Source organism: Triticum aestivum, chromosome 4A (genome assembly GCF_018294505.1).
Source record: "Triticum aestivum cultivar Chinese Spring chromosome 4A, IWGSC CS RefSeq v2.1, whole genome shotgun sequence".
Taxonomy (NCBI): Eukaryota; Viridiplantae; Streptophyta; class Magnoliopsida; order Poales; family Poaceae; genus Triticum; species Triticum aestivum.
In genome coordinates, this window is record NC_057803.1 from 127,144,643 (window position 1) to 127,288,821 (window position 144,179).

At 48.9% G+C, this 144,179-nt stretch overlaps 2 protein-coding genes across 7 annotated transcripts in view; one reads left to right on the forward strand and one right to left on the reverse strand.

Annotated features, from left to right (window-relative positions):
• The window catches only part of LOC123085563 (serine/threonine protein kinase OSK4), a 15,666-nt gene extending 9,421 nt beyond the window's left edge, over window positions 1-6,245 (reverse strand). For 5 of the 6 annotated variants that reach the window (XR_006439826.1, XR_006439827.1, XR_006439825.1 and 2 more), the window contains exons 1-2: window positions 5,794-6,245; window positions 2,992-3,164 (exon numbers count right to left, since the gene is read on the reverse strand). The gene's annotated coding sequence lies outside the window, so the exon portion shown is untranslated. The remainder of the gene's footprint in view (window positions 1-2,991; window positions 3,165-5,793) is intronic. The other variant, XR_006439824.1, reaches the window with a different exon arrangement.
• A 13,035-nt stretch (window positions 6,246-19,280) lies between these two features.
• Window positions 19,281-80,620, forward strand: LOC123083757 (quinone oxidoreductase PIG3-like). The gene is made up of 7 exons (XM_044505697.1): window positions 19,281-19,379; window positions 22,231-22,286; window positions 42,697-42,927; window positions 43,012-43,162; window positions 48,295-48,299; window positions 79,922-79,949; window positions 80,253-80,620. Exons 1-7 carry the CDS (start codon window positions 19,281-19,283, stop codon window positions 80,391-80,393), a joined length of 711 nt encoding a protein of 236 aa, XP_044361632.1. The 3' UTR covers window positions 80,394-80,620.
• Window positions 80,621-144,179: the final 63,559 nt, after the last annotated feature.

Sequence of the window (144,179 nt, forward strand, 5' to 3'; positions counted from 1 at the left end):
TCGCGTGGCCGCAAACCGTGCGCAATTTGGAGCCTCCTAGCTCCTCCTACCTACAAATATAGCCTCTCCCCCGAAATTCCGGATCTTTTCCCCCCAAACCCTAGCTCCCCGCTCCTCCGCCGCTCCGGACACGTCCGGAGCGGACCGGACGCGTCCGCCGCCGCCGTCTCCGCCAACCGCAGCACGCCAAGTGTCCCAGCCGGCCTCCCACCGCCGCAGCCCGTGGCCGGCCCTCCCGCCGCCCGACCGGGCCCCGAAGCCCATCGCCTCTCCTCCGCCCGCGCGCCTCCCATCTCCTCCCACGCCGGCGACGAACCCCGCTGCCACCGTGCCGACCACTGCCGTCGTCCGCTCCCCACCGCACCGACACGAGCCGCCCCGCCTCCGACCTCCTCCGGCCGCCTACGACCTCGCCGGCGCCGCCCCGCACCCCCTCCGGCCGGCCACCGCGTCCCCGCAACTCCGGCGAGCTCCATCGGCAACTCCGGTGAACAGTGAACCCGGCGAGCGCCTCGAAGTCCGTGCCGCTATAGTGCCCAGCACGATCCGGATCTGGATCTAAAAAAACCCTAGCGGTTGACTTTTTCCCTCTCCTCCAAATATTTTTGCATATTTTCATCATGTCATAACTCATCATCGGTGGCTCCATTTCAGGCGTGTAGCATATCAAAATGTTCGTCTCGACGAGTACTTCATTTCATCTCATTGCATCATGTTCATTTGAGCTCATCTTGATGCCCTAAATGTTGTTGGAAGAGTGCTAGTTTCTGTTGGTTTCAGATTCATATCAGTAATTGGACATTTGTCATTTTTGCTATGATTAACGTGTGCCTCCTATGAATTTGAGCCATACATGTGTTTTGAAGTATGCCATGCCATCTTTACAGGGGTGTGTGCCATGTATTTTTGTGATCTCTGTGGTAACTAGCACAAGCATGCAAAGTAGTCCTTGTAATGTTGCTGATTTCAGAGACTTTGAAATATTCGAAGTCTTTGTCATGTCAATATTTTTATGCCATGTATTCATTTTGCTACCGAGTGATCCGTGCCTCTTTTGAGCATGATCAGTAAGGATGTTTTGTAGATATGATTGTGCTCTATCCATCCATGTCTTTATTTGCAGTTATGGAGCACCCTAGCTTGAGTCAATCGAGCTCTACTTTTGCTATAAAATGTTCCTGGCAGAATGTTTACATGTTAAGCATTTTTGTCGAGCTTGTTGTAGTTGATCCATACATGCTTTGTTGTTGTTTTTGCCATGTTTAGCTTCTATGCTATGTCTACTTGCTGGGTGTATGCTGAGTTTATCATGCCATGCTTTGTGGTGAGTGCATCGAGCTCGTAAACATGCCTACTTGATATTTGTTTTGCCATGTTCCAGTTTTCTACTAAGTCTGAATCTGTTGACGATAATTGCTATGTTCACATGGTTGCCATTGTATTTTCTGATCCCTTTTGGCTTATGGTCACTAAGGGACTTTTGTGTTATGCTTTGAATAGCTTCATGCCATGCCTTTGCCATGATATATTCATGTAGCATGTTGTTATCTTGCTCTAAACATTGCTTCTCGATATTAAATTCCTGACTTGAGTTATTTTCAGTAAGTTTGTAACCTGATATCTTTTGCACTTTTGCCATGCTTGTTTGAACCTGCTATTGAGTGAATTAGCCGTAGCTCAGTGTTCATCTTTTGTCAAGCATCTTGAGTGGATCCCTGTCATGTATTTTGTTGCTATGTTAGAGTGCTGTAGCATGTTGTTCTTGATGCATTTAGATAGCCTCGTGCTGTTAATCACAGCTTTGTGCCATATTTGTTTTGATTGCCATTTCCAAACCGTGCATCCGATTCCAACGATCTTTATATCGATTTCGACCGAAATCAACTCATCTTTTCAGTGCCACTCTTGATTTTTCAAGTTAAGGCCAGGTTCAATCACTCCTTTCCAAAACATACATATGCATCACATATCACATCCCGCATATCATGCTATGTTTTGCATCATGTTGTTTGTTCATTGCACGTGGTTGATTATGTCTCCCTTTGCTTGTGTTCTTGCTTTGGGTAGAGCCGGGAGACGAGTACGTGATCGAGGAGCCCGTTGAGTACGTTTACGATGATCAAACTAACGTTAACTCAGAGAACTTTGCAGGCCTATGCTACGATACCTACCTCTTTCTTATCCTCGAAATCATTTCTATCTTTGCTTGATAGATACTCGCTCTTTTGCTATGCCTATGCTACGATACCTACCTCTTTCTTATCATGCCTCTTATATTGCCATGTCAAACCTCTAACCCACCTTGTCCTAGCAAACCATTGTTTGGCTATGTTACCGCTTTACTTAGCCTCTCTTATAGCGTTGCTAGTTGCAGGTGAAGATTGGAGTTTGTTTCTTGTTGAAACATGTGATTGTTGGGATATAATTATTATATCTTGTCTACTTTAATGCATCTATACACTTGATAAAGGGTGGAAGGCTCGGCCTTATGCCTGGTGTTTTGTTCCACTCTTGTCGCCCTAGTTTCCGTCATACCAGTGTTATGTTCCTTGATTTTGCGTTCCTTACACGGTTGGGTTATAATGAGAACCTCTTAACAGTTCGCCTTGAATAAAACTCCTCCAGCAAGGCCCAACTTTGATTTTACCATTCGCCACCTAGCCTTTTTTCCTTGGGTTTCGCGGACTCAAGGGTCATCTTTATTTTAACCCCCCGGACCAGTGCTTCTCTAAGTGTTGGTCCAACTTGAGCGATGTCCGGGGCTATGTGACGTCCCCGATTTGACCGTACACTAATCATGCGCGCAAACGTGTACGGTCAAGATCAGGGACTCACGAGAAGATACCACAACACAACTCTACAAATAAAATAAGTCATACAAGCATCATATTACAAGCCAGGGGTCTCGAGGCTCGAATACAAGAGCTAGATCATAGACGAGTCAGCAGAAGCAACAATATCTGAGTACAGACATAAGTTAAACAAGTTTACCTTAAGAAGGCTAGCACAAACTGGGGTACAGATCAAAAGAGGCGCAGGCCTCCTGCCTGGGATCCTCCTAAACTACTCCTGGTCGTCGTCAGCGGCCTACACGTAGTAGTAGGCACCTCCCGAGCAGTAGTAGTCTTCGTCGACGGTGGCGTCTGGCTCCTGGGCTCCATCGTCTGGTCGCAGCAATCGGGTATAGAAAGGGGGAAAAGAGGAAGCAAAGCAACCGTGAGTACTCATCCAAAGTACTCGCAAGCAAGGAGCTACACTACATATGTATGCATTGGTATCAAATGGAATGAGGGTATCATATGTGGACTGAACTGTAGAATGCCGGAATAAGAGGGGGATAGCTAGTCCTTATCGAAGACTACGCTTCTGGCCACCTCCATCTTGCAGCATGTAGAAGAGAGTAGATGGTAAGTTCACCAAGTAGCATCGCATAACATAATCCTACCCGACGATCCTCTCCTCGTCGCCCTGTTAGAGAGCGATCACCGGGTTGTATCTGGCACTTGGAAGGGTGTGTTTTATTAAGTAACCAGTTCTAGTTGTCATAAGGTCAAGGTACAACTCCAAGTCGTCCTGTTACCGAAGATAACGGCTATTCAAATAGATTAACTTCCCTGCAGAGGTGCGTCATACTTCCCTAACACGCTCGATCCTCTTTGTCTGGACACACTTGTCTAGGTCATGCCCGGCCTCGGAAGATCAACACGCCGCAACCCTACCTAGGCACAACAGAGAGGTCAGCATGCCGGTCTAAATCCTATGCGCGCAGGGGTCTGGGCCCATCGCCCATTGCACACCTGCACGTTACGTACGCGGCCGGTGAGCAGACCTAGCAACCTCCATTACAAAGGAAGTTGCATTACGCGGTCCAACCCGACGCGCGCCGCTTAGTCGCTGACGCCACGAAGGCTTCGGCTGATACCATGATATCGAGTGCCCATAACTGTTCCCGCGTAGTTGGTTAGTGCGTATAGGCCAGTAGCCAGACTCGGATCAAATACCCAGATCTTCTTAAGCGTGTTATTTTGAAGTAACCGTGAACGCCGACCAGGGTCAGGCCCACTTCTCTCCTACGTGGTCTCAACCTGCCCTGTCGCTCCGCCTCAAAGTAACTATCGGGGGCCGTCGGGAACCTAGGCCCACCACTACCTGGGTGGAACCACCTGCCCCTTCAGCCCCACATCAGAATCACTTGCGGGTACTCAACGAGCCGACCCGACTTTAGTCACCACCTGTATAGCATGTATATATAGTATATATCCGTGATCAACACCCGACGTGATCACGGCCCGATAGTATAGCATGGCAGACTGACAAGAATGTAGGGCCACTGATGATAATCTAGTATCCTATACTAAGCATTTAGGATTGCAGGTAAGGTATCAACAGTTGTAGCAACAATGACAGGCTATACTACTCTAATGCAAGCAGTAAAGGGAAGAATAGGCGATATCTGGTGATCAAGGGGGGGCTTGCCTGGTTGCTCTGGCAAGAAGGGTCATCAACACCGTAGTCGACAACAGGGGTACGATAGCGGTCTCGGGGTCTTCCGGAAAGAAGTAACGGAGGGAAACACAATAAATAACAGTGCAACCAAAGCATCACAAGGCATAACATGACAATACACGGTGCTAGGGGTGCCCTAACGCGGTATGAGGTGGTACGGCAAAGGGGGGAAACATCCGGAAAAATATCCCCGGGGTTTCGCGTTTTCGGACAGATGAATTGGAGGGGGAAAGTTGCGTGTTCGCTATGCTAGGAATGCGTGGCGAAAGAACGGGCTACGTAACCGGATTCGTCTCGTCGTTTTGAGCAACTTTCATGTACAAAGTTTTTCCATCCGAGCTACGGTTTATTTTATATTAATTTTCTAAAATTTTAAACATTTTCTTTTTTATTAATTTCGAGAATAAAATGCAAAATTACCCTTTTGTACTCAGGGACAGCTAGAACCAGATGCTTACAGGTGGGGTCAGGTTCTGAGTTGACCCAGTCAATACTTGACTGGTCAACTAATGAACAGTGCCAGTTGGGACCCAATTGTCATAGACTCTGTTTTTATTAAGTCAATTAATTAGAGATAACCAACACAGGTGGTCCACATGTCATTTGCTATTAAAGTAAATTAGCACTAATTTAACACAAACTAATCTAATCCTAATTTAACAAGGGGCCGGCCGCACTGGACAATTCCCTAGCCGGCCACACACGTAACACACACACCACACACGGATGGCCATGGCATGGCCATGGCTAGTAGCAGTAGCAGTCCGCGGTAGTAGGCAGTAGGAGCACCAGCAGCGGAGCATAGTTAGCAGCAAAACGGCACTAGCAGGAGCAGCGGCGCCGGCGGCAACTAGCAGCAGCACCAACAATAAGCAGCGGCGGCAGCAGAGAGTAGCAGCAGAGCAGTGAGCAACACAAGCAACAGAGCAGTTACGACTTACGATAGCTAGACGGAGCAGGGCGCACGACCACGTGCGCCAAGCACCAGTGCAGCGAGCGGAGCCACATCGGCAAAGCAGCAGCAGCAGGCGGACGTACGCGCACCTGAGGTCGAGGGCGCGACCCGCGGGGCTGTGATTGGACGGGAGCAGCTAGTGTGCGGCGCAGGCGCGGCCATGGACGCGTCCCGCGGGCGTATGTCGCGGCAAGTAGCGACGAGGTGCGGTCGGGAGAAGTCAAGCGCGGGCGGGGTGAGCACGAGCTCACAGAGGGTTCCAACGCGTCGGCTAAGACGGCCTAAAGCGACAGATTCGACGGGGAAAAAGAGGGAGACGACGAGGAGCTCACCGGGCCCTGCAGATGTGCGTTCGCGGGCTCGGGGGAGGCTTGGTGACGACGGCGTGTTGGCGGCGTTCTCCGTCGACCGGAGGGGGAGGCAGGGTCGAGCGCGTCGACGACGGACAACGACGGTTGCCCGCGGAGGGGATCGACGGAAGCGACGGCACGAGGGCGTCCTAGCTGGTGGCGCTCGGCGTGGAAGAAGAGGATGACGACGCGCTTCTTCTGGGCATCAGCGGACGGCGAACGGTGGCCGGTGGCTACGGCAACGACGACGGCGGCGCAATCACCGCGCGAGCTCTTGCGCTCGATTTCGAGCAGATGAGGAGGGGGCGCGATGGGGAAAAGGAGGGGATCGGGCGAGCTCGATCTAGGGTTCCCAGGGGGTGTGCTTATAGGGATGGGGATGCTCTGTGGCATGCGTGGTGGCAATCGAGCGACGACGGCCGCGGATGAACGACACGCACTAGTCTCTGTAGGTAAGGTTGAAGAGGAGGGAGAGATGGGCTGGATTGGGTAATATTCACGATGGGCCAAGTGCACTGTGCAAAAAGAGCCCACTCCACGGTAGTAGTTAGGCATCTTTCTTTTTTTAACTGTTTTGTAATTTCTCCAATGTTTTGCATTTACTTTATGTTGTCAGATGATTTTTGTTAATTGTGTGACTAGCACATAAATACTAGGCTATCTTACAGGGATGTACAAAAAGGTTTGAGGCCATTTGGGACTATTCAAATTTATATTTGAATTAAAATGTGTTTATTTAATCCCGCTGATCCGCTAAAAAGTCCTAGGGGCAATTTAAAAATACATTTAATGTTGTTTCCTATATGTTAAATTATTTACTGAATATTTTCAACCCATTCAACATTTTTATTTGTCAGTTTGAGGAAATGTTTTCTCACTTGCAATTTATATTGGATTTTTGGAGTTGATTTGAAACAGGCGGCAGTTAGCATAGTAATCATGATGACATGGCATCATTAGCATGAGATCACTGTATCTTAATTATCCGGGCGTCACAATTCTCCTCCAGTACAAGAAATCTCGTCCCGAGATTCTAAGAGATGGAGTAAGGGGGAAAGATCTGGTTACGAAATTCTAATGAATCTTCTCGGTCTTGCTTGCTCTTCTCGAAGAGATCGATCCATTATATTGATGTCTTCGTTCCTCTGCTTCAGGTAATCATGATGTAGCTGTCGTCTTTCCTTCAGGATCTTCATCGTACTTACGAAAGGATTAGAGGGGAAAAGCTGTATAAGGACGAATTCTAACAAGATTTAGCATCGTTCGGTTAACTCATGGGGAGAAGCATAAGTATCTCCTGAGTTGAAACTTAAGAAGATATCGAGAGCAAAGTAAGAAGATACCATGGGAAGTTTTAAATGAATAGGCAATCGTTCGATGTTTGAAAGACCGTGCGAATGGGGTCCAGAGCAACGAGATTGAGTATTGCGCCTGTTACCAGAATAGATCACTAGGATGATGGCCCGTGAATTTCATACGAAGCCAAGCGTGAGGAATAACCTTGGGAACAGTGATGTATAGAAGAGTCAGGTTTTGATCCTGTCGAACTGTGGGTTATGGGCCGACCATGTGGGTTAAAGTAGGAAGGGCGGTGACGTCTTGCACGATCATGTAAGCAAGGCACGTCAGAGAATAACCGATCAGTTATGTTGGCAGCATCGTTGGTACCAAGGGCGAGGGACGAAGAGAACCATTTTCCTGCTCGTTGAAACGAGGCGGACCAGTAGGCAAAGTTCTCGTCCATCGGTGGTTACCGGAATGTCGTCAACAAAAGTAACAAGGTCTTACTGACAGAATTTTACACTGAGGTGTTTACATAAGCAGGAGAATATTACTGCTTAGATTATAATGATCACCATAAGGGTCAAACCAAACAATGGAAGGGAAAATGTGTTTATCAGATTAACAGAACAATGGAAAGGAAAATGTGTTTAAACACATATTTTAGGGGCATATCCTTCCCAAGGACAAGCAGAGCATGATATCTGTGACAAGATATAATGTAGAAAACCCTTTAGGTAAGGGGAGAGAAATATCATGACATTACCTATACAACGGTGTTTGGATAATTAAGCAAGAAACATTTAACATTGGGCTTCAAATGTTCTTGTTGAAAATTCGGATTACCACCACGACCTGCCTCAGGATAGCCATTGACATGGTCTTCAAAGCAAAGGTTAGACTTCGGATACACACAGGCATACATCAGGAAACACTCATAGAATAGTGTTACATTTACCTTATGGAAGAATGGACTAACCTTGCTAGAAAAGGAAACTATAACACATAGGCCTCCGGGCAGGTTGTGTTAGGATGGACACACTTATTGGGTTTAAGGACCAATGTTATAACTCTTTGGGGAATATGTTCCACCCATCATATCTGACCGAGATTCAGATCTGATTGGTGTCCAGAAATCGCTCGGACTCGGGGATGTCCCTGAGAAAGAAAAGGTGCAACACAAAATTGACAGAGTCTGACATTGTAAGATTCTCGAGAAATGGAACTATGGAACGCAATTCCCGAACCATGGGTTCATCATTAAACCAAAGGAGAGGATGAGGAGGTGGGCTGATGAACTCAGCGAACCAATTCATTGAGATTTCCAAAAGAATGGATGTCCATAATTATGTGAACAAGGAGATAGCATTTGTTCAGATCAAATGATATAATGATGTATGCTCGAGGAAAACATACACAATTAATCATTGGTTGAAATGTGTACACGAGATATGGGCTTAGGTGGTACGATCGGTGCTAGAATGGTGATTCAATAACCAATAGTTTAAGAATGAGCTCTCAACTGGTAACTTCAAAGCAATTGGGTTGCTAGAAGTTCAGAATCCAAGTAGCACCATTCACTTGTCGGTATTCTGGTTAGAAACAACACGGAGACCAAGAAATGATGGAGATGCGAGAAGTATTACCATAACAAAAATTCTTAAGAGGTGGTGAAATTCTCTCGACATTCTTGACTTAAAAGATGGTAATACTCCAAGGTAAGAAGAACAAATGCTGGATAGGAAGGATCTCAAGGTATAACACAAAACATGAACAAGTTCGTGTTGAATGGAAGGCAATAACGTGGTCGATGATAACACAAGTCATCAAGGGCAAGGATGGTATTTCTCATCATGGATTCAGTTGATATCCTGGAAGAGCTCAAAATGTTGATGATGCCATCAAGACAAATGATGATGAAGCGAAAAGTTATGGGAACCAAGGGTGCGACATAAACTCGAAATCAAGTTTGATGTCCAACGAGAAATGATATGACGAGGAAGTTCGACGTAAGTTCAACACACTGTCGAAATTTGTGCTCTAGGAAGAAGGACCAGGTAGCATAGTTAAAATTAGCACGATAATGATATAGCCGATCAGGCTAGGAATGACTTGAAGGATTATTAAACTCGTAAGCAACGAAAATTGTTTAGAGTTATTGAATCGGAGTGTGGACTCGATTCACTATTCGGTGTTCTCGATTGACTAATAACTCATAACCCGAGGAAAGATTGGAATCGGCGAGAATTAATTGTAGATGAAGAACTCATAAGAAGTTATGCAGTTCCATGACATTATCAAGATATCACAGTGTAATACTCAATGGTAGATCAAAGTAAAGGTTGGACAGGTGCAATGATCTGCACAAGAAAAGTACTTCAACTTGTCTGATAAATGGTATTAATGAGAAAATATGGTCGGAACCATGATTGCAAAGGACCAAACATAGATACAGGACGAACTTATAACAAGGGGATTATTATCATTTACAGGAAGCTTCGATGATAAGTTTCATATCGGGTCCACGGGCATGAACGCAAAGGCTCAAGGTCGACTCCCACTTCTTCCATGCATGACCTTTCATTTTACTTCTCGCTCTTGATGAAGCTGTAGTGTAGAAATTTTATCTAGCAAAATACCAGAAGAGTATGACTCGTGAAAACTTTCGAGTTCACACTTAATAAGGAAGGCATAGGTTCAACCCGTCAGGGTATCGTGGAAATATATACCACAAGCTTCAATAGTAAATACCACAAGCTCAAAAACAGAGCATGGTTGACAAAAGTAGAGGATACAATTTACCAAAAGCATTATGTATCATGTAAAGAACTCACAAGAATTTTGGTTGTGAGGGACTTTTTTGGATAATAACCCGACAATGGGTATGGCGGTCCGCAATGGAGCTGATGTGAGCATCGGCACACAATCAGAAGAAGAAACAATGCAAATGCATTGGAGTATAGAAACAATTGACTAACTCAAAGCTCAAATGCAAAGGAATTATCATTTCCAAATCAAGGGATCAGAAGCAAACGCTCTGATCAAGGATGGATAAATTCAATAGACCTAAGGGTACAATTGACGGCAATTTGATTGGTCGAGGACCAATTCCAGTTAAAAGAATGGCAACTCAGCCGCAAAGGTAATATATAAGGATCAACGATGATTGCGGGCATTCGCAAACATATCGAATCAAATGCTCATTATGACGATGTCAAAGGATGCTAAAATATCGCTACTCATATGGAATTAACCATATTGCAAGCAGGTAAGGAAGATGAGGAGCAATAGGCTACCGAGGATTTCGGAAGATCGAATAGCATTTCGAAGAATTTTGTGAAACACATAAACAACTGGGGATGAACGGATACTCGGTAAGTGCAAGGAATATTCGTAGGGGTATTCATGTGGCAATGAACTGCAAGGCAGTAGGCACAGGGTATTCTCGGAACAATAGAGAGAATTTTGGGGTATCATGTGATAACAAGATCAACGGAGAATGATTGTATGAACGACAAGAGTATGACGTTATCCATAAGGATATGTCGGTGGTAGGAAAATGCGAAAGCAATGAGCACAAAGTTTCGGGAGAACATTGGAGAGTATCTTCGGAACCTTCTAGTGAACAAGTCGATCATCTGGAATGAAGGGGCTCTCCGGGGGAAAGTGATCACGAGATCCTAATGTTAGATTTAGTAAAATTCATTTAACCCGAATAGAAGAGAGATGAGGGTCCCAGAGTATAAACGAGGAATAAAAAATCCTAATACCATCCAAATGGGGACGTGGGCCCGTAAGACACACATCCATGTTAGTAAAAAGTTTTGCAATGTCTAGACTCGACTTCGGCCAAGGAGTGTGGAAGGGGGATTCCTACAGGCAGTCAGCTCTGATACCAACTTGTGACGTCCCCTATTTGACCGTACACTAATCATACGCGCAAACGTGTACGATCAACATCAGGGACTCACGAGAAGATACCACAACACAACTCTACAAATAAAATAAGTCATACAAGCATCATATTACAAGCCAAGGCCCTCGAGGGCTCGAATACAAGAGCTCGATCATAGACGAGTCAGCAGAAACAACAATATCTGAGTACAGACATAAGTTAAACAAGTTTGCCTTAAGAAGGCTAGCACAAATTGGGGGACAGATCGAAAGAGGCGCATGCCTCCTGCCTGGGATCCTCCTAAACTTCTCCTGGTCGTCGTCAGCGGCCTGCACGTAGTAGTAGGCACCTCCCGAGCAGTAGTAGTCGTCGTCGACGGTGGCGTCTGGCTCCTGGGCTCCATCGCCTGGTCGCAACAATCGGGTATAGAAAGGGGGAAAAGAGGAAGCAAAGCAACCGTGAGTACTCATCCAAAGTACTCGCAAGCAAGGAGCTACACTACATATGTATGCATTGGTATCAAATGGAATGAGGGTATCATATGTGGACTGAACTGCAGAATGCCAGAATAAAAGGGGGATAGCTAGTCCTTATCGAAGACTAAGCTTCTGGCCACCTCCATCTTGCAGCATGTAGAAGAGACTAGATGGTAAGTTCACCAAGTAGCATCGCATAGCATAATCCTACCCGGCGATCCTCTCCTCGTCGCCCTGTTAGAGAGTGATCACCGGGTTGTATCTGGCACTTGGAAGGGTGTGTTTTATTAAGTAACCAGTTCTAATTGTCATAAGGTCAAGGTACAACTCCAAGTCGTCCTATTACCGAAGATCACGGCTATTCGAATAGATTAACTTCCCTACAGGGGTGCACCATATTTCCCAACACGCTCGATCCTCTTTGTCCGGACACACTTGTCTAGGTCATGCCCGGCCTCGGAAAATCAACACGTCGCAGCCCTATCTAGGCACAACAAAGAGGTCAGCACGCCGGTCTAAATCCTATGTGCGCAGGGGTTTGGGCCCATCGCCCATTGCACACCTGCACGTTGCGTACGCGGCCGGTGAGCAGACCTAGCAACCTCCATTACAAAGGAAGTTGCGTTACACGGTCCAACCCGACGCGCGCCGCTCAGTCGCTAACGTCACGAAGGCTTTGGCTGATACCACGACATCGAGTGCCCATAACTGTTCCCGTGTAGTTGGTTAGTGCGTATAGGCCAGTAGCCAGACTCAGATCAAATACCCAGATCTCGTTAAGCGTGTTATTTTGAAGTAACCGTGAACGCCGACCAGGGCCAGGCCCACCTCTCTCCTAGGTGGTCTCAACCTGCCCTGTCGCTCCGCCACAAAGTAACAGTCGGGGGCCGTTGGGAACCTAGGTCCACCACTACCTGGGTGGAACCACCTGCCCCTTCAGCCCCACATTAGAATCACTTGCGGGTACTCAACGAGCCGACCCGACTTTAGTCACCACCTGTATAGCATGTATATATAGTATATATCCGTGATCAACACCCGACGTGATCACGGCCCGATAGTATAGCATGGCAGACTGACAAGAATGTAGGGCCATTGACGATAATCTAGCATCCTATACTAAGAATTTAGGATTACAGGTAAGGTATCAACAGTTGTAGCAACAATGACGGGCTATGCATCAGAATAGGATTAACGGAAAGCAGTAACATGCTACACTACTCTAATGCAAGCAGTAGATGGAAGAGTAGGCGATATCTGGTGATCAGGGGGGGGGGCTTGCCTGGTTGCTCTAGCAAGAAGGGTCGTCAACACCGTAGTCGACAACAGGGGTACCGACAGCGGTCTCGGGGTCGACCAGAAAGAAGTAACGGAGGGGAACACAATAAATAACAGTGCAACCAAAGCATCACAAGGCATAACATGACAATACGCGGTGCTAGGGGTGCCGTAACGTGGTATGAGGTGGTACCGGCAAAGGGGGGAAACATCCGGGAAAATATCCCCGAGGTTTCGCGTTTTCGGACTGATGAATTGGAGAGGGAAAGTTGCGTGTTCGCTATGCTAGGGATGCGTGGCGGACGAACGGACTGCTTAACTGGATTTGTCTCGTCGTTCTGAGCAACTTTCATGTACAAAGTTTTTCCATTCAAGCTACGGTTTATTTTATATTAATTTTCTAAAGTTTTAACATTTTCTTTTTTTATTAATTTCGACAATAAAATGCAAAATTACCCTTTTGTACTCAGGGACAGCTAGAACCAGATGCTTACAGGTGAGGTCAGGTTCTGAGTTGACCCAGTCAATACTTGACTCGTCAACTGATGAACAGTGCCAGTTGGGAGCCAATTATCATAGACTCTGTTTTTATTAAGTCAATTAATTAGAGATAACCAACACAGGTGGTCCACATGTCATTTGCTATTAAAGTAAATTAGCACTAATTTAACACAAACTAATCTAATCCTAATTTAACAAGGGGCCGGCCGCACTGGACAATGGCCCAGCCGGCCACACACGTAACACACAGACACCACACACGGATGGCCATGGCTAGTAGCAGTAGCAGTCCGCGGTAGCAGGCAGTAGGAGCACCAGCAGCGGAGCAGAGTTAGCAGCAAAACGGCACTAGCAGGAGCAGCGGCGCCGGCGGCAACTAGCAGCAGCACCAACAGTAAGCAGCGGCGGCAGCAGAGAGTAGCAGCAGAGCAGCGAGCAACACAAGCAACAGAGCAGTTACGGTAGCTAGACGGAGCAGGGCGCACGACCACGCGCGCCAAGCAGCAGTGCAGCGAGCGGAGCCGCATCGGCAAAGCAGCAGCAGCAGGCGGACGTACGCGCACCTGAGGTCGAGGGCGCGACCCGCGGGGCCGTGATTGGACGGGAGCGGCTAGTGTGCGGCGCAGGCGCGGCCATGGACGCGTCCTGCAGGCATATGTCGCGGCAAGTAGCGACGAGGTGCGGTCGGGAGAAGTCAAGCGCGGGCGGGGTGAGCACGAGCTCACAGAGGGTTCCAACGCGGCGGCTAAGACGGCCTAAAGAGACAGATTCGACGGGGAAAAAGAGAGAGACGACGAGGAGCTCACCGGGCCCTGCAGATGTGCGTTCGCGGGCTCGGGGGAGGCTTGGTGACGACGGCGTGGTGGCGGCGTTCTCCGTCGACCGGAGGGGGAGGCATGGTCGAGCGCGTCGACGACGGACAACGACGGTTGCCCGCGGAGGGGATCGACGGAAGCGACGGCACGAGGGCGTCCTAGCTGGTGGCGCTCGGCGTGGAAGAAGAGGATGATGACGCGCTTCTTCTGGGCATCAGCGGACGGCGAACGGTGGCCGGTGGCTACGGCAACGACGACGACGGTGCAATCACCGCGCGAGCTGTTGCACTCGATTTCGAGCAGATGAGGAGGGGGGCGCGATGGGGAAAAAGAGGGAATCGGGCGAGCTCGATCTAGGGTTCCCGGGGGGTGTGCTTATAGGGATGGGGAGGCTCTGTGGCATGCGTGGTGGCAATCGAGCGACGACGGCCGCGGATTTACGACACACACTAGTCTCTGTAGGTTTTTTTTTGAGGAACACTAGTCTCTGTAGGTAAGGTTGAAGAGGAGGGAGAGATGGGCTGGATTGGTTAATATTCATGATGGGCCAAGTGCACTGTGCAAAAAGAGCCCACTCCACGGTAGTAGTTAGGCATATTTCTTTTTTTAACTGTTTTGTAATTTCTCCAATGTTTTGCATTTACTTTATGTTGTCAGATGATTTTTGTTAATTGTGTGACTTAGCACATAAATACTAGGCTATCTTACAGGGATGTACAAAAAGGTTTGAGGCCATTTGGGACTATTCAAATTTATATTTGAATTAAAATGTGTTTATTTAATCCCGCTGATCCGCTAAAAACTCCTAGGGGAAATTTAAAAATCCATTTAATGTTGTTTCCTATATTTTAATTATTTAGTGAATATTTTCAACCCATTCAACATTTTTATTTGTCAGTTTGAGGAAATGTTTTCTCACTTGCAATTTATATTGGATTTTTGGAGTTGATTTGAAACAAGCGGCAATTAGCATAGTAATCATGATGACATGGCATCATTAGCATGAGATCACTGTAGCTTAATTATCCGGGCGTCACAGGCTACCAGGGACAACTCTGGACTGGCCTACGCGACGTTTGGCTCATCCGATGTGCCCTGAGAACGAGATATGTGCAGCTCCTATCGGGATTTGTCGGCACATTCGGGTGGCTTTGCTGGTTTAGTTTTACCATTGTCGAGATGTCTTGTAACCGGGATTCCGAGTCTGATCGGATTGTCTTGGGAGAAGGAATATCCTTCGTTGATCGTGAGAGCTTGTGATGGGCTAAGTTAGGACACCCCTACAGGGATTTGAACTTTCAAAAGCCGTGCCCGCGGTTATGGGAAGATGGGAATTTGTTAATGTCCGGTTGTAGAAAATCTGAACCTTAACTTAATTAAAATGAGTCAAGTGAATGTGTGGCCGTGATGGTCTCTTTTCGGCGGAGTCCGGGAAGAGAACACGGTCTCGTGTTATGCTTGAACGTAGGTTGTTCTAGGATCACTTCTTGATCATAGTTCTTCGACCGTGCCTTTGCCTTCTCTTCTCGCTCTCTTTTGCGTATGTTAGCCACCATATATGCTAGTCGCTTGCTGCAGCTCCACATCATACCTTTTACCCTTCCTATAAGCTTAAATAGTCTTGATCGCGAGGGTGTGAGATTGCTGAGTTCCCGTGACTCACAAATTACTCCAAAACCAGATGCAGGGACCGATGATACCGCTCCAGGTGATTCGACTGAGCTCAAGTGGGAGTTCGATGAGGACTCAGGACGATATTACGTTTCCTTTCCAGACGATCAGTAGTGGTGCCTAGTTGGGGCGATCGGGGACTTTGTCGCATTTGGGGTTGTTCTTTATTTTCGTTCTGTAGTCGGACCTTGATTGTATCTGGATGATTGTAATGATATTTATGCTATTGTGTGACGTGGCGAGTGTAAACCAACTATGTATCTCTTTTCCCTTATTCATTACATGGGTTGTTGTGAAGATTACCTCACTTGCGACATTGCTTACAATGCGGTTATGCCTCTAAGTTGTGCTTCGACACGTGGGAGATATAGCCGCATCGTGGGCATTACAAGTTGGTAATCAGAGCCTTCCCCGGCCTTAGGAGCCCCCTGCTTGATCGAATTGTTGGCGTTGTTGAGTCTAGAAAAATGTTTTGAGTCATTTAGGATTATATATATCAGAGAGTAGGATTCTTTTTACTCCTCAGTCCCTTAGTCGCTCTGGTGAGGCATCCTGACGTAGAGTTTTGACTCTTCTCTTCTCAAATTTCACTAAAAAAAATTTAGGATCACGTGGGTATCTTGGAATCGTTCCGATGGTTCTGTGATGAGAACATTGTTCTTGGTGCCTCCTGACATTTAGGGGTTGTGGCAGTGTCCCGGGGAGTTGAGCTCCGAGGTGTTGTCATCACAATTTTATCGTTGCAATTCTGGAATACTTGAGTTTCGTCGACATCAAAAATCTCTTTTATGCAGTTGTTGGTGAGATAACCTCGACGCCACCCAGTACTGGGGCAGGAGTTCAGGAGTATCGCCATAACTCGTATAACGGATGCTTTTCGAAGGTTGAGGTAAATGATTTCTGAAGGTTTCTTGGTTATGTGTTGAAGGATGGATACAGTTGGATGTAGGATTTGCTTGCTTTGGGTGAGATATTATGCTTCCCCTGTATCCCCAACACGTGATTGCATAACCGGAAAGTTTCGGGAGTTTCATAGGTGGGAATTCATGTAGCTCTAGTATTTCCTCTGCGGATATTTGGTTTGTGATTGGGTAATCCTCACCAAGTATTTGTTCTTGTCCGTACCTTGTTGTTTTATTCCTCTACCTCTATCTAAGTGTCTTCTCAATTTATGGAAGTGTGACCATTTCAATTGGAATGCATTCATTCATTTTGTTTGGATGTTAAGACTATATGTTGCAATTTCAATCCATTTGATTCAGCTTGAATATATGTCTGTCAAGATGCTAACGGATGTCACCCTCTTCAGGATGGCTCCTCCAACGCGTCAGAATCCTGAACCGCCACCACCACCTTCACCCCCGGAGGCATGGCAAGCTGTGATGGCCGCTACCAATGCCAACACGCAGCTGATCATGCAAATTTTGCAAGAGCGCAACCAAGGCCATGGCAACAATCAGAATCAGTTTGCTACACTCAACGAGTTCCTCGCAAATCAGCCAAAGACTTTCAGTAACTGTGTCGAGTAAACAGACGTTGATGATTGGCTCGTGGTATCTGCAAGCATTTCGAGTGCAGCAACGTCAGGCCTGAGGACTTTGTCAAGTTTGCTTCGTTCCAACTCAAAGACCAAGCTGCAGAATGGTATCGGCAAAACAAAGATTCCAGAGGAGGTCGTGCGAGTACCTGGGATGAATTCCGTCAAGACTTCAAAGCTCACCGCATTCCTCAGAGTGTTGTTGAGAGCAAGCGTGAGGAATTCCGCAACCTGAAGCAAGGCAGCTTGTCTGTTTACCAGTATAACATCATGTTCCAGAAGCTCGCTCACTTTGCTAAGCAAGACGTCCCTGTCGGGTGGTAGGTGCGACATATGCCAACGGGTGGCTTATCATTGTGGGAGCCAGTAAAACATCGCCGGTGCCTGGAAACGGGATGAGGCGAAGACATGCACGCCGGCAAATCTTACCCAGCTTCGGGGCTCTCCGTGGAGATAACACCCCTACTGCTGCTCTGCGGGGTCTCCGCATGATCACTCGAGGAACAAGTAGCTACACGATGCTTCTTGAGCTGTTTGACGAGAGGAGGAAGAAGGGCTCTGCTTGCTCTCTTCTCCTCCCTACGTGGTGTCCAAAACTAGCAGGGATCAACCCTTTGCATGGGTGTCCCGAGGGGTTTATATAGGCCTACCCCCCGGGGATACAACGGTAATCCAGCTGGGCGCGGGGCCCAGCCGTCTGTGTCTACGCTCTCCGGCTTCTGCGCCGGCTGCTGGGGCCCGCCGGCTAGTGGGTCCCACCGGCTGCCGGCCCCTTGGTCGACAGGCAGGCCCCACTGTCCAGGGCCTTGTCGGTGGCTGGTTACTGTTGCTCAATCTTGGTGACGAGGGCTTCGCCGAGGTAAGCGTGGCTACAGTGCTGCCGTCCGGCGGGTGACCACTGTAGCCTCACCGCGTCTTGTCTCCTTAATGGGGCGTCTCCTTCGAGGGGGTGGCAAGCCGGCTGGAGAGAGCCGGCTCCGTCTTGGGCCGACTGGGGGAGGCCAGGCCGCCTTCGGGTGTCTCTCTGCCCGAAGGGGCCCACCGCCCGTGGGCCGTACTGGTAGCCCGTCGTGGATGACATCAGGGTCAACGTGGCAACAGTGCTGCGCCGGACGGGTCATGGCCACCCGTACGGCGCACTGTGCCAGGCGCGCTCCGGGATTCGGGGGTGGCAGGCTTCACTGTAGCCACGCCTCGTCACATCGCCGTTAGGTGGATGCAGACTTCGAGGGTACGGTCTTGATCGCTTTATGGGAGCCGGCTCCTTGGAGTCGGCCTTCTCGCAGCCGGCTCTTAGGAGCCGGCCCTCCCGCGGCTTTCTTCATGAGGGCTGAAGTCGGGCCGCCTTCCAATAGCCGGCCTGGGAGATAGCCGGCCAGGGGAAGGCGGCCCCATGTCTTGGATCCTTGAGAGCCGGATCGGCTCGTAATTTTTTCAGAAAGGCCAGGGGGAGCCGGCCAGGCTACCCATGGTCACTTACTCCGACAGTAGTCCCTGAAGCTGGGCGAGCTTCGAGGCTGATAAAGGGACGAGAAGCTTGGTCAGCTTCCTATCCTGAGGGGCCGACTTTGCTTGTGCGCGCCGTCTTCCGAAAAGCTTCGTTTCTCGTAGGCGGGAACACGGGCCATGTGGCGAGGAAATCCTGCCAACGCACGCGCGCGACGGGACGCTGCCGCAGGCCCGGGCCCGCCACTCGCAGGCCTCGGCCCGAGCGCGGATCTTCCACGGCCCACATGGACCGCTCGCCTTCCCGCGGCGGTTTTATTCTGCCATCAAGGCACAATAATCGCGGGACGTGGGGGAGTGGGCGCAGTTGATCCCCATGTTCCCCCACGCCGCGCTTCCTCGGCTCCGCCGCGCGGTCTATAAGTAGTAGGAGGAGGGGGAGCGGCAGAGGCTCGCGCGCTCTCCCTCACTCCGCCCCTTCTCGTCCTCCTTCTCCTTCTCTTCCCCGCAGCAGCTCTTTGCCGCGCCGTTCCGCCGCCGCATCGTCTTGCTTCTCGCCGCGCTGCCCCATGGCGCTGTCAAGCTCGTGGGATGGCTCCAACATCCATGAGGACCACATCGCGTTCCTCCGCCAGACGCGACGCCTGCCCGGCGAGGACTTCATTCGGGTTCGTCTAGCGCCGGAGAAGGAGATTTCGCTGGCACCGGAGGAGGGCGAGCAGGTGATCTTCCGCTCGCACTGCCTGCGCGGCTTCGGCCTTCCGGCAAGTGGGTTCCTCTGAGCCTTCCTCGAATTCTACAATCTCCAGCTGCATCACCTCACGCCCAACACGGTGATGCTGCTGTCGGCCTTCGTCATGCTGTGCGAAGGCTTCCTTGGGGTCCTCCCCATGCTCGAGCTCTGGGTGGAATTCTTCCAAAGCAAGCTCGGCACCGTCGTCGCGGGCGTGCCCGCCCCTTGCGGAGCCTTTATTGCCATGAGGCGGGCGAGCGAGAACAACCCGTTCCCGCCCATCCCGCTGATCCAGTCGGTGAAGCTCTGACAGAGGTCATACTTTTACGTGAAGAATGTCGCGCAGCAAGGCGACTACGTCAACCTGCCGGCTGGGAGGCGACCTTCGTGGAGCTACCGGGCCAGGTCGTTGTCTCAGGCTGGGAACACAGCCGTCTCCCGGCTTCGGGTGATGATCCAGTCGGAGGGCCTGACCGGAGCCGACTTGGTGGCCGCCTTTGTGGAGCGCCGGGTTCTTCCCCTCCAAAGCCGGCCTCACATGGGTTGTCAGATGAGCGGCCGCTTCGACCCAAGCCGGCTGAGCACCGGGGAGATGCCTCATGCGGAGGTCTCCTACATGGTGAACTATATCTCCAACTACAAGCTCGCCGAGGATTGGCGATACGACAAGGAGCCGTATTCCCGCGCCAACCCTCCGCCTGCTGTAAGTTCTTTCTTCTTTTCTTCCTTTGGTAGCCGGCCTCATGATGGCCGGCCTCTGATCAGTCGGTTCGCCCCTAGCAGAACCCTCTCCTTCCGCCAACGACCGGGGCCATAGGGATAGAGCGCCAGCTCGTCCCTGACCGCACGGTGGACGATGCCGACGACCCGGACTTGGGAGCGGCCGCCATGGAAGACGCCATCGTGGGGGAAAGCGACGAGGCCGGAGGCGCGGGGCTCACGGCCGGCTTCGAGGACTGGCCGGATGATGCCGAGGTCGAAGTCGCCCCACGCCGCCAGCCGGCGCCTGGTCATCAAGGCGCGAGCTCGTCCGCCGCGCCGACTGCTGGTGGCGGCGCCCAGAAGCGCCGGGCCGTGTCGATCCTCTTCGACAACCGGCCGAAGAAGTCCAAGGCTTCCGCAGCGGCGACCAAGCGAGATGAGGCGGCCGCGAAGGCGGCCCGCTTCCGCAAGGCGGTGAAGCAGCCGCAGGCGATCTCAGCGTAAGTCGTCGAATGCTTGGCCACATATTTTTTGTTGTTCTTTTCGATTGAAAACTCTTCTAAACCTTTCTTCGCTCGCCGGACAGGGCGCCGCTTTCCCTTGAGCGGGGTCCGGGCGGCTCCGTAGTCGGGCCGACTGGAGGGTCTTCGGGCTCCCGCCGCGTGGATCCCCGCACCGACCTTAAGGAGGCCACGGAGCGGAACGCACGAGAGGTGCGGGAGGAGCGGGAGGCGGCGGAGCGAAGGGCCGCCCAGGCGACGAAGGAGCGGGCTGATGCAGCAGCCAAGGCCCGGGCGGAGGCGGCAGCTGCGGAGACGGAGGCGGAGGCTTCGCACAACCAGCCTCCGCTGCTAGCCATTCCCCTCCGCACCGTGGCCCCCCAACATTCCTGTGCCTCCGCTAGAGGAGGTCGACCAAGAACCGCCAGTGATGGAGCAGAGGGAGGACTCCGTGATCTCCGTGGAGGGGGCGCCGCCGGCAGCGCCAACCGGAGCGGGCCAAGGCGACCAGTCGGCTGCGGCGCTAGAGCAGCCGGCCGGGGGTGAGCCGGAAGCAGGAGCCGGCCTCGAGGTGCAGCCGGCAATGCGCCAGCGCGCAGGGGGAGGCACCGCTGCGCCGAAGCCGCACCGAGCTACGGGTGCCAGCCAGATGGCAGAGGCCTTGGAGGCGGCCAGCACCGGCACGTCCGAGTGGACTCCCAGCGACGGGATGGGTGAGCTGAATGTGGCGGCCCAAGAGGTTCGGAACCGGCTTCAGGCCCAAGCCGCCTCGCTGCAGCAATACACCCAGGAGTTCCTTGCGACACGGGCCGTCATCCGGGTGAGTCTTCTATCTTTGGTTGTTTTGTTCTCTTGATTTCTTCCATGGGGGCGCGTCAGCGCACCCACTGGGTGTAGTCCCCGAGATTCGGGCCAACTGCTGAGCAGTCGGGTCGAATCTTCCTTGACGACTACCTTATTCTCGCCTCCTGTCTAATCTTCCAGGAGTATCATAACCTCCACGCTGCCGCCTTCAACTCCCAGGCTTAGGAGCTGGGTCGGAGAGCCGAAGACCTGATCAGCAGCCGGAGTACGTACTTGGTTTCGTTCATCTCTTGTGGGGGTGCGTCAGCGCACCCACTGGGTGTAGTCCCCGAGATTCGGGCCGACTACTGAGCAGTCGGGTCAGATCTTTCCTGACGACTTCACCTTACTGGTTTTTCTTTTGTCTTTCGTGCTCGCAAAAGCCAATGCCGACTTAAGGGGGCAGCTCAGTGAGGCGCAAGCCGCCCTTCGCGCCAAGGAAACCGAGTATGACGCCTTGGTCCTGGAGCGTGACCGCCTGGCCAAGAAGCTGGCTAACTAGGAGGAGAGCCACAAGGCGGCTCTGAAGAAGGCGCAGGATAACGAAGCCGCCCTGAAGGCTGAGTTCGAGACTGAAGCGGCAGGCTGGGCTGAGACCAGGCAAGCGCTGAATGAAGGCTTCGGCCGTATTGAGGATTTAATCGATGGTAAGCCGCCTTTCTCGCTCCTTGCCTGCCCCTTGCCTGCCCCTTGCCGCCTGACTTGTGTTCTGACTTGAGCTGCTTTTTATTCTCTGTGCAGACTACTTTCCTGGCTACTCCGTCGTCGCCGCCCAAACTATCGAGGCCCATCGCGAAGTGCGCCGGCAGGCGGGGGCTGAAGTCGCGCCGGACGCGAGTCGATCACTCGAAGAGCAACTCTTGGTGGTCCAAGCACGACTGCAGCCGGCTCATCGTATGCTCCGCCGCCTCCAGCGCGCCGGAGCACAGGTGTTGGCCGCCCTCTGGCCAAGCGAGACGATTCCTTGCACCCCGAGTCAGACTGCCGACTGGCTGGAGGTTGCGGCTGGCCGCTTCGAGGCCTAGAAGGCGTCGGCGGCCCGGCTTGGAGCTGGGCGGGCGCTGGAGTTCGTCCGAGCTTGGTATCCGGGGCTGAACCTGGACCAGCTGCGCACCTGGCGGCTGGAGGCCGACGAAGAGCTAGCGGAGGTGCGGCCGGCTATCGCCCAGCGCGCATCGACAATCGCCGAGTGTACTGACATCAGCGTCTTCGCTCCCGAGATTAATGATGACGGTGTTGCCCAGCCGGAGGAGTGGTTCGGGCTGGACCCGGCGGCGGGTGAAGACTCGGCAGAAGAAATCGCCTCCAGCAACGAAGGCGAAGACGACGAAGGAGAGGAAAGCGAAGACGTCGAGCCGGCCGGTGGAACAGCCAGCCAGCCTCAGCCTGACCGTGCCTCCAGCAACGGGGCGCACGCAAGCGCGCCCTCTGCGGGAGGCGTTGATCATGCCGAGGTTCGCCAGCCGGCCGCTCCTCCAGCCGGCACTGCCATCTCCACCGACCTGCCCGGCTCGTCAGTCGCTCCGCCGGCTTAATCTGTTGTCCTTGTTTTTTCCTGCCTGTTGCCTTCTAAACAATTTTATTAAGCTTTTGCAGTTCCACCCACTGGGGGTGTATCCAAACTATGTTGAATGCTGGCCTTTTATGTAAATATTAACTTGTGCATGTTTGGTTTCCATTCACGTATGCTTTTTATCCTTAGGCTGTTTCCTTTGCCGCCTTCCCCTTTTGGGGAGGCAAGTACTCGAGCTTTCTTGGATTGAGGTGAAGTGAATGGAAGCCGGCCGGCCGGCTACTCTGGTAGCTGGTCGGCAGTGGGAGAAAAACCGGCTTTTGTTATATTAGTCCGTTAGTCCCTAGCCGTTTTTCGTGTGGGCACCCGTTCCTACCCCTAAATCTTGTCAGCCGGACAGCCGGTTCTTCGAACTGCGACTTTTGGCAAGAGAAGGCTTGGGAGCCAGCACACTACTTGTCTGACTGCGGGTAGGACTTCTAATATAACTCCAGGCGGCCAGTCCCCGGGCCGACTAGTCGAACCCGGTGCCGGACGGAAAAAGGTGAATGCAATGACAAGGCCATAAGCATGATACTTTTCATTTATAGACAAAAGATGGCAGTCCCCGAGCTCTCCTCGGGGGCCCTATTGTCTCGTACTTAGTACAAAAGTTAGCGTGATACATACTGTATTTCAGCTGTAAAACCTTCGGAGGAGGTTGGCGTTCCATGGTCGTTCCGACTCTTTGCCGGAGTCATCTCTCTTTCGTGCCTTCGGCTTCTGCGCATCGATCAGGTAGTAGGAGTCGTTTCCTAAGGCTCTGCTGATGACGAAGGGGCCCTCCCAAGGGGCCGAGAGCTTGTGCTGGCCGGCTATTCGCTGATGATCCAACCGGAGCACAAGATCGCCCTCTTGGAAGGATCTTGGCTTGACCTTCCGGCTATGGTAGCGGCACAGGCCCTGCTGATAGATGGCGGACCGGCTGAGGGCTAACAGCCGGCTTTCTTCCAGCAGGTCGACGCCGTCTTCTCGTGCTTCCTTGGTCTCCGCTTCCGTGTACATGGTTACTCGAGGCGAGTCGAACTCGATGTCAGTTGGGATGACCGCCTCGGCACCATACACGAGGAAGAAAGGGGTGAAGCCGGTTGACTTGTTTGGTGTAGTGCGCAGACTCCAGAGGACAGCTGGCAGCTCATCGAGCCAACAGCCGGCTGAACGCTCCAGTGGTACGATCAGTCGGGGCTTGATGCCGGAAAGGATGAGGCCGTTGGCTCGCTCAACCTGGCCGTTTGACTGCGGGTGGGTGACGGATGCTAGATCCAACCGGATGCCTTGCGTCGCGCAGAAACGTGCCAAGGCCCCCTTGGCGAAATTTGTGCCATTGTCGGTGATGATGCTGTGTGGCACGCCATACCGAGTTGTTATATCTGCGATAAATGTGACGGCAGTCGGCCCATTCAGCTTCTTGATCGGCTTTGCTTCAATCCATTTGGTGAATTTGTCCACGGCGACAAGCAGATGTGTCATGCCGCCGTGCGCCGTCTTGAATGGGCCCACCATGTCCAGTCCCCAAACGGCGAAGGGCCAAGTGAGGGGAATGGTCTTGAGTGCTGAAGCCGGCATGTGTTGCTTGGAGCTGAAGAGTTGGCACCCTTTGCAATGTTTGACTAACTCCTTGGCGTCATCCAAAGCAGTTGGCCAAAAGAAACCATGGCGGAAGGCTTTGGCGATGAGTGATCTTGAGGCCACATGGTGGCCGCATTCTCCTTGGTGGATGCCTCTGAGGATTGCAATGCCCTTCTCTTGCTCAACGCATCGCTGGAGGACTCCAGTGACACTGCGCTTGACGAGCTCTCTGTTGACGATTGTGTATGCTCCGGCTCGGTGTTGGACTTGTCTTGCCTCTAATTCGTCAGCCGGCAGATCTTGGTTTATTAGGAAGTTGAGGATGCATTGAGCCCATGATGGAGCTGCGACTTCTTCAATTGCCAAAACGGCTACTGCAACCAGGGCGGGCGGGCTGGGCGGTGAAATGCTGGAGTCGGCCGCCGCCTGTTGTGTTGGTGTAGTTTCCGGGCCGACTACCGCAGTCCCCGAGCCGGGTGAGGCAGTCCCCGGGTCGGGCGTAACTACGGAAGTCCCCGAGCCGCCTGCTGATACCCCCTGGCCGACTATCGAAGTCGCCGGGCCACCTACTTGGCTCTTCGAGCAGGACCCGACCGCGTCGGGGTCAGGCGGCACGAAGATGGAATCGGACTCTGGAGACGGCTTGATAGACGGCTTGAGGAGGCGTTGTAGAGAGACACTGGTTGGTATTGCTTGTCGGGTGGATCCTATTCGAGCCAGAGCATCAGCTGGTTCGTTATCGGCCCGCGGTACATGGAGGAACTCGCATCCTTCAAAATACCCACTGATCTGCTGAACGAGGAAGCGGTAGCTTGCCATATTTGCGTCCTTGGCGTCCCAGTCGCCGGATGATTGCTGGACCACCAAGTCCGAGTCGCCATAACATAGGATCCGGCGAATGCCGAGCTCTTTGGCAAGTCGGAGCCCGTGTATGAGCACCTCATACTCGGCTACATTGTTGGAGGCGACAAAGTGGATTTGCAGCGTGTATCTGAGCTTGTCGCCTTTGGGAGAGGTGAGGACGATGCCGACTCCCAAGCAGGTGCGCATCTTGGACCCATCGAAGTGCATGCGCCAATGAGTGGAGTCGGGAGCCGGCGGCAGGTACTGGGTCTCGGCCCAGTCGATGAGGAAGTCGGCCAATGCTTGGGATTTGATGGCGGTACGAGGCTGGTAGAAGATCGCGTAAGGGCCCAGCTCGATGGCCCATTTCGCCACCCGGCCGGATGCATCCCGGCTGCCTATGATCTCGGCCAGCGGGGCGGTGCATACAACCATGATGGGATGTTCTTGGAAGTAGGGATTCAGCTTCTTGGCGGCGAAGTACACGCCGTAGCACATCTTCTGGTAGTGTGGGTAGTTCTACTTCGAGGTAGACAGCACCTCGCTCAAATAGTACACCGGCCTCTGGACTGGCTGGGCTCGGCCTTCTTCTGGGCGTTGGACTACAATGACGGTGCTGACCACCCGACTGGTTGCGGCAATGTAGAGGAGCATGGCCAGCATCTTCTTCAGCTCGTGAAAAGCTTGATCGGCTTGGTCATTCCACTCGAAGTGGTTGGTCTTCTTCATGAGGCGGTAGAGAGGAAGAGCTTTCTCTCCGAGCCGGCTGATGAAGCGGTTCAGGGAGGCCAAGCATCCGGTAAACTTCTGGACGTCTCGAAGTTTGGTGGGAATCGCCATTCTCTCAATGGCCTTGATCTTTACTGGGTTGCATTCGATGCCGCGTTCGGAGACCAGGAAGCCTAGGAGCTGGCCGGCTGGCACTCCGAACACGCATTTCTCGGGGTTAAGCTTGATTTGGAACCGGCGTAGGTTCTCAAATGTTTCCTTGAGGTCTTCCAGCAAGGTGCCGCGCTTCTCCGTCTTCACCACAATGTCGTCTACGTAGACGTGGGCATTTCTGCCGAGTTGCTTGAGGAGGCACTTCTACATGCAACGCTGAAAAGTGGCACCGGCATTTCTCAAGCCGAATGTCATAGTCAGGTAGCAGAAGGCTCCGAATGGCGTGATGAAGGCGGTCTTCAGGCGGTCAGCCGGATCTAACTTTATCTGGTGATACCCTGAGTAAGCATCCAAGAAACTCAACAGCTCGCATCCGGCCGTGGAGTCTATCACTTGGTCAATCCTTGGCAGGGTGAAGGGATCTTTGGGGCAGGCCTTGTTGAGGCTCGTGTAGTCTATACACATGCGCCACTTGTTGTTCTTCTTTAGCACGAGGACCGGGTTGGCGAGCCACTCTGGAAAGAAAACTTCCATAATGAAGCCGACTGCCAGAAGCCGGGCTATCTCCTCTCCCACAATCCTGCGTTTCTCCTCTGACAGTCGGCGGAGGGGTTGTTTGACTGGTTTGGCGTCTTCTCGGATGTGTAATCTGTGCTCGGCGAATTCCTTCGGAACACCCGGCATGTCCTTGGGGGACCATGCAAAGATGTCCCGATTCTCACAGAGGAAGTCGGCGAGCTTGCCTTCCTATTTGCTGTTTAGGTTTGACCCGATGACGACAAACCTCTCTGGGTGGTCGGGGTCAAGAGGTATCTTCTTTGTCTCCTTGGTCGGCTGGAAAGATCCTTGGGCATCATGCTCCTTGGGATCGGGGGACAGGGCCGACTGCTTGCCGGCCATGGCCACGACCCGGTCCAACATCTTCTTCTCTTCGACAATCACAAGGGACTCGGCCAGCCGGCTGCTGGCTGCTGCGCACTCGGAGGACTTCTTGTAATCGCCGGCTACGGTGATGACGCCTTTGGTGCTTGGTATCTTCATCTTGAGGTATGCATAGTGGGGAACTGCCATGAATTTGGCCAAGGCAGGTCGGCCAAGCAATGCATGGTAAGGGCTCTCCAGGTCCACCACTTCAAACCAGATCGCTTCCCGGCGGAAATGCTCCTTGTCCCCAAAAAGTACATCAATCTTGATCTTGCCAATGGGGGCACAGGACAGGCCGGGTACGATGCCATGGAACACTATCCGAGTAGGTATGAGTTGCTTTGTCTTGACGTTCAGCTTTTCCGGGGTGTCGCGGTACAAGATGTTGATGCTGCTCCCGCCGTCTATCAACACACGGGAGAAGCGAGCGGCACGTCTATCCGTTGCAAGGGTGGCATCCAGAACCAACGCATAAGAGCCGGGAGATGGCATCACCTCTGGGTGGTCGGCCCGGCTCCAGCTGATAGGTTTTTCTGACCAGTGCATGTGCTCGGCGGGGTTGGCAGCAACCATGCTGACTTCCTGGTTCTCTCGGCGTTTGCTGCGCCGGTCTTCGGGCTGGCTTGTAAAGACGATATAGGCGGCATGCTTGTCGGGGAACTCATCATGCACGGCTCCGACTGCGGGCCGAGCGGCCGGCAGCTGCGGAGCCGGAGGCGGTGGACCGGCAGGCGGAGGCGGCGCGAGCCCTTCGCCTTTGGAGATTCGGGTGAGCCAATGGCACTTCCGGATTGTGTGGTTGGACGGCTTCGCGCCGCTGTGGAACTTGCACGGGGCGTCGAGAGTTTGCTCGTAGGAGAAGGCCGACTGCCAAGCCGGCCTGCCACCCTTGGGTTTCTTGGGCGCGGGCCGCCCTTCAGGCGGCACGTCTTCGATTGTGGCCACCTGCCGACTGGTGGGAGGCGGCGCGGGGCCCTTGCGCTTGTGGTCGTTCGAGTGTGGGCGTCGGCCGGAATCCCCAGCCGGCGTCTTGGGTGCCGGGTTGAGTACTTTTCCGGATGCGTCTACCCGGAGCTCGGTCTTCATTGAGGAGTCGGCGGTAGCGTACTTGTCCGCTATGTCCAGAAGCTCATCGAGGGTAGTTGGCTCGTCGCAGAGGAGCTTGTGCTTGAGGAGGGTGCCCTCTCGGCACCCGGCAGTGAAGTATTCTATGTCTTGCACCTCGTGCACCCCTTCACAAGAGCTGCGGAGCTCGGCCCAACGCATGAGGTAGTCGCGAGTTGACTCGGCGGGGCCTTGTACGCACAAGGAGAGCTGTATGGGCTTGGGAGCCCGCTTGTAGGTGCTGGTGAAGTTGCGGACGAAAGCTTCTGTGAAATCTAGCCAGCTGTTGATGCTGTGTGGTTTGAGGCTGTTGAGCCAGGTCCGCGCCGTGCCTTGCAGCATGAGGGGCACGTACTTCACGGCAATGCGCCGGTTGCCGTTGGCTATGCTAACCGCCATGGAGTAGTCAATCAACCAATCTTTCGGCTTCACGGAACCGTTATACTTGGGCGTGTCTCTTGGGAGCGAGAACCCTTTGGGGAAGGGCTCGTCGCGGATGCGGGGGCCGAAGCAAGGCGGACCGACATCGTCTTCTTCTTCCAGCGCCAGGGATCGCGCCAGGCGGTCGATCCAATGGCGGGCGTCGTTCTCGCCGACTCCTTCGCGGTGACCTAGCCGGCCGCTGAGAGTCGGATGCGCAACAGGCGGCGGAGTGGGATATCTCTCTCCACGGGGCCGAGGCGGAGGCGGGTTGCCCCGCCACTCCACGGCCCGAGGGTGGCCTTCTGCATCTCGCTCGATGAAGATCCGGGTTTGGCTTCGGCTGGCAGCCGGCTCTTTCTCACGCCGCGCGCGGTCTCTACCCGTAGTCGGCGTCCGGGACGTCGCGCCGTGATCTCGGCGCGGGGAGGGCTTTCTGCGCGGGCGTCGGCTTCGTGCCGTTGCGCGGCTGCATCGATCAGCTGCTGGATGCGTCGGGTCATGTGGGGGAGTTCTTCGGCCCCCAGTTCGTCTAGCTCGTCTACGGCCGCCTGGGCGGTGCGCAGGTTCTCGAGTGGAGTGGCGTAGACTGGGCGGTCGACTCCTAACGTGTCGGCAACGACAGCGCCGCGCTGTCTGACAACGCCGGCCCGGCTAGGCCCGCCTGGGGGCGGCGTGCCAAAGGCGGCGCGGTCGGCCTCGCGTCGGTGGGCCTCAGCGAGGCGTCTCATGAAAACCAACTTCCGGCCCTCCATGAGGAGGGTGAGGCGGCGAGCCTCCAGTGCTTCAGCGTCGGCGTCGGTCGGGAGGGGGATCGACAAGTCATGGACCGCCGTGTGCGGGGCGTTGTGGGCGCTCTCGTCGGCTGCGCTGTCGTGGCCGATGACCATCACCTCGATGGTGACAGCGTCGCAGCCATCGGCTCGGGGAAGCGGGTTGTTGTAGATTGTGACGTTGGTGGGGAAGGTGTCGAATGAGGTCATGTCGGAGTCGACAGGCATCGGATCGGTGGAGCCAACCGACTCCAAGTCCATAGCAGGCTCGCCGGAGACATGGAGCCGGCCGAGGAGGTTGACAAGGTGGTCGGTGCCCGCGTCGGAGGCGAGCTCGTCAGAGATGAGGGTCTTGTCGAGGAGATCGGCGAGGCTGCTCGCTGCGCAGGCGTTGGTGACGCCTTGCAGCGCATCGTGGCAAGCGCTATCAGGTGTGCCGGGCTAGCTACGCTCGTGGGGGAGGAAGAAGGTTCCTGTCCAGAACAGGTCTCCGGACGACGGTGCACCTAGCCCCACGGTGGGCGCCAAATGTCGGATGGTAGGTGTGACATATGCCAATGGGTGGCTTATCATTGTGGGAGCCAGTAAAACATCGCCGGTGCCTGGAAACGGGATGAGGCAAAGACATGCACGCCGGCGAATCTTACCCAGCTTCGGGGTTCTCCATGGAGATAACACCCCTACTGCTGCTCTGCGGGGTCTCCGCATGATCACTCGATGAACAAGTAGCTACACGGTGCTCCTTGAGCTGTTTGGCGAGAGGAGGAAGAAGGGCTCTGCTTGCTCTCTTCTCCTCCCTACGTGGTGTCCAAAACTAGCAGGGATCAACCCTTTGCATGGGTGTCCCAGGGGGTTTATATAGGCCTACCCCCCGGGGGTACAATGGTAATCCGGCTGGGCACGGGGCCCAGCCGTCTGTGTCTATGCTCTCCGGCTTCTGCGCCGGCTGCTGGGGCCCGCTGGCTAGTGGGTCTCACCGGCTGCCAGCCCCTTGGTCGACAGGCAGGCCCCACTGTCCAGGGCCTTGTCGGTGGCTGGTTACTGTTGCTCAATCTTGGTGACGAGGGCTTCGCCGAGGTAAGCGTGGCTACAGTGCGGCCGTCCGGCGGGCGACCACTGTAGCCTCACCGCATCTTGTCTTCTTAATGGGGCGTCTCCTTTGAGGGGGTGGCAAGCCGGCTGGAGAGAGCCGGCTCTGTCTTGGGCCGACTGGGGGAGGCCAGGCCACCCTCGGGTGTCTCTCTGCCCGAAGGGGCCCACCGCCCGTGGGCCGTACTGGTAGCCCGTCGTGGATGACATCAGGGTCAACGTGGCAACAGTGCTGTGCCGGACGGGTCATGGCCACCCGTACGGCGCACTGTGCCAGGCGTGCTCTGGGATTCGGGGGTGACAGGCTTCACTGTAGCCACGCCACGTCACATCGCTGTTTGGTGGATGCAGACTTCGAGGGTACGGTCTTGATCGCTTTATGGGAGCCGGCTCCTTGGAGTCGGCCTTCTCGCAGCCGGCTCTTAGGAGCCGGCCCTCCCGCGGCTTTCTTCATGAGGGCTGTAGTCGGGCCGCCTTCCAATAGCTGGCCTGGGAGATAGCCGGCCAGGGGAAGGCGGCCCCATGTCTTGGATCCTTGAGAGCCAGATCGGCTCATAATTTTTTCAGAAAGGCCAGGGGGAGCCGGCCAGGCTACCCGTGGTCACTTACTCCGACAGTCCCTGACGAGAAGAGCATGATTTATCAGTTCAGAGGTGGCCTTAGAGAAGATCTCCAACTAGCTCTTGTGCTCTTTGAACCGCAGAAGTACAATGAGTTTTACAATATGGCACTGAAACAAGAGACTGCTCATCTCAAGTGCGATGCTTCCAAGAAACGAGTCAGGGATGCAATTCCTCTTCCTCAACTCAAGTGGCAAGTAAGCAGCAAAAGTATTGGTTGCCTTCTCCTTCTCCATCCCATCACCTTATCAGCAGAAGAGCAAAGGTGGCAATGGATCTTCCCACCCACCCAACCCAGGCTTTCAGAACAAGACTTCGTCTCATGCTCCAAGATCAAGTGCTCCGTATCACCGTCCACTCTCGGAGGTCACGTGCAACAAGTGTCAGCAGAAGGGTCACTATGCCAACAAATGCTTCAATCAGAGGCATCTTCCTCCTCCTCCTCCTCCTCCTCCTGTGAGATCTGCTAGCACCGCAGTGGTCAAGCATAACCCCAAGTCTGCAAAGGTCAACTTGATGAACGCAGCTCAGGCAGAGGACTCGTCAGATGTGATAATGGGTAACCTTCCTATTAACGATATTCCTGCTAAAGTTCTTTTTGACACTGGTGCATCGCATTGTTTCATCTCGAGACCATTTGCATTTAAGCATGAGTTGCCTTTCCAAGTTTTGCCTAGACAGTTATCAGTTGTTTCTCCAGGTAAATTCATGAATGCAAGCTCTATGATCCCGGATGTTACTATCACGTTGGGCAACTATAAGTTTCTATCCTCTCCAGTGGTTCTTGGTAACTCGGATATTGATCGTATTCTCGGAATGGATTGGCTTTCTAAGCACAAGTCTCGGCTTGATTGTGCTGCCAGGCAGATTCAATTGACACATTCGTCTGAGGATGTAATCGTCTTTGCCGCTCGTGATGATACCATTCGACTGCTTTCTCTCAACGAGAAGGGCGAGCTGGATGCCATTTCTCAGATTCCAGTCGTTTGTGAATATCAAGACGTCTTTCTAGAAGAGCTTCCAGGAATGCCTCCGCACCGGCCAGTTGAATTCGTCATCGATCTTGAGCCTGGCACAGAACCTGTTTGCAAACGTCCTTACAAGCTTGGACCTGAAGAGTTGAAGGAGCTGAAGAAACAACTCGATATTCAAGAGCGTATGGGTCTCATCCGACCAAGTTCTTCTCCATGGGGTTGTGGTGTTCTTTTCGTCAAGAAGAAGGATGGAACGGACCGACTTTGTGTCGACTACCGTCCATTGAACAAGAAGACCATAAAGAACAAGTACCCACTTCCCAACATCAACGAGCTGTTTGAACAACTCAAAGGTGCTCAAGTATTCTCCAAGCTTGACCTCCATATGGGCTATCATCAGATTCACATTCGTGAAGAAGATATCCCCAAGATAGCATTTAGAACAAGCTATGGTTCATATGAATACACTGTCATGTCTTTCGGCCTTGTCAATGCACCTCCAACATTCTCTCGCATGATAAATTTCATCTTCAACGCCTACACAAATGACTTTGTCTTGGTCTACCTCGATGAAATTTTGGTCTTTTCCAAGAACAAGGAGGATCATGCCAAGCACTTGAGATTGGTGCTATATAAACTCAAAGAACATCAGTTCTATGCGAAGTTTTCAAAGTGCGAGTTTTGGCTCGATGAGGTTCTCTACCTTGGGCATATCATCTCCGCCAAGGGCATGGATGTTAATCCTGAGAAGGTGTTTGCAATTGTGAATTGGGAACCGCCTCAGAACGTGAAGCAACTCCGCAGGTTCCTTGGGCTCACAAGCTATTGTCGAAGGTTCGTTGAGAACTTATGTGAGATCGTGAAGCCTCTTTCCAACCTTCTCCAGAAGCATGTGAAGTATGTCTGGTCACCTGAATGTGACATCGCTTTCAACACCCTGAAAGAGAAGTTAGTCACTGCTCCAGTTCTGACTCCTCCTAATGAATCCAAACCGTTCGAGGTCTTTTGTGATGCTTCCCTTCAAGGTCTTGGTGCAGTGTTGATGCAAGATAAGAAAGTTGTGGCCTATACCTCTCGCCAGTTGAAGCCCAACGAAAAGAACTACCCCACTCATGACCTCGAGTTGGCGACAGTTGTCCATGCTCTTTTAACATGGAGACATCTCTTATTGGGAAGAAAAGTGGACATCTTCACTGGTCATAAGAGTCTCAAGTACAACTTCACTCAGCCAAACCTCAACCTCAGGCAGACTTGTTGGGTCGAAATGATTCAAGAGTATAATCCGAGTATTGAATATACTCCAGGCAAGGCCAATGTAATTGCTGACGCATTGAGCAGGAAGGCTTACTGCAATAGTCTAATTGTCAAGCCTTACCAACCTGAGCTTTGTGAAGCTTTCTGCAAACTCAATCTCCAAGTTGTTCCTCAAGGATTCCTTGCCAACCTCCACGTCTCTCCTACTCTGGAAGATCGGATTCGTGAGGCTCAACTTCTTGATGCTATGGTGAAGAAGGTGAAGATTGGGATTGCCAAGAGTCAACAGAAGTACAAGTGCTATCGTCTTGATGATAAGGATACTCTATTCTTCGAGGATCGCATTGTTGTGCCTAAATGTGACCTTCGTAAAGTCATTATGAATGAGGCTCATAATTCACTCCTCTCTATTCACCCTGGAAGTACAAAGATGTACCAGGACCTCAAGTAGTCGTATTGGTGGACTCGAATGAAGCGCGAGATTGCTCAGTTTGTGCATGAATGTGATGTCTGCAGAAGAGTGAAAGCAGAACACCAACGACCAACTGGTCTCCTCCAACCTCTTGCCATTCCAGAATGGAAGTTTGACCATATTGAGATGGACTTCGTGACTGGATTTCCAAAGTCCAAGCGTGGCAATGATGCTATCTTTGTTGTCATCGACAAACTCACTAAAGTGGCTCATTTTCTTCCTATCAAAGAGTCTATCACAGAAGCTTAGTTGGAAGAGCTATATACCTCCAGGATTGTCTCTCTGCATGGCATTCCGCAGTTGATATCTTCAGACCATGGCAGCATCTTCACATCTAAGTTCTGGGATTCTTTTCAGAAGGCCATGGGCACCAACATTCGCTTCAGCACAGCTTTTCATCCTCAAACCAGTGGCCAAGTCGAGCGAGTAAATCAAATCCTTGAAGATATGCTCAGGGCTTGCGTAATCTCCTTCGGTATGAAGTGGGAAGATTGTCTTCCATATGCCGAGTTCTCCTACAACAACAGCTTCCAAGCGAGTTCGGGCAAGTCCCCATTCCAGATTCTCTATGTCAGAAAGTGTCGTACTCCTCTTAACTGGTTAGAGACTGGTGAACGTCAACATCTTGGAAATGACTTGATCACAGAGGCAGAAGAAATGTGCAAAGTCATTCGTGAAAATCTCAAAGCCGCGCAATCGCGCCAGAAGAGTTACTATGATAGCAAGCATCGTGACTTGGCTTTCGAGATCGGAGACCATGTCTACCTCCGTGTCTCTCCTATGAAAGGTACTCGTCGCTTTGGTATCAAAGGGAAGCTTGCCCCTAGATACGTGGGTCCTGTCAAGATCATTGGCAAAACAGGCGATCTCGCCTATCAACTTGAGCTTCCCTCCAACTTTGCAAACGTGCATGACATGTTTCACGTGTCTCAGCTCCGCAAGTGTTTCAAGACTCCTGACCGCACCGTCGACTTCGAAGAGATTGATCTCCAAGAATACCTGTCTTATCATGAGCACCCAGTTGCTATTCTTGAAGAAACTGAGCGCAAGACTCGCAACAAGTCTATCAAATTCCTGAAAGTCAAGTGGTCACATCATTCCGACCGTGAAGCCACCTAGGAATGTGAGGATCACCTCCGTTCTGAGTACCCGGAGTTTTTCCAGTCCTAGATTTTGGGACGAGATCCTTTCGTAGTGGTGGAGTGTTGTAACACCTCGTATGTAACATGCCATATTTGTATTCCAACTCTTGCCGTTTCCGGCACTAAGTTATGATATTTCCTCGTTGTCGGGTTTTTGTCTTCTTGTGCTTTTGTCTTTGTCATGCATCTCATATCATGTCATCATGTGCATTGCATTTGCATACGTGTTCGTCTCATGCACCCGAGCTTTTTCCCCGTTGTCTGTTTTGTATTCCGGCGCTCCTATGTCCTCCGGTGTCCCTTTCTACCTCTTTTCGTGCGCGGGTATTAAACGTTCTCGGATTGGACCGAGACTTGCCATGCGGCCTTGGTTTACTATCGGTAGACCACCTGTCAAGTTTCGTGCCATTTGGACTTCGTTTGATACTCCAACGGTTAACCGAGGGACCGAAAAGGCTCCTTGTGTGTTGCAGCCCAACACCCCTCCAAAGTGGCCCAAAACCCACCTAAACCCCTTCCATCATCTAGGTCGTTCGATCACGATCGTGTGGCCGCAAACCGTGCTCAATTTGAAGCCTCCTAGCTCCTCCTACCAATAAATATAGCCTCTCCCCTAAAATTCCGGATCTTTTCCCCCCAAACCCTAGCTCCCCGCTCCTCCGCCGCGCCGGACACGTCCAGAGTGGACCGGACGCGTCCGCCGCTGCCGTCTCTGCCAACCGCAGCACGCCAAGTGTCCCAGCCGGCCTCCCACCACCGCGGCCCGCCGCAGCCCGTGGTCGGCCCTCCCGCCGCCTGTGGTCGGCCCTCCCGCAGCCCGACCGGGCCCCAAAGCCCATCGCCTCTCCTCCGCCCGCGCGCCTCCCATCTCCTCCCACGCCGGCGACGAACCCCGCTGCCACCGTGCCGACCACTGCCGTCGTCCGCTCCCCACCGCACCGACGCGAGCCGCCCCACCTCCGACATCCTCTGGCTGCCTACGACCTCGCCGGCGCCGCCCCGCACCTCCTCCGGCCGGCCACCGCGTCCCCGCAACTCCGGCAAGCTCCATCGGCAACTCCGGTTAACAGTGAACACGGCGAGCGCCTCGAAGTCCGCACCGCTACAGTGCCCGGCCTGATCCGGATCTGGATCTAAAAAACCCTAGCGGTTGACTTTTTTCCCTCTCCTCCAGATATTTTTGCATATTTTCATCATGTCATAACTCATCATCCGTGGCTCTGTTTCGGGCGTGTAGCATATCGAAATGTTCGTCTCGGCGAGTACTTCATTTCATCTCATTGCATCATGTTCATTTGAGCTCATCTTGATGCCCTAAATTTTTTTTGGAAGAGTGCTAGTTTCTCTTAGTTTCAGATTCATATCAGTAATTGGACATTTGTCATTTTTGCTATGATTAATGTGTGCCTCCTATGAATTTGAGCCATACATGTGTCTTGAAGTATGCCATGCCATCTTTACAGGGGTGTATGCCATGTATTTTTGTGATCTCTGTGGTAACTAGCACAAGCATGCAAAGTAGTCCTTGTAATATTGCTGATTTCATGGACTTTGAAATATTCGAAGTCTTTGTCGTGTCAATATTTTTATGCCATGTATTCATGTTGCTACCGAGTGATCCGTGCCTCTTTTGAGCATGATTAGTAAGGATGTTTTGTAGATATGATTGTGCTCTATCCATCCATGTCTTTATTTGCAGTTATGGAGCACCCTAGCTTGAGTCAATCGAGCTCTACTTTTTCTATAAAATGTTCCTGGCAGAATGTTTACATGTTAAGCATTTTTGCTGAGCTTGTTGTAGTTGATCCATACATGCTTTGTTGTTGTTCTTGCCATGTTTAGCTTCTATGCTATGTCTACTTGCTGGGTGTATGCTGAGTTTATCATGCCATGCTTTGTGGTGAGTGCATCGAGCTTGTAAACATGCCTACTTGATATCTGTTTTGCCATGTTCCAGTTTTGTACTAAGTGTGAATCTGTTAACGATAATTGCTATGTTCACATGGTTGCGATTGTATTTTCTGATCCCTTTTGGCTTATGGTCACTAAGGGACTTTTGTTGTATGCTTTGAGTAGCTTAATGCCATGCCTTGCTTTGCCATGATATGTTCCTGTAGCATGTTGTTATCTTGCTCTAAACATTGCTTCCTGATGTTAAATTCCCGACTTGGTGTTATTTTCACTAAGTCTGTAACCTGATATCTTTTGCACTTTTGCCATGCTTGTTTGAACCTGCTATTGAGTGAATTAGCCGTAGCTCAGTGTTCATCTTTTCTCAAGCATCTTGAGTGGATCCGTTCCATGTATTTTGTTTCTATGTTAGAGTGCTGTAGCATGTTGTTCTTGATGCATTTAGATGGCCTCGTGCTGTTAATCGCAGCTTTGTGCCATATTTGTTTTGCTTGCCATTTCCAAACCGTGCATCCGATTCCGGTGATCTTTATATCAATTTCGACCGAAATCAAGTCATATTTCTAGTGGCACTCTTGGTTTTCCAAGTTGAGTCCAGGTTCAATCATTCCTTTCCAAAACATACATATGCATCGCATATCACATCCCGCATATCATGTCATGTTTTGCATCATGTTGTTTGTGCATTGCACGTGGTTGATTGTGTCTCCCTTTGCTTGTGTTATTGCTTTGGGTAGAGCCGGGAGACGAGTACGTGATCAAGGAGCCCGTTGAGTACGTTTACGAGGATCAAGCTAACGTCAACTCGGAGAACTTTGCAGGCAAGATGACCATACCCTCGAAATCACTTCTATCTTTGCTTGCTAGATGCTCGCTCTTTTGCTATGCCTATGCTATGATACCTACCTCTTGCTTATCATGCCTCTCATATTGCCATGTAAAACCTATAACCCACCTTGTCCTAGCAAACCGTTGTTTGGCTATGTTACCGCTTTGCTCAACCTCTCTTATAGCGTTGCTAGTTGCAGGTGAAGATTGGAGTTTGTTCCTTGTTGGAACATGTTATTGTTGGGATATCATTATTATATCTTGTCTACTTTAATGCATCTATTCACTTGGTAAAGGGTGGAAGGCTCGGCCTTATGCCTGGTGTTTTGTTCCACTCTTGCCGCCCTAGTCTTCGTCATATCGGTGTTATATTCCTTGATTTTGCGTTCCTTACACAGTTGGGTTATAATGGAACCCCTTGACAGTTCGCCTTGAATAAAACTCCTCCAGCAAGGCCCAACCTTGGTTTTACCATTCACCACCTAGCCTTTTCCCCTTGGGTTACGCGGACTCAAGGGTCATCTTTATTTTAACCCCCCTGGGCCAGTGCTTCTCTAAGTGTTGGTCCAACCTGAGCGATGTCCGGGGCTACCAGGGGCAACTCAGGGCTGGCCTACCTGACGTCTGGCTCATCCGATGTGCCCTGAGAACGAGATATGTGCAGCTCCTATCGGGATTTGTCGGCACATTCGGGTGGCTTTGCTGGTTTAGTTTTACCATTGTCGAGATGTCTTGTAACCGGGATTCCGAATCTAATCGGATTGTCTTGGGAGAAGGAATATCCTTCGTTGATCGTGAGAGCTTGTGATGGGCTAAGTTGGGACACCCCTGCAGGGATTTGAACTTTCAAAAGCCGTGACCGCGGTTATGGGCAGATGGGAATTTGTTAATGTCCAGTTGTAGAAAACCTGAACCTTAACTTAATTAAAATGAGTCAACTGAGTGTGTGGCCGTGATGGTATCTTTTCAGTGGAGTTCGGGAAGAGAACACGGTCTCGTGTTATGCTTGAACGTAGGTTGTTCTAGGATCACTTCTTGATCATAGTTCTTCGACCGTGCCTTTGCCTTCTCTTCTCGCTCTCTTTTGCGTATGTTAGCCACCATATGCTAGTCACTTGCTGCAGCTCCACATCATACCTTTTACCCTTCCTATAAGCTTAAATAGTCTTGATCGTGAGGGTGTGAGATTGCTGAGTCCCCGTGACTCACAGATTACTCCAAAACCAGATGCAGGGACCGATGATACCGCTCCAGGTGATTCTACTAAGCTCAAGTGGGAGTTCGATGAGGACTCAGGACGATACTATGTTTCCTTTCCAAACGATCACTAGTGGTGCCTAGTTGGGGCGATCAGGGACTTTGTCACATTTGGGGTTGTTCTTTATTTTGGTTCCGTAGTCGGACCTTGATTGTATCTGGATGATTGTAATGATATTTATGCTATTGTGTGATGTGGCGAGTGTAAGCCAACTATGTATCTCTTTTCCCTTATTCATTACATGGGTTGTTGTAAAGATTACCTCACTTGCGACATTGCTTACAATGCGGTTATGCCTCTAAGTCGTGCTTCGACACGTGGGAGATATAGCCGCATTGTGGGTGTTACACTGATGTGTGGTTCAGTGAGATGATCAGCAACCAACAATGTCTAGTAGCGAGTAGGATTATAATTTTTTTCTCGAATACGCACAAACATGCCGTTACATTTTGGATTACAATGCTTTGCACCCCACCTCCACCACCACACTCACCTATAAAGTGGACTACTCACTCTCGACCCACCTTGTCAACGCCCCAAAGAAGGGGTCCAAATCTCCTATTAATAGGCCCGCCTGCCTCCATACTTGAGCCTCGGTGATCATCCTATTTATCACATGACGTACCGATGGTGAGGATCATAATATATTACCATAAAAATGCCTGCATCTGCATGCGCAACACGAACTGACTAGGGGCTTGTTTGGATTATTGTTTTGCTTTTAAATACACTTGCAAAGAATACACGTCGCAGCCCGCCGTTTCGCTTCCGTCCGGAAATGGCTCAGCGGCCGGTACGATACACGTCTAAGTTAAACACCTCCGTACTGAATTACACCGATTCCAAGCACGGCCTAGAGGCCTTTCCTGATATGCATGAGGTTTGGCAAGGATGGTTTTGGGATAGCAAAACAATCATCATGTTGGTACTTTGGATGCCCCTGGTGCGAAGAGAGAGACCACACATTTTTTTCTTTTCGAAAAGAGGGGACATCCCTTGGAGAGAGACCACACATGGAATCCTAGTGGGTTAACATGCAAAGTTTTCATAAAAAGGACCATGAATAGCATCACTAGGCATGTGCGGTGAACATGCAACTGCGAGAGACATATACTACAAGGAATGCAGTTATCCAGCAACTGAGCTAAAAAACGGCAGAGATCAATAAATGGGAGGTTCTAGTGGGTATAGTACAACATAACTCTGTAGCGGTGCACATTAATACTCCAATAAAATTAGGCCAGCCATGAATCTACTAGTACCACAGTACTGCGCACACAGTAATTACACGGAATTGTGTTGGTATCAGGATCAGGATCAGAATCAGAACCAGAATCCGTGACTCTGCAGTAGTATCTTTTTGCCCAGGCAGTAAATTTGGGGAAAGTGAGATCGGTCGACCGATGAACTAACAAACCAACCAACCGATCGGTCAATAATCAAGGTTTACCTCCCAGCAGGACGTGAATGTTGGTCCGGGCAGATCTGCGGTAAAGATCTCTGTTGGAGGGGAGAAATGAACAGAAAGAGGACTACTGTTGACTATGAGCCGCGCCCACCCGAAATCGCCACAAGTAGCACAGAAACTAAATCCCCCACTTGAACGGTGTAGCCAAAAGCCCAAAACTGTGGATTCACCTCGCCGTCCTCGCCAAACCGTGAATGATTTTGTAGGGATAAACTTTCTTTTGCCATGTTATTTTGAGAATACATGATTGCTTAGTTAGTATGTTTCAAGTATTATTATTTTTATGTCAATATTAAACTTTTGTCTTGAATCTCTCGGATCTGAATATTCATGCCACAACAAAGAAAATTACATTGAGAATTATGTTAAGTAGTATTCCACGTCAAAAATTCTGTTTTTGTCATTTACCTACTCGAGAATGAGCAGGAATTAAGCTTGGGGATGCTTGATATGTCTCCAACGTATCTATAATTTTTTATTGTTTCATGCTATTATATTATCTGTTTTGGATGTTTAATGAGCTTTATTATACACTTTTATATTACTAGTGCAAATGCCCGTGCATTGCAACGGGCTAAAAATATCATAAAACCTGCTCCGTGTGACTGTACGTGTCATTTCTTATATCCAATTCCGATAAACATCGATATTAAGTTTACAATGTTATCGCTTTTCAGAATATGACCGTGGATGTAAAGAAGCCACCTTAACATCTTTCATCTAATAGAAGAGTAGTGGTTTATGGAGTAGTCTAGTACTCGTTTTATTTTTTAGTTCTCGAAAACACAAATATTTCTTCATTTTAAAATAATTAAAGAATTTTGAAATTTTTAATATTTTTATTATAATTGAAACATGTTTTGGAGATCAACATTTTTTAAACACATGGAATAGTGGTGCATTGTCTAATCATGATGTTTGTTTCTTTTTTAGTTTTAGGTCCCAGTAGCCAATCAGTACGAATTTGTGAGGGACCCAAATAAAGTCAAATTCGAACTTAAAAAAATTTAGCACCAATCCCGCAAGTGTGCATAGGTTGGAGGTTTTTACCAGTCCGTGAAGATCAACTAAGTGAGATGGAGATTTTTTCCCTGTCTGTGAAGATCCAACCTGCACCATTTATTAGTTATGGAAAAGGAAAACAATTACTCCCTTCTTTCCAAAATAAATGTCTTAATCTTAGTACAACTTTATATTAACTCTAATACAAAGTTAAAACAATTATTTTTGGACGGAGGGAGTACCATTCAAGGTGGCCCCTAGCTAGCTAACAAGTTGGGTTGTCGGCTGATTACACACGTTCTCTCCGATGTTTTGCTTCGTCAGTTTCTGTTCCGCGAGCACCCACCCTGTTGCTAAGTCACTTATCCATTCCCCACCCTGATACCACACGACCTCCCATGCGATGGATGCGCCGCCGCTGCCTCCTGCGCCCGCCGGATCCCTCGCTCCCCAAAAGCTCCACCACCGCCAGGACACCCACGCTCCCCCGCGCGCCACCGGATCCCCCTCTCCTAGCTCAACCACTGCCAAGACATGCGCCGCCGGGACCCCTCCCCCCGCGACTGGCTGCTCATCTCTCTCTTCTCTCTCTCTCTCTCTTCTCTTCTCTCTCTCTCCCTCTCTTCTCTCTCTCCTCTCTTCTTTTCTTCTCCTCTCTTCTTTTCTTCTCTATTTCTTTGCTAAAAGGCGTGACGGACGACCAAAAGTGATGTGTGCTTTATTATTAGATAGAGATAGATGATATCTTATATATTATTATTAGTAGTATTATTATATTGTGATTATTATTACTATAATATATTTTTACGTATAGATACGTGCACTTATTTGAGAATGGAGGAAGTACGGTTGAATGGCAGGTGTCTAACCACGTCTCCACAAATGCACGTTTTGCTGTAACCACATTTTGCCGTCGAACTTTCTTGGGACGGATCTAGTTGGAGAAACCCGGCCCTACATCCGAGTAGAGCCCGCTCAAAAAGAAAAAAAACACGAGTAGAGCCGAGAGCAGAGCCGTAGAGCAGTGGCCTGTGCACGCGGAGCTACCGAGAGACCGAAGCAGGAAGCAAGTGAGGTGAGCGCAGGCGGACGAATGCGACGATGATGGTGTTGGCGGCCAAGTCCCGGCGGGCCGAAGGCGCTGCAGGTGTGCGAGGTTGAGGACCTCCCGGCGGCGGGGGAGGGTGAGGTGCTTGTCGGGGTGGCCGCCATCAGCGTCAATCACGACGACACGGTCCAGCGGCGGGGCCGGTACCCGCCGCCGGCCGGTGCCTCGCCCTACCCGGAGCTCGAGTGCTCTGACACCAACGTCACGCTCAGGGCCAACGACTCCCCGCACTGGGCCGTCAGTACCAGGTGCCCAGCGTGCCCCCATGGTGAATTTGGTGATGGCCACTGCTGCTCTGGACCTCACTTTTTTGCATATGCTCTTGCATTGCAGGTGTGCGCGCCGCTTACCGGCGGCGGGTATGCGGTGAAGGTGGTGGTTTCGGCGGGGCAGGTGCTCCCGGTGATGGAGGGGGTGTCACTGACTAACGCCGCCAGCTTGCCTAAGGTGGCCTGCACCGTCTGGTCCACCGTCTTCATTGTTGGGGAACGCAGTAATTTCAAAAAAATTCCTACGCACATGCAAGATCATGGTGATGCATAGCAACGAGAGGGGAGAGTGTCGTCCACGTACCCTCGTAGACCGTAAGCAGAAGCGTTATTACATCGCGGTTGATGTAGTCGTATGTCTTCACGATCGACCAATCCTAATACCGAACGTACGACACCTCCGCGATATGCACACGTTCAGCTCGGTGACGTCCCACGAACTCACGATCTAGTAGAGCTTCGAGGGAGAGTTCCGTCAGCATGACGGCGTGATGATGGTGTTGATGAAGCTACCAACGCAGGGCTTCGCCTAAGCACTGCTACGATATAACCGAGGTGGATTATGGTGGAGGGGGGCACTGCACACGGCTAAAAGATCAATGATCAACTTGTGTATCTATGGGGTGCCCCCTCCCCCGTATATAAAGGAGTGGAGGAGGGGGAGGGCTGGCCCTCTCTATGGCGCGCCCTAGGGGAGTCCTACTTCCTCCGGGAGTAGGATCCCCCCTTCCAAGTAGGAGTAGGAGAGGAAGGAAGGAGGTGAGAGGGAGGAAGGAAAGGGGGGCTGGCCCCCTTCCCAATTCGGATTGGGCTTGGGGGGGCGCGTCTCCCTCTTTTCCCTTCCCTCTCCTCTATTCCACTAAGGCCCATATACTCCGCGGCGAATTACCGTAACTCTCCGGTACTCCGATAAATACCCGAACCACTCAGAGCCTTACCGATGTCCGAATATAGCCTTACAATATATCGATCTTTACGTCTCGAACATTTAGAGACTCCTCGTCATGTCCCTGATCTCATCCGGGACTCCGGACAACCTTCGGTACATCAAAACACATAAACTCATAATACCGATCGTCACCGAACGTTAAGCGTGCGGACCCTACGGGTTCGAGAACTATGTAGACATGACCGAGAGTCATCTCCGGTCAATAACCAATAGCGGAACCTGGCTTCTCATATTGGTTCCTACATATTCTACGAAGATCTTTATCGGTCAAACCGCATAACAACATACATTGTTCCCTTTGTCATCGGTATGTTACTTGCCCGAGATTCGATCGTCGGTATCTCAATACCTAGTTCAATCTCGTTACCGGCTAGTCTCTTTACTTATTCCGTAATGCATCATCCCACAACTAACTCATTAGTCACATTGCTTGCAAGGCTTATAGTGATGTGCATTACCGAGAGGGCCCAGAGATACCTCTTTGACAATCAAAGTGACAAATCCTAATCTCGATCTATGCCAACACCATAAGTACCATTGGAGACACCTGTATAGCACCTTTATAATCACCCAGTTACGTTGTGACGTTTGGTAGCACACAAAGTGTTCCTCTGGTATTCGGGAGTTGCATAATCTCATAGTCAGAGGAACATGTATAAGTCATGAAGAAAGCAGTAGCAACAAACTAAACGATCATCATGCTAAGCTAACGGAATGGGTCAAGTCAATCACATCATTCTCTAATGATGTGATCCCATTAATCAAATGACAACTGATGTCTATGGCTAGGAAACTTAACCATCTTTGATTCAATGAGCTAGTCAAGTAGAGGCATACTAGTGACACTTTATTTGTCTATGTATTCACACATGTACTAAGTTTCAGGTTAATACAATTCTAGCATGAATAATAAACATTTATCATGATATAAGGAAATAAATAATAACTTTATAATTGCCTCGAGGGCATATTTCCTTCAGTCTCCCACATGCACGAGAGTCAATAATCTAGTTCACATCTTTATGTGATTAGTTCACATCTCCATGTGACTAATACCCAAAGGGTTTACTAGAGTCAATAATCTAGTTCACATCGCTATGTGATTAACACCCAAAGAGTGATCATGTTTTGCTTGTGAGAGAAGTTTAGTATACGGGTCTGCAACATCTGTATGTATTTCACAAATTTCTATGTCTACAATGCTCTGCACGGAGCTACTGTAGCTAATTGCTCCCACTTTCAATATGTATCCAGATGGAGACTTAGAGTCATCTAGATCAATGTAAAAATCTTGCATCGACGTAACTCTTTATGATGAACTCTTTTATCACCTCCATAACCGAGAAATATTTCCTTAGTCCTCTAAGGATAGTTTTGACCGTTGTCCAGTGATCTACTCCTAGATCACTATTGTACTCCCTTGCCAGAATCATGCTAAGGTATACAATAGGACAGGCAAACAGCATACTTTATAGAACCTATGACTGAGGCATAGGGAATGACTTTTCATTCTCTTTCTATTTTCTGCTGTGGTCGGGTTTTGAGTCTTTACTCAACTTCACACCTTGCAACACAGGAAAGAACTCCTTCTTTGACTTTTCCATTTTGAACTATTTCAAAATCTTGTCAAGGTATGTATTCATTGAAAAAACTTATCAAGTGTCTTGATCTATCTCTATAGATCTTGATGCTCAATGTGTAAGCAGCTTCATCGAGGTCTTTCTTTGAAAACTCTTTTCAAACACTCCTTTATGATTTACAGAAAATTCTACATTATTTTCGATCAACAATATGTCATTCACATATACTTATCAGAAATGTTGTAGTGCTCCCACTCACTTTCTTGTAAATACAGGCTTCACCGCAAGTCTGTATAAAACCATATGCTTTGATCACTTTATCAAAGCATATATTCCAACTCCGAGATGCTTGCACCAGTCCATAGATGGATCGCTGGAGCTTGCTTACTTTGTTAGCACCTTTAGGATCAACAAAACCTTGTGGTTGCATCATATACAACTCTTCTTTAAGAACCATTAAGGAATGTAGTTTTGACATCCATTTGCCAGATTTCATAAAATATGGCAACTGCTAACAAGATTCAGACAGACTTTTAAGCATCGATACGAGTGAGAAACTCTCATTGTAGTCAACACCTTGAACTTGTCAAAAACATTTTGCAACAATTCGAGCTTTGTAGATAGTAACACTACTATCAGCGTCCCTCTTCCTCTTGAAGATCCATTTATTCTTAATGACTCACCGATCATCGGGCAAGTCAATCAAAGTCCATACTTTGTTCTCATACATGGATCCCATCTCAGATTTCATGGCCTCAAGCCATTTTGCGGAATCTGGGCTCATCATCGCTTCCTCATAGTTCGTAGGTTCGTCATGGTCTAGTAACATGACTTCCAGAAAGGATTACCGTACCACTCTGGTGCGGACCATACTCTGGTTATCCTACGAGGTTCGGTAGTAACTTGATCTGAAGTTTCATGATCATCATCATTAGCTTCCTCACTGGTTGGTGTAGAGATCACTAGAACTGATTTTTGTGATGAACTACTTTCCAATTCGGGAGAAGGTACAATTACCTCATCAAGTTGTACATTCCTCCCACTCACTTCTTTCGAGAGAAACTTCTTCTCTAGAAAGGATCCACTCATAGCAACAAAGATATTTCCTTTCGGATCTATGATGGAAGGTGTACCCAACAGTTTCTTTTGGGTATCCTACGAAGATGCACTTTTCCGATTTAGGTTTGTGCTTATCAGGCTGAAACTTTTTCACATAAGCATCACAACCCCAAACTTTAAGAAACGACAGCTTAGGTTTCTTGCCAAACCATAGTTCATACGGTGTCGTCTCAATGGATTAGACGGTGCCCTATTTAATGTGAATGTAATTGTCTCTAATGCATAACCTCAAAATGATAGTGATAAATTGGTAAGACACATCATAGATCGCACCATATCTAATAAAGTACGATTACGACGTTCGGACACACCATTACACTGTGGTGTTCCAGGTGGCGTGAGTTGTGAAACTATTCCACATTGTTTCAAATGAAGACCAAACTCGTAACTCAAATATTCGTCTCCGTGATCAGATTGTAGAAACTTTATTTTCTTGTTACGATGATTTTCCACTTCACTTTGAAATTCTTTGAACTTTTCAAATGTTTCAGACTTATGTTTCATCAAGTAGATATACTCATATCTGCTCAAATCATCTGTGAAGGTTAGAAAATAATGATACTCGCCGCGAGCCTCAACACTCATCGGATCGCATACATCAGTATGTATTAGTTCCAATAAATCAGTTGCTTGCTCCATTATTCCCGAGAACGAAGTCTTAGCCATCTTGCCCATGAGGCATGGTTCGCAAGCACCAAGTGATTCCAAAATCCCATTAGCATGGATTTTCTTTATGCGCTTTACACCAATATGACCTAAACGGCAGTGCCACAAATATGTTGCACTATCATTATCAACTTTGTATCTTTTGGCACCAATATTATGAATATGTGTATCACTATGATCGAGATTTAACAAACCATTCACCTTGGGTGTATCACCTCAAAAGGTTTTATTCATGTAAACAGAATAACAATTATTCTTTGACTTAAATGAATAACCGTATTGCAATAATCATGATCCAATCATATTATGCTCAACGCAAACACCAAATAACATTTATTTTAGGTTTAACACTAATCCCGAAGGTAAAGGGAGCGTGCGATGGTGATCTTGTCAACCTTGGAATCACTTCCAACTCACATCATCACCTCGCCCTTAACTAGTCTCTGTTTATTTTGCAACTCCCGTTTCGAGTTACTAATCTTAGCAACTGAACTAGTATCAAACACTGAGGGGTTTGCTATAAACTAGTAAAGTACACATCAGTTACATGTATATCAAATATACCTTTGTTCACTTTGCCATCGTTCTTATCTGCCAAGTATCTAGGGTAGTTCCACTTCCATTGACCATTACCTTTGCAGTAGAAGCAGTCAGTTTCAGGCTTGGGTCTAGCTTCGGGCTTCTTCATGGGAGTGGAAACTTGCTTGCCATTCTTCTTAAAGTTCCCTTTCTTTCCCTTGCCCTTTTACTTGAAACTAGTGGTCTTGTCAACCATCAACACTTGATGCTTTTTCTTGATTTCTACCTTCGCCGATTTCAGCATCGCGAAGAGCTTTGGGAATTGTTTCTGTTATCCCTTTCATATTATAGTTCATCACGAAGTTCTAGTAACTTGGTGATAGTGACTAGAGAACTCTGTCAATCACTATCTTATTAGGAAGATTAACTCCCACTTGATTCAAGTGATTGTAGTACTCAGACATTCTAAGCACATGCTCACTCGTTGAGCTATTCTCCTCCATCTTGTAGACAAAGTACTGTCAGAGGTCTCATACCTCTTGACACGGGCATGATTATGAAATACCAATTTCAACTCTTAGAACATATTATATGTTTTGTGGCGTTCAAAACATTTTTGAAGTCACGGTTCTAACCCGTAAAGCATGGTTGTCGGATTTCGGGTTCCGGCAGACCCTTGAGGTTCGAACACTGGGGTGCGCGCGGAGATTTCGCCTCCTACCTACCTGCTCCCCTCCGCCTCGCTAAGATGTAAGCTATGGGAAGAACGACACAAGAGACATAAGCTTCGGGCCACCATTGTGGTGTAATACCCTACTCCAGTGTGTGGTGTGGTGGATTGCCTCTTGGGCTGACGATGATGAACAATACAAGGAAGAACAGCCTCGCGAGGGTCTGTTCTTGGCTAGGGGGGATGAACTGCTAGGGGGAGTTCAATCACCCTTCTCCCTCTCTCGGATCTCGATTCTCCTTCCTACTATGGTGGCTAGTCCTATTTATAGAGGCCCTGGTCCTCTTTCCAAATATCGAGCGGGAAGGGAGCCAACAATGGCGGGCTAATTTGAAGGGGGACAACTAGTACTAGCTATCCTGACAAAAGTAGTCTTCGCCTGCACAAAGCTCTGGTGGTGACGCCGTCTTGGGCTCCACAATGACCTCCGTCTTGCAGTCCTCCTGGTCTTGGTCTTGTTGCACCGAAATGGCAACCTTTGCCTGATGCCTCGGTACTCTGCGGCTGCGCTTGCTCCCTTTGCACCAAAGAGGAAAGGAGGACACTGCGCGGGCTGGCGCCCGCCTGGTGCCTTTGGTCGTCATGGCTTGCGTCATGGGCACCTCGTGAGGTACCCCGCCTTGATCTCTCCGCCTCCTCACGAGCCAGCCTGATGAGGCCATGCCTGAGGAAGCTTCGTGTCGTCCGCCCCGCGAGGCTTGGCCCCTCGCGAGGGTCTTGGGTCTGTGTTGATGAAGATGGGCCGTGCTGGGCCCCCCTTTGAGCCACGCCACAGGCCGCAGGCAGGCAAGTCTGGGGACCCCCATTCCTAGAATGCCGACAGTAGCCCCCGGGCCCAAGGCGCGCCCGGACTTGGCCGTGCAGTGAGGCGGAAGGGCAAGGGCGAAGCGCCGCGGGCCCTAACAGCCTGCGGCCTTGGGCGCCACGTGTCGGTTGATTGGACGTGGGCGGCACTTTTCCCCCACGCCCCCCTTATTTTGCGCCATGCTAGGCGGACTCGTAGTTGTACACAGCCGCTCCCCTTTCTGTCGCTCGAGCGCCCTTTGTCCTTTCTCCGCTCGAACTCCAGCTTCTGTTTTCAACCCAATCTTGAACTCCCTCCCTCCTTCCCATCACCACGGCTTCGACGAACAAGGGAAGGGGGAAGAAACCTGTGCCTCCGCCTTGCCCGCCGCCGTTGGCGGCCCCCGCCGAGGGCTTGGGCAAGGTCAGCTCGGCTCTGGCCATTATCTTCAACGAATGCGGGAGGACGACGGCCTGGCCCGCGTCCCACTTCTCCCGACAGGATAGTCACCGAGGTCCTGTATTTCGCCGATGCCCTGTGGGCGGGTCTGGTTCCTTCCTTTTCTAATTCCTTCAATGCCGTGCTTTCCCACTATCAGATCCACATGATGCATCTGGATCCTGAATCCATCACCCTCCTTTCGGTCTTCGCCTTTGTTTGCGAGGCTATGATGGGCATCCTTCCTTCGGTTGCCTTGCTGCACCACTTCTTCTCGCTGTGCCTTGTCGACCCTACCCAATGCTGGGCGTGCGTGAGCTTCGTTGCCACGTCTGAGACAGCGGCCTCTGGGATTGACTTCAAGCTCCCTCTGCCCGCGGCTGGGTTCCGCGAGCGGTGGCTGTATGTGGATGCAGGGGTGCCCAGCCCCCTGCTATCGGAGCCAACTTCGCCTGCTGTCCCCAATTCGGGCTGGGGCCAGGAGACGCTTGAGAGCCCCCGGCTTGTCTTCGTCTGGCACCGCTTCGCGTTCCTGAGGTCGCTTGGCGTGACAGCGCCCAAGGTGGTGAAGGAGTTCCTGCTACGCCGCGTTGCTCCTCTCCAACGCCACTCCCGCCGGATGTGGGCCTTCAGCGGGTGCGATGATCGTATGAGGCTCCAGGAAGAGGACCTAACGCCTGAAGTGCTGAGGACAGTGCTCTTGACCCTGACTGGGGACCCCAACCCTGGCAGCATCCAGCAGGGAGGGGTCTTGCTGTACCTCTGCCAGAGCAGGGGCGATTTTGTGAAGCAGATGCCTATCTTTGATGAGTGGGGGTCGCGCCCTGCCGGCCTCCAGGGACCTCGCGAGAACCCAGTGATGGTGACTGCCCTTCCAGTCGGCCACGGCGACTCTTCCTCAAGCGGTGGAGCAGGGAGGCATGAGGCGCCAAAGGCCGAGGGGGCTCCCGGCAGGGTGACAGTGCAGGGCGATGCTCATGAGGGAGCAGCTCCTGGGGCCCGTGCCGCTGAGGCCGAGGGTGGCAAGCAGCTGCCCTCAGCACCTGTGAATGAGGCCCCTGAGGCTCCAGCTGCTTCTCTTGGCGAGGCGATTGGCAGCGCGCATCAGGCGGGCGCCTACGTGCATCAGGCGGGCACCTCTGACGCAGATCGCCTTGACGCCCCGTCTTCGTCGCGGGTTGATCCCTGCGCCCAACTCTTGGGCCGCTTCCGCGTGGACTTTGAGGCCCTCCGGAAGAGAAGGGAGGCCCTGGGCAACGATTACCCTTGTCGCCTGCTGAAGCGTAGGAAGTACTTCACCACTGATGAGTAAGCCTTCTCCTTTCCCAGCTCCCGATCCTTCTGTTGCTTTTACTGACCCTTGCTCCGCAGGCCCCTTCCAGCCGAGCTCGCGGAGACGGCTGAGATGTCGTCCCCCTTGGCTTCGCCCCCTCCACCGTCCTCAAGCGCTCCTAGCAGCAGAGCCCTTGTGGTGAGGGCGATCAGAGAGGCGAACTGTCCTGAGGTGCATCGTGGCCCTGCGCACCTCGCGATCCTCCTTCGCAAGCCTTCTCGTGGCATAGCCAGCCTGCTGTGGGCTTCTCGCCTGGTCGTGGACTGCGATTGGCTGAGGCGCTCCCTGAGCTCTTCACCCGGGGACGGGCTGGCTCCAGGCCAGGCTTCTGGCGTGGCGTGCCCGACCGTCGCGAGGGTGCCAGCCCCCAGCCCCCTGCCCAGAGGGGGAGTGCTGATTCGTGGCCCCCGGTGCTTGCTTGGGGCAGACGATGGTGTGGAAGACGTGCTCGAGCGCGCTCAAGAGCGTCGCGCTCTCCGCCAAGGATACCTTCGAAGGGCGGCTGACTCGGTAAGCCTGCTTGGTGAGGAGCTTGCTGATGAAGACGCGCGCCTTGAGGCCGAGAGCCTGCGCCTGGCTGCAGAGAGGCGCGAGCTGGAGGGTGCCATCGCCCTTGCATGCCGTCAGCGCGATCTTGACGACACAGAGGCCAAGGTGTCACTGGTGGCCTCTCGGGAGGCCCGATCTTGGGCCGCCGAGGAGGCCTGGGAAGCTGACCGGCGGCGAACGACGGTGGAGGAGTGGGCTTGGGAGCTCCTGGCCTGGTGCCACTCACTGGAGGAGCAGGTGGAGCTGCGCGAGGCAGCCCTCGCGTCGATGAAGCTGGCCTCTGGCGACTCAGCTGAGCTCCAGAAGCGTGAGGAGGCGCTGATGCTGGAAGCCGCTGAACGTTCCCGCGAGTACGAGCGTCTGGAGACGAGGGAGCACTTGGTGACGCAGGCGGAGGATGATGTCGCTGCACAGGAAGACCGTGTCCTGGAGGAGGTCGGACGCCGGGTGGTGATGGCGCATTTGAACCTCGAGCACGAGTTCAAAGAGAAGCTGGGGTTGATCCGGGCCGAGGCTGAAGGCAGGACTACTGCCTTGAGGGCCAAGCTGGAGGAGGCGACGCGGCGGGCCGATGCTTTACGGGCCGCCCTTGAGGTGGCACAAGGTGAGTTAACCACCTCCCAGGCCAAGGTGCTCCTTCTCTGCCAGCGGGTGGAGGAGGCTGAGGTCGTTGCGCGCCAGAATGCGGACGAGATACGTCAGCGGCGGATCCTGGAGCATGAGGACGGCACCATGCTCACCACGCTCCGGGAGAGAGCCAACGCAGCCTTGGGAAACATCTGCGAGGCGGTTGTTGGCGAGCCGCACGCAGTCAACTACGCCTGCAATCTTCAGTTCTTCACTGACGTGGTGACGCAGCTGGAGGCGCGGTCAGTCAAGGCTGACAGGTTGGTGGAGGAGATGAGCTGCGCCCTGCTCGGGCGTGCCTTTTCTCGCGTCTTCAGCCATCTCCGGAACATGGATCCCCACTTCAATTTCGACGCCGCCATCGCCCCAGTCCCCCAGGCTGTCCGAGACGATCTGGCGCACTGGGTGGAAGACAATGTGGATGCTCTTATCAGGGCCTTCGCTTCAGACAACGACGGTGTGATCGTGGCTGCCGACGAGGGCGGTGTGGTGAACGGCCCTGACGCCGCTGGCGGCGACGCGGACAGCGATGGCGAGTTCAGCGACGCCAACAACGGCTCGGGTGGTGCTCCAGAGGACGCATTGGGGGATTTATCCGACTGATTGTGCATCGTTCTTACTTCCTTACCCTGCATGAATAGAACTCAGGTTTTGGCCTGATGGCGGTGAGAGCATTTTGGAGGGGGAGCCCCTTATGTAAAACTTGTGTTCATCGTATTAGTAGACGCTACATTGCCCATGCGCCCGCGCCAAGTGGTTGGCTTAAGCGACGCGCTGGTCGGCTAGTTTACCTTTGTCCCGTGCTGGCCCTGAGGTAGCCCGTGGGAGGCTGCGGTGTCCTGAGTGTTCCCTGATTGAATCCATAGGATCTGCAGTAAAACACCCTCCTGAGAGGACGCGGCGGCGGCAGTCTGGGCTGCGCGCAAGCTAGGCCTGACCCGGCTCGCAAGGGGCTCACGAGGGGAGGCAGCTGAGGTGAAGTGGTAACCAAAACGCGAGAAATTGCTCGAACGAGACTAAGCACCCGTTCCCTGAACACACGCATATCTCAAATTTGAATCCAACTTGAATCCAGCGGGGGAAAGCGACAACCAAAGGGAAAAGCAATAAAAGCAGACAAAAGGCCGCGTCCGACACCTAATCTAGTCTTGACATCTTCTCACCAGCGCGGAGCTAAGTGCTGCCACTGGGCGTGGGAGGGAGCCCCAGGGCCTGAGGCCGGCACCCCTGAGACTCCGGGGCGTGTACAGCCCCACTCATTATTATGTGAGAGTGTCACGGGGCGGCGAGCTTCATAGGCACTGGTCCTTCTTCACAGGTACCGGCCTTGCTTCATATCGCCAGACGAGGGCCCCGCCTTGCGCCACACTCTAGTGCCATCAACGACGACCGGAAACCAGGACGCCGTCGATGGGGTAGAGCGGTCGCCAGCGGTTCCCCCAACGACCACGGGTCCTCCGCCAGGGGCAGGCCCTGAGGCACCTCCCCAATGGAGGCCCTACCTCCTGAGAACACCTTGCTCCGAACGCCGCGGTGGTGATGTCGGATCTCGGCCCCTCTCCTGCAGCCCCCTGGGCCCTCCTCCCAAGGGGTAGGAGACTGTGGGAGCGGGGCAGCTGCTCGTTGTGGCGACCTGCACCTCCTGCGATCCATGGTTAGCGTATGCCTGCTCCTGAAGAATTAGCGGTACCCGATAATCATTGCCTCCAGCGTGCCCAGTGGGACCGTCCTGGGACTCCTGGAAGGGCTCAGCTTCTGGCACCTCGTCCCCCCAGCTTGGGCTGAGGGGCGAGCCTTGTTCGCCCTCGTGAGGGTGTCCTTGGTCCATCATGAGGGGCACGTATTCTTCTGGTGCCGTCATCCTGAAGGCCGTGCCGTGGTGCTCTGCGAGCCACGCAGCTCTGCTTGACGCGCCCACTGTGGGGTGGTAGCGCGGCTGTCCACTGGGGCCATGGGTCGCGTCGCGCCCTCCTTCTTCGTGGACCGGGAGCGGGGGTAGCGCCGCCGCCGGTCCGGTACTGACAGCTTCGCTGGCGTTGGAGTAGCCTTGGAGCCCGCGGGCGCGCGCGGAGCCCCCGCGCGGGCCACCCTAGGCTTGAGATGGGAGCTGGGTGCAGAAGGGGTGAGCCCCGAGGCGGCGAAGCCCAGGAGCTCTGCCACCCGCTCCAGCAGCACGTCGCGGCCGCCCTCCAGCAGCCTACACTGCAGCAGCTCTCGGGCCACCGTGAGCGCGGCCCTCGAGTTCGCCTGCTCCCGGCGGGTGTATGGTGTCGTGGTCGCGGCATGATTGGAGGCCCTTGCTGCCGACCGCGCCTGCCGCAGTGTGAGAGCTGTCGAAGCCTGTCCGCGTCACCCGCGGCTCGCAGCGCCCTGTGGACCGCGAGCTGCCTGGGGCACGGGGTCGCCCGAGGCGAGCGGCTTTGCACAGGCGGGCCACGCCGCCCATGGATCCGGGTTGCCCGCCTGGTCGCCGGACATGGCGATGACGATGCGACGGGGCGCGAAGCGGTAGAAGGTGGATTCCGGCGCACCCCTACCTGGCGCGCCAAATGTCGGATTTCGGGTTCCGGTAGACCCTTGAGGTTCGAACACTGGGGTGCGCGTGGAGATTTCGCCTCCTACCTACCTGCTCCCTTCCGCCTCGCTAAGATCTAAGCTATGGGAAGAACGACACAAGAGACACAGTGTTTATACTGGTTCAGGCCACCATTGTGGTGTAATACCCTACTCCAGTGTGTGGTGTGGTGGATTGCCTCTTGGGGTGATGATGATGAACAATACAAGGAAGAACAGCCTCGCGAGGGTCTGTTCTTGGCTGGGGGGACGAACTGCCACGGGGAGTTCAGCCATGCTTCTCCCTCTCTCGGATCTCGATCCTCCTTCCTACTATGGTGGCTAGTCCTATTTATAGAGGCCCTGATCCTCTTCCCAAATATCGAGCGGGAAGGGAGCCAACAATGGCGGGCTAATTTGAAGGGGGACAGCTAGTACTAGCTATCCTGACAAAAGTAGTCTTCGCCTGCACAAAGCTCTGGTGGTGACACCGTCTTGGGCTCCACAATGACCTCCATCTTGCAGTCCTCCTGGTCTTGGTCTTGTTGCACCGAAATGGCAACCTTTGCCTGATGCCTCGGTACTCCGCGGCTGCGCTTGCTCCCTTTGCACCAAAGAGGAAAGGAGGACACTGCGCGGGCTGGCGCCCGCCTGGCGCCTTTGGTCGTCATGGCTTGCGTCACGGGCACCTTGTGAGGTACCGCGCCTTGATCTCTCTGCCTCCTCGTGAGCCAGCCTGATGAGGCCGTGCCTGAGGAAGCTCCGTGTCGTCCGCCCCGTGAGGCTTGGCCCCTTGCGAGGGTCTTGGGTCTGTGTTGATTAAGATGGGTCGTGCTGGGCCCCCCTTTGAGCCATGCCGCAGGCCGCAGGCAGGCAAGTCTGGGGACCCCCGTTCCCAGAATGCCGACAATGGTGCACTAAACTATCAAGTAGTCATCATATCAAGCTTGTCAAAAACATTCATAACGTCTGCATCTGCTCCTGCAATAGTGTTGTCACCTAGCGGTGCATTAAGACATAATTTTCTGTGCAACAATGGGGATAAACCTTAGATCACGGACCTAGTCAGTATCATTGCTACTATCATCTTTCAACATAGTATTTCTCTAGGAACATATCAAAAAATAAACGGGGAAGCTATACGCGAGCAATTGATCTACAACATAGATATGCAAACACTATCAGGACTAAGTTCATGATAAATTAAAGTTCAATTAATCATATTACTTAAGAACTCCCACTTAGATAGACATCCCTCTAGTCATATAAATGATCACGTGATCCAAATCAACTAAACCATGTCCGATCATCACGTTAGATGGAGTAGTTTTCAATGGTGAACATCACTATGTTGATCATATCTACTATATGATTCACGCTCGACCTTTCGGTCTCCAGTGTTCTAAGGCCATATCTGCATATGCTAGGCTCGTCAAGTTTAACCCAAGTATTATGCGTGTGCAAAACTAGCTTGCACCCATTGTATGTGAATGCAAAGCTTATCACACCCGATCATCACGTGGTGTCTCAGCACGACAAACTGCCGCAACAGTGCATACTTAGGGAGAACACTTATACCTTGAAATTTAGTGAGAGTGTAACGCCCCGAGACCGATGTGCCAAGTGTCGTCCAGTTATTCATTGTTTTTGCCTTGTCATTGCTTGCGTGTCCTGCATTGCATATCATGTCATCATGTGCATTTCATTTGCATACGTGTTCGTCTCATGCATCCGAACATTTTTCCCGTTGTCCGTTTTGCATTCCGGCGCACCTATCTCCTCCGGTGGTCCTTTCTACCTTTCTTTCTTGTGTGGGGGTTAATCATTTCCGGATTGGACCGAGACTTGTCATGCGGCCTTGGTTTACTACCGGTAGACCGCCTGTCAAGTTTCGTACCATTTGGACTTCGTTTGATACCCCAACGGTTAACCGAGGGACCGAAAAGGCCTCGTGTGTGTTGCAGCCCAACACCCTTCCAAAGTGGCCCAAAACCCACCTAAACCCTCTCCATCATCTAGAGCGTTCGATCACGATCGCGTGGCCGAAAACCGCACCTCATTTGGACTCTCCTAGCTCCCTCTACCTATATATATGTGTTCCCCTTCGAAATTTTCGCGGATGAAACCCTAGCCATCTTCCTCCTCGCGCCCGGACAAAACTCCTCCACCGCCGGACATGTCCGCGCCGCCCTCCCCGGCGAATCACAGCGCGACACCTCACCTCCGCCGCCCTCTCTCTCCTCAGCCCCGTCGCCGGCCCGCGCGGCCCGGATCGGGCCCGCGGGGCCCATCTCCGCCGCCGCCAGATCCCGCGCGCCCCGCCGCCTGGCTCTTCCCGAGCGCCTCGCTACGCCGCCTCCCGCCGGCGACTTGCTCCGCCGCCTCGCTCGCCAGCCGGCGCCGCCGTCTCTGCCGCCGCATTTTGCTCCGCCCCGCCCGCGAGATGCCGCGCCGCCCCGCTCCTCCGCTGCTCGCTTGCCGGCGCGCCGTGCCTCGCACCACCACCACTGTCCGCCGTCCGGCGCCCTACCTCGTCACGCCGGCGAGCCGCCTCTCGCCGGAGTTGCCTCGCCAGACCCTGTCCCAGCCAGATCTGCCCCGGTGGATGAGATCCACCGGGAGATGAACCAAACGGCCCCGTCCAGATCCTGATCCCTCCGTCCCGCACCACCTCGTCCGCCCGTTGACTTTTCCGGAGGTATAATTTCTACCAAGTCCCCGAGATTTCCAGTTTCATGTGCCCATGTTCATCGTGTCATAACTTTGCGTCCGTAGCTCCGTTCTGCGCGTGTAGCATATCAAAATGTTCGCCTCAAAGAGTACATCATTTCATCTCATTGCATCATTTTCACTGAGTTCATCTTGATGCCCGAAATGCTGTTGGAAGAGTGCTATTTGAGTTAATTGTCAGGTCTGCTGCTCCAAATAGCTATTTGTCATTTTTGCCATGTTTAATGTGTGCATGATATGCTCCTAAGCTCTACATGTGTTTTGTTATATGCTTTGCCATATTTCCAGAGGTGCCATCCATGTATTTTTGTGATGTGTGTGGTGACTAGCACAAGCTTGCAAAGTGGTGCATTCGTTAATGCTGATTTCAGGGACTTAGCAATTCCACCAAGTCCTTGGACTGTTTTGATCATTATGCCATATGTTCATGTTGTTTCCTAGTGATCTGTGCCTCGTTTGAGGATGATCAGTAAGGGTGTTTTGTTAATCTTGTAGTGCTCTATCCATCCATGTCTTTGTTTGCAATTATGGAGCACTCTAGCTTGAGTCAATCGAGCTCTACTTTTGCTATTTCGTGAATCTGGGCAGCTTGTCTACTTGTTAGCGATTTTGCCGAGGATGTTGTAGTTGATCCGTGCATGCTATGTTGTTGTTCTTGCCATGTCTAGCTTGTATAATGTGTATTATTGATGAGTGTATGCTTAGATTGTCATGTCATGCTCTGTAGTGAGTGCATCGAGCTCGTAAACATGCCTACGTGATATCTGATTTGCATGCTCCAGTTTTTCACTAAGTCTGTAATCTAATTATGTTTTTGCCATGTTCACATGCTTGCAATTGTATTTTCTGATCCCTTTTGGCTCAAGGTCACTAAGGGACTTTTGTTAAGGTCTTTGAGTAACTCAATGACATGCTTTACTTTGCCATGTGAAGTTCCTGTAGCATCTAGTTTTCATGCTCCAAAGTGTGCTACCTGATCTGAAATTCCAGGCTAGTGTTAATTTCACAAAGTCTGAAACCTATTATCGTTTGCGCTTTTGCCATGCTTGTTTGAACCTATTAATGGATGAATTGGCCGTAGCTCAGTGTTCATCTTTTGTCAAGCATTATGAGTGGTCCCTGCCATGTCTTTTGTTGCCATGTTTGGGTGCTGTAGCATAATTATCTTGTTGCATTTAGATGGCTACTTGCTGTTTATCGCAGACCGGTGCCATATTTGAATTGCTTGCCATTTCCAAACCGTGCATCCTATTCCGGCATTCTTTATAGCGATTTCAACCAAAATCACCTCACCTTTCTAGTGGCACACTTGGATTTCCAAGTTAAGGCCAGGTTCATTCATCCCTTGTCAAATCATGCATATGCATCGCATACCGCATCCCGCATATCATACCATGTTCATGTGTGGATTGTTTACTATGTTGTGTGCTTCTTTCCGGTGTTTGCTTCTTCGGGTTGGTTCCGGTACCGTCGTGTTGTGAGGATTCGTTCATCTACGTCCGTTTGTCTTCTTCATGGACTCGTTCTTCTTCCTTGCGGGATTTCAGGCAAGATGACCATACCCTCGAAATCACTTCTATCTTTGCTTGCTAGTTGCTCGCTCTTTTGCTATGCCTATGCTGTGATACCTACCACTTGCTTATCATGCCTCCCATATTGTTAAGCCAAGCCTCTAACCCACCTTGTCCTAGCAAACCATTGTTTGGCTATGTTACCGCTTTGCTCAGCCCCTCTTATAGTGTTGTTAGTTGCAGGTGAAGATTGAAGTTTGTTCCTTGTTGGAACATGGAGATGTTGTTCCTTGTTGGAACATGTTTAATTTTTGGGATATCACAATATCTCTTATTTAATTAATGCATCTATATACTTGGTAAAGGGTGGAAGGCTCGGCCTTATGCCTAGTGTTTTGTTCCACTCTTGCCGCCCTAGTTTTCCGTCATATCGGTATTATGTTCCCGGATTTTGCGTTCCTTACGCGGTTGGGTAATAATGGGAACCCCTTGACAGTTCGCCTGGAATAAATCTCTTCCAGCAATGCCCAACATTGGTGTTACCATTCACCACCTAGCCTTTTCTTTTCCCTTGGGGGTCGCGCGCCCAAGGGTCATCATTATTTTAACCCCCCCCCCCCGGGCCAGTGCTCCTCTGAGTGTTGGTCCAACCTGTCAGCTGCCGGTGGCCACCAGGGGCAACTCTGGGCTGGCCTACCCGTACCTTGGACAATCTGAGTGTGCCCTGAGAAAGAGATATGTGCAGCTCCTATCGGGATTTGTCGGCACATTCGGGCGGTGTTGCTGGTTTAGTTTTACCTTGTCGAAATGTCTTGTAACCGGGATTCCGAGAGTGATCGGGTCTTCCCGCTAGAAGGAATATCCTTCGTTGACCATGAGAGCTTGTCATGGGCTAAGTTGGGACACCCCTGCAGGAATTTGAACTTTCGAAAGCCGTGCCCGCGGTTATGAGCAGATGGGAATTTGTTAATGTCCGGTTGTAGAAAACCTGAAGTTGACCTTAATTAAAATACATCAACCGCGTGTGTAACCGTGATGGTCTCTTTCCGGCGGAGTCCGGGAAGTGAACACGGTGTTGGAGTTATGCCTTACGTAGGTTGTTCTAGGATCACTTCTTGATCATAGTTGTTCGACCGTGCTTTTTCTTTCTCTTCTCGCTCTCATTTGCGTATGTTAGCCACCATATATGCTAGTCGCTTGCTGCAGCTCCACCTCATACCTTTACCTTACCCATAAGCTTAAATAGTCTTGATCGCGAGGGTGTGAGATTGCTGAGTCCCCGTGACTCACAGATACTTCCAAAACCAGTTTGCAGGTGCTGATGTTCCCGAGCAGGTGACGCAACCAAGCTCAAGGAGGAGCTTGATGAAGATCTTGTCCTTGTGTTGTTTCGTTCTAGTTGATCAGTAGTGGAGCCCAGTTGGGGTCGATCGGGGATCTATGTAGATTTTGGGGTAGTCTTCTTTTATTTTGGCTCCGTAGTCGGCCCTTGACTGTATCGGGTTGATGTAATGCTTTATTCATGTAATTGTGTGAAGTGGCGATTGTAAGCCAACCATGTATCCTTTTCCCTTATGTATTACATGGGTTGTGTGAAGATTACCTCACTTGCGACATTGCTTTCAATGCGGTTATGCCTCTAAGTCGTGCTTCGACACGTGGGAGATATAGCCGCATCGAGGGCGTTACAAGTTGGTATCAGAGCCTTCCCCGACCTTAGGAGCCCCCACTACTTGATCGTTTTTAGCAGCCATTGTTGAGTCTAGAAAAAATGTTTGCAGTCATTTAGGAATTATATATCGGAGAGTTTAGGAATTCTTTTTACTCCCCAGTCCCTTCGTCGCTCTGGTGAGGCATCCTGACGTAGAGTTTTGACTCTTCTCTTCTCAAATTTCACAAAAAAATTTAGGATCACGCGGGTATCTTGGAATCGTTCCGATGGTTTTGTGACGAGAACATTGTTCTTGGTGCCTCCTGTCATTTAGGGGTTGTGGCAGTGTCTCGGGGAGTTGAGCTCCGAGGTGTTGTCGTCACAATTTTATCGTTGCAGTTCTGGAATACCTGAGTTTAGTTTCGCCGACATCGAAAATCTCTTTTATGCAGTTGTTGGTGAGATAACCTCGACGCCACCTAGTACTAGGGCGGGAGTTCGGGAGTATTGCCATAACTTGTATAACGGATGCTTTTCGAAGGTTGAGGTAGATGATTTCCGAAGGTTTCTTGGTTATGTGTTGAAGGATGGATACAGCTGGATGTAGGATTTGCTAGTTTTGGGTGAGATATTATGCTTCCCCTGTATCCCCAACACCTGATTGCATAACCGGAAAATTTCGGGAGTTTATAAGTGGGATTTCAAGTAGCTCTTAGGATATCTTTCCGACAAATGTATGATATGAAATTGGGGTTCAACGTCTAGTGGTCCGCCTATTCACGATCGGTTTTACAGTGGTCTCGTTGTGTCTTAAAGAGTCCTTGGCTATGCCGACTCGGGGACGCTTCGTATGTCATGTGCACTGCCTTGTACATGATGGTGTTGTACGATCGAGCCCGTGTAGGCCCCACCACGAAAACTTCGGACGAAATCTCTATCATATGTTTGTTCCGGCTTATTCTGCAAGCCAATCCTTTGTTTTTGTTTTGAGTTGTGGTATTCGAGTTGCTTCAGAGACAAATGTTGATTCCATCCCTTGTCTAAGTGGTGTTCTCATATTCCGATGTGAATACTAATCCTTCGTGATCATCGAGATTGTCTTCCCAATCCTTTTCAACCGGTGTGCTCCTCTTCAAATGGATCCAATCTTGTCAACATTCACAAGATCAATTATCAGTTCTTCACAACGGTGTTTGTTTCATCCGTCTCCAAGTTGCCTTTGTTTTCCCGCCCACCCACCCTTTTTTCCTCAAGGACTCAGATGTCTTAATCAAGTATCCTTTTATTCTTGCGAAGTCTCTCCATCCCTTTTCCGTTAAAGTTCTATCCGGTGATTCTCATGAAGATTCTAATGGAGCTTCAAGCTCATCATTCTCGGTTTTCTTTCTTCTCCGGTGGATTCAATTCAAGCTTTTGGCGTTGACCATATCCTTTCCTTGTTTCAAATGTATTTCCATGCCGGTGCTCCTCATAATCGTTCACCTCTCGTTATTCTATTGTCCCGGAGTGCTCAAGTTATCTCAGAAGGCTCACCTTTTCATTCAAGATCAGTTCAACCTATTTTGAGGTCTTATCTTATGCAAGCCATTTAGTTCAACCGATGCTATCTCCTTTTCAAGTTATTGTTCAACGGTGTTTCTTTTAAGTGGGCCCTAACCCACAGGTCTTTTCCAGGATCTTACCTGACTCTTCTAATTTTCCCGGAGCTTCTCAAATTCTTTTCAAAGTTTGACGTAAGAATGAGTTATCATCAGTCAAATGTCTTCTCCAAGATCTGTCGAATTCTTTTCATTGTTGGCTCAACCTCTTCACTTTTGATTCTTCCAGAGTATCTCAACTATTCATGGTGGTGTTTCTCGTCGTCATTCTCGGATTTTGAAGACCGAAGAAGAGTTTCTCTTTAATCTTGCTCCATTCTCTTTAAGATTCGTGATTCTAGCTTGTTGCCATCCTATCGTAATTGTTTTTATCATGAGAATTCTTTTCACATATCTGGAGCAATTCAAGAGTCTTCTCAGTTTGTTATCCGGAGTCCATCAATTCAGGTTTATTTATCCTCAGCTATCAGTTATCATTCTCTAATCTTACTGGTGCATCGTTCAAGTGATCTCTAATCAGTTCATGATACCTTCGTTCTCATGTATCTAGTTGTCTCAAGCACCTTCGTTCATTTGCTAATTCTTACCGGTGATTCACCCCTACTTCGATCATTTTCAATTCTTACGGTGGTCCGTTCAAGAGTTCTCTTCCTTGGTCACCATATCAATTTATTCATTGTTTCAACCCTTCCGGTGGTTCGTTCAATACCTTCTCAAGTTTGCGCTATATCTCTCTTAATCCTTTCTACGAGAATAAGTAGTGTGCCAAATCCATTGTTTGTCATCAATTTAATTGGTGAAGGATAAGCATAATTTAATTCTTATTCTTGTTTCATCGAGTGATCTAAATTCCCTTTTTCGGAGGCTCGTCAAATTCTTGTTTCCATTTGTTCATCTTTCTTTTCCCGGAGTTCCAAGTTCTCTCAATTATTTCATCGCGAGATCCATTTGAATCATTATGAGGCTTCACCTTGTGTTTTCAACATCTCCTTCCTTTCGTTTGATCATTCTCTTGTAACCGGAGTTCTTCATGAAGGTTCTACATGATGGTTCATCAAGGATTTATATTCCTTCTTGAAGTGTACATCGAGATTCTTTTCTAAGGAGCTCAAGCATTCTTCATCTTGCTATCCGGAGTGCAATTCTTTCTTTCGTATCATTGGAGGTGGAATTATGTCATTCTTGATAATTTGAGTTCATGTTTTCATGATTCACATGTTGTCAAGAATGAGATATTATAAATCCATCAATCTCGTCATTGGAGTTATCTTGGGTTATATTTCACCTAAAGCCTTCCCTAAGGATTGTTGCTACTTATGGTGCTCATATATGATCCAAGTTCTTCATCTACCCTCCCGGTGAAATAAGCTTTTCATCTCCTTGTTCATACCAATCCAATTCTTCTTCCCGTGAGTGGCAGGTTGTCACCTCATAATTTGAGATCTATTCCATAAGACCATATCAAGCTTATTCTTTTCGTTGTTGGTTTCCAACAACTCTGTTCGAACCTTCTCCAAAAGACGCTTTTGCAAACTCATTTAAGGTATAAGATGTTGTTTTCTTCTCCGTTCTTTTGTTTCGACGACCCAACTTCTATTCTTTCTCCCAGAGGTCTAGTGAGGTTGCTCTTTTCACTCCTCATCTCGGTTTGTCAAGATCATGTTCAATTCCTTCCTTTTCCAATCGGAGTGTCGTGTTTTCATTCAAATATCTTCTCATCTTATCAAGTTCTTATTCAACTCCTTTTTCTTTTCAATCGGAGCGCTGCCCGAAGTTGTTCTTCCTTGTTCCTCTTTTCTAACATAGTGTTTTCAACTTCGTTCATCTCCATTGTATTCTTTTCTCGAAATGGCTTAACCTTTTCAAGGTTCTTTGGTTTCACTCATTGGTCAAAGAAGCAACTTAGTTTTACCTCTTCTCTTCTCTTCCGTTTTCCCTCCGATGCCATTCTAGATCTCGGGACGAGATCCTCTCGTAGTGGTGGAGTGTTGTAACGCCCCGAGACCGATGTGCCAGGTGTCGTCCAGTTATTCGTTGTTGTTGCCTTATCATTGCTTGCATGTCATGCATTGCATATCATGTCATCATGTGCATTTCATTTGCATACGTGTTCGTCTCATGCATCCGAAGATTTTTCCCGTTGTCCGTTTTGCATTCCGGCGCTCCTATCTCCTCCGGTGGTCCTTTCTACCTTTCTTTCTTGTGTGGGGGTTAATCATTTCCAGATTGGACCGAGAGTTGTCATGCGGCCTTGGTTTACTACCGGTAGACCGCCTGTCAAGTTTCATACCATTTGAACTTCGTTTGATACCCCAACGGTTAACCGTGTTGGAAATATGCCCTAGAGGCAATAATAAAAGTATTATTATATTTCATTGTTCATGATAATTGTCTTTTATTCATGCTATAACTGTATTATCCGGAAATCGTAATACACGTGTGAATACTTAGACCACACAATGTCCCTGGTAAGCCTCTAGTTGACCAGCTCGTTGTGATCAACAGATAGTCATGGTTTCCTGACTATGGACATTGGATGTCGTTGATAACGGGATCACATCATTAGGAGAATGATGTGATGGACAAGACCCAATCCTAAGCATAGCATAAAAGATCGTGTAGTTCGTTTTGCTAGAGCTTTGCAAGTGTCAAGTATCTCTTCCTTCGACCATGAGATCGTGTAACTCCCGGATACCGTAAGAGTGCCTTGGGTGTACCAAACGTCACAACGTAACTGGGTGACTATAAAGGTGCATTACAGGTATCTCCGAAAGTAGCTGTTGGGTTGACACGGATCGAGACTGGGATTTGTCACTCCGTATGACGGAGAGGTATCTCTGGGCCCACTCGGTAATGCATCATCATATTGAGCTCAATGTGACCAAGGTGTTGGACACGGGATCATGCATTACGGTACGAGTAAAGTGACTTGCCGGTAACGAGACTGAACAAGGTATTGGGATACCGACGATCGAGTCTCGGGCAAGTAACGTACCGATTGACAAAGGGAATTGCATACAGGGTTTGATCGAATCCTCGACATAGTGGTTCATCCGATGACAACATCGAGGAGCATGTGGGAGCCATCATGGGTATCCAGATCCCGCTGATGGTTATTGACTGAGAGAGTCTCGGTCATGTCTGCATGTCTCCCGAACCCGTAGGGTCTACACACTTAAGGTTCAGTTACGCTAGGGTTATAGGGATATGTATATGCAGTAACCCGAATGTTGTTCGGAGTCCCGGATGAGATCCCGGACGTCACGAGGAGTTCCGGAATGGTCCGTAGGTAAAGATTTATATATGGGAAGTCCTGTTTCGGGCATCGGGACAAGTTTCGGGGTTATCGGTATTGTACTGGGACCACCGGAAGGGTCCCGGGGGTCCTTCGGGTGGGTCCACCTGTCCCGGGGGGCCACATGGGCTGTAAGGGGGTGCTCCTTGGCCTAATGGGCCAAGGGCACCAGCCCCACATAGGCCCATGCGCCTAGGGTTTAAGGGGGCAAGAGTCCTAGGAGGGTAAGGCACCTCCTAGGTGCCTTGGGGGGAGGGAAAACCCCCTTGGCCGCCGCACCCCCTAGGAGATTGGATCTCCTAATGCCGGCCACCCCCCCTTGGCACCCCTATATATAGTGGGGGAGAGGAGGGACTTCATACCTGAACCCCCTGGCCTTTGGTTGCCTCCTTCTCCCTCCCCAACACCTCCTCCACCTCCATAGTGCTTAGCGAAGCTCTGCCGGAGTACTGCAGCTCCATCAACACCACGCCGTCGTGCTGCTGCTGGTGCCATCTCCCTCAACCTCTCCTCCCTTCCTTGCTGGATCAAGAAGGAGGAGACGTGGCTGTTCCGTACGTGTGTTGAACGCGGAGGTGCCGTCCGTTTGGCGCTGGTCATCGGTGATTTGGATCACGTCGAGTACGACTACATCATCACCTTGCAAGCTTCCGCACGCGATCTACAAGTGGTATGTAGATGCAAACTCTCTCCCTAGACTCGTTGCTAAGATGAACTCATAGACGGATCTTGGTGAAACCGTAGAAAAAATTTTAATTTTCTGCAACGTTCCCCAACAGTGGCATCGTGAGCTAGGTCTATGCGTAGTTCTCTTTGCACGAGTAGAACACAACTATGTTGTGGGCGTGGATTTTGTCATCTTACTTGCCTCTACTAGTCTTATCTTGCTCAATGGTATTGTGGGATGAAGCGGCCCGGACCAACCTTACACGTACACTTACGTGAGACCGGTTCCACCGACTGACATGCACAAGTTGCATAAGGTGGCTGGCGGGTGTCTGTCTCTCCCACCTTAGTTGGAGCGGAATCGATGAACAAGGCCCTTATGAAGGGTAAATAGAAGTTGACAAAATCACGTTGTGGTGATTCGTAGGTAAGAAAACGTTCTTGCTAGAACCCAATTGCAGCCACGTAAAAGATGCAACAACAATTAGAGGACGTCTAACTTGTTTTTGCAGCGATTGATCATGTGATGTGATATGGCCAGAAGTTGTGATGAATGATGAATTGTGATGTATGAGATCATGTTCTTTGTAATAGGATTCACGACTTGCATGTCGATGAGTATGACAACCGGCAGGAGCCATAGGAGTTGTCATTATTTTTTGTATGACCTGCGTGTCATTGAATAACGCCATGTAAACTACTTTACTTTATTGCTAAACGTTAGTCATAGAAGTAGAAGTAGTCGTTGGCGTGACAACTTCATGAAGACACGATGATGGAGATCATGATGATGGAGATCATGGTGTCAAGCCGGTGACAAGATGATCATGGAGCCCCGAAGATGAAGATCAATGGAGCTATATGATATTGGCCATATCATGTCACAACTATATAATTGCATGTGATGTTTATTATGTATTATGTATCGTGTTTACTTAGGACGACGGTAGTAAATAAGATGATCCCTTATAAAATTTCAAGAAGTGTTCTCCCCTAACTGTGCACCGTTGCTACAGTTCGTCGTTTCTAAGCACCACGTGATGATCGGGTGTGATGGATTCTTACGTTCACATACAACGGGTGTGAGACAGTTTTACACAGCGAAAACACTTAGGGTTAACTTGACGAGCCTAGCATGTGCAGACATGGCCTCGGAACACGGAGACCGAAAGGTCGAACACGAGTCGTATGGAAGATACGATCAACATGAAAATGTTCACCGACGATGACTAGTCCGTCTCACGTGATGATCGGACACGGACTAGTCGACTCGGATCGTGTAACACTTAGATGACTAAAGGGATGTCTAATCTAAGTGGGAGTTCATAATTTGATTAGAACTTTATTATCATGAACTTAGTCTAAAACCTTTGCAAATATGTCTTGTAGATCAATGGCCAACGCTAATGTCAACATGAACTTCAACGCGTTCCTAGAGAAAACCAAGCTGAAAGATGATGGCAGCGACTATACGGACTGGGTCCGGAACCTGAGGATCATCCTCATAGCTGCCAGGAAACAATATGTCCTAGAAGGACCGCTAGGTGACGCTCCCGTCCCAGAGAACCAAGACATTATGAATGCTTGGCAGTCTCGCGCTGATGATTACTCCCTCGTTCAGTGCGGCATGCTTTACAGCTTAGAACCGGGGCTCCAAAAGCGTTTTGAGCATCACGGAGCATATGAAATGTTCGAAGAGCTGAAACTAGTTTTTCAAGCTCATGCCCGGGTCGAGAGATATGATGTCTCCGACAAGTTCTACAGTTGTAAGATGGAGGAGAACAGTTCTGTCAGTGAGCACATCCTGAAGATGTCTGGGTTGCACAACCGTATGACCCAGCTGAACATTAACCTCCCAGATGAGGCGGTTATTGACAGAATCCTCCAGTCGCTCCCACCAAGCTACAAGAGCTTTGTGATGAACTACAACATGCAGGGAATGGAAAAGACCATTCCTGAAGTGTTCTCGATGCTGAAGTCAGCAGAGGCTGAAATCAAGAAAGAACATCAAGTGTTGATGGTTAATAAGACCACTAAGTTCAAGAAGGGCAAGGGTAAGAAGAACTTCAAGAAGGACGGCAAAGATGTTGCCGCGCCTGGTAAGCCAGTTACCGGGAAGAAGTCAAAGAATGGACCCAAGCCTGAGACTGAGTGCTTTTATTGCAAGGGGAAGGGTCACTGGAAGCGGAACTGCCCCAAATACTTAGCGGATAAGAAGGCCGGCAACACCAAAGGTATATTTGATATACATGTGATTGATGTGTACCTTACCAGTACTCGTAGTAACTCCTGGGTATTTGATACCGGTGCCGTTGCTCATATTTGTAACTCACAGCAGGAGCTGCGGAATAAACGGAGACTGGCGAAGGACGAGGTGACGATGCGCGTCGGGAATGGTTCCAGAGTCGATGTGATCGCCGTCGGCACGCTGCCTCTACATTTACCTACGGGATTAGTTTTGAACCTTAATAATTGTTATTTAGTGCCAAGTTTGAGCATGAACATTGTATCTGGATCTCGTTTAATACGAGATGGCTACTCATTTAAGTCTGAGAATAATGGTTGTTCGATTTATATGAGAGATATGTTTTATGGTCATGCTCCGATGGTCAATGGTTTATTCTTAATGAATCTTGAGCGTAATATTACACATGTTCATAGTGTAGATGCCAAAAGATTTAAAGTTGATAACGATAGTCCCACATACTTGTGGCACTGCCGCCTTGGTCACATTGGTGTCAAGCGCATGAAGAAGCTCCATGCCGATGGACTTTTAGAGTCTCTTGATTATGAATCGTTTGACACGTGCGAACCATGCCTCTTAGGTAAAATGACCAAGACTCCGTTCTCCGGAACAATGGAGCGAGCAACCAACTTGTTGGAAATCATACATACCGATGTGTGCGGTCCAATGAGCGTTGAGGCTCGCGGAGGATATCGTTATGTTCTCACTCTCACAGATGACTTAAGTAGATATGGGTATGTCTACTTAATGAAACACAAGTCTGAGACCTTTGAAAAGTTCAAGGAATTTCAGAATGAGGTGGAGAATCAACGTGACCGAAAGATAAAATTCTTACGATCAGATCGTGGAGGAGAATACTTAAGTCACGAATTTGGTACACACTTAAAGAAATGTGGAATCGTTTCACAGCTCACGCCGCCTGGAACACCTCAGCGAAACGGTGTGTCCGAACGTTGTAATCGCACTCTATTGGATATGGTACGGTCTATGATGTCTCTTACCGATTTACCGCTATCATTTTGGGGATACGCTCTAGAGACAGCTACATTCACTTTAAATAGGGCACCGTCTAAATCCGTTGAGACGACACCGTATGAATTATGGTTTGGAAAGAAACCTAAGCTGTCGTTTCTAAAAGTTTGGGGATGCGAAGCTTATGTCAAGAAACTTCAACCTGAAAAGCTCGAACCCAAGTCGGAAAAATGCGTATTCATAGGATACCCTAAGGAAACTGTAGGGTATACCTTCTACTTAAGATCCGAAGGCAAGATCTTTGTTGCCAAGAACGGATGCTTTCTGGAAAAAGAGTTTCTCTCGAAAGAAGTAAGTGGGAGGAAAGTAGAACTCGATGAAGTACTACCTCTTGAGCGGGATAGTGGCGCAGCGCAGGAAACCGTTCCTGTGATGCCCACACCAACTGAAGAGGAAAACCATGATAATGATCAAGGTACTTCGGATCAAGTTACTGCTGAACTTCGTAGGTCCACAAGGACACGTTCCGCACCAGAGTGGTACGGCAACCCTGTCCTGGAAATCATGTTGTTAGACAACAATGAACCTTCGAACTATGAAGAAGCAATGGCGGGCCCGGATTCCAACAAATGGCTTGAAGCCATGAAATCCGAGATAGAATCCATGTATGAAAACAGAGTATGGACTTTGACAGACTTGCCCGATGATCGGCGAGCGATAGAAAGCAAATGGATCTTTAAGAAGAAGACGGACGCGGATGGTAATATTACCATCTATAAAGCTCGACTTGTCGCTAAGGGTTATCGACAGGTTCAAGGGATTGACTACGATGAGACATTCTCTCCCGTAGCGAAGCTAAAGTCCGTCCGAATCATGTTAGCAATTGCCGCATACTATGATTATGAGATATGGCAGATGGACGTCAAAACAGCATTCCTTAACGGGCATCTTAAGGAAGAACTGTATATGATGCAGCCGGAAGGTTTTGTCGATCCTCAGAACACTAACAAAGTATGCAAGCTCCAGCGATCCATTTATGGACTGGTGCAAGCATCTCGGAGTTGGAACATTCGCTTTGATGAGATGATCAAAGCGTTTGGGTTTATGCAGACTTATGGAGAAGCCTGCGTTTACAAGAAAGTGAGTGGGAGCTCTGTAGCATTTCTCATATTATATGTAGATGACATACTCTTGATGGGAAATAATATAGAATTTCTGGACAGCATTAAGGCCTACTTGAATAAGTGTTTTTCAATGAAGGACCTTGGAGAAGCTGCTTATATATTAGGCATCAAGATCTATAGAGATAGATCGAGACGCCTCATAGGTCTTTCACAAAGCACATACCTTGATAAGATTTTGAAGAGATTCAGAATGGATCAGTCCAAGAAGGGGTTCTTGCCTATGTTACAAGGTATGAGACTGAGCTCAGCTCAGTCACCGACCACGGCAAAAGATAAAGAAGAGATGAGTGTCATCCCCTATGCTTCAGCCATAGGATCTATTATGTATGCCATGCTGTGTACCAGACCCGATGTAAACCTTGCCGTAAGTTTGGTAGCAAGATACCAAAGTAATCCCGGCAAGGAACACTGGACAGCGGTCAAGAATATCCTGAAGTACCTGAAAAGGACAAAGGACATGTTTCTCGTTTATGGAGGAGACGAAGAGCTCGTCGTAAAGGGTTACGTCGACGCTAGCTTCGACTCAGATCTGGATGACTCTAAGTCACAAACCGGATACGTGTATATGTTGAATGGTGGAGCAGTAAGCTGGTGCAGCTGCAAGCAGAGCGTCGTGGCGGGATCTACGTGTGAAGCGGAGTACATGGCAGCCTCGGAGGCAGCACATGAAGCGATTTGGGTGAAGGAGTTCATCACCGACCTAGGAGTCATACCCAATGCGTCGGGGCCGATCAAACTCTTCTGTGACAACACTGGAGCTATTGCCCTCGCAAAGGAGCCCAGGTTTCACAAGAAGACTAGGCACATCAAGCGTCGTTTCAACTCCATCCGTGAAAATGTTCAAGATGGAGACATAGAGATTTGCAAAGTGCACACGGATCTGAATGTCGCAGATCCGCTGACTAAACCTCTCTCGCGTGCAAAACATGATCAACACCAGAACTCTATGGGTGTTCGATTCATCACAATGTAACTAGATTAGTGACTCTAGTGCAAGTGGGAGACTGTTAGAAATATGCCTTAGAGGCAATAATAAAAGTATTATTATATTTCATTGTTCATGATAATTGTCTTTTATTCATGCTATAACTGTATTATCCGGAAATCGTAATACACGTGTGAATACTTAGACCACACAATGTCCCTGGTAAGCCTCTAGTTGACCAGCTCGTTGTGATCAACAGATAGTCATGGTTTCCTGACTATGGACATTGGATGTCGTTGATAACGGGATCACATCATTAGGAGAATGATGTGATGGACAAGACCCAATCCTAAGCATAGCATAAAAGATCGTGTAGTTCGTTTTGCTAGAGCTTTGCAAGTGTCAAGTATCTCTTCCTTCGACCATGAGATCGTGTAACTCCCGGATACCGTAAGAGTGCCTTGGGTGTACCAAACGTCACAACGTAACTGGGTGACTATAAAGGTGCATTACAGGTATCTCCGAAAGTAGCTGTTGGGTTGACACGGATCGAGACTGGGATTTGTCACTCCGTATGACGGAGAGGTATCTCTGGGCCCACTCAGTAATGCATCATCATATTGAGCTCAATGTGACCAAGGTGTTGGACACGGGATCATGCATTACGGTACGAGTAAAGTGACTTGCCGGTAACGAGACTGAACAAGGTATTGGGATACCGACGATCGAGTCTCGGGCAAGTAACGTACCGATTGACAAAGGGAATTGCATACAGGGTTTGATCGAATCCTCGACATAGTGGTTCATCCGATGACAACATCGAGGAGCATGTGGGAGCCATCATGGGTATCCAGATCCCGCTGATGGTTATTGACTGAGAGAGTCTCGGTCATGTCTGCATGTCTCCCGAACCCGTAGGGTCTACACACTTAAGGTTCAGTTACGCTAGGGTTATAGGGATATGTATATGCAGTAACCCGAATGTTGTTCGGAGTCCCGGATGAGATCCCGGACGTCACGAGGAGTTCCGGAATGGTCCGGAGGTAAAGATTTATATATGGGAAGTCCTGTTTCGGGCATCGGGACAAGTTTCGGGGTTATCGGTATTGTACCGGGACCACCGGAAGGGTCCCGGGGGTCCACCGGGTGGGTCCACCTGTCCCGGGGGGCCACATGGGCTGTAAGGGGGTGCGCCTTGGCCTAATGGGCCAAGGGCACCAGCCCCACATAGGCCCATGCGCCTAGGGTTTAAGGGGGCAAGAGTCCTAGGAGGGTAAGGCACCTCCTAGGTGCCTTGGGGGGAGGGAAAACCCCCTTGGCCGCCGCACCCCCTAGGAGATTGGATCTCCTAGGGCCGGCCACCCCCCCTTGGCACCCCTATATATAGTGGGGGAGAGGAGGGACTTCATACCTGAACCCCCTGGCCTTTGGTTGCCTCCTTCTCCCTCCCCAACACCTCCTCCACCTCCATAGTGCTTAGCGAAGCTCTGCCGGAGTACTGCAGCTCCATCAACACCACGCCGTCGTGCTGCTGCTGGTGCCATCTCCCTCAACCTCTCCTCCCTTCCTTGCTGGATCAAGAAGGAGGAGACGTGGCTGTTCCGTACGTGTGTTGAACGCGGAGGTGCCGTCCGTTTGGCGCTGGTCATCGGTGATTTGGATCACGTCGAGTACGACTACATCATCACCTTTCAAGCTTCCACACGCGATCTACAAGTGGTATGTAGATGAACTCTCTCCCTAGACTCGTTGCTAAGATGAACTCATAGATGGATCTTGGTGAAACCGTAGAATTTTTTTTAATTTTCTGCAATGTTCCCCAACAAACCGAGGGACCGAAAAGGCCTCGTGTGTGTTGCAGCCCAACACCCTTCCAAAGTGGCCCAAAACCCACCTAAACCCTCTCCATCATCTAGAGCGTTCGATCACGATCGCGTGGCCGAAAACCGCACCTCATTTGGACTCTCCTAGCTCCCTCTACCTATATATATGTGTTCCCCTCCGAAATTTTCGCGGATGAAACCCTAGCCATCTTCCTCCTCGCGCCTGGACAAAACTCCACCACCGGACATGTCCACGCCGCCCTCCCCGGCGAATCACAGCGTGACACCTCACCTCCGCCGCCCTCTCTCTCCTCAGCCCCACCGCCGGCCCGCGCGGCCCGGATCGGGCCCGTAGGGCCCATCTCCGCCGCCGCCAGATCCCGCGCGCCCCGCCGCCTAGCTCTTCCCGAGCGCCTCGCTGTGCCGCCTCCCGCCGGTGACTTACTCCGCCGCCTCGCTCACCGGCCGGCGCCGCCGTCTCTGCCGCCGTGTTTTGCTCCGCCCCGCCCGCGAGATGCCGCGCCGCCCCGCTCCTCCGCTGCTCACTTGCCGGCGCGCCGCGCCTCCCACCACCGCCATTGTCCGCCGTCCGGCGCCCTGCCTCGTCGCGCCGGCGAGCCGCCTCTCGCCGGAGTTGCCTCGCCGGACCCCGTCCTGGCCAGATCTGCCCCGGTGGCTGAGATCCACCGGGAGATGAACCAAACGGCCCCGTCCAGATCCGGATCCCTCCGTCCCGCACCACCTCGTCCGCCCGTTGACTTTTCTGGAGGAATAATTTCTACCAAGTCCCCGAGATTTATAGTTTCATGTGCCCATGTTCATCGTGTCGTAACTTTGCGTCCGTAGCTCCGTTTTGCGTGTGTAGCATACCAAAATGTTCGCCTCAGAGAGTACATCATTTCATCTCATTGCATCATTTTCATTTGAGTTCATCTTGATGCCCGAAATGCTGTTGGAAGAGTGCTATTTGATTTAATTGTCAGATCTGCTGCTCCAAATAGCTATTTGTCATTTTTGCCATGTTTAATGTGTGCATGATATGCTCCTAAGCTCTACATGTGTTTTGTTATATGCTTTGCGATCTTTCCAGAGGTGATATCCATGTATTTTGGTGATGTGTGTGGTGACTAGCACAAGCTTGCAAAGTGGTGCATTCGCTAATGCTGATTTCAGGGACTTAGCAATTCCACTAAGTCCTTGGACTGTTTTGATCATTATGCCATATGTTCATGTTGTTTCCTAGTGATCCGTGCCTCTTTTGAGGATGATCAGTAAGGGTGATTTGTTAATCTTGTAGTGCTCTATCCATCCATGTCTTTGTTTGCAATTATGGAGCACTCTAGTTTGAGTCAATCAAGCTCTACTTTTGCTATTTCGTGAATCTGGGCAGATTGTCTACTTGTTAGCGATTTTGCCAAGGATGTTGTAGTTGATCTGTGCATGCTATGTTGTTGTTCTTGCCATGTCTAGCTTGTATAATGTGTATTCTTGATGAGTGTATGCTTAGATTGTCATGTCATGCTCTGTAGTGAGTGCATCGAGCTCGTAAACATGCCTACGTGATATCTGATTTGCATGCTCCAGTTTTTCACTAAGTCTGTAATCTGATTATGTTTTTGCCATGTTCACATGCTTGCAATTGTATTTTCTGATCCCTTTTGGCTCAAGGTCACTAAGGGACTTTTGTTAAGCACTTTGAGTAACTCAATGCCATGCTTTACTTTGCCATGTTAAATTCCTGCAGCATCTAGTTTTCATGCTCCAAAGTGTGCTACCTGATCTGAAATTCCAGGCTAGTGTTAATTTCACAAAGTCTGAAACCTGTTATCGTTTGCGCTTTTGCCATGCTTGTTTGAACCTGTTAGTGGATGAATTGGCCGTAGCTCAGTGTTCATCTTTTGTCAAGCATTATGAGTGGATCCCTGCTATGTCTTTTGTTGCCATGTTTGGGTGCTGTAGAATAATTATCTTGTTGCATTTAGATGGTACTTGCTGTTTATCGCAGACCGGTGCCATATTTGAATTGCTTGCCATTTCCAAACCGTGCATCCGATTCCGGCGTTCTTTATATCGATTTCAACCGAAATCACCTCACCTTTCCAGTCGCACACTTGGATTTCCAAGTTGAGGCCAGGTTCATTCATCCCTTGTCAAATCATGCATATGCATCGCATACCGCATCTCGCATATCATACCATGTTCATGTGTGGTTTCTTTACTATGTTGTGTGCTTCTTTCCGGTGTTTGCTTCTTTGGGTTGGTTCCAGTACCGTCGTGTTGTGAGTATTCGTTCATCTACGTCCGTTTGTCTTCTTCATGGACTCGTTCTTCTTCCTTGCGGGATTTCAGGCAAGATGACCATACCCTCGAAATCACTTCTATCTTTGCTTGCTAGTTGCTCGTTCTTTTGCTATGCCTATGTTGCGATACCTACCACTTGCTTATCATGCCTCCCATATTGTTAAGCCAAGCCTCTAACCCACCTTGTCCTAGCAAACCGTTGTTTGGCTATGTTACCGCTTTGCTCAGCCCCTCTTATAGCGTTGTTAGTTGCAGGTGAAGATTGAAGTTTGTTCCTTGTTGGAACATGGAGATGTTGTTCCCTGTTGGAACATGTTTACTTGTTGGGATATCAGAATATCTCTTATTTAATTAATGCATCTATATACTTGGTAAAGGGTGGAAGGCTCGGCCTTATGCCTAGTGTTTTGTTCCACTCTTGCCGCCCTAGTTTTCTGTCATATCGATGTTATGTTCCCGGATTTTGCGTTCCTTATGCGGTTGGGTAATAATGGGACCCCCTTGACAGTTCGCCTTGAATAAAACTCTTCCAGCAATGCCCAACATTGGTTTTACCATTCGCCACCTAGCCTTTTCTTTTCCCTTGGGGGTCGCGCGCCCAAGGGTCATCATTATTTTAACCCCCCCGGGCCAGTGCTCTTCTGAGTGTTGGTGGCCATCAGGGGCAACTCTGGGCTGGCCTACCTGTACCTTGGACAATCTGAGTGTGCCCTGAGAAAGAGATATGTGTAGCTCCTATCGGGATTTGTCGGCACATTTAGGCGGTGTTGCTGGTTTAGTTTTACCTTGTCGAAATGTCTTGTAACCGGGATTCCGAGTCTGATCGGGTCTTCCCGCTAGAAGGAATATCCTTCGTTGACCATGAGAGCTTGTCATGGGCTAAGTTGGGACACCCCTGCAGGGATTTGAACTTTCGAAAGCCGTGCCTGCGGTTATGAGCAGATGGGAATTTGTTAATGTCCGGTTGTAGAAAACCTGAAGTTGACCTTAATTAAAATACATCAACCGCGTGTGTAACCGTGATGGTCTCTTTCCCGTGGAGTCCGGGAAGTGAACACGGTGTTGGAGTTATGCCTTACGTAGGTTGTTCTAGGATCACTTCTTGATCATAGTTGTTCGACCATGCTTTTGCTTTCTCTTCTCGCTCTCATTTGTGTATGTTAGCCACCATATATGCTAGTCGCTTGCTGCAGCTCCACCTCATACCTTTACCTTACCCATAAGCTTAAATAGTCTTGATCGCGAGGGTGTGAGATTGCTGAGTCCCCGTGACTCACATATACTTCCAAAACCAGTTTGCAGGTGCCGATGTTCCCGAGCAGGTGACGCAACCAAGCTCAAGGAGGAGCTCGATGAAGATCTTGTCCTTGTGTTGTTTCGTTCTAGTTGATCAGTAGTGGAGCCCAGTTGGGGTCGATCGGGGATCTGTGTAGATTTTGGGGTAGCCTTGTTTTATTTTGGCTCCGTAGTCGGGCCTTGACTGTATCGGGTTGATGTAATGCTTTATTCATGTAATTGTGTGAAGTGGCGATTGTAAGCCAACCATGTATCCTTTTCCCTTATGTATTACATGTGTTGTGTGAAGATTACCTCACTTGCGACATTGCTTTCAATGCGGTTATGCCTCTAAGTCGTGCTTCGGCACGTGGGAGATATAGCCGCATCGAGGGCGTTACAGAGAGATCATCTTATAATGCTACCGCTGTACTAATCAAAATAAGAAGCATAAAAGATAAACATCACATGTAATCAAAATGTGTGACATGATATGGCCATCATCATCTTGTGCCTTTTATCTCCATCTCCAAAGTACCGTCATGATCTCCATCGTCACCGACATGACACCATGATCTCCATAATCTTGATCTCTATCAACATGTTGTCACATGGTCGTCTCGCCAACTATTGCTTTTGCAACTATTGCTATCACATAGCGATAAAGTAAAGCAATTGTATGGTGCTTGCATCTTACGCAATAAAGAGACAACCATAAGGCTTCTGCAAGTTGCCGATAACTCTGTTACAAAACATGATCATCTCATACAATAAAATTTAGCATCATGTCTTGACCATATCACATCACAACATGCCCTGCAAAAACAAGTTAGACATCCTCTACTTTGTTGTTGCAAGTTTTACCTGGCTGCTACGGGCTGAGCAAGAACCGATCTTACCTACGCATAAAAAACCACAATGCGGTATAGTGATTGCTTTTTGATCTTCAGAAAGAACCCTGTTCATTGAATCCGATTCAACTAAAGTTGGAGAAACTGACACCCACCAGCCACCTGTGTGCGAAGCACGTCGGTAGAACCAGTCTCGCGTAAGCGTACACATAATGTCGGTCTGAGCCGCTTCATCCAAAAATACTACCGAATCAAGAAACAACTAGTGAAGGCAAGAAATGTGTATATATATACCCACGCCCACAACTCCTTTGTGTTCTACTCGTGCATATAACATCTATGCATAAACCTGGCTCGGATGCCACTGTTGGGGAACGTAGTAATTTCAAAAAAATTCCTACGCACACGCAAGATCATGGTGATGCATAGCAACGAGAGGTGAGAGTGTCGTACACGTACCCTCGTAGACCGTAAGCGGAAGCGTTATGACAATGCGGCTGATGTAGTCATACGCCTTCACGATCGACCAATCCAAGTACCGAACGTACGGCACCTCCGTGAGGTGCACACGTTCAGCTCGGTGACGTCCCACGAACTCACGATCCAGTAGAGCTTCGAGGGAGAGTTCCGTCAGCATGACGGCGTGATGACAGTGTTGATGAAGCTACCGATGCAGGGCTTCGTTTAAGCACTGCTACGATATGACCGAGGTGGATTTTGGTGGAGGGGGCACTGCACACGGCTAAAAGAGCAATGATCAACTTGTGTGTCTATGGGGTGCCCCCTCCCCCGTATATAAAGGAGTGGGGGAGGGGGAGGGCCGGTCCTCTCTATGGCGCGCCCTAGGGGAGTCCTACTCCCTCCGGGAGTAGGATTCCCCCTTTCCAAGTAGGAGTAGGAGAGGAAGGAAGGAGGAGAGAGGGAGGAAAGGGGGGCCGACCCCCTTCCCAATTCGGATTGGGCTTGGGGGCGTGCCTCCCTCTTTTCCCTTCCCTCTCCTCTATTCCACTAAGTCCCAATAAGGCCCATATACTCCCTGGCGAATTCCCGTAACTCTCCGATACTCCGATAAATACCCGAACCACTCAGAACCTTTCCGATGTCCGAATATAGCCTTCCAATATATCGATCTTTACGTCTTGAACATTTTGAAACTCCTCGTCATGTCCCTAATCTCATCCGGGACTCCTAACAATCTTCGGCACATCAAAACATATAAACTCATAATATCGATCGTCACCGAACGTTAAGCGTGCGGACCCTACGGGTTCAAGAACTATGTAGACATGACCGACACTCATCTCCGGTCAATAACCAATAGCAGAACCTGGATTCTCATATTGGTTCCTACATATTCTACGAAGATCTTTATCGGTCAAACCGTATAACAACATACGTTGTTTCCTTTGTCATCAGTATGTTACTTGCCCGAGATTCGATCGTCGGTATCTCAATACCTAGTTCAATCTAGTTACCGGCAAGTCTATTTACTCGTTTTGTAATGCATCATCCCAGAACTAACTCATTAGTCACATTGCTTGCAAGGCTTATAGTGATGTGCATTACCGAGAGGGCCCAGAGATACCTCTCCGACAATCAGAGTGACAAATCCTAATCTCGATCTATGCCAACACAACAAGTACCATCGGGGACACCTGTAGAGCACCTTTATAATCACCCAGTTATGTTGTGACGTTTGATAGTACACAAAGTGTTCCTCCGGTATTTGGAAGTTGCATAATCTCAAGTCAGAGGAACATGTATAAGTCATGAAGAAAGCAGTAGTAACAAACTAAACAATCATCATGCTAAGCTAACGGAATGGGTCAAGTCAATCACATCATTCTCTAATGATGTGATCCCATTAATCAAATGACAACTCATGTCTATGGCTAGGAAACTTAACCATCTTTGATTCAATGAGCTAGTCAAGTAGAGGCATACTAGTGACAATTTGTTTGTCTATGTATTCACACATGTACTAAGTTTCCGGTTAATACAATTCTAGCATGAATAATAAACATTTATCATGATATAAGGAAATAAATAATAAATTTATTATTGCCTCTAGGGTATATTTCCTTCATTCATGCCAGTCACCACTCCCCCGGTGAATCCTTCCTTGTAAGAAAAATCTCTCTTTGCTAATTTTTTCTCCATGTGATGATTGCAAACGACTAGCAATTCACTGCACTTGCTTCTTCCTTGGACTGGGACTCGCTGTAAATCCCTTACACTGAGCACCTAAGTTGGAATGCCAGATATCTTTTGCTACAAAAACATGCCTCGACTAACTGAGAAATAGAGAAGGAAATTATGCTTACTCAAATGGAGTGCGAACTACGTTACCATAGTTACTCATATGCAAAATGAGGTGAAATGTGGCTGTATTTATTCCTGATGATTGGGTATCTTCAATGTATGCAGATGCATGGTGGATCAAGTGGAATCAGTACATTCGCTGTACAGATTGCAAAGCACCTTGGTGTTAAGTTTTTTGTCACTGTAGGTTTGTTAATTTTACACTTGATAAGAGAGGAAATAATATATAGTAAGTTCTTTTTCTGAAACTGCCCGTGCGTTGCGACGGGCGCATATGTATTCTATAGTGATTCAAAACTGATTACATGCATACTACTTTTAATTAAGATCCGCATGCACATCAAGCAACATTGTCCGACTTCTTTTACCATTATAAATCACTTTTTTAGGGATGTAAATCACCTTTCTTTCTCCACCTATTCCACCCACATATACAGTTCGAAGTATGTGTGCATCAGTTATATTATCACGTATTCCTTTTTCTCCCCCCCCCCCCTTTCTATTACAATGCGCATCACTTCTCCTTGACTAACCCCATCTCTAGTTGACAATCAACATGAAATTCTTTTGAATCTGTGCATTATATTATTTGGGTAAAGGGGCAAAAAATTTGTGCAATGTGCATGCAGACATCAGATTAACCTACATACATGATGAGTCTTTTACATAAAAGAAATAATAATTAGAAAGAACAGGTAATAAATAATAATAGTATGGTATAGCCATATAGGGTACCTGAATATATTTAGAACCAAGAAACAATACACGTTCGTGTACCTCCGGCAAACTTGAAGCCTCATGTGAAATAATAGCCAGCTCCTGCAATTGCATATTCCAATTGGTGTAGGTCAGAACAATACATATATAAAATTATGAATGTAATATTTTGTTTCATGATAACCCAAAGGTAGATGAAAGCTAAACTAAGTAGGTTGTCAATTTTAAATTCAGTATTCATGAAAATATCAAGAATTATTCATGTGAAGCACCATATCAAGAAAATCACAATGACTATATCAGCTGGTGAAAAATTAAACATTCTGAAACCAAAGAGATGCACACAAAAGAACACAAAGGAGCTAAGGGAACATATGTTAACAGTACCATCACCCAGTAATACAAATAATATAAAATATTATCAAAGGAAACTTCCCAATCCTTTTCTAGAGTTTTGATCAACCGTCCATAGCTACCAGTTGCAATCAATATGTATTACCACTAAATAGTGTTTATGGAATATATTTCAGTCGGCCTAAGATTTGTTGTCATGAGGCAAATAGAGCTTCTTGATGCAATACCCAGGGCAGGGTATCCTCCAACAGGCCAGCCTAGAGGCCAGTTCACATCTCTCTGCATCAAAGTGTATTCTTGTGTTATTCCATACATTGAAAAGTCAATGTTTGAACTTCATATGCAAATAAAGTGAAACTAAAAGATAGCAGATTGAGCGCGCATGTATTTAATGCATAGTTACCATGATACTTGAGAAGAAACCTTCGGGATATTGGCTATTTATTTATGATGCATGGTGTTGATCAGACCACATATATCATTGTGCATGATTATTTGTAACTACGGGTGTAGGAGTAGGAGGTAATGAGCTAGGTAGTAGGCTGAAGCTCCCTACACATCCTAGGAATAAATCCATCGCAATTAACTCATTCAGAAAGTGCACACAGGCGTAGTTGTTAGCTTCTCTGGACATGCCACCATCTATAGGTATGATGCAATATATATGTATACGTCTTGCTCTTCCACGTATAGGTTTGTTTCATAATTTTACTTTAAGGGTAGACACATCACTTATATCAACTTCACTATAGAGGTTATATTCTTACCTCATCTCCGATTATATGTAAGTTGTGTAATCTTGTTCCTTTGGCCACTGGAATCATGGGGCATGACCGAACATGCAGTAACTTCTGTTCTGGAAGGGGCCGAGCATGGGGCAGTGTGGCTCGAGAGCTGGAGGATGGTGTTGAGTAGCGCGTTGCTACTGTCGCTGCCGCATCTGGATGAACAGCACTGGGCGCTTCAATGCTTACCGGGAGCATCATGTCCATGGCTGCCGCCACCGCGGGATCTCCAGATCGACACGATAGTACTTTCCGTCATCTTCCACTTGCCCATCTCGCCGAATCTGGAAGATCGCCGGTGCCCAAGTGAGAATAAGGCAGGGAAGGAACAAGGATTTTGGAGATCTAAATCAATCACGGAAAAGGAAACCAATCTGAACACGTGTGCCTGCCTGCGCGTACAGAAAAATCAAGCACGCATGGAAAGTATATGTTTGACCTCGATGCATAGCAAACTGATCCCATGGCATGAGGACCTGGACTCTCTTTTTCCTCAAAAAGAAAAGGACGTGGACTCTATTGGATTGTGTATCTAATTTTTTTCCAATCGATGAGGTAGTAACAGGAGGTGGCAGCGATGTATACGTGAACAGAAATAAATCCAGTCGGGCAACGGACGACGTATAAGCCTAGACCAAAATTTTCCTAGGTCTTACTTTAAATCTCAGTTGTCAATTTTATAGTTAACACAAAATTAACGGATATAAACAGGTGGCGTATGGAGAACTATAAAAGTCTCCATCCTTTATTATTAGGTAAAGATAAAGATAAAGATTTTTGGGACTAACCTACTAACCCAAGGCCCAGTGCAAATTGTTTTTTTGCCTTTTTCAGTGTTTCGCAGAAAAGGAATATCAAACGGAATCCAAACAGAATGAAACCTTCGAGAGAGTTATTTTTGGAACAAACATGATCTAGGGGACTTGCACTACAAAAAAAAGACACATGCGTGACATTTTGGGCCGAACGAAAAAAATTCTGTCATACATATGACACTTCTATGATGATAATTGTGACAAAACCCGATATCATCATAGATGTGGTGGGCTCCTACTTCTTTGACAAAAAATCATGACAGAAAATGGGTTTTTCGTCCTGGGCGGGCCGGAGATGCAGTTGCATGACATTCTTTAGGCCGTCCATGACGGAAAAAACCATGGTAGAAGCGAGGAGGAGGAAAATTTCGGAGAGTTCCCGGTTACGGTGGGAGGTCGGGGGCCGAGCGATGCGTGTTTCTCTCGTACACGTACGCGCGTGTGTGCGAGACGTTGGCTCTAACTGAACCCGCGCGAGGCGTTGGGCTCTAACTGAACCCGAGCGATTGCACTGCAGGCTACGAGTTACTGAACCCGAGCGATCGATTGATGACTGTTAACTGAACCCGATCGAGCGATTCCTTCGCTACTGCTGCTAACTGAAGCCGATCGATGCTGCCTCTGGGATGAACAGTGAGCGTTGTGGTGGGTTTGGATGAACAGTGAGCGGTGGCGTTTCCTCTGGATGAACAGGACCCCGTGGTGTGGTGGAGGGCTGGATGAACAGTAGACGGTGGAGGGGTGCCCGTGGAGGGCTGGTTGAACAGGACCCCATGGTGTGGAGGGCTGGATGAAGAGTAGATGGTGGAGGGGTGGTTGAACAGTAGCGGGTGGAGTAGCGCGTGATGGAGGCTGGATGAACAGGAGCCCATGGAGGCTGGAGGAGGTCGACGGTAGCCCGTGAAGGCTGGATGAGCAAGAGCCCGTGGAGGCTGGAGGAGGTCCACGGTAGCCTGTGGAGGCTGGAGGAGGTCGACGGTGGAGATGAACAGTATCCCGTGGAGTCCCGTTTTGCGGTATGCCACACCCCTCCCTATGAACAGGACCCCCGTTTCGACCGTAGGAAGTCCGTTTCGTCCGTCTTGCGGTACGGCACACCCCTCCCGATCAACAGGACCCCCGTTTTGACCGTAGGAGGTCCGTTTCGTTCGTTTTGCGGTACACCACACCCCTCCCGATCAACAGGACCTCCGTTTTGACCGTAGGAGGTCCGTTTCCTCCGTTTTGCGGTAGCCAGACCCCTCCTGATCAATAGGATCCCGTTCAGGCCTTGTTTCCATCGCCTGTTCCGTTCAAGCCCTCCCGATGAACATGACCACGCATTCCGTTCCGACCCAGCTGGTTGGCTCCCACGCGTTCCATTGCCTCCCGATGAACACGACGCATTCCGTTGCCTTCCCATGAACACGACGCATTCCGTTGCCTCCCCATGAACACGACGCATTCCGTTGCCTCCCCATGAACACGACGACGACGTGGTTTCTCCGTTCCGACCCAGCCATGTACACAAGCCCTGGCCGTACTTATGCGCGAGTAGGCGTTCGAGACCCCGCCCGTATGTACACATACGTGGCCGTATTTTCTTTCTTGCACCCTGGCCGCTGTACGTACGTGTACATGCTACGTGCGCGCCTCTACTACGACACGTGCGCGCCTCTACTACAACACGTGCGCTCCTCTACATCGACCAATATGTATGTACACGTTCGCGACCAGAATGACAACACTACGTACCCTTCGGCCAGGTGGGTCCCGTCTATCAGGCACTTCTTTGCGTGCGAAGATGTAGCTGGTGGGTCCCAGCAGTCAGGGGGGCGAATCGTTTTGTTTTTCATTTTTACCCGGACACACTTCCTTGCGTGTGAAGGTGTAGCTGGTGGGTCCCAGTAGTCAGGGGGAAACGTTTTTTTCACGAAATACGGTGGCCCGTCCGGTGGATCCCCGCTGTCAGGTGGAGGAATAATTATTTTGCACGTAATAAGGAGGCACTTCCTTGCTGCGGCCATGGACCTAGCTCTCAGCCTCTCCACGTACAATCCACGCCCGATGGAAGCCGTTCCTTGACCACGTTGACCATGCCGCGCCGAGAGCACCAGGGCGGTGGATGACGGTGAGGCCTAGGAAGGGGACGCCGTGGAGCCGGGGAAGACGTGGCAGTGGATGCCCACGCATAGAGGAGTACGAGGGTTCACTGGTTCGCTGCGGTGTGAGGCTGCCGTCGCCGCAGAATAACAGTGGGTGTGGGTGAGTAGAGGGATGGCCTGGCCAACGGTGGGAGTAATAGGGGGCGGTGAGGCCTCTGCCGCATCGCAGCCGGCCATGGGATGCAGGAGCACGAGGCACGACCGACGCTGGTTTGGGCGGCTGGAGCAAGAAGACCAGAGGTTAAAGAAGCACTACAGCAGTTGGATGGACATCGTACGGTCACTGGAGCTAGAATCGCGCATATTGACTAAGTTGACAAAGCCCTCCATCCCTGTCAACTTAGTAGGCCCACAAGTCAGCCTGCCACTATACAGGGTCCCAGCTAACAGGGGGAGTATTCATTTTTTGTGCGTAATAAGGAGGCACTTCCTTGCGTGCGAAGATATAGCTAGTGGGTCCGAGCTGTCAGCGGCGGTAACGTTTTTTTCGCGAAATACAGAGGCCCTTTCGGTGGGTCCCTGATGTCAGGTGGAGGAATCATTATTTTGCGCGTAATAAGGAGGAATTTCCTTGCGTGCGGCCGTGGACCCAGCTGTCGGCCTCTCCACATACAGTCCACTTCAGATGCATGTCGGTCGTTGACCACGTTGACCAGGCCGCGCCGAGAGCACCAAGGCGGTGGACGACAACGAGGCCTAGGAAGGGAACGACACGGAGGCAGGGAAGACTCGGCAGTTGTTTCCCATGCGGAGGGGAGTACGACTGTATGAGGGTTTACTAGTTCATCTGCCATCACCGGAGAATAACAACAGGTGTGGGTGAGTAGAGGGATGGCTAGGCCAGCGATGGGAGTACGGTGGGGCAGTGAGGCCTGTGCGGCAGCACAGACGACCGCGGGGAGGAGGGAGCAGGCAGTCCTCCCGCCGGCGCTTGTTTGAGCGGCTGGAGCAGGAAGAGCAGAGATTGAAGAAGCACGACGGCCGTTCGATGGACATCGTATGGTCACCGGAGCTAGAATCGTTCATATTGACTAAGTTGACAAAGCCCTCCGTCCCCGTCAACTTAGTAGGCCCACAAGTCAGCCTCCCACCATGGTGGGTCCCAACTAGCAGGGGGAATATTCATATTTCTGTGCGTAATAAGGAGGCACTTTCGGTGGGTCCGAGCTGACAACGGGGGGGGGGCATTTTTTTCGCGGAATACGGTGGTCCGTCCGGTGGGTCCCAGCAGTCAGGGGCAAATGTTTTTTTCGTGAAATACGGTGGCTCATCCGGTGGGTCCCAGCAGTCAGGGGGGAAACGTTTTTTCCACGAAATACGGGTGGCCCGTCCGGTGGGTCCCTACTGTCAGGTGGAGGAATAATTATTTTGCGCGTAATAAGGAGGCACATCCTTCCGGCTGCCATGGACCCAGCTGTCAGCCTCTCCACGTACAGTACTCTTCCGATGGAAGTCGGTCGTTGACCACATTGACCACGCCGCACCGAGAGCACCAGGCGGTGGACGACGGCGAGGCCTAGGAAAGGGACGACATGGAGCCGGGGAAGACGCGGCAGTGGATGCCCACGCGGAGAGGAGTACGAGGGTTCACTAGTTCGGCTGCGGTGTGAGGCTGCCGTCGCCGCAGAATAACAGGGGGAGTTGGTGAGTGGAGGGATGGCCTGGCCAGTGGTGGGAGTAGTATGGGGACGGTGAGGCCTCCACGGCAGCACAGTCGGCCACTGGAGGCACGAGCATGTGGCACGACCGGCGCTGCTTTGGGCGGCTGGGGCAAGAAGACCAGAGGTTGAAGAAGCACTACGGCCGTTGGATGGACATCGTTGACCATGCCGCGCCGAGAGCACCAGGGCGGTGGACGATTGCGAGGCCTACGAAGGGAACGACACGGAGCTGGGGAAGACACGTCAGTGGCTGCCCACGCGGTGGAGAGTACGAGGGTTGACTGGTTGGGCTGCCATCGCCGGAAAATAACTGGAGGTGTGGGTGAGTAGGGAGATAGACAGGCTAGGGATGCGAGTATGATGGGGCCGTGAGGCCTACCCGGCAGCACTGCCGGCCACGGGAGGCGGGAGCAGGTGGTTCCGACGGCGCTTGTTTGGGCGGCTGGGGCAGGAAGATCAGAGACTGAAGAAGCACGATTGTCGTTAGGTTGACATCTAACGGTCTGACGCTGGTAGAGTCGATTATTGACTAAGTTTCTTTTTTGAGAAACCTTGTGTACTCATGAACTTAGTAAGCCCACAAGTCAGCCTCCAAATCTATGGCAGACAACATAAAGCCCATTTGCTATTTTTTATAATTTGCAGCCCATTTGCTAATTCTTAAGTAATTTATTACAACCCATTTTCTGCCCAGGACCACGGTCAAAAAGTTCAACCTTATTTTGCATATTATGGTGGAGTCCGAATTTTTGTAATCCCGAAATGATAAACATTTTTTAAGAACTTATTGATTTGCCAAAAAAATCATTTTGTTTTTGTAAGCAAATAAGACGTGGGACAATTGAGTGGGTTTAAGGGAAAACCAGTGGTAAAAAATCAGTGCTGGGTGGGAAAAAACAACAAAAATAAGGATGTAAATATGAAAAGGGAATTTTATGTGTTCTCAATATAATGATATGTGTATATGAACTAGTAAAACTATAGGTAGAGATTAGAAAACCGATGTAGGACATGCGTTTCAAGAGGATAATAGAACTGGGTTGTGTGTTTGATTCAGTAAAAAGAAACTGCCTGCGGATGTTGTAAGACAAAATATAACTAACGCTGGCGGGCCAGAGGCTAGTAGATACCTGCTGGATCTTTGTGCCCCGTTGTCGTCATGGGCTGGGCCTGTTAAAAACAAAACCAACCCTGGGCAGTCTACAGCCTAGTTGAAACTTGCTCGACCTGAAAAAACAATATACGTGCTCAATAAACGAGAGAATTCTGCAAGTACAGACTGATAACTGGGATGCAACACGGATATTGTTTTTTATCGTGATAATAAGTGCATGCACTTGTTTTGAAAAAATTGGAGAACTGGGAATTCGAACGGCGGGTGCTTATGCTACCCATCAAATAAAAATCAGGTGCCTGAAAATTCGTTTCGAAACAAATGATTCAGCTTTATATCCACGTCGACCCTCGGCATGATGGTTGGAAGCAAATGCAAGTTCATACCAAAAGATCGTTAACAACAATACCAACTTGCAAACGACAAGGTAGTACAACTACCAATACCAAACTAACTTATAATCTTTTTACTCCTGGCCCTAGTTTTCGTCTGGTAGAAAATCTTGCAGAGGACCAGTTCCCGCTCCTTCTCTTGCTATAGGTCCCCGAGGTGGTACTGGTGCATCACCCAGTTGGTCCTTTGCTGGTCGAAGTTCTTGTTGGTGTGCAGCACCAGAACCTTTTTTGCTGCCCGTCTGCCGGCCGTTGACCATCACCGGCAAGGTATTGCCATCCTTGTGCCACATCGTGTGCATGCCGCACTCCGACTGTATCTTGCGATGCGTCCACGTGCCCCTTTTAAACGCCCTGGAATTGCGCTAGAAGAAATGCTTCCTTAGGCCACTCACTGTGATACCTGCAGTATTGTGGAATACAGGTTTTAGTGTGCCTAGTTGGCATTTTCATAACATCTTTGGCATGTTGCAGCCACTTGTTTCACTTTTTATTAGCTGTCAAATTGTAATTGCTTCACCAGGTCTACGTCTAAAAAGAAAAATAGAGCTATAAACAAAGGAATATGTTTGTGCAAGTAGACGGCTGATCGGTGTCTTACCTGGAAGTTTCTCAGGTTGGGTGTAGCATATGCCGTGCTCGCTATCGATGGTTGGTATGAACAAATCGATGAGAGACTGAAATCTCGCGCTGTCGGCACTCACTTTGGCCTCAAGGTGCTCGGTCAGCTCCTGATCCATGGGATCGAACTTGACGCCAGCCGGCAGCACCGGCCAATCCCTCTTCGACTTGCATCGGTAATTCCAGTTATATGGTACTCAATGTATGATCAATCGACTGTTTTAAGTGAATGATGAAAGATTTCGACAGATAAGTGGTACTCCAAATCTGATTTCTAGAATACCCGAACACGTCGCCGGGATTCTTGTGTCACCTCACGCGCAGCGTGTTGTCACGTCAATTCAATGTGTGGACATGATCAATAATTTGACCGACGTATACTAGTACTGCTACTGTACTAGAGTACTTACTAGTCATATTTAGTGTCACAATTTACACATAGGTTTAACTAACAAGTACGCACTTGAAGCCTAACTGATATATATATATATATATATATATATATATATATATATATATATATGCCTTCTGCACAACATCTCCATCATCATTATAAGTACATCCTACACAGGTGAGTTAGGATGCACTTGATCCCAGGAAGGTATCTATCCTTCAAACCAGAGGAGTGCTTCAAACTAACAACAATACATAATATCGTCATGCTACAGCAGCAGAATACATGGCTCAGTCTAGATATCAGCACGAATGAAGTTGTGCATATTTGTTGTTGGCATGAACCACATCGCCACATGTCGGGTTTGCAAAAGCCATCCATCGCATGGAAGCTTGATGCCTTTCACACACTGAAGATTATCTGGCAACAAGCTGTGTCGACGAATCTGTGGATATGGTGATTCGTGAAACCCATGGTATGATGTGTAAACACAGCCCCCCCTCCCTCGTGAATGGAAGTTGCATAGCATAGTAATCATCGCCGGTGATATGATCGATGATTGGTTGGATGATCGGATAATTGAGCCCGAGGAACAAGGAGTAGTAGCTAAGGCTGTAAACCCGCCTCCAGTTGAATACGCCTGGCCCAACGGAGCAGGGATCTTTCTCGAACATGAAGCAGCCATAGCCATCAATGTCACGAACACCCCACACATTGTACTGCATGTGGTTTGATGTAATGGTTTGGTCAATTTGATACGTGCGAATGAGCATCAAATGACCGCCGTCAGCTGAACAAGCGATAAACCACCAGCCATCGGCTGGTATGATTCCAGGTCCTGGAATCATGAAGGCCAGCGCATTTGCGTCTGCTGCAACAATTCAAATTGGAGACCAAAAGGACAAAAATAAACAATCATGTTCAGAGTATGTGTGGAATTAAGATTATTATAACAGTGACACATATCATAGACAGGGAATTGCAATGCCGTGGTCATAATCATACCCCAAGTTAAAAAATAAGCCAATGTCTTTCATATTCTAGCAATATGTCATGGTTCAAACATCATGTAACAATGAGAGGAAAACAGCTATGACAGGGCCTACTCATATTCTACCATAGCACTTACTACCACTGTTCTCATATCAACTCTAAGCAATAACATGTGTTGTTATAAAAATCTTGTAAACAAGAGTAACATATAGCAATCATGATGTTATGCTCATAATATGTATTCTAACAATCATTAGATGCCAATTGTTCTCATATCAACTCTAACAATAACATGTGTGGTCATAAAAATCTAGGAAATGAGAGGAACATTTAGCAATGATGTGGTTATAGACATGCTATGCATTCTAAATTTGTAACAAATGAACAAGCAGTCGTATTCATAAGGTAAAGATGAGATGAGATAGAACAATTACACGATGATAGATTCCACCAGTATAGGCAGCCAATCTGTGTGTTGACCGCGTAAACGATGCCATCGTGCACTATAGCATCAGACAGAAATGTTGCCTCTATAGATTGATGATGAGCCATAACCATGTATGGCGACCGAATTCCAGATAGACTAATCCCATGTTGAACAAGGAAATGAGCTTGTAATCCATTTAGTCTTCTGATGGTGTGGGCACTTCACAGATTACAACTTTCTACAAACAGAGGTCGAGCCAAAAGCTTGACGCATCTCGTGCGTAGTAGGCAGGAGTGTCCGGCGGGCCGCGAGGCTCGATGGCGGCAGTATCCAACAATGGAAGGGTGATCTCTCGCTGGGTGTAGATATCCACGAGACACCACGGACTACATGTGTGGTGGATGAGGAGGATCCAGTTGGCCTTCATGCCCGCCCAGTAGTGGCTGCACATGAAGGACAGGTGGACGGGTAGTGGTAGCATGTCGAGGGGCACCACGACAACCTCCGTAGGATCGTCAAGTCGGTGTCTGGGCCACCTGCGAGGATCGGGCATCAGCAAGCAGGGTGTCTTGAAAAGAGCCGGCCGGTTGCAGACGAGTAGACGGTACAAAGACACCGAGCATGCGGCCAGACGGACGGTGCTGAGTAGGTCCATACGACTACAGATCTGCTCCAAGAGAACATCAGAGAGGGAATTCCAATCATGGCTCTGCGTGTCAGTCGGTTCTGCCATTGGGGTTTTCAGTGCCTGCGAGCCAGCGGGGAAGTGGATTTGAGTGGGCGAGCGAAGAAGCTTCTCCTCGTGTGGCCGAGCAGTGAGCAGGGGGATATGGTACGCGTGAGCTACCAAGGAAGATGGCGCGGTCGGGCGGGCAGTGAGCGGGGGTAAATGGTGTGCGCTCGACGATGGGGAAGAGAGGAGGAAGAAGAAGAGATGGCAGTACTGGGTAAGGCTGATTTAGTAACATCAACATGCTGGTTCAACTTATTAATTACGTGTCCCATCTGCTGCAGCGTGTATTGTCACTTCACTGCGAAGACTAGTTGAATAGTTCTCTCTGACCGAGATGGGGAATAATGGTTCGCGAGGACTTCCTTTCTATAGTATCCCTATGCCTCTATGCCCACTTCACTCATTTTGCTCCATACCTAGTCACTTGTTGAAATCTGTAGAAAGACAAATACTTCGTATTCGGGAACAGAGGAGGCTTTTACTCCGTACTATTTGGGAACAGAGGGAGTATCACCATATGGAGGGAACAGAGGAAGCTTGAAATATGAACATGTCAATGGGAGGGAGTAAGCCCCATGCATGCAACATGCAACACTCACACGTACACATGGACGCACGCAACACTCACGCACCCATGCGGCACACAGCACACGACGCAACACACACGCTCACGCTCAAGTGCTCAACCTACTCCCTACGTCCGTGAAAGACTGTACATTTAGAGATTTACACATTGACCAGGGCATAATTAATGCCCAAAAGTAGCAGACTTATGTGTGCATGCGACCATTGAGATAAGAAGATTAAATGAAGGCCGTTGCATGCTGTAATTAAGGATAGACATGTAGCCTATACCTACAGCACAAGTTGGTGCATTAGTCAATCAATATCGATTTAGATTAAAGGCTAAATGCATTGGAAGTGTAGATGTACATCATGTACTACACTCTTTGTTTTATAGCCGATGTACACTCTTTGTTGGAAGACCGAGGGAGGACACGTGCATGCACTCACATACACAGCCAGGGCGGTTCGCGCGCAAGGGTTGGACTCGTGTCGCGCCTGCGTAAAGTTTTGTTTAACTAATTTCTTTGCTCTGCCAACTGATAGGTGGGACCCAGAAACCAGGTGACAATTTAACCAGTCAACAAAGTGCCACGTCGACTATGTGGCCGGTCAGTAGGGTGCAATACGGTGCTCTACGATGAGCTAGTGATCGTATAATCGCCACAAAACTATATATAGTGACCGTAAAGAGCGTATTGTTACATACGTTGACCGCCAGTGTATTTTTCTCGTTTCAAATTAAGCCATATTAATCGAAAAGGATGCAGTATGGACTACTACTACTAGTACTAGTACTGCTTTGATGTGTCCCGTCAACTCGCCGAACGAGGAGAATCTTGCTTACTACGCCTCTCCCTCGCCCACGCGCGCGTTGGTTCACAGGACGGGGAGAGGGTTTTGACTACAGCACCCTCTCCCTCTCCCACGCCCTCGCCCTCGCCCTCACCCTCGCGGTGGACGTGCAACAGTTCAATCGGTGTCAGATTGCCAGAAGCATATTGTACTGTAGAATCATCATTGTTGGACCTTTTGAAGAGGCGAAGAGCCAAGTGCAAGGTTCACACAAGTACGAACTGTTGAACCTCCCGAAGAGGCAAAGAGCCAAGCACAAGGTTCTATAGGAGTTGTCGTCCTAGTAGGAGTGTACTACAACTATAGCGAACGATGCTACTGTATGATGTCGCCACATCACATATATCCAAAGTTGTGCCACCTTTTTTTTCTCAAAGAGCATGTTGGAGCCCGTGCAACAACTACACAAGTTGCACGTACACATAACACATTTACTAGTAATAAATTCTAAAGGACAAATGCCAGTATGCCACACAAGTTCATCTCCAATTCATGTGATAAATTTGTGCACGACTAGTCTACATATATTCACAACGCTACCGTTCATAATTACCGTACTCCACTTACACGTTATAGATGGGCTACATGTCCTCCTCCAGGTTCCAGTCCCAGGTGTTCTTCATGGATGGCACGATCCATAGCGGTGGGCAATGGGAATCATTGTCGCAGCTTTCTAGTCCGGTTCCACACGATGGAGACTCATCCAAGCTGAAGCGGCATAAATCAGGGATAGCGTGTCCCAGCATGTCGTTCATCCGGCGGTGCGCACTGAAGACACAACCATGCTTCATGAACGGCAGGCCTTCCGTGTCGTGCATGGAAGGTGGCATCCGCTTCACAATGGGGCAGCTGTCCCTGATGAAAAGCGAGTACTCTCCAAGAGTGTTCCTCGGCACCCACGTAGCGTCACGGGGGTCGAACTCGGCGCCGTTCATCTGGTACACGCGGCATCCCAGATCTGGACACATGGTGACGTACATAGTCAAGGTCCATGCATAATAATGTTGTGCTCAAATATGGCGGTCAGTAATACTGTGCAGCAAATAGTACTACTCCGGTATAGAGGAAGTAAAATAACCGGCTTATTATATATAGCCACTCTTGGCTACATGGATGAGATAGTAAGACATGGAAAAACAAAAATGGTGGCGGCTAGTGGGTTCAAGTCTTCAAGGGCCTAGCTAGCTATATGCGTCCTCCAAGGTAAAAAGTACTCCTACTAGTACTACAAAGTATACTACTAGTACAACAATGAAAGAGAAGGCGAGAGGGTTAAAAAATGGAATACCTGGGTAGATGGTGACGGTCCGATCGTGGTAGATTGTGTGACCATGTTGCACATCAGTGGTACCATGGGTAACGACTGCTAAGATAGTTGATCCCAATATGCCAAAGTCAGCTACAAGGTTCCAGGTTAGACCGAATCACGGATGTAAATGCACATCCAGGATCGGCGATCTTATTTTGATCGGGGGATGAGTGGTCCCTGCAAAATAATGGAGTACCGTTAGGGATGCAAATGATGGTTTGTGCATTCCGTTTGTAATCTCCCGTACCGTAGGATGGCAACCAGATGAAACAAGTCCCTTGGCTTGTCACCGTGAAGATGCGGCCTAGATGGCGGACGACGTCTTCGAACGTGTAGGGGTACAAATCTGCCGCCGCCAACATGCGCCAGCCTCTGCCGTTACTGCCTCTTGCATTGATGGCAATCCTTATGTCGAACACCGCGATGAGATAGTAATCGTCGTAGCCGCGTCGCTTTGTCTGCGGGTCCACAATTGCTATCTTCTTCAATCTCATGTAGGCATCATCATATGTATTCAAGCCCAGCCAGTCCGGAAGGCCGATCCCAATGGTGGAGAAGGGGTCTACCGGAACGGCCGCACTGCTGTGGATGTTGTGCAAAATGATGGTGGTATTCGACCGAAGGTATGCAAGCCAATCTTTGTTGGCACTAACCTAGACCTATATATAAGACGATGGGCAGCGGAGAAATTACGGGATGGAAATGGAATAACTAAGTACTACATGATCAAACTCCATTACTGACCTGCTCATCGGACAAAATCTGACTACCTCTCAACGTCGGCAACTCTAGCGGAGTCAACGTGCAACCATGGCCAGGGAGCGGTGGAATGTTCGAAGGATTGTCCCATAGAAGAACCTTCTCCTCGAGGACGCATGGAAGACCAACAAGCATGGCCTGTTTAAGCAGCGTCTTGAAAAAGTTGGTACGGGAAGCACTGAGTCTTGTGGCGGTGAGGACGTCGGAGCGGCGTGCGATTTCTCCCACAGGATCGTCGTCCAAGGTCTCCAAGCCCCGACGAGGAGGAGAACCGCCTGGCGAATCCATGGGAGCAGCGACGAACTGCCTTCTCTTCGGGGGGAGGGGAACTGGTGAGGAGGAGATAAGAGCGTAGTAACCGCAGGGCCTCGTCCCTTCCAACTGTAGATCGTTCCTCAGCGAAGGGTGAGGCTATTATTTACTACTAGTACTCCCTCCGATTCTTTTTACTCTGCGCATAAGAGCAGACCTGGATACCAAGGCAGGGGCTCGCTGCATGCTTTTTGGATGGAAATACCCCTGGCGCATGGATGGGAGGAGCTAGCAGCTATAAATGCCCCATGCAGCCCATTGGCTGTCCACCCGCGCTCTCCTCTCTCTGCATGCTGCATGGATGTCTCCCTCTCTCTCACATGACTGCATGCGGTGGCACTGGCCTATGAGAAGCTCACGTGGAGATAGCAATCTTCTCTCCAGAAGAGATTTTATTGAAAGAAAGGGATAATGGAACGTTATGGGATTGCATTATACTATAAATAATAGCACTAGTAAGAAATTTTTGGCATTAGGTAGTAGTTTTTGGCGTGGATTAAGAAATTTTGGGTATGTTTTTGCCATTTTTTGTACACGCCAACTAGTGTCAAAAAACGTCTTACATTATGTGACGGAGGAGTACGTACTCGTACTGTAGCAGTACTAGTGTTACTTTTCTCAACTAGTAGTGCAATGTACTATACTTCTAGTCTAGTCTAGTATAGTGCACCAGTTTTGAACTCTTGAATCTCAGGGCCAAGGAGCTACAGTTGGAAGTGGAGGGTACTACTGTTCTCTAGAACCATCGCTGTACTATCAATGTAGGGGAAGTACACCTGCGTAGTGGCCTAGTGGGTACTCTCAGTGCTCTATTCAGTCGCTCCACTCACGTAGCTGGCCTACTCAGCCGCTCCTCTCACGCACACACTAGCAGCCTGTTTATCAGCGACGGTTACTGCGGGGGCAGAACATTTGAGTTATTTGATACAACGAGACTAGGCTTTTCGCTTCCATTTGTGGAGGTGTAATGGATCTCGTCGAACTTTTTTAGTAGTTCCTTCTTTATGAATGAGATGAAGCAAAGCTTTTGCCTCCGTTTCAAAAAAACACGTCAAGAGGAATTTCTTTTATAGTAGAGCCGATAATGGAGTGAAGTCCATGCATGCAACGCCACAAGCTACAAAGTAGTAGTACTTCCTCCGTCTAGGTGTGTAAGTTATCTTACGTTGTGCATCGCGACCAAGGCGGAGAGGAAAACGAGAAAACTTAATGTCTTTTTGCTAATTAATAGCATTCCATGTAATGAACTAACCACTGCATGTTATGTTTGGTAGTCTCAAGTCATTGAAAGCATGCACAACCCACATATCTTATTGGTTGATATGCCACAAAACAAAAAACGAGAAGGGAGTTAATGTACGGTGACTAAGTGTTTTGGGATTATTTGGTTTTCGTAAGGTGACTTACACACCTAGACGGAGGGAGTAGAGCACTTTACGTACAGAGCCATATTGCATAGTTCCCAATGCCCCGCCAGGCTTTTCCGGCTCCTCGGGCTTAATTGGGAGGCGCTAGTTTAAATATGCTACTAGCTGATGAGGAAGCTGCATGCGAGGTGCCGCTAGGGCGAGCACGCGAGCCACAGGATGCTGGGAAGGAAAACCCGTTCACGTGGCTAGGCTGTCCAGTGCACCCAGATTTTGGGGCCGCATGTCCGTTTGACTTCAAAACTCAAGCTACCCGTGTAAAATATTGGCTCGCAGCAAAGTGTAGTAGTACTTTTTTGAAAAAAGGCCGCCGTGTGTTCGTCCGGGATCGAACCCACAAAACGAGGTATACACTCCCGCGACCACTAGTAGTACTCGTTGGAGTACAACACAACCTAGAATCGCCTTTTGTCGCTGGTAGTACGTAAATTGTTCCTTACAAGAAACCCCTATCATCTGGTGCTGGCTATAAGCCAGTGCCATGTCATCTACAGCTCATCTTATAGCCAACATGTACAATAATAGATCAAAAGAATGTACTACTTTTTTATTATGTGGCCCACTTCTCATTCTCACAAAGTGCCTAGGAGCATGTGCTAGAGCTAGCTCTTCACGAAGAGCCCGCTTACCTTCTCTCTCCTCTTCTCTTTCCTCCAACTAAGCAGAAATATACTAGTTTATTTCTTATAGCCCGCTGACTCAGCTCTATTGTACTTGCTCTAATAATGCAAGAAACCACTAAAATGCCAAGAAACTACTACCACTTGTGTCGGTGTCAAAACCGGCGGATCTCGGGTAGGGGGTCCCGAACTGTGCGTCTAGGTGGATGGTAACAGGAGGCGGGTGACATGATGTTTACCCAGGTTCGGGCCCTCTTGATGGAGGTAATACCCTACGCCCTGCTTGATTGTTCTTGATAATATGAGTAGTACAAGAGTTGATCTACCACGAGATCGAAGAGGCTAAACCCTAGAAGCTAGCCTATGGTATGATTGTTGTTGTTGGTCCTACGGACTAAACCCTCCGGTTTATATAGACACCGGAGGGGGCTAGGGTTACACAGAGTCGGTTACAAGGAAGGAGATCTACATATCTGTATTGCCAAGCTTGCCTTCCACGCCAAGGAGAGTCCCATCCGGACACGGGACGAAGTCTTCAATCTTGTATCTTCATAGTCCAACAGTCCGGCCAAAGGATATAATCCGGCTGTCTGGATACCCCCTAATCCAGGACTCCCTCAGTAGCCCCTGAACTAGGCTTCAATGACGATGAGTCTGGTGCCCAGATTGTCTTCGGCATTGCAAGGCGGGTTCCTCCTCCGAATACTTCATAGAAGATTTTGAACACGACGATCGTGTCCGCTCTGCAAAACAAGTTCCACATACAACCATAGAGAGAATAATATTTTCACAAATCTAATCTGCCGACGCATTTCGCAGTGTGACATCACACCACAGCCAGGTCACCATTTGAATCATTTTTCACAACCAACCTCAACGTGTTTCGCGAGGCGGTTTCCTTGGCATGTCTTGTCGAAGAAGAGATCGTGTCCCCTTATTATGGGATTCCCATCAATACGGACATGGGTAACCCAACCGCGCCATCAATTACGGTGCTTGGGGGATAAGTGAGTTTTACCAGGCTGGTGGGGGCGCATAGTTTCGTCTGCCCTTATAAAGGGATAAGGGTTCACCTTTTTCTACCCATGCCTTCTTCCTCCTTGCTCATCCATTCTCGCGCACTCAAGCTCCGTCGCCCAAGTCCACATCCTTCTCCTCAACCCTCTCCAAACATGTCCGGAGCGGGAGGCAAGTGGATGGTCTCCTCCGTTATGGAGGTAGACATCAAAAAGTTGCGCGGGGCTGGATACTTAGCCGCGAATATTGCGCACCGGCTGCCAGCCGCGGGGCAGATCATCCCTACCCCAGAACCTTATGAAAGGGTGGTTTTCCTCACCCACTTCATCCGCGGACTGGGGTTTCCCCTCCATCCATTCGTCCGCGGCCTTATGTTCTACTATGGGCCGGACTTCCATGATCTAGCTCCGAATTTCATCCTCAACATCTCGGCGTTCATCGTCGTGTGCGAGGCTTTCCTCCGCGTCCGGCCCCACTTCGGCCTGTGGCTGAAGACCTTCAATGTCAAACCGAAGGTAGTAGGCGGCCAACAAGCGGAATGCAGTGGAGCCATGGTGGGCAAAATGCCCAATGTTACATGGCTCGAGGGCTCCAACATGGAGACCATAAAGGGGTGGCAATCGGGGTGGTTCTACATGACCGAGCCGCGCGACACCAACTGGGTGGTGGCCCCCGAGTTTTGATCCGGAATCCCCACGCAGCTCACTTCCTGGAAGGAGAAGGGCCTGTCCTGGGGCTCATCGGTGCAGTTGGACGGACTCCAGAAGTGTGTCCGGAACATGATAGGCAAGAAACTCAAGCTTGTCAACATAGTCTAGGTCATGCTCTTCCGCCGGATCCTCCCGTGTCAACGACGGGCTTTCAACTTATGGGAGTTCGACTCGGCCCAGCACCAGACTCTACGCGAGCTCTTCGACACGACGCATAAGGACGTCTGGAAGGTGTTGTTCAAGGGCGCCAAGGTCCCCCCTCCCCTTTCCGAGGACCGTGGGCTAAGCGTGACGCGCCCTGCGAACCCGGCAAGTTCTATACACCTCATAGTGTATTTATTTTCCATAGTTTAACCATGTGCGGGGTCAGAGCTCCCATGCCTTTGACAGGACTGGGTGGAGACATCGGAGCAGATTGACTTTCCAGCCCCTCTGCCCGAAGACCCTGCAGACGCTCTCTTGATGGAGATGCGGACTCCGGCTCCTTATGATGTCCCAGATAAGACCAAGAAGGCCAAGGAACCCGACAGAATTCCCGGCACCGGGGTGGGTGTTGGACTCATCGTCCGGATAACTCCGCGGCGCACTCCTCTTTATGACAACGAGGAGGAAGATGAAGATGCTTCCCTCTAGCTGGGGGAGACAAGAAAAGAAAGGCCGCCGAACCGGGGAGGCCGAAGGGTCCAAGAAGGGAAAGACTCTCCTTCCGGACTATTCCACCACCGCCAGCAACGACGAAGACGAGTGGCTGCTCAGGGCCAAGCCCTGGCAAGTCGTGATTATTCGGATACCAGACTAACTCATAGCTTACCTTGTTGTACTTATCTAACGTCGAATATAATTATGCAGTCCGCCCCAAGCCCGTATCGATGTATCATCGTCGGGTGGTTCCTTGGACTCGTTCGGCCATGGATAGTGATACACTACCAACCGCCACCTCCCCTTGCCCTACGGACAATGCCAAGGTATTGTCTTAAGGGGCACTGAACCGAGGGGAGGTAGTCTTGGAGGCGCCTCAAGGCGACCTTCCGGACTCAAGGGCTCCAAGTTCGGCCCTCAGCCGAACACCGCGCCGGAACCTCCGGTGGTTCCAGACTCCGGTAGGCGGCCCCCTGCCAAGAGGGGCAAGCCGCCCGTTCCGGTGACCTCTGTCTATCCAGAGGCACCGGGAAACCTGCTGGGAGCGCTTCGCGGCGCTTCCATCGATAAAGAGCACCGCACTCTTATGAGTGCGGTGATCAAGAAGGTTCAGTCCACCTAGAGCGAACTGACTGAAGCCTGTGCCAGCCTTCTAACAGGCTTTGAGGTAAGTATTTAAAATATAGGAAAATATTACCGCATAGACAGTAGCCCCTGATGCTCTGTTTGGTGTTCACAAAGAAAAGACAAATAGAGGATCAAATAATATCTGTAGGAGTTTAATACAAGTATGTCTATATGCGTATGCACGCTTCGCTGCTGACCTCTGCTGCATTAACTGTGGAGGTCACCGCACCGAAGAAGAACCTCGAGCGGTCCGAGAAAGAACTCGGCCTTGCCAAGAGGCAGCTCGAGGAGAACAAAGGTAAGTAATACCTTGTCTATATATATATAGGGTGGGTCTATTATGATAACACCCTTAAGACTCTTATTCTAATAACAAAACCCGCTTATTCTGATAACACCAAAACCGGTGACCACCACTCACCCCGCGGCCATGCCCCCACCCCCAACCACCTCCCACCCCCGGCCACCTCCCACTCTGCACCGGCGCCCCCACCCCCAACCACCTCCCACCCCGCGGCGGCGCAACCACCCCCGGCCACCTCCCACTCCGCACCGGCGCCCCCACCCCCGACCACCTCCCACCCCATGGCTGCTACCTCTCCCTTCCAACTGGCCCTCGACCCCCTCCACCTTCCTCCCGTGCACATCACCCCACCGCCGCCGCATCCAACCGAGCTTCTTCGTCCATCTCCCAGACCAGCATCGCCACCTACCAGCGTCGACCCAGCGTGCACCACCTCCACCCACCGCCGTCCTAGCAAGCGCCGCCGCCAGAGACCTTTGGATCTCGACAGCCGGATCTGGCTCCACCTTCTCCCCTCCTCCATCTACTTCCCAAGAACGGGAGACCGCCTCGGAGAGGAAGGAGTGCAGGCGGCGGTAGAAGCGAGCAGCACACTGCCCAGTGCCGCACTGCATCGCCCAGGCTTCCTACATCGTGCCTAATGATGGGGTCATGGCCACATCTTTGCCGGCGGTTTCTTCCTTGAGCGCGTTGGCCATGGGGTCCGGTCGGCCCCCTTCTTGGCTGCCCTCATCCTCGCTCCTCGAATCGCGCAGCAACCTCCACCTCACCTATGATCCCAGGGAGCGCCTCTCCCTCAGCACCCTGGCCTCTCCGGTGATGCTCTGTCAACGTGTGAGGAGCACGGCATGCAGTGCAGGCGAGTGTACCATGCAGTGCGAGGGGTTGCGGCATGCAGCTCGATCTGGCCTCACCTATCCCGATCTGGTCTCCTCCACGACCACAGAGGCGCATCTGCCATGCCTCGTCGGCCCACCACACCACCTCCTACGCCGATAGCTCCCTCAGGAGTGCAGTTCATTCGGCGGGGCATGTGGTTCTTCCACGAGCAGTGCGCCACGCGCTCGAACGGTGGGGCATGCAGTTCTTTTGAGCTCGGCGTGCACTGCGTTTGGATCCCTCGAGAAGTGCACAGCGTCTGATGACCAGGGCGCTGGATGGGTTGTGCATGCAGTTAGACACCATGTGAGATTCATAATTTTTTCCTTCTTATTTTTGTCTAATTTTGTTGTTGTCGTGTGATATACTTCGTATTGTGTAGCGGGCGAGCAACTTAGGATCCTCCTGACTTAGCTGTGCAGTTCAGCAGCAAGGCATGTTCGATGGCTGTCGTCATGCAGTTCGTCGCGCCTCCCTCTTAGGCACCATATGCACAAAAAAGTTGTTTGTTTTATCTTTAAAAAAAGATAGATGCAGTTCATTAGAAGTACCTTTCAGGTTCTGGTTGTTTGAAGTTTTTCTAGTCGTACATAGTAAAAGGACAACAACCAAAAACAATGAAGAAAAAAAAATGCAATTGATCTCATCGTGTTTAATGGTCCACTTTTCCTTTTGGTATTTTTCAAAGGGATATGAAAAAAGAGAGGTTCAAACGGCGTGCAATAGCAGTGCACACTTTGAAAAAATAAAACCTAATGCGGTTGACTAATGTGAGTGTGGATGTGTGAGTGTGGTTGTGTGAAAATAATAAATGGCTATGTATATTTTGAAGCTCACTTTGATCTCTCACGCAGTTCACTATAAAACCTATATGTGGTTCAGACGGTAAACAGAAACGAAAAACATCTCAAAAAGAAGCTCACTTCTTATTAGATGTAGTTCAGTCGGTCAGCCCATGCGGTCCACTTGCCTAGTCTATGCGCATGAAAAATAATAAGTATGAAAAAGCAATAAAAACTCACGCTGTTTACTTTTCTTAGTGTCGAGGTTCACTTTCGGTAGTGTTGCAGTTCACTTACGCCTCAACGTGAAGCATCGTCCACTTCCTCGCCATGGAAAAATTACGTCCGATAAAAGAAATTATGCAGCTCGCTTGCCCGTTCGATGCAGTGCGGTTTTCATTCTGAAGCAGAGCGGTTGGCCGTATGATATTGTTCATCCCGTAAGTGCAAAAAAATTGTTATGGAAGCGAAGAAAAGTAATGCGGTTCACTTCTTGATAGTGTTGTGGTTCATTTACACCCGATGTGAAGTGCACTCTACTTTCTCGTCCTTGAAAAAATTGTGTTTGAATAAAAGAAACCATGCAGTTCTCTTACCCGTCTGATGCAGTGTGGCTTTTCATCCGATGCAGTGCGGTTTTCAGTCGGATGAAGTACCCACGTCGATTTGGGTGTCGCGAAAAACAGAGTGTCCGCATTTTGGTAAATTTAAAACTGATCTTAAACCGTAAGGAATTAGAGAGAGTGTTCTACATGAAAAAGTTGTGTCTCGTCGACATCTTTCCAACAGCATATCATTTGAATAATTCCGACGACCGATTTGTAAAAATTTCGCGAAAAATGGCTGCTACCACTGGTCGTCCTCCGCATGATTTTCAAAATTAATTTAAAACCGTAAGGAATCTCAAAAACATTTCAACATATGAAAGTTGCGCCTCGTCCATAGCTTTCCAACGACATATTACACGCCTCGTTTCGACAAACGGTTAAAAAACTAGAGCGAAAACAGTACCGAAAATTTGAAAAAAATTGAAAAACAGAATTCCGCGATTTAGTAAATTTGAAACTGCTTTTAAACCGTAAGGAATTAGAGAAAGAAATGGATATGAAAAAGATGCGTCTCGACGATATTTATCCAATGATGTATCATTTGCTTCATTCCGACGAACGGTTTAGAAAAATATGTAAAAAAACGCTCGCTGCCACTCGTCATCCGCCGCACCATTTTCAAAACTGCTCTTAAACCGTGAGGAATCTCTAAAAGTGTTCAACATGGCGAAGTTGCGCCTAATCCATAGCTTTTCAATGATATATTACATGCCTTGTTCCGACAAACGGTTAAAAACTAGAGCGAAAATTGTACCAGAAAAAACACTGCATGCAATTTTTTGCAATGGGAAGTTCACTCGCCTCAGTACTGCAGCACACTTGGTTCAAACAATGACGTGCACTTGTGTTGAGCATGCAGTGCGGAAGTGTTATCACAATATATATATATATATATATATATATATATATATATAAAGATGTGGTTCTAAAATGATAGATCATCATGGATGTGCCAGGGGCCACGAGATCGAAGAGGCTAAACCCTAGAAGCTAGCCTATGGTATGATTGTTGTTGTTGGTCCTACGGACTAAACCCTCCGGTTTATATTTTGGCGAAGCCCCTAGTATTCGGAAGGCCGAATTCGGGGTGCTATACACGCCTAAGCTGGACAAAGCCGACTCCTCGCCCTAAGCGACATAAGTCTTTAGGGACTCGAGACCTCTCGAACAGCGACCAGCTCTCGCCTTATCATGACAGTCAGTTTTAGCTTTCTCTACTGAGCTTCTTGCCCAGATGAACTGGGGCACAATCGCAGTAGTTCTCCCAGTGCTACCTTAGATGATATAGCGGAACGTAAGGTACCAAAACATGGGAGCCGTGCAAACCCAACTATTGACCCAAGACATGATTCGGAGCTGATGCATATAATGCTATAAGTTCGGGGTGCCGCACTATTGAAAGTGTTCGGACTTCTCACGCCATATTATGGGGTACGCTTAAGCCCCTGGCGTATTGGTCGTACCAGAGTGTACGGGTGCTGAATGTCATGAATGAACATATATATATATATATAAAAGAATAGAGAGTGCGGTAATAGTCTAGTGCTATGCATTGTTTATTCAAAAAGGTGCGTCGAAGTAGAATGATACAAGTAGTGCGATAAGCAAAAATTACGACTATTTGACATGTCCCCTCCAAGGACAAGCTGAGGAATAGTATTTAAAGCAGGTATTATCAGAGACCACCTAGGAGTTCCATAGTGCGACGTAGCTTTCTGCCTCCTTGGTTTTTGTATCGTGTGTCCGGCAATCGTACTGCCGGACGGGGTTTCCAGAGAGTAAAGTCCTGAAAGAGAGAAAAAATGACAAAGCGGGAAGCCCCTAGTGCGGTTGAGCCGCATTTTGGGGCGTGCCGTAGTCGTGCCCCCCCACCTATGCCCATGGTATTTTCAATGCGTAATTATGTACACGTGGCATGGATTTCGCCATTTGGCTGGGACTGGGGTGGGGGCCACATTGCTATGCGAGCTTGGAACGTGCCAGGCGGTCTTGTTGCAGATTACTCCGGGCGCGCTTGACGGTGTTCGGGTGTTTAATCACCGAACTGGTGGATTGCCTGAAGAGGCTGCTTTGTGCTTCTGCTGCGAGGGCCGCAGTGTGCTCCTCCATGCGGAGAGAGCGCTCTATGTTTCCATTGACTGTGATGACTCCCCAAGGTCCTGGCATCTTGAGCTTGAGGTATGCATAATGCGGTACCACATTGAATCTCGCAAATGCGGTTCGCCCAAGCAGTGCATGATAGCCACTGCAGAACGGGACTAAATCAAAGATTAACTCCTCGCTTCCGAAGTTATCCGGGGATCCGAAGACCACTTCCAGTGTGACTGAGCCTGTGCAACGGGCCTCTACACCTGGTATGACACCTTTGAAAGTCGATTTTGTGGGTTTGATCCTTGAGGGGTCTATACCCATTTTGCGCATTGTGTCCTGATAAAGCATGTTCAGGTTGCTGCCGCCATCCGTAAGGACTCGAGTGAGGTGAAATCCGTCGATGATTGGGTCTCGGACTAGTGCGGTGAATCCGCCATGACGGATACTAGTGGGGTGGTCCCTGCGATTGAAGGTGGTTGGACAGGAGGACCATGGGTTGAACTTTGGGGCGACTGGCTCCAATGCATATACGTCCCTTAGCGCATGCTTCCGCTCCCTCTTGGGGATGTGGGTTGCGTATATCATGTTCACCATCCGTACTTGTGGGAGGAACCTCTTCTGTCCTCCGGTGTTTGGTGGCCGGGGCTCCTCCTCGTCATCGCTATGTAACCCCTTATCTTTGTTTTCGGCATTTAACTTGCCGGCCTTCTTGAACACCCAACATTTCCTGTTGGTGTGGTTGGCTGGCTTGTCGGGGGTGCTGTGTATTTGACATGAGCGATCGAGTATACAGTCCAAACATGATGGGCCCGGAGTGCTTCTTTTGAATGGCCTTTTCCGCTAACCGGGTTTAGAGCCTCTGAATCCGGCATTGACTGCCGTATCCTCGGTATTGTCGCTGTTGATGCGGCGCTTGTGTTTTTTGCGACACGACCTGCTATTGCTATCCTTGGTATCCGAAGTACCATGGTTCTTTGATATGTTATTTCTTCGAGCCAGCCAGCTGTCCTCTCCCGCGCAAAAGCGGGTCATGGGTGTCGTGAGGGCTGCCATAGATTTCGGCTTTTCTCGGCCAAGGTGCCGGGCGAGCCACTCGTCGTGGATGTTGTGCTTAAAAGCTGCTAGGGCCTCTGCATCCGGCCAGTTGACGATTTGATTTTTCTTTGTCAGGAACCGTGTACAGAATTGCCTGGACAATTTCTCTGGCTACTGAATTATGTGGCTCAAGTCATTGGCATCTGGTGGTCGCACATAAGTGCCCTAGAAGTTGTTGAGGAATGTGGCTTCCAAATCTTCCCAACAGCCAATGGATTCTGCTGGCAGGCTGTTGAGCCAATGCCGAGCTGGTCCTTTGAGTTTGAGTGGGAGGTATTTGATGGCGTGTAGATCGTCACCACGGGCCATGTGGATGTGCAGGAGGAAGTCCTCGATCCATACCGCAGGATCTGTTGTACCGTCGTATGATTCGATATTTACGGGTTTGAAACCCTTTGTGATTTGGTGATCCATTACTTCGTCTGTGAAGAATAGGGGTGTGCGGCGCCTCTGTACTGGGCTATATCGCGACGTAGCTCAAATGGGTCTTGTCCATTGTGTTCGGCCCGGCCGAATTTACTTTTACTGTATCCAGTGTGACGGTTATCGTCTCGCATAGTGGCGCGCCCTCGTGATCCATAGATCGATCTTGCGTGTTTTGCCTTGTCCTCCAATATATCTCGCAGGTCTAGCGTGTTTCCCCGTGCCTTGACATTTTTATTTGAGTGGCGTCGGGGTGCGGGCTGAGCTTTTGGCTGAAATGCCTCTCTATCGCAGCCACGAGGTGGCCGATCAGCCGCGTCATACGCTGGAGATGTAGGTTTTAATGCTTCCTCCTCCAGTCGGGGTAGCAACCTGCGCTTGGGGTAACTCTTGGAGGGGCGTTCGAGTTCATATTCCTCGACCGCAAGGACTTCAGTCCATCTGTCAGCTAGCAAATCTTGATCAGCTCGAAGCTGTTGTTGCTTTTTCTTAAGGCTATTTGCCATGGCTATAAGCCGGCGCTTGAAGCGCTCTTGCTCGATGGGATCCTCAGGCACGAGAAATTCGTCATCATCGAGGCTTGCCTCCTCTTCGGAAGGAGGCATGTGATTATCATCCTCCGCCTCTCCATCTGCCGCTCTCTCGGGAGGGCTGGCTTCTCCATCCTCCTGCTCTAAATCTTGCTGGAGGGGATTGTCGTCATCTTCGGCACTGTCCGAGTGCTATTATCTCCTATGCCGGTATCACCGCTTTTGCCTTGGCGAGACTTAGAGCGGCGCCGCTGACGTCGGCGCTTGGGTTGCTTCTTGGAGGGGTCATCCTCCGCTGTCCCGTCGCCATTGCCTTCTTTGGGTGTGTCCACCATATATATATCATATGATGAGGTGGCTGTCCAGTGCCCTGTGGGCAGTGGTTCTTGTTCGTCTCCTGCATCATCGTCCATACCGTCGATGTCTTCGGAGTCGAAGTCGAGCATGTCGGTCAAATTGTCGACATTGGCTACTAAGTGGGTGGTGGGTGGGCGGCAAATTTCTTCGTCTTCCGCATCCTAATCCTACCGGACATAGTTCGGCCAGGACTCTCCTGACAAGGAGAGAGACCTTAATGAGTTCAGTATGTCGCCGAAGGGAGAGTGCTGAAAGATATCTGCCGAGGTGAACTCCATGATCAGCGCCCAGTCGGATTCGATAGGCACGGGCGCAGGCGGTTCGGAGTCTGTGGCTGGGGAAGAATCCGGCAGTTTGGCGTCACGGCTCTCGTGAAGGGTAACGTCGATACTTGGCTCAATCGCCGCTAAGAATGCGGCCTCCATGGCGGGGTCTATCCACCCGTTCATGGATGGCACAATTGGCTCCGAATTGAGGGTCGGAGCGGTTGTCGGTGCTGTCTCCTGAACACTGTCCGATGGTAGAGCTAAATCATGCTCATCGTGACCGTGCGGCGCACTTGGCAGGGGCTCGAATCCGTCAAAGATCAAGTCTCCGCGGATGTCGGCCGTGTATTTTAAGCTTCCAAACCTGACCTGGTGGCCAGGGGCGTAACTCTCAATCTACTCCAGATGGACAAGCGAGTTGGCCGGCAGTGCGAAGCCGCCGGATACAAAGATCTGTCCGAGGAGAAAAGTCTCACCCCGGACTGCATCGCTATCGATGATTGAATGGGCCATCCAGCCTAACAATGATGACACAGAGGAACTCTCAATGAAAGCACCAATGTCGGTGTCAAAACCGGCGGATCTTAGGTAGAGGGTCCCGACCTATGCGTCTAGGCGGATGGTAACAGGAGGCGGGTGACACGATGTTTACCCAGGTTCGGGCCCTCTTGATGGAGGTAATACCCTACGTCCTGCTTGATTGTTCTTGATAATATGAGTAGTGCAAGAGTTGATCTACCACAAGATCGAAGAGGCTAAACCCTAGAAGCTAGCCTATGGTATGATTGTTGTCGTTGGTCCTATGGACTAAACCCTCCGGTTTATATAGACACCGGAGGGGGCTAGGGTTACACAGAGTCAGTTACAAGGAAGGAGATCTACATATCCGTATTGCCAAGCTTGCCTTCCACGCCAAGGAGAGTCCCATCCGGACACGGGACGAAGTCTTCAATCTTGTATCTTCATAGTCCAACAGTCCGGCTAAAGGATATAATCCGGCTGTCCGGATACCCCCTAATCCAGGACTCCCTCAACTTGCATACGTGGCAGACTTAAGATAAGACTACCTTATCAACCATTGTACATGCTCTTACCAACAAAAATCCTCGAGTGACCTCCTACCTCCGGCCCGTCCACCTAGTCATCCTCGGCCATGGGACGCAGCTACCGTCGCCGGCAGAAGGCGAGGTCAAAACCACCGGCGGTGCAGAGCCCATGTTGCGGCAGCCCGGATGCCAGCTCCGTCCGGCGCTCGCGGCCGCTAGCTAGCCAAGATAGCTCCGTCCAGCTGCTTGTCTGCAAGGTTTGGTAGCTAGATTAGCACAGTAGCGCGGCGACTTGCTCGCTCGCGCCGCGCTAAGGCCAGCCATCTGGCTCGAGCGAATGCCAGTGCGGCGGCTTTCTCGCTCGTGAGTCACGCTCGGGCCAGCCTGCCAACCCGTGCGGAGGCCAGCGCGGCGTCCGGCCCGTCTGGCGGAGCGGCGGCCAACTCGCTCATCATCGGCACCATCGACGAAGACGCATCAGTACTGTTTGAAGTAATGTTCAGGAAAAATAATGATTTGAGGGGGAATAATAGGATAGAAGGTCAGATGTGGGTCCCTCGTGTCAACGGTCAAACAAAATGTGTTGGTTTAAGCTACCTCGTCAGCACGGACGTGTGGGCCAATCCTGTCATAAATGGGTTTAAACGAACCTAATCGGTAGGAGTACTAGGTAGTTTTTGGCATGGATTAAGAGATTTTGGGTATGTTTGTGCTATTTTTTGTACAATAGATTCTTCCTAGGGCTGGTTGAAAGTGGTAGTTTTTTGTTAAATACTCTACATATTGTAAGTAGGAGTGAAAGTTAAGCTTTGGAAGCCAATAAGCAAGGCTAGTTACATAGTGCATATGTGTACATGATTGAAAGTAAATATCAACCATGAGTGACTAATATCTTGATGGAAAACTCGAAACTATGGAATACTAGGAAAAATGCATGGTTGGAAATACTAGCAATGTTCATGTCCGTTGCAACGAATCATAATTAGAATAATACTTATTCACAAACTTGGTACAAAGCACTCTAATTTTGATATACATATGTCACTAGAGATATATTATGTTTCAATTAGAATATATTCCTTGGGCTGTTTTGGTGAGGTCAGGGAGGGATGTGGTTGGTTTTAAGATACTAATTATGGGTTTTTCTGCAAATTGGTAGACAAGTGGGATGTTGGTGAGAAAAGGCAACAACTTACCTCACAATCATTAGATGTAGATCTAATGGTCAAAAACGACGGATGGCAGACACACCAGCATCACCAACTTTGTCTTGTGTAGGAGTACTAGCAAGATGCATGGAACATCAAGATGCATTTTTTATAAAACACTTGTTGTGATTGACCCTTGCGGGAGTAATCCCATGTGTAAAAACTAATGATATCTTGAGAAATATGAGATAAGGTGAAGAGGAGTGGGGTGTGGTGGTGGTTGGTGGTCGGACTGAGCGGAGGCATGGGGATTGATGATGCCGGCAGCGGCCACCAGGCCAGTTTGTTCCAGAGGCTTCCTTTCTTAATTGCTCAACAACGAGGTTTGTTGGAGATAAGGATGAACGAGGGAAGGCCTTGTCTGCAAATGTGGAGAGGGGTGCGGGTATCTTTTAGTTTAATTTCCATCCGTCAGATATAGATCGGACAGTCTATATTGCAAGATGGCACACGTACCATCATTACCAACTCGGTTTTTTATAAGAGAAGAAATATAAGTATGGAGATACAAACGTATTATCGATACTTGCTTCCGTAAACTAGCATCTACATTCTATTCAACGCCTCGGCATGTGGCGCCTTAGCACAATGACTGCTCGATTGTGTAAAACAAAGATTTTCCCGTCGCCGACAAGGAGGGGGTGATGGTGGCGCACTTTTTGGCTTGCTCTAGTCCTAGTAGTCATACTAGGTGGACTAAGCACGTGTAGATTTATTCTTTTTCACGTCTCGTGTTTGTCGTACTGCCATGACTGTTGATGAATAGACGGTAAGTTATTCACGGGGAAACCCTTGTTGAGCGTGTTTGCGAGAGAGAGAGAGAGAGAGAGAGAGAGAATGTGCATGTGTGATATGTTAGAGACTAAGGCAATGATAACAGATCCTTTGTGTCTATGTGTGTGGAGGATAGAGAGAGACATGTACATGGGGCTTTGTGTTGTGTAACATGGAGACACATATACATAATTAGAGAGTGAGTGTGTGAGATACACATGCGGCCATGAGGAGAGATGAGGATCCAAATAAATGGGTGTTTGTGCGTGTCTGTGTGTGTTTGTGCACGCGTTTGTGTGTGAGAGGGAGAGAGTGTATGTGGAGTAGAGAGACCACTGTTGATGTAAACCTAGTATAAGGGAAGGGGGAATGGTGTGACATGTGTAGTAGCGAGATAGCACGGGTGCGGGCGGGGGGAGCAGACTATTTGGAAGAGACATCGAGTGTGTGTGTGGGAGAGGGGTGTGTGTGAGAGAGAAAGAGAGAGCTAGCGATGGAGAAGGAGAGAGAGAGAGAGGAAGAGAGGGGGCGAGAGGGGTCGTTTGTGTCCATAAATGGCGTATAGATAGGGAGACAATGTTGATGTTGTCCGAAATTGTCCTATGAACGGAGACGCAAGGGAAGCGAGTCATCGTGTGTGTGATAGGGACTTCATGAGAGATCTAGAATAGATGGTGTAGAGAACAATGTGCGAAATCGAGAACGATTATACATTAGGGAGCTATGCAAAGAGTCACGACATATATGTATACAGGGAAGGAGCTGGGGCGGGTCCGCATGTGGGAGAGATAGAAAGAGGAGAGTGGTGCACAAGGAGACAAAGTGTGCTTGTTTGCAGTGGGGGTGGTGTGTAAGGTGAGTGCAAGAGAACCACATAACTAAGGAGATAGACGTTTGGGGGCGACATTTTGTGTGTATGGGAAATATACACTCTACATAGTGTGTGTGCTTGGGTAAGAGAGATAGCGGGAGACCTAGAGAGTGAGGGAAGAGATGTGTGCATGCCCGAGAGACAAAGTGATAGAGACCTATGTTGGGGTCCGGACTTTACAAGAGAGAGGGGTGTTAATGTGCTTGTGTGTTGGTGTTTGGGGGAGAGAACGACTTCTCTATGTGTGTGTGTGGTGGTGGTGGTGGGGGTTGACTTAAGATAAAGAGTGAGGTGTCTATATTTGAGGGACTTTAGCGTAATTGAGATATTGTGCACTCATGGTTGATCAATTGGTTTCACAGTTTGTACTATGAGATAGCGATACTTTTGAACATGCGTGATATACCTTGATGTACCAGAATTACAAACCTAAGATTGGAATTTTGCAATTCGACTCCATCATTAGCTTTTGTAATTCATTTAAATGGAGGTACATTTTTTAAGCCGGGATTTCGTGATTTCAAATTCATATATCAAACCTAGAGATATACACATACATGCATGTTCAAACTTTATAATCATCCACTTTATTCATACACATACACATTTCTGCTTTTGTCATCATATTTAGGATAAACACATTTGGAATTTCATTTGAATTGGACCGTATGATGGTATTTGCTTGTAGTAGCTCAATGATCCATATTTGAATTGAATGGACAATCCAAGTTTCAAGTTGGAGACATTGATTTTCAAAACTTGCACATTTTTTTGCGTGCAAAACAAACAAATTTTCGGCCAAGATATCATAGTCGGTCGTACGAGAGCAGAATACTTATAATTTTAGGCGCAAAAAGCTTTCAAACTTCCCGCTCACATCAAAATATCACGCGCCCGAAAGTTTAGCCCTGCGATATTCCTGTTTTACCCCGCCACATGAATGGAAAAGGGCTGCTTTGGTAACTCCATTGTTTTCCCCTCTTTGCCCCCAACATTCTTCCCCAGAGCCCCTCCCCTTCCCCTCCCCGACCCCCCCAACCACGGCAAGCCGCCAAATCTAGTCCTCCGCCACAGTGGTGGACCTCACACCCCACCGGATCTACCTTCCGCACCTTGGAACCCCCAACTGCCAACTCACCACTTCACCGGAGCCGCTTCAGCGACTGGCTTGTCCACCGCTCCAGATCTCCTTGACCACCATCATGGTCCACTGCACCGGATCTGCTTAACCGGCGCCCTCGTCCACCACAGCATAGGCCCTTCACTGACTCCCTCGTCCGCCCCTTCGATGGCCCTTCATACAACCCCTCGTCCGCCGCAACAGATCCGCCTCACCGAAAGCATTGTACAACGCGCCCGCCATCATGGTCCACTGCACCGGACCCGCTCCACGGATGCCATATTCAACTCCACCGGCCCTGCTTTACCGACGCCGCAGCCTCATCAGGTTATTTCGATTTGTACTCCTTCGGTTTTTCTTTATCTTGCAACTGTTCACTTACCACAGATGAGCTTTCTTGTATGTCGACAGGCGCCGCAACCGTAGCACCGGAGCCGCTTCAGCGACGGCGACAGCCGGCCCAAACTCAACCGCAACACGAGCACCATCGATGGTCCTTAGCTATCAAGTATGACAATGATACCCATACGCCGCCGAGAATCAGGTACTATTATCCAACGGCTGGCGCCTACGTTCAGTTTCCTAGCATAAGCACCGCACCTTTGAATTTCTTTAGGGCATCATTCAGTTTTTCATGAGACGCATTATTCTGCTTGCACCTGTAGGGCCATACTTCTGGCAATGAACATGTTACATGTGCTAAATTACATACCGGTGCACATATAGTTAATATGCTTTAGTTTTGTTCTGATGCCACCTGTTGGTTCCATCAGACTGCTTAATGTTCTCTATGCTTAATTACACATCAGCAAACTAGCATGTGGTTCCGCTGCTTTTTGTTCGTTTATCCTACATTTTCTGATGCTAGCTATTACATCACTACTACGAGCCTCTGTTCATTACTTGTTTGTGTGTTCTTGATCTTCCCAAGTTGCATGACTAATTTGATGCTTCTATTAATTATGGAGCTGCCAACCCCATCAAGCAAAATATTTGTTCTTTTGGGGCTGGCACTTCGAACAAGCATAAAAATAGAGGGAATCAGATATATTGTCATGTATGCACACACCCTTCTTTCATTAGTTTAGATGAACCATTGATGATCAATTCGGACCAGTGCATGCAATTAAAATTAATTTTAGCTAAATAGATGGTGCAGAATAAACTACAATAACTAGATTTGCAACCACGGGATGCTGACGATATCTTCAAAGAACATTGCAACAGCAGCTAGGCTTCACAGCAACATATGGTAAGCCAGTGTGTTTTAGTACATGTGAAATGTAATGCGAGTGGGCTGCTTTCTTGGCTTGTGCCCTCAACGTGTAATCCTACCGAATTGCAAATAGTTTAGTTGTCTGCTTTGCTGTATTGCTTGATTCGAATGCTTATTTGTTGTTACGCTATACCTGAGTTGGCCAATATGTCAGCAGTGCCTGCTGTACTATCGTAAAGAAATGCATGCCTATTTCATTTGAGTCCTTAACTTTTCCTCTCAACTTTATCACAAGCCTATCTTTGTAGTTTATATGAGGCCACACTGTTAAGTGCTTTCTCAGATTATTTCAACTGCTTAGATGCCTTGGCAACTTAAATATAGCGGTTGTACACTCCCTTTCAACTAGGGATGTCAACTGGGTCCCGTTTAATCCTGATTAAAGTCCACTAGTGGTATGATAGTTCAAAAGAGTTCTTGTTTTTTGAGGAAAATGAACTAGGGAGGTAGCAAAAACTAACTAGATGGGACTGGCGGATGTCGTTTATTTGCCACTTACATCCCTAGTTTCATCTTACCATTTTAATTTCTTTTCAGCTAATGCTGCTTCGAACCATTTAAATATAGTTTGCCATGCTCGGCAATAATTCGTCCATCGTTTACCATGTAAGCTTACTGCCTGGATCATACGATAACTATCTCTTACTGATGTCCAGTGGAAACCTTTCAGGATGCTGTTCACACTAGGACACAATGTACAACCCCAGAATCTATTTGTGGAAGTAGTGTGCCATCCATGTTACTAGATGGCAGTAGTTCAGAGGCAACACCGCCGGAGAGCAGTCTGAGCACAAATATTATAGTGCTTGAGGCTCTACTAGAGGCAGAAAGAGATGGTGTGGCTGCCATGAATGAGGTAATCTTTATCTTGAGGCTGGAAATTACGGAATTAGCAGCACGCATTATGCAAGCAACCCAAGAATTGGAGGAAGTAAGAATGTTGCATTTGAAGACGGAGAAGGTCCTGCTGTTTCTGCTATCTGAAGCCCAAGGTAATCCCGGTTCTTCTTTAGATACCAGTTGAAATTGTCATTAGATTATTGTACTTGCATGTTGTGTCATGTCTCTGAATGGATTATGTTGCAAGACCCCTATGTTTTCCATGTGTTGTAATGATCCGAATTTTTTAGGCGAGGTAATCCTCAGTACTTGTATGATTGACATAAGGTGAACTGTTTTTCATGTGAGCATATTGTATTGGATGAAATAACTGTTTGACTCAGAGTGTATCCAACCTACTGAATTCGAAGATCACGGCATTTCTAAATCATAATCATATATAAAGGTGGAATAAATCTTTGTTGTGGTTTTGAAGAAATAAATAACAAAATGTATAATTATCTGTGGATATTCGTAATCGAATACAAATTGGATTTGAATTTAGTTTGCCAGGGCCCAGGGCAAACATGAATGCTAATTCTCCCAAGTTTTGAACGAAGCGGCTAAACACCCACTATAATTTGTGGGCTGCCCGAAGCAAGTGTTTGCGAGATGGAAATTACTGTCTACCCCTGACACTTGACATCCTTATCGACCGGATTTACACTGTTGTCGATAGGGGTAGACTAGTAACTTCAATCAAACGTGACACGGCGGCCTCTGAGCCCATTCAGACACGGTGGGCGCCAATCGTGGGCGGCAAAACACATTTGATTCAAGCTCGTCCGAAAGACATGTGTCTCTTCCTCCATTTACCCATTCATACACGGTGGGCGGCAAAACAAACTCTCCTCGTCCGAAATCGATGTAGGCTAATATTTTAAATAGGGGCAGATGTGTAACTTCCATCAGACGTGACACAACCGCCCTACATGTCAGCCCCGTTCATACACCGTGGGCACCAACCGTGGGAGGCAAAACACCCTCTCCTCGCTCGAGATAGTTACCGGCAGATATTTGGGAGATGCGAGATTACCGTCCTATCCCCAACCGACGCGATGTCTGAAATTTTAAACGGGGGATAAGTTCGTAACTTTCCCCCATTTCAGAGAAGCGCGTCCCAAAGTTTGAGATCCCCCTCCCCTCCATTTCCCCATTCAAACACCGTCGGTGGCACGACAACCTCCACACTGCGGCCAGCCTCCTCCGTCCGCTACCCCATCCTCCACCTTGCCGGAGCCGCTACCCCTACCCCATCGTCCACTGCAAGAGATGGACGTCTCTCATCCACGGTGCTGGACCAGGATCCTTTCATCGCCTCCTCTTGCTTCATCGTCATCGTCGTCCACCTTGTCGTTGCCGCTCCTACGACCGCCTCATCCACGGCAATAGGATATATCCCCCGACCCGGCCGTCTGCCATCTAAAGTCTTCTTCCCCGCCGCCGTCAGCCATCGCACCCGCAGCACCCTCAACGTATCAGCATAGGCCTACACGGCGTCGCAAGAGAGGTGGTACTCTTCCATATATGCTTAAGTTATTGATCTCACCCGGAAAATAGATCATAATTTGTTTACTGTACTTTTCTTGTCCGTACCAAATCGTAGTGGCTAGCTGAAAGCAAACATTGGTTGCGAAGTAGCTTTGTCCGGTTTGCACCTTCAGATCCGCCATGGCATGGGCACTATACATCATCGTAGGTGCTTCGTGTCGTGCTAGCACTACTCCTACCTCAACCCAAAGCTTACGTGTTGAAATACGAATCTGATATGATGCTCATATCACTAAAATAGAGAACGCTTAATTGGTCACCTAATGTTCCTATATTCGTTTCGAAGAGCATGTGCGCCACCCACTGGTGTTCCACTTTCCTGATTTTTCTCTTGACGCTAAGGGGTTTCCCCTTTTATCTACTCCCTCCGTTCGGAATTACTTGTCTCGGAAATGGATGTATCTAGAACTAAAATACGTCTAGATACATCCATTTCTGCGACAAGTAATTCCGAACGGAGGGAGTACTCTACTATGATCTGCGTAGGTGCTTTCTGTCGTACTAGCATTACTCCACCCTTAAAGCTAAACAACACAACACTCAGAATTTGAAAGCTTAGTTGTTCAAATATGATTGTGATATGATGCTGATATTAGTTAATCGACACATTTAATTGGTTAGCTAAAGGTCCCACTTGAGTTTCCAAATGCATGTCGCGACATATAGAGAGACATAATTGCATTTCTTTGTCACTTGTTGACCGTACTTTCTTGTCCATACCAAATCTTAGTTGTTATTTCAAAGCAAACATCAGTTGCTAACTACCCTTTGCGCGGTTTGCAGCTTCAGATCTACCATCCCACTGCCACGGTCAACACTGTACTCATCATGCTTATGTTTTCCCCATTTTATGGTGACCACAATCAGCCTACGTGGTTCATGTCGTAATAGCACTGCTCCACCCATTGAGCTAAACAAGCTTAGTTGTACAAATTCATATCTGATATTATTGTTGATATTAGTAAAACTGAGAGATGTTTAATTGGTTAGCTAAATGTTCCTACTTTAGTTTCGAAATGCATGTGAGCCACATATGGAGAGATCGGAAAGAATAGTATTTCTCTGTGCGCTCTGGTTCATCATGGGTGGCCAACCGACATTGTATTGAAAGACTTGTAATATCTTCAATCTGCTTGCTCTTCTGCTCTTCTTTAAGATGATACTCTTCTCTTGCAGTTGACTGGTCAGGTTGAGTTGTTCTCCCTTAGTATATTTTGAATCTGTCAGGTCAGGTCGACTTGTTCTTCTTTACTACATGTTGAAGCTATCATCTGCGAAGTGTCATCACTTCTGGAGCTCTCATATTTTGAGTAGTAGGCCACATTATATTAATGCACACAACAAATTACAACATGCATGGCATCTTTTAAAAGAATTGTAGAGATAGCACAAAGGGGTTTACAGGGAGGCAGTATTGGATTAGAATCACTTCTGCATTACAAAGAAAATCTCACTTGTTTTTATGTTTTCATGCATGTCAGATATTGAACATTATCAAAATGAATATGAGAATGGGCGCACGAGAGGAATATTGTGGAATGATCCACTGGCTAACAAACTTGGCATGGTGGAGGATGGCCTATCTTATTCACCCATCAAGGTGCTTTCTCTAACTTTGCAAAGTTGTATTGGTCGCACATATTTTGCATCTGACCTCTTGCATTACTTCTACTTTGTTACACCATCTGCTTAGTTTAAGCATCATATATGAGTATATGCCATACCTATCCATTTTCTGTACCTATTGCATGTGTCGTCACACTATGTTTTTCCAGTCAAATGTTGTTCTTTCGTAATAGATGTCCAAAACGAAGAGGGTGAGTGCAGATCCTCAAGGAGTACAAACTAGGTATTTGGAAAAGTTAGTGATACCTGTGAAATCCGATAGATCAACAGCCACAGAAAACACAGGCCCAACTGTACCACACTTTACCCCTACTCCAATGGCCAAACCCCTATTAGAACTGTTGGGAGCCCAGCGTCAGGTACTGTCTATGATATCAATTCAAAATTTGAACTCCTAAATTTCTGCTTGTGCCTTACCTTCTCTCTTGTATGAAAACTAATTTCAGATGAATCTCCTTGCTCAAAGGATCATACGATCTCAAAACAATAATGGGCTCTGCATTGCTCTTGTCAGTACCTCTCTCCCTTTTTCCTTGTAACGTTGTACTTAATTAATTGCTATTTGATTATGTATCATCAGTCTGCACCTGAGCTTCATTATCCTTTGTTTCTTGCAATATTATTTGATCTATATTTACTGTTTGCAAAATGTAGAATAATGGCAACGCTTATAAAGAATTTTCTTTGGGGAATTTATTGAATTATCCTTCCATCAACATGGAGAAGGGCTTTGTCCAGCCCGTGTTAACATGTAATGTAAGTTCATCCTTCTCAAGCCTTCAAACTTTGTTCTAGTATAGATTTGGATAGGCATCATTTCCTCCACTATTGTTTGCTTTGCTGTTTACATTTGATTGGATGTTTGCAACAACTATCAGTTTCAAATTGTAGTTGTAAAAACATGTTCCTTATGCAGAACAGATCCATTTATTTGCTTATATAATTGTGAAACCTATTACGTGTCTCCTTGTTTCTCTTTCAGACTCGTATCTCTTACGCCAGGCAGAACTTTAGGGAAGATAGGGAGCCAAACCATCTTGAGGATAGCGAGATGACCCCAAGGTCCTGTCTTGATGAAGACAGTGAGTTGAAGCTACTCACCAGCAGGGTGAGACAACCTCTATGCAGTCGCTGCCTCAATCAGTTCGACTTCTTTAGTCTCAACTTAAAGCAAAAAGGCTTGCTTCAGCTCAGCTCCGACTTGAAGTCAAAGATGCAATGAAGATGTCAGAGGACTGCTGTGTGCACCATCATGCCTTAAAACTAGTGCTGATGCATCTATCGTTGACACAACTGAGGACTACTCAGCTTCTTCAGCTGTTTGGGGGGGGGCCCAATCTGGCCAGGCCTAGTGCCTTCTGAAGTCCTCTCAGTTTTGTATATTCTTTTGTCCGCACGTTTATTTGCACTGGTGGCGAACTTTGATGCCCAGTGGATGTAATATGTGTGATAGCCGTGATAGCCTAGCGTAAGTTGCTTTCTTATTTATTTCCTTGTTGTCTTGTTTATTTGTTTGCTTGTAGTCATTGCAGTTATTTTTCTGTGGTTTGCTAGTGGCTGCAATAACCTATTTTTAAAACTAGGCCACAATAACAATGGGCTAATATTTACTGTAGTGACACTAGGCCTCCTACGGGCCGTAGAAACAGTGGGCCTTCTACGGGCCGTAGAAACAGTGGGCCTTCTACGGGCCGTAGAAACAATAGGCCTTCTACGGGTCGTAGAAACAATGGGCCTTCTACGGGCCGTATCATCAATGGGCCTTATACGGGCAGTATGACTGATTGGCCAAATATGGGCCAATAACAGGCCGCATTATGGTCGTAAACGGCCTAGAGTTGGTGTTGTCCATTCATGGGCCGACCATAATGGGCCATCGTTAATAGGCTGTATTTGATGACGCTATGAAAACGGCCCAACGTATTAGCGGACCACAAATGGGCCGACTATAACCACGGGCTGAATTTGGCCCACAAGCAGAAAATGACAGTAACGGGTCATAAGTAAACGAATGCTGGAAATGAGCCCAAGAATAAATGGGCTCTGAGAAGGCTGAAAGATAACATGGGCTGGAAACGGCCCAACGGAATAACGGGCCATTAATGGGTATAAAGTGATACACTGTTCATTGATAACCCACAAGTATAGGGGATCACAACAGTTTTCGATAAGTAAGAGTGTCGAACCCAACGAGGAGCTAAAGGTAGAACAAATATTCCCTCAAGTTCTATCGACCACCGATACAACTCTACGCACGCTTGACGTTCGCTTTACCTAGAACAAGTATGAAACTAGAAGTACTTTGTAGATGTTGTTGGATAGGTTCGCAAGATAATAAAGAGTACATAAATAAAAAGTAGGGGCTGTTTAGATAAAGAAACAATAAAGTAAATATAGCGAGTGTGGAGAAGTGGTGGTAGGAGTTGTGAAATTGCCCCTAAGCAAATGGCTACTTTACTAGACCGATAGCAAGTATTATGTGGGAGAGGCCACTGCTAGCATGTCATCCCTGACTTAGAATTCTATGCACTTATGATTGGAACTATTAGCAAGCATCCGCAACTACTAATGTTCATTAAGGTAAAACCCAACCATAGCATTAAGGTATATTGGTCCCCCTTCAATCCCGTATGCATCAATTTCTATGCTAGGTTGAAGCTTCTGTCACTCTTGCCCTCCAATACATAGTCCTATCAACATACAACTAACCCTATGGTGGGATCCATGCACGCACTCATATGACAGGCACCAAAGGACAACAACATAACCATGAGAAAATTAAATCAATCATAGCAATTCATCAACCACCGATAGGACAACGAAAATCTACTCAGACATCATAGGATGGCAACACATCATTGGATAATAATATGAAGCATAAAGCACCATGTTCAAGTAGAGGGTACAGCGGGTTGCGGGAGAGTGGACCACTGTAGATAGAGGGGGGAAGGTGATGGAGATGTTGGTGAAGATGGTGGAGGTGTTGGTGTAGATCGCGGTGATGATGATGATGATGGCCACGGCAGCGTTCCGGCGCCACCGGAAGAGAAGGGGAGAGGCGGCCCCTTCGTCTTCTTCTTCCTTGACCTCCTCCCTAGATGGGAGAAGGGTTTCCCCTCTGGTCCTTGGCCTCCATGGCATGGCAGGGGCGAGAGCCCCTCCGAGATTCGATCTGTCTCTCTGTCTCTCTCTGTTTCTGCGTTCCCAGATTCTTCCCTTTCACTGTTTCTTATATTCACGGAGATCCGTAACTCCGATTGGGCTGAAATTTTGACACGATATCTATCCGGAAATTAGCTTTCTTGCAGCGAAAGAAGGGCATCAACCGCCTTACGGGTGGCCCACGAAGGTCAAGGGAGCGCCCAGGGGGGCAGGCGCACCCTCCTGCCTCGTGGCCACCTCAGGCACCGTCTCGTGTGGATTTTTCTTCCCAAAAATCATATATATTCCAAAAAAAATCTCCGTCAGTTTTTATCTCATTTGGACTCCGTTTGATATGGATATTCTGCGAAACAAAAAACATGCAACAAACAGGAATTGTCACTGAGCACTGGATCAATATGTTAGTCCCAAAAATAGTATAAAAAGTTGCCAAAAATATATGAAAAATTTGTAGAATATTGGCATGGAACAATCAAAAATTATAGATAAGACGGAGACGTATCAGCATCCCCAAGCTTAATTCCTGCTCGTCCTCGAGTAGGTAAATGATAAAAAAGATAATTTTTGATGTGGAATGCTACCTAGCATAATCTTGATCACATATCTAATCATGGCATGAATATTAAGACACGAGTGATTCAAAGCAATAGTCTATCATTTGACATAAAAACAATAATACTTCAAGCCTACTAATAAAGCAATCATGTCTTTTCAAAATAACAAGGCCAAAGAAAGTTATCCCTACAAAATCATATAGTCTAGCTATGCTCCATCTTCACCGCACAAAATACTCACATCATGCACAACCTCAATGACAAGCCAAGCAATTGTTTCATACTTTTAACGTTCTCAAACCTTTTCAACTTTCACGCAATACATGAGCGTGAGCCATGGACATAGCACTATAGGTGGAATAGAATGGTAGTTGTGGAGAAGACAAAAAGGAGAAGATAGTCTCACATCAACTAGGCGTATCAAAGGGCTATGGAGATGCCCATCAATAGATATCAATGTGAGTGAGTAGGGATTGCCATGCAACGGATGCACTAGAGCTATAAGTATATGAAAGCTCAAACTGAAACTAAGTGGGTGTGCATCCAACCTGCTTGCTCATGAAGACCTAGGGCATTTGAGGAAGCCCATCGTTGGAATATACAAGCCAAGTTCTATAATGAAAATTCCCACTAGTATATGAAAGTGATAACTCAAGAGACTCTCTATATGAAGAACATGGTGTTACTTTGAAGCACAAGTGTGGTAAAAGGATAGTAACATTGCCCCTTCTCTCTTTTTCTCTCTTTTTTTGTTTTTTGGTGGGCTTCTTTGGCCTCTTTTATTTTTTTGTAAAGTCCGGAGTCTCATCCCAAATGGGGGAATCATAGTCTCCATCATCCTTTCCTCACTGGGGCAATGCTCTAATAATGATGATCATCACACTTTTATTTACTTACAACTCAATATTACAACTCAATGTCTAGAACAAAGTATGACTCTATATGGATGCCTCCGGCGGTGTACCGGGATGTGCAATGATCTAGCGTAGCAATGACATCAAAAAACAGACAAGCCATGAAAACATCATGCTAGCTATCTTATGATCATGCAAAGCAATATGACAATGAATGCTCAAGTCATGTATATGATGATGATGGAAGTTGCATGGCAATATATCTCGGAATGGCTATGGAAATGCCATGATAGGTAGGTATGGTGGCTGTTTTGAGGAAGGTATATGGTGGGTTTATGGTACCGGCGAAAGTTGCGCGGTATTAGAGAGGCTAGCAATGATGGAAGGGTGAGAGTGTATATAATCCATGGACTCAACATTAGTCATAAAGAACTCACATACTTATTGCAAAAATCTATTAGTCATCGAAACAAAGCACTACGCGCATGATCCTAGGGGGATAGATTGGTAGGAAAAGACCATCGCTGGTCCCCGACCGCCACTCATGAGGAAGACAATCAATGAATAAATCATGCTCCGACTTCATCACATAACGGTTCACCATACGTGCATGCTACGGGAATCACAAACCTCAACACAAGTATTTCTACTAATCCACAACTACCCACTAGCATGACTCTAATATCACCATATTTATATCGCAAAACTATTGCAAGGAATCAAACATATCATATTCAGTGATCTACAAGTTTTACGTAGGATTTATGACTAACCATGTGAATGACCAGTTCTTGTCATCTCTCTAAATAGATATAAGTGAAGCAAGAGAGTCTAATTCTTTCTACAAAAGATATGCACACGCTCTAACAAATATAAGTGAACCAAAAGAGCATTCTACAAATGGTGGTTGTCTATGTAAAGAGAAACAGGCAATCCAAACTTCAAATGATATAAGTGAAGCACATGAAGCATTCTATAAAGCCATACTCAAAAGATATAAGTGAAGTGCAAAGAGCATTATATAAATCAACCAAGGACTATCTCATACCAGCATGGTGCATAAAATAAAAATGAAAACTAAATGCAAAAGATGCTCCAAGATTGCACATATCGCATGAACGAAACGAATCCGAAAACATACCGATACTTGTTGAAGAAAGAGGGGATGCCTTCCGGGGCATCCCCAAGCTTAGACGCTTGAGTCTCCTTGAATATTTACTTGTGATTCCTCGGGCATCCCCAAGCTTGAGCTCTTGCCTCTCTTCCTTCTTCTCACATCGAGACCTTCTCGATCATCGAACACTTCATCCACACAAAACTTCAGCAAAAAACTCGGTAAGATCCGTTAGTATAATAAAGCAAATCACTACTATAAGTACTGTTGAAAACCAATTCATATTTTGTTTTTGCATTGTGTCTACTGTAATATAACTTTTCCATGGCTTAATCCACTGATATAAATTGATAGTTTAATCAAAACAAGCAAACTATGCATCAAAAACAGAATCTGTCTAAAACAGAACAGTCTGTAATAATCGGAACATTCACCATACTTATGATACTTGAAAAATTCTACCAAAATTAGGAAAAATAAACAATTTGTATAGGAAGACAGTGCAAAAATAATCAGAACCATTTGACTTTCCAGAAAAAAATTTAAAATCGCGCACTACAGCCAAAGTTTCTGTCCTACACCGTACAAACCATCAAGCAAATGTAAACATCCTAAAGGCAAACCTTGGCACATTATTTTTATAATACAATGGAATTGTAAAAGGGGATAATTATTTTTATTGAAAAGTTTCTGTAATCAAGATTCACAAAGTTCCCGTGAGCATGAACAAAGTCCAAGGCTAGCTCCCACTTCAACAATGCTTGTCTCTCTCACTTTTACTTTCCTTTTTGAAAAAAATTTGGGTTCTCCTCTTTATTTTTGTTGTTTTTAAACTATATGAAAGCACTCAACAGAACTAAATGACTCTCTAAAACTTCCGGGTTGTCTCCCTGGCAGCGCTTTCTTTAAAGACATTAAGCTAGGCATATAGTGCTCAAGTAGTGAATCCACCCGGATCCCAAGGTATATCAAAGCCAATTTTAATTAACAATGATTTGTAATTTAGTAGTGAGCACAAAGTAACATATATCATGTAACAACGAAGTCTAACTCTCTTCCTATGCATCGGCATGTCATAAAAGAACAATTCATGCACACATAGTAAAGGCCAATGCATAGTATAAACAGTTTCTTGCAATTTTATCATGTGGGAAACATAGAGAGGTGGAGATATAGTTCCTCTCTCATAATAATTGCAAGTAGGAGCAGAAAGCACATGCATATTATATTCATCAAAATCATCACGTGCAATGGTAAAAGGCAACCCATCAATATAATCCTTAATAAGTGCAAACTTCTCTGATATAGTGTAGTCAGGAGAATTCAAATAGATAATAGGACTATCATGCGTGGGTGCAATAGCAACAATTTCATGTTTAACATAAGGAACTATAGCAAGTTCATCTCCATAAGCATAATTCATATTGGCATCTTGGCCACAAGCATAGCAAGCATCATCAAAAAGGGATCTTTCAAAAGAATTGATGGGATCATAACAATTATCATAATATTCATCCTTCGGTAAGCATGAAGGGGAATTAAACAATGTATGAGTTGAAGAGTTACTCTCATTAGAAGGTGGGCACGGGTGATCAATCCGCTCTTCCTCCTTTTGTTCTTCGCTCTCCTCCTCATCTTTTTCATCCAATGAGCTCACAATTTCATCAATTTCTTCTTCCATAGACTCCTGCAAAATATTAGTCTCTTCTTGGACAGCGGAGACTTTCTTAATAAGCGCATTAATATCGGAATTGTATTCATAATTCTCATAGCAATATTTAAGGATAGCTAAATTTTCAGGTCTATAAACCGAATCATCAAAATCTTCAAACTCTTTAAACATAGATTCAGTTTCGTAAGCACCCATAAAAGCAACAAATTCTTCTATTTGTTCCACATCATAGTAATCATATATACCATTAGCATAAGAAGCTAAGGTTTTATTATCATTAAATTCACATGAAAAGGGAAGGTGTGGAGCCTTCACCTTAGAGCAACAAGTATAATCATATCTCAAGCATAGTTGCCTAGCATACCAATTCAATATATGAATTTCATCCCATAATAGTTTCCCTTTTTGTGTCAAGCGGTAATCCCTAAAGTATTCACGTTGATCCAAAGTTACTCCCATTACATAATTGAATGGGGTTTTCTCAGGATTATTAAAGTAGTACATAATATTTTTCACATAACCAGCATCGAGGGTTTTAGGAGGTCCCCCATCTCCATGAGTAGCAAGTACACCTAATTTTTTTGGTATTTCGTGTTCCATATCCATAACTAAAGATAGAGAACAACTAAGAACAGCAAATAAAAATTACTTAGTGATAAAGCAAACAAGCACACATGAGAATATTCACCCCACGCTATTGCTCCCCGGCAAGGGCGCCAGAAAAAGGTCTTGATAACCCACAAGTATAGGGGATCGCAATAGTTTTCGATAAGTAAGAGTGTCGAACCCAACGAGGAGCTAAAGGTAGAACAAATATTCCCTCAGGTTCTATTGACCACTGATACAACTCTACGCACGCTTGACGTTCGCTTTACCTAGAATAAGTATGAAACTAGAAGTACTTTGTAGGTGTTGGATAGGTTTGCAAGATAATAAAGAGTACGTAAATAAAAAGTAGGGGCTATTTAGATAAAGAAACAATAAAGTAAATATAGAGAGTGTGGAAAAGTGGTGGTAGGAGTTGTGAAATTGCCGCTAAGCAATTGACTACTTTACTAGACCGATAGCAAGTATTATGTGGGAGAGGCCACTGCTAGCATGTCATCCCTGACTTAGAATTCTATGCACTTATGATTGGAACTGTTAGCAAGCATCCGCAACTACTAATGTTCATTAAGGTAAAACCCAACCATAGCATTAAGATATATTGGTCCCCCTTCAATCCCGTATGCATCAATTTCTATGCTAGGTTGAAGCTTCTGTCACTCTTGCCCTCCAATACATAGTCCTATCAACATACAACTAACCCTATGGTGTGAGCCACGCGCGCAATCATATAATGGACACCAAAGGACAGCAACACAACCACAAGCAAATTAAATCAATCATAGCAATTCATCAACCACCGATAGGACAACGAAATTCTACTCAGACATCATAGGATGGCAACACATCTGAGGGAGTCCTGGATTAGGGGGTATCCGGACAGCCGGATTATATCCTTTGGCCGGACTGTTGGACTATGAAGATACAAGATTGAAGACTTCGTCCCGTGTCTGGATGGGACTCTCCTTGGCGTGGAAGACAAGCTTGGAAATACAGATATGTAGATCTCCTTCCTTGTAACCGACTATGTGTAACCCTAGCCCCCTCCGGTGTCTATATAAACCGGAGGGTTTAGTCCGAAGGGCGAACAACAACAATCATACCATAGGCTAGCTTCTAGGGTTTAGCCTCTTCGATCTCGTGGTAGATCAACTCTTGTACTACTCATATTATCAAGAACAATCAAGCAGGACGTAGGGTATTACCTCCATCAAGAGGGCCCGAACCTGGGTAAACATCGTGTCCCCTGCCTCCTGCTACCATCCGCCTAGACGCACAGTTCAGGACCCCCTACCCGAGATCCGCCGGTTTTGACACCGACATTGGTGCTTTCATTGAGAGTTCCTCTGTGTCGTCACCATAAGGCTGGATGGCTCCTTCAATCATCGATAGCGATGCGGTCCAGGGTGAGACTTTTCTCCCCATACAGATCTTTGTATTCGGCGACTCCGCACTGCGGGCCGACTCGCTTGGCCATCTGGAGCAGATCGAGAGCTACGCCCCTGGCCACCGGGTCAGGTTTGGAAGCATAAACCACACGGTCGACATCCACGGAGACTTGATCTTCAACGGAGTCGAGCCCTTGCCAAGTGTGTCGCACGGTCACGATGAGCATGATTTAGCTCTACCATCGGACAGTGTTCGGGATATCGCACCGGCGGCCGCTCCGACCCTCAATTCGGAGCCAGTTGCGCCATCCCAGGATGGGTGGATAGACCCCGCCATGGAGGCCGCACTCTTAGTGTCGATAGAGCCAAATACTAACTTCACCCCTAACAAGAGCCGTGTCGCCGAACTACCGGATCCTTCCCCGGCCGCGGACTCCGAACTGCCTGCGCCCGTGCCTATCGAATCCGACTAGGCGCTAATCATGGAGTTCACCTCCGCGGATATCTTTCAGCACTCGCCCTTCAGCGACATACTGAATTCATTAAAGTCTCTCTCCTTGTTAGGAGAGTCCTGGCCGAACTATGTCCGGCAGGATTGGCATGCGGATGACGAAGAAATTCACCGCCCACCCACCACCCACTTAGTAGCCACTGTCGATGATTTGACCGACATGCTCGACTTCGACTCCAAAGACATCGACGGTATGGATGACGATGCAGGAGACGAATAGGAGCCACTGCCCATAGGGCACTGGACGCCCACTTCATCATATGATGTATACATGGTGGACACACCCAAAGAAAACGACGACGAGGAACGGAAGGATGCAGCGGATGATCGTTCCCCTGAGAAGCAGTCAAAGCGGCATCATAGGCGCCGCTCCAAATCCCGCCTCGGCATAAATAACGATCACATAGACCCAGCGATAGAGCAGGGTGAGCCAGCGGACGACAAACACGGCACTGAACCATCGTCCGACCACGGCAACACAGAGAATCAAACTGAACAACCCGACAACGCCGAAGATAACATTCTGGATGACATCACACCGGATGGGCACCCGGAGCAACAGAATACCCATCAAAGGCTTGTTGCCACTGCGAGGAGTCTAAAAAAGCAGAAGCAAAGGCTCAGGGCTGCACAAGACACACTCGGAATCAGATGGAGTGAAGTACTCAACACTGCAGCAAAATACGGCGGTAGTCGCCACACAAAGAGCTACCCGAAGCGAAAGATGCTACCTGAATTTGATGAGGAGGCCTTAGATCCCCCGCAATGCAAAAACAAAACAACCATCCGGTCGGATAGACGACCTCGTGGCCAACATAGAGCGGCAAACGACGCCGCACACAAGCCAGTACGCGATCCACGTGAGGGCTCGCATCAAAAGGACGGCGCAACCAGATCCATCTACGGGCAAGCAAGTGCGCTCCAGCATGCAATGCAACACAACAAAAATCCGAACACCATGGTACACCCAAATACAGGGGTGCCGCGCACCCCCTATGTTTCACCGATGAGGTGCTGGACCATGAATTTCCAGAGGGATTCAAACCCGTAAACATAGAGGCGTACGACGGAACGACAGACCCTAGGGTCTGGATTGAGGACTACATCCTCCATATCCACATGTCTCGAGGGGAAGATCTCCATGCCATCAGGTACTTACCCCTCAAGCTCAAAGGGCCAGCTCGACACTGGCTTAAAAGCCTCCCCGAAAACTCCATTGGAAGCTGGGAAGAGCTCGTGGACGCTTTTCGGGCAAATTTTCAAGGGACCTATGTCCGACCACTGGATGCAGACGATTTAAGTCATATAACTCAATAGCCCGGAGAGTCAGCCCGAAAGCTTTGGAACAGGTTTCTCACTAAAAAAACCAAATAGTCGACTGTCTGGACGCCGAAGCCTTAGCAGCTTTCAAGCACAGCGTTCGGGACGAATGGCTTGCAAGACACCTCGGCCAAGAAAAGTCAAGAACAAAGGCAGCATTAACAAGCCTCATGACCCGCTTTTGCGCGGGCGAGGACAGCTGGTTAGCCCGATGTAGCACCAGCGACCCAAGTACATCCGAAGTCAAGGACGGAAATGGGAAGCCACGACGCAGCAAAAACAAGTGCCAAAATAAAGAAGACAGCCCGAAGAGTAGGGCGGTAAACGCCGGATTCATAAGCTCTCGGCTAGGTCAGCAAAAGTTGCCCTCCAAAGGCAACAGAGACGAACTGTCCAGCCTAAACAAGATTCTGGACAAAATATGTCAGATCCACAACACCCCCGATAAACCTGCAAATCATACCCATAGAGAATGTTGGGTCTTCAAGCAGTCCGGCAAGCTCAACGCCGAACACAAGGGGCAGGATACACCAAGCGAAGACGAGGACGAGCCTCGCAAGCAAAGCACCGGGGAATAGAAGAAATTCCCACCAGAAGTCAAAACAGTAAACGTGTTACACGTGACAAAGGGGAGGAACAAAGCGGCACTCCTAGAGACACATGCCCCAGGGCCTATCACCGCGGAGTTCTGCCACCGGTCGTCCCAACCGATCACCTTTGACCATCGGGATTACTCGGCAAGTATCCGACATGCAGGATGGGCTGCCTTGGTGTTAGACCCGATAATTGACGGATACCACTTCACACGAGTCCTGATGGACGGCGGCAGTAGTTTAAACCTGATATATCAGGACACAGTCCGCAAAATGGGGATAGACCCAACAAAAATCAGCCATAGCAATACTACCTTTAAAGGAGTAACGCTAGGCCCAGAAGCCCATTGCACGGGCTCCCTGCTACTAGAGGTTATATTCGGCTTTCCCGATAACTTCCGCAGCGAAAAGTTAACCTTCCACATCGCTCCGTTCCAAAGTGGCTATCAAGCACTACTCGGACGCGAAGCTTTCGCTCGCTTTAACGCAATACCGCATTACGCTTCTCTCATGCTTAAGATGCCCGGTCCACGTGGCATCATTACAGTAAATGGAAATATTGGGCGCTCCTTGCGCGCGGAAGACTGTGCGGCTGCCTTGTCAGCCGCACACTAGACGGCCTCACCAACTAGAGCATCTGACAGGTCGTTAAGACCACGGACACGGTTAGACGAGTCCGGTGCGGCTATATATAATTGATACAGGTTTGATGGCTATACCCCTATAACAATACAAGGGGCTCAACGCGTGTAAACAAGTGACAATTAGGCTCAACCTTACTTATCTTGAACTGTACATGGTTTATTTAGTATAACCTACCTTTTTGCACGACAACTTTTCAACTAAGTTCCTCTCTTTTACAGATGACCATCGTGCTACACCCGTCCAGCATACGGCACAACGGAGACACAGGCGCAGACGTGCAGCAGGGACCCGTTCCAAGGATTCTTTTTAGATTAAGACCCTGCGTAAACCTTTTTTACTGTCTCTTGTTGATACACATCCCCCGGATTCTCAGTACAATTGAGAAGGATGCTGACGTATTGGCATGTGGCCACGTCAGAATATTGCACGTACCTGGACACCAGGGGCTTATTACAAAGGGCACTGTTTAGCCCGGTTTACATCATAAAGACCGAATACCTTAGGGAGTGTTCGGCGTCGCGAGTTTGGCCTTATATGCATCAGCTCCGAATCATGTCTTTGGTCAAATGTTGGGTTTGCCCGGCTCCTGTGTTTTGCTGCCTTACGTTCCGCTCTATCGGCTAAGGCGGCACCAGGAGAACTACTGCGATTGTGCCCTGGTTCATCCGGACGAGCACCTCAGTAGAGAAAGCCGAAAACTGACTGTCATGATATAGCGTGAGACTGGTCAACCACTCGATGACCTAGCGGAATCTTCGGGATTCCTCCGCCTTAACGAAGGGCCGTTTCCCGGCCAGGCATGTACGCGCCCCGAATTCGGATGAGCGCGGAGCCACCAGGGGCTATATAGTAGCCCCACTGTCAAACTCCTCTGGCTAAGTGAAAGTGTTAAAGCATTATAGTCCGATTGCCTAGTTCGCTGCGCTATCACCTCCTTAATGGACCAAGACGTTGGATCAAGTGTGAACATGCGTCTTCTGCGAACACCCCCGCATTATATGCGTGGGGGCTGAAGCCGACGACTGCCATCTTTCAGGTTATATACATATATACATAAATGGCGGCATAGGAGGCATCATAGTACTTTCGGGCAAAAGTATAAATACAGCCTTGATAAACTCAATAAAACATTGTTTTTACAATGGGAATACATGTCACTTAAACATAATATTCTTCGAGCACTGAGCCTCTATCAAACGAGCGCCTTCAAGAACTTCTTCAAAGTAGTGCTCGGCAGCCACTCGGCCTATGGCCGAACCCTGTGCCGCAACAGTGGTGGCATCCATCTCCGCCCAGTATGTTTTGACACGGGCAAGGGCCATCCGCGAGCCTTCTATGCACACCGACCTCTTTACAGCATCGATGTGTGGCACATCACCAAGGAATTGTTGCACTAAGCTAAAGTAGCTATTCGGCCTTGGCCCTCTCGGACCACAGATGATCCACAACGGACCTCATGGCAAGTCCGGATAATCTGTGGAGCTTGGCACACTCGGCCATTTGCTCATTCAACAGCAGCGGACGGGCTGGAGCATGAAACTGTCACCAAAACAGTTATTCCACTTCGTGATCTCTCTGATCCTTGAAGTACTCGGCCGCATCAGCAGCACTTGCAGCCAAATCCACGTAGGCGTCTGCAGAACTCCATAGCCGGTTCAGAGGTGCATACTTCGGATCCCCAAACTTAGTCCGCAACAAGAAGGGCTTCCCAGATACAATATCCACAGCTTGATGCAGCTCCTCATTCGTCGCTCTAATTTTGGAGCGGGCTTCCTTGGTGGCAACCCGGGCCTTTTCTAGGTCCGTCGCCTTCACCCGGTTTTCTTCTTCAAGAAGCCGGTAACGGTCAGCAGCATCTTTTAACTCCACGGCCATCTTGGCAATTTTTTCTTTGCTCTCGCAATGTGCGGCCTGTTCGGCCCTTAACTCTTCGGCCGCCTTTAAAGCGGCCGCATTGCTACTCCTTGCTTGCTCCTTGGCTCGGGCAAGCTCCGCCCGAAGGGTCTCCACGGTGGCAGCTCCATCTGCAGTCACAACATATTAAAGATACTGGCATCATGCTGCTCTTACTATGTGACAATCACCAGAAAAATCACCTACCCTGTGCCTCGTCAAGCCGCTTGTTAACAAGCACGATGTCGGCATCTGCCGCATCCAGTTGCCGCCTTAGTTCGGCAAACTCATCAGTCCGGCTAGCCACCGGAGCTTCAACCACCTGCACATAAAGGCGGTCTGGTTATTACCTGGGACTATGATCCTCTGTTTGCCGCCGTTTTCGACGACAACCAGAGTCTCAGGGGCTACTATCTACACAGGGCACATCTAAAAATGTGCGATACTGTCAACAATGTACATCATTTCGTGTACCTCAAAACCCCTCAATTGACTCATAAAGGCTTCATGCAACCCGCTTTCAGCGGACGAAATCCTTTCAATCACTGTACCCATCAACGTGCGGTGCTCTTCTGAGATAGCTGCTTGCTCCAGCAGATCCCTCAGTACGTCCGACCAAACACCAGATGGTGCTGGACTCTTTTGATTGCTCTCTTCAAGAGCCGGATACTGAGGACTTCGGGTGGCCATAGGATTACCTTCTGGCCTTGTCGGATCAGGAGAAACCCTCCGCGACGACACCTCGGGGTCGCCCGCCTCGTGAGGCGGTGTGGCAGGGGGAGGCGTTTCGCTCTCCATCATCTCTGGAAGAAGATCCCCTGAAGACGAGCTCTGCTGAGAAGGGCTAAGATCCGAACTGCAAGATAAATGCCTCGGTTATTTTCCTCAGAGGTAAAGCGATATATTTTCATTTACCCTTTCACTTACAGCTCGGTGGAGGGTTGATCCCCTTGAGGGCATAGTGCAGCCAGGGTATCCCCCAGGGCAGGACCCTCCGGCAAAGATTTCTTCCCCTGTTTGGAGATCGTTGTCTCCGGGTCCTTAGAGGCGGTTCTCTTCCGTCCCTGGGGAGAGGAAGTTTCAGTTCCTCCCCCCGGCTAACCTCCTTTGCGGAGGCGCTAGCCTCCTTGTTCCCCCCTTTATCTTCTCCTGAGGGCGCTTGATAAGGCGCGATCTCCAGCATCCTGGTTGGCACGGGATTTGGTGAGGTCTCAGGGAGGGGGGCCGAACACCAGATCAACTTTGCCTTCGCTATCCAATCCTGGGTCAAAGAGTGGCTTTTTTAGGGCAATGTTGTGATAAATAAATGGACAGTGTGTTCGGATGTGGGGCTACTTACTTGGGTATCCGGGCGATTGCAGCTCAGACCTGCATCCTCAGTGATGTCCGGACACATTATTTGTGGTCCGAAGAACAATTTGTACATCTCTTCGTGCGTCATGCCGAGGAAATGTTGAATAGCTCGCGGTCCTTCCGGGTTGAATTCCCACATGCGAAGGGGCTGGCGTTTGCAAGGCTGGACTTGACGAACTAGCATGACTTGCACTACCATAACCAGACTAAAATCTCTCTCAAAGAGATCTGGGATACAGCTTTGCAGTATTGGCACGTCCTTGGCTGGACCCCAGCTCAGCCCCCTGCTGATCCATGACATCAGTTGTGGTAGGGGGCCTAAGCGAAAGATGGGGGCAGCTACCCACTTGGCACTTCGGGGAGCTGTGATGTAGAACCACTCCCGCTGCCACAATCCGGACACCTCTGGGAAGTAACCCTCAGGCCATGGAGCGTCAGCAATTTTTCTTATTGAAGCGCCTCCACACGCTGCGTGCTGCCCCTCGATCATCTTCGGCTTCACATCGAAGGTCTTGAGCCACAGGCCGAAGTGAGGGGTAATGCGGAGGAAGGCCTCACATACGACAATAAATGTCGAGATGTGAAGAAGGGAATCCGGGGCCAGATCGTGAAAATCTAGCCCGTAATAGAACATAAGACCCCTAACAAAGTGATCCAGAGCAAGGCCTAGTCCTCGGAGGAAGTGGGAGATGAACACGACGCTCTTGTTGGGTTCAGGAGTAGGGACGACTTGCCCTCGGGTAGGCAGCCGATCCAAAATTTCGGCGGTCAGATATCTCGCCTCTCTCAACTTCTTGATGTCCTCCTCCGTGACGGAGGAGGGCATCCACCGACCTTGAAGGTTGGATCCGGACATAGTTGAAGGTCCGAAGTGCCTAAACCTGAGCTTTGGGTGTTGGAACTCGAGGCGGGAGGCGGATTCGATTAAGATCGAGAGGAAAAGGCCTTGTCCCCTTTATAAAGAGGGTGAATATCAAGCGTCCTCCTCGTGGCCGTTTGGGACTTGCCTAAGATCTAGGAGTCCTACCAATAGGCACGGTTGGGTTACCCATGTCCGTATTGATGAGAATCCCGTAATAAAGGGGACACGATCTCTGCTTCGACAAGACGTGCCAAGGAAACCGGCTCGCGAAACACGCTGAGATTGGTTATGAAAAATGATTCGAATAAAGTTGTGGTGTGATGTCACACTACGGGGTACGTCGGCAGGTTAGATTTATGGAAATATTATTCTCTCTATGATGGTATATGGAACTTGTTTTGCAAAGCCGGACACGATCCTCGTGTTCAAAATCTTCTATGAAGTATTCAGAGGAGGAACCCGCCTTGCAATGCCGAACACAATCTGTGCGCCGGACTCATTGTCATTGAAGCTTGGTTCAGGGGCTACTAAGGGAGTCCTGGATTAGGGGGTATCCGGACAGCCATACTATATCCTTTGGCCGGACTGTTGGACTATGAAGATACAAGATTGAAGACTTCGTCCCGTGTCTGGATGGGACTCTCCTTGGCGTGGAAGGCAAGCTTGGCAATACGTATATGAAGATCTCCTTCCTTGTAACCGACTCTGTGTAACCCTAGCCCCCTCTGGTGTCTATATAAACCAGAGGGTTTAGTCCGTAGGGCGAACAACAACAATCATACCATAGGCTAGCTTCTAGGGTTTAGCCTCTTCGATCTCGTGGTAGATCAACTCTTGTACTACTCATATTATCAAGAACAATCAAGCAGGACGTAGGGTATTACCGCCATCAAGAGGGCCCGAACCTAGGTAAACATTGTGTCCCCTGCCTCCTGTTACCATCCGCCTAGACGCATAGTTCGGGACCCCCTACCCGAGATCCGCCGGTTTTGACACCGGCAACATCATTGGATAATAATATGAAGCATAAAGCACCATGTTCAAGTAGAGGGTACAGCGGGTTGTGGGAGAGTGGACCACTGTAGATATAGGGGGAAGGTGATGGAGATGTTGGTGAAGATGGCGGAGGTGTTGGTGTAGATCATGGTGATGATGATGATGGCCACTGCAGCGTTCCGGCGCCACCGGAAGAGAAGGGGAGAGGGGGGCCTGTCCTGGAATTGTCACGGCAGATGTCCTAAGGTGAGGACTTAGTCGTGAGGGCAACGCATCTATGTGGTAGCTTGAGAGGGGTTGAGCGGAATCGAGAGACGCAACACAAGACAGGGATTTAGACAGCCTCGGGCCCCGGGAAACATCATCCGATAACAACCCTACATGTTGTTTGAGGCTAGGTCTCATTATCATCACGAGGGAGTCGCCATAAACCGGCTCTCCTCTTTGTGTCTAGCCCTAAGATTGTTTCTCTTGCTTGTAGCTTGTCCCTCCTTGGGGAGCCCTGCCCCTCCTTATATAAGTTGAAGGGGCGGGTTACATGTGGAGTCCTATTAGGATTAGGACTAGTCTATCGCTAATACAAACCGGATACAAGTCCTGGTCTTAACTCCTTGTAAGGTAAATATTCCTCATGCCTTTCCTCTTAAACCGGCCCACCATTAAACGTGAACCGGCCTTCTGGGTCTTGGGCCTTGTCATCCGTCTGTCCCACACGCCGGATCACCAGTGAGTCATAATGACCAGGTGGGTTGCTTGTAAACCGCCAGGTTAGGGCGGGTCGCCAGTAACTTGCCAAGTGTCAGCGGGGTCTTCGGATAAACCGCCAAGTCCGGCCGGGTTAACTTCCGGCCGGTTTACACCGCGGGGTATATCCCCGACATTAGCCCCAGTTTAATTTGGATTTATCCATGTTAAACTGATGTTGTAAAACAAATACAAGAACAAATTTGATAGATTATGCTCCGGGTTAAGAATTCTTGTAAACCGGCATCTGATCATCCTTAATTCCTTGCCATTTCCTTCTTCTAGAAAATCCAGGTCAATAAGCCAGCTTCATACTCAATTTGCTGACATTGGTTTCTCACAGAGAAATATTATGAAGAATAATCCACTTGAGTCGGCTTCCAAAGCGCCGGATTAAGAAATATGGGTCTTGAAATACTCATCTGATATTCAACTAGTTTGAAGATGCCGAACTTGCCGGTTTATCATTGCCAAAAATTGCCAAGTTATATGACTGATAATTCCGGGTCATGATTGTTGCTAACTCCGATTCCTGATTGTTGCCAATGCCGGTTTATGATTATTGATGATGCCGGGTTGCAAACACAGGGTCATAATAATTGGTGAAGCCGGGTCAATCTGGTTTGCTCAAAACAGAGATTTTGAAAATATTTCTCTGATAATAATATATTACTTGTAGCCCCAAGTATTGAGCAGAACAAAGTGATGGCTTAAGACTTGCTTCAATATAAATACTACCACTTTCGAAGAAATCCATGTTGTTCATCCCAGTCACTAGTAAAAACTGAATACTCCATATTATGTAGCCCCCAAGTGTCGGGTTGTCATGCTTGCAGCAACCTGGGACTTGTAATTGACTGATGCCCATAAAACTTGAATTGTTGACAGGAGCAATTGGTAGCCCCCAAGGGCCGACTCATTATGATATGATGAGTGGGGTCTTTAATAAGGCCAATAAAAATGACTTTGCATTAGCCCCCAAGTGTCATGGTGCATGCTTGCAGCGACATGAGACTTGCATATTTGATATAATCTCAACTTGAATAGTGTAGCCCCCAAGTGCCGGGTCGTAAGCCTGCAGCGACTTGGGACTATTCCTTCCATTGTAAAATAAATCATATTCATCAACAAAATAATATCCATTGCACTAAAGCAACTTTGAAAACCTCAATCATAATATTAATAACCATAATAAAAATCCAGCCATGTTGGCTATTCAAGATAATATAATCCGGCATGAAAATCTTATTCATCCAATATCATAATGAAAATTCAGCCAAGTTTGGCTATTTGAATAATATAACCCAATCATTTATAAGCGCATGATTCCAATGGCGCAATCCAAATATATACTAGCGACTTATAGTCCGAAGCCAGGCCGGTTTAATAAACACCGGATAATTTCTCATCATATACTAGCGACTTATCGTCTTAAAGCCAGGCCGGTTTAATAAACACCGGATAATTTATCATCATACTGGCGACTTATAGTTGAAAGCCAGGTCGGGTTAGTAAACGCCGGTGATTTATAATCATGCTTTATTCAACCTGTTTCTGCATACAACAAGTTTAAAGTGTCCGGACGGTTTACCGTCGGACGGGTCATAATGCCCAACATATAACCCAGGTTTATAATTACGGCTGCACTTAAAAATAATCAAATATGAAATATATCATACCTGTGACATTGAATCACATCGTTGGTTTACCAACTTTTTGTAATAGGGGTAATAACCCAGATTTTGAGTACTGAGAACTCCTTCCATATTGTGTCGGTTTATGATAAAACCATGCCAGGTTGTAATAAACACCGGTTTAACCACATATAATACTGGCGACTCGTAGTCAAACCAGACCGGGCTGATAGTCTCCGGATTATAACTTGATCGTGTACTGACAACTTGTAGTTGAAAGACGAGCCGGGTTGATAAACACCGGTTTACTCCATAATAGGATGGTAACAGAAAATCAAACCGGGCAGATAGCCTCCGGATTAAGATTTGACCGTGTTTCGTCAATTTGTAATTTGACAGTCGAACCAGTTTAAGAATTGTCAGTTTAAAAATGCAACAAAAGAAATATTTATCAAAACAAAATTTCAAGCAAAGGCAATGATAAAACCATTTGCAAAAAAGAGGCGGTTTAAGCCGATCAAGTGGCATTACCATGGTCGGACACGACCAAGCCCCCAGTAGGCGTAGCTATGGTTCAAGTCAGCCAGGTCCCCACATGATGCATTGGCATTATGCCGATCAAGAGGGGTGACGATGGTTCGGGTTCGACCAAAGCCCCCAAGTGATTCTGTGGCCTTAGGCCAATCAAGAGGCGTGACTGGTTCAGACGTGACCAAGTCCCCAAGTGATCTTGTGGCTTTCGCCTATCAAAAGGTGTTGCATTGGTTCGGATACGACCAAGCCCCCAAGTGATGTTGTGGCATTGAGCCGATCAAGAGGTGTAGCTATGGTTCGGATACGACCAAGCCCCCAAGTGATCAATAATATGATAAGCCAATAAGGCATGATACCTATGTTTGAACGGCGCATCATGGCAGCAGGTCCTCTTTGGCACCCTTTAACTTTTTGCAAGAGATTAATCCTTCTTGAACCGGATGCTAAACCAGATATTGAGAGCTTCAAAGCTTCGTGGGATACATCTTTCCCTTGAACCAGATTTTAAACCGGAATCTTCATTTTCAGTCGGAAATTTTCTGACGGCCTTTAAACTCGAACTTGCGAGAAGTTAATTCCTTTTTTGAACCGGACATTGTTAAACTGGATCTGAGCGCTTCAGAGCTTTGTGGGAGAATAAATTTCTCTTGAACCGGATTGTAAACCGGATATTTGAGAGCTTCAGTGAGACTGACTTCCCTTGAGCCGGATTTTAAACCGGAATCCTTTCTGATGACCCGGATCTTCTTCATTGAGCCGGGATTTTGTAACTGTCATATACTTTCTAAGCCGGAAATTTTTTGACGGCCTTTAAATTTTCATCAATATAACGGTAGCCTCCGGGACCGGGTTATCTTTTCCTCCATCGTACTGGGTTTCTTAAACCGGCTGAATCTGGCAAGATTTGCTGAGTCATGTCATCGTAGCCCCCGAGTCTCAAAGGTGACTCGAGGAGTTGGCTTGAGACTCTCCATATTTGACCATGATATAAACCGGCCTAACTTGTATATCATTGATGTTGATAGCACGATGTGAATCCACAGAAGGTCGAGGTGACTGCGGCAGGTTATAAATGATCTGTATAAGCCGTGTCAACAACTCGGCCAATGGTTCCTTCCAACTGGCTATTTGAAATTAACCAAACTGTAGTGGTGGCGACTTGCGTGCCTGCCCATTGATCCATCCAGTGCAGATGGCGGTTAATGGTATATGATAATTTGCCTCCACTTTGTTGAAAGAAAAACCAGGCTACCCAAGCTGTGACTTGTTCATACTCAATAAACAGCTCATGCAGACAGGTGCGGCCCAGTGTGTCGATGTAAACCAGGCCGCGAGAGACGGACAACAAAGACGACTGCAGCTTTAGAGACGGCACAGATAGATGAGTCGGCCGCGGCGTAGTAAGTCGGCGCGGGCGGGAGAATCGGCCGCGGGGGCGGACGACGAGTCAGTCCTCTATGTTTACGAAGCAGGGGCGGTGACTTGCTCCCATATCCATCCAGTAGCATGGCATGGAGGAATGCCAGTGCAAAATTATGCCGGCGCATGCTCCATATCCGCAGTATAACAATATTTTGTTAGGAATAATTATCCTGCATCAAAATATTGCAGGACAAAGTAATTGTTTTTCGAATAAATTAATATATGTGATGAAAAACATTGAAAAAATAGCACCTGATTTTTTTGTTGGATGCACGTGGACATGTAGCCTTATCTCACATGGAATAGTAGTAGTGGCCGGCTCATAGTGATGCCACGGTAATGACAGTAACACATCCCCTTTGCTTTTCTCTTTTCTTCAGCCAGTACCCCCTGTCTTTTCCTTCAGCCAACAGGGGAGCATATCGGAGCAGAAACCAGGGCCTGCACCCTCAGCGGTGTCTTTGCGCAAGGAGATGGAGCCACTTGTCAAGCGAAGTGCATGCGGGAGCAGCTCAAAGTGAGGCGAGGCCAAGCGCGCTGCAGGCGGCTCGTGGCCGGCTTGTCGTAGACCAGCAATGGAAACGGGGTGACCCGGCGACGGCGGACCCGGCGAAGGCGTTCCGCGATTTAATTGGGTGGCTCGGATATCTGCAGCAGAGGCGGAGGCGACGGCTCACGAAACTTCTCCATCCCCGGCGATACAGGTCATGGCGGAGGTGGCTCACGCCGCAACGGCGGGTTGATGTGTGGTATTTCAAGACAATAGGAGTAGCGGTCGGCGTAGGCAGAAGATACCCCAGCATTGTGCTGGTTCAGAACGAGGCCAAGGTGGGGACGCACCGGCAACTTCAAAGTAATGGGGGCATCTTTTCCTGCCGGCTCAAGGCACAGCGGCAGTGGCCACTTGGCTCAGAGCAGCAGCGGCTAAAAACGGGACCGCAACGGAGCAACAGAGGCGAGGCGACTTGGGGTTGCGGCGGTGACTCGCAGGTTGAGGTTGGCCTGGCGTGGGCGACGGCGACTCAACTTCAGAGGCAGCGGCTCACCACAGTAGGTTACAATCATGGTGGCGGCGACTCGGTGCATGGCGATCCAAGCAGAGGTGGTCGATGGAGGTCGGGCTTTTTAAAGGCGAGTCGCGGCGGTTCAGCATCGCAGGCTGGCGATGCAGTGAGTCATAACAGTGATGGAGGTGACTCGGCGAGGGCGATTCGTAAACCGGCCACGGCGATTTGTAAGCCGGCCGCGGGCAGCGTGCGTCGGCTAGAGGTAAGGGCCACAATAGTGAAGGTGTCTGGCGGCTCAAGGCACGGTCAACGAGTAAGGCCGCTGCAGTTGCAGCGGCTCGAGGCGACGGAGTCCCGCGACTTGGCCCGGGGCGGTTCAGCTCAGATGGGTGACTTGAGAACCCTTGTGGAAGCAACTTGGACTCACCGCGACTTGAAGCTATGGCCAAAGCGAAACCGGCGGGTGGCGGCTCGAAACCGAACCACGGCCGTACCCGTTTCCGAGTCATGGACAGTTGATCAAACCGAGTCGTGATCTTCTTTCACTTTGGCTCCTCGTACTGGTACTTGCATCTCGCATGATAGAATCCTCGTACTAGCGATTCACTAGTGAATCTACAGAGGCGAACAGCAGCAGCTCCGGCTAGTGGCGACTTGCAGTGTTGAAGTGGCCGTCAGGGTGCAGTGACCCGGATGCTGCAAGAGCAGAGTTGAATAGAGGCAGTAAAGCGGCGGGGTGCAGCGGAGCCGGCCGCCCAGTTCGGGCGTGCAGCTCGGAGGCGACTCGCAGGCGGGGGCTTGACGACGGCGGCCCAGAAGCAACATCGGCGAAGGAGAGCAGTGCGACGGGACCGGGTCGATGTTGTCTCCACTTCCGGATCATGGGCTCGTTGCAGAATTCCTATAGGTCTCGTCCTCTTTCAGGCAGTGCATCCAATATCGATCTGGCTTCGGATCCTTGTACATTGAAGGAAATAACAACAGCAGCTACGAGTAGACCATCCGAGTAGTATGCCCAATCAGATTTGAACGTAAGTTGATGGTCTCAGCAACTTGGTGATTTGACGGCTTCACGGATTTCTAGATGTCGTGCATAATAGCCGCCGAGGAAAAGCTGATCGCGTCCAGCCGATTGCATAGTGACGTGAAGATTAAACTCCTATTTGCCGTTTTGTCTCAGCAGATCGCCCGGTGACAGTGATGGACAAATCATAGAGTCAATTTTTTCTTGAACCTTAACTCTCGTATATGTCGTTCTGGCTGATTGCCATGGAGACGATGTAGATCCTTCCAAACTCTTTCCTCTTCATCTGGAAATTAGCGAGCTTCTCGAACCTTGGGACAGATCCCTTCAAGAACTCAACACCACCGTGCGCAGGCCCCACGGTGGGCGCCAACTGTCGTGGAATTGTCACGACAGATGTCCTAAGGTGAGGACTTAGTCGTGAGGGCAACGCATCTATGTGGTAGCTTGAGAGAGGTTGAGCGGAATCGAGAGACGCAACACAAGACAGTGATTTAGACAGCTTCGGGCCCCGGGAAACATCATCCAGTAACAACCCTACATGCTGTTTGAGGCTAGGTCTCATTATTATCACGAGGGAGTCGCCGTAAACCGGCTCTCCTCTTTGTGTCTAGCCCTAAGATTGTTTCTCTTGCTTGTAGCTTGTCCCTCCTTGGGGAGCCCTGCCCCTCCTTATATAAGTTGAAGGGGCGGGTTACATGTGGAGTCCTATTAGGATTAGGACTAGTCTATCTCTAATACAAACCGGATACAAGTCCTGGTCTTAACTCCTGGTAAGGTAAATATTCCTCATGCCTTTCCTCTTAAACCGACCCACCATTAAACGTGAACCGGCCTTCTGGGTCTTGGGCCTTGTCATCCGTCTATCCCGCACGTCGGATCACCAGTGAGTCATAATGACCAGGTGGGTTGCTTGTAAACCGCCAGGTCAGGGCGGGTCACCAGTAACTCGCCAAGTGTCAGCGGGGTCTTCAGATAAACCGCCAAGTCCGGCCGGGTTAACTTCCGGCCGGTTTACACCGCGGGGTATATCCCCGACAGGGCCCCTTCGTCTTCTTCTTCCTTGACCTCCTCCCTAGATGGGAGAAGGGTTTCCCCTCTGGTCCTTGGCCTCCATACATGGGAGGGGCGAGAGCCCCTCCGAGATTGGATCTGTCTCTCTGTCTCTCTCTGTTTCTGCGTTCCCAGATTCTTCCCTTTCACCGTCTCTTATATTCCCGGAGATCCGTAACTCCGATTGGGCTGAAATTTTGACACGATCTCTATCTGGAAATTAGCTCTCTTGCGGCGAAAGAAGGGCATCAACCACCTTACGGGTGTCCCACGAGGGTCAGGGGCACGCCCAGGGGGCAGGCACGCCCCCTGCCTCGTGGCCACCTTAGGCACCGTCTCGCGTGGATTTTTCTTCCCAAAAATCATATATTTTCCAAAAAAATCTCCATCAGTTTTTATCCCGTTTGGACTCCGTTTGATATGGATATTCTGCGAAACAAAAAACATGCAACAAACAGGAACTGGCACTGGGCACTGGATCAATATGTTAGTCCCAAAAATAGTATAAAAAGTTGCCAAAAGTATATGAAAGTTGTAGAATATTGGCATGGAACAGTCAAAAATTATAGATACGACGGAGACGTATCATTCATTACGGGCCAGTTTCACCACGGGCCGTTAATGGGTGTAAAGTGATACATTGTTCATTACGGGCCAGTTTCACCATTGGCCGTTAGTAGGCCAAGAGTTACATAGGGCCTCATATGGGCCGAAAGACGTCATGGGCCATACATGGGCTGGAATCATATTGGGTGGCCCAGATGATGCTACTGGGCCTAATTCGGATAGGGCGTAACGGGCCTTAGGTTAGCGGGCTGTAAATGGGCTATATGCGAACAGGTCGTTAATAGGCTTTACATGGGCCAGCCTGCCACCTTTTGACCAAGTCAAACGGGTCGGCCTTTTCACAGGAATGGGCCTCTGTTGGGCCGTGCCATGTGTCGACGTATCATAGGCGCCTTTTGTCCAATGAGTGGATGACATCTGTCCCAACGATGAGCCGACACGTGTTTCCTCCAGCCAATGATGATTTTACACGTGGAAAATCCCCATTGGTCGAGGCTATTAACGGGTTATCGGATCCAAAACCCGACCTGATAGCTTAACGGTGTTCCGTTACGGTGGATGCCACGTGTCGGTCACCCTTGATGAAAGCACTTCTATGACGCGGGATTTATCGTCATGGAAGTGGACACTTCTGTCATGATAATTTTGGTAATGTCATGGAACACTTCTATGACAGCACAGGTATGACTATCTTGATTCTGTCATAAAATCGTCATGGATGTACATGCATGACAGAAAATGCGACCTACTGTGACAAACACGTATCATCCCGGAAGTGTATTTTTTTGTAGTGTTGGAGTAGACGTCAAGAAAGAAGCGAGGCGGCCATGAGGCAGGGAGGCGTGCCTG

What these genes read in the sequence shown, in the direction of transcription:
- LOC123083757 (XM_044505697.1), top strand. Translation starts at nt 19,281, where the DNA reads ATGGCGCTGTCAAGCTCGTGGGATGGCTCCAACATCCATGAGGACCAC. An exon ending in CTATCGAGGCCCATCGCGAA is followed by an intron (nt 22,287 to 42,696) that starts GTGCGCCGGCAG and finishes TTGGCGGCCAAG; the next exon opens with TCCCGGCGGGCCGAAGGCGC. An exon ending in CCCCCGGTGAATCCTTCCTT is followed by an intron (nt 79,950 to 80,252) that starts GTAAGAAAAATC and finishes CAATGTATGCAG; the next exon opens with ATGCATGGTGGATCAAGTGG.